The sequence below is a fragment of the Diceros bicornis genome, chromosome 2 (genome assembly GCF_020826845.1).
Source record: "Diceros bicornis minor isolate mBicDic1 chromosome 2, mDicBic1.mat.cur, whole genome shotgun sequence".
Lineage (NCBI taxonomy): Eukaryota > Metazoa > Chordata > Mammalia > Perissodactyla > Rhinocerotidae > Diceros > Diceros bicornis.
In genome coordinates this window covers 70,514,691-70,658,869 of record NC_080741.1, presented here as the reverse complement: position 1 = coordinate 70,658,869, position 144,179 = coordinate 70,514,691, and the positions used below count along the sequence as shown (strand labels likewise).

General features: G+C 42.7%; 1 protein-coding gene across 1 annotated transcript; it reads left to right on the top strand.

The window, feature by feature from the left end:
- Positions 1-24,869: 24,869 nt before the first annotated feature.
- On the top strand, positions 24,870-103,690 carry RYBP (RING1 and YY1 binding protein). The gene is made up of 5 exons (XM_058563204.1): positions 24,870-24,966; positions 25,716-25,841; positions 98,865-99,041; positions 99,135-99,233; positions 99,655-103,690. The coding sequence occupies exons 1-5, from the start codon at positions 24,935-24,937 to the stop codon at positions 99,905-99,907; spliced, it is 687 nt and encodes a 228-aa protein (XP_058419187.1). The 5' UTR covers positions 24,870-24,934; the 3' UTR covers positions 99,908-103,690.
- Positions 103,691-144,179: the final 40,489 nt, after the last annotated feature.

Here is a 144,179-nt window from a genome sequence, read left to right as displayed (position 1 = left end):
CCCTGAGAAGTTTGCTTAAAATACAGATTTCTGGGCCTTCCCCTAATTCTAATTCAGGAGATTTGGGTTGGGCCTAGAAACCTGCATTTTTACAAGCATCCGAGACATCCAAACTGCTTTTGATCTCCCTGTAAAACTTTGTAGCCTTTCTCAAACTTCCTTTATGATAAGAATCTCCTGGGTCCATCAACAAAGGAATGGATAAATAAAATGTGGTGTATCCATACAATGGAATATTATTCAGCCATAAAAAGAAAAGAAGTATTGATACATGCTACAACATGGATGAACCTTGAAAACACTATGCTAAGTGAAAGAATCCAGACACAAAAGCCACATATTGTATGATTCCACATATTATATGGCATCTCCAGAATAGGCAAATCCATAAAGACAGAAAGTTGATCAGTGGTTGTCAGGGGTTTGGAGGGAGAGAGGAATGCAGAGTGACTGCTAATGGGTAGGGGTTTCTTTATGGGGTAATGAAATGGTCTCAGAAAGTAGTGATGGTTGTGCAACTTTGTGAATATATTAAAAACCACTGAATTGTATACTTTAAAAGGGTGAATTTTATGGTACATGAATCTTAATAATAAAAAAAGAATCCCCTGGGCGGTTGTTTAAAAAACCAGATTCCCAGGTTTTAGCCAAGACCCACTGATTTAGCACCTCCAGGGGAGAAACCTAAGAATCTGTTTTTTAATAAACTCCCTAAGTGATTCTTATCAAAAGAGAAGATTAGGAAAAGCTCCTTGGTACACTGAAGGCCTGAGCCATCCTTCTACATGGACCCTTGAGACTCCATCTGTGGTCGGCAGCCTCTGAGATGGCCCCCATGATCCCTGCTTCCTAGCCTTCTGCTCCCCTTGAGTGTGGACTGGACGTACTGACTCACTTCCAATGAACAGAATAAAACAGAAGTGATGGGATATCACTTCCGATATTAAGTTTTTAAAAGATTGTGGCTTCTATCCAAAGAAGATATACAAATAGCCAATAAGCATAAGAAAAGTGCTCCTAATCATTAAAGAAATGCAAATCAAACCACAATGAGATATCACCTCACACCCATTAGGATGGCCACTATAAAAAAAAAACAAACCCAAAAACAGAAGATAACAAGTGGTAGTGAGAACGTGGAGAAATTGGAACCCATGTGCACTATTGGTGGGAATGTAAAACGGTGCAGCTGCTATGGAAAACAGTATGGAAGGTCCTCCAAAATTAAAAATAGAAATACTATATGATCTAGCAATCTCACTTCTGGGTATATATCCAAAAGAATTAGAAGCAGGATTTTTTTTTTTTTTCCTGTGAGGAAGACCAGCCCTGGGCTAACATCTGTGCCCATCTTCCTCTACTTTATATGGGACGCCGCCACAGCATGGCTTGACAAGCAGTGCGTCGGTGCGCGCCCAGGATTCAAACCTGCAAATCCCAGGCTGCCGAAGTGGAGCACGCACACTTAACAGCTGTGCCACCGGGCCAGCCCCCTAGAAGCAGGATCATGAAGAGATATTTGCATACTCATGTTCACAGCAGCACTATTCACAATGGCCACGGGTGAAAGCAACCCATCAAGGGATGAACAGATAAAGAAAATGTGGTATATACGTACAATAGAATATTATTCCTCTTTAAAAAAGAAGGAAATCCTATACTACAACATAGATGAACTTGAAGACATTATACTAAGTGAAATACTCCAGTCACAAAAAAATAAATACTATATGGTTCCACTTACATGATGTACCTAGAGTAGTCAAACTCTAGGTACATCATACCAAACAGAGACAGAAAGTAGAATAGCAGTTGCCAGGAACTAAGGGGAGGGAGAAACGGGGCGGGGGGGAGGGGTTGTTCAACAAATACATAGTGTTGGTTTTGCAAATGAAAAAGTTCTGGAGATCTGATGCACAACAATGTGAATGTACTTACCACTACTAAACTGCACACTTAAAAATGGTTAAGATGGTTTAAAAAAAAATAAGATCGTGGCTTCCACCTCAAGCTCTCTCGCTTTTGGTGTGCTCTCTCTCTGTTGCTCTCTGTCTCTGGTTCTCGTTCAGATCACCAGCTGCCATGTTGGGAGGACACTCAAGCAGCTTGTGGAGTGGCCCATGTGGTGAGGAGTAGAGGCTGCCAACAACGACATAGTGAACTTGGAGGTGAATCTTCTGAGGCTGCCAACATGTGAATAAGCTCGGAAGTGATCTTCAACCCCCAAGTCAATGAAACCCCCTTCAGACGAAATTGCAGCCCTGGCAAACAGCTTGACAGTCTCGTGAGAGACCTTGGGTTAGAAGCATTCAGCTGAGCTGTATCAGATTTCTGACACAAGGAAGTTGTGGGATAATGAAGATTCATTGTTTTAAGCTGCTAAGTTTTGGGGTAATTTGTTATGCAGCAATAGATAAAAGATACACCATCAAATATATTTTGCTCAGTTAGATTGCAATGCAGACCCCACCAGCACTCCAGCTGCAACTCTGCTTTTCAGGATATAAAAGTATATGTATATCATGGTAGGCCAAATAATGGGCCCCTCTAGATGTCCACATCCTAATCCCTGGAACCTGTAAGTATGTTATATCACCTGGCAAAAGGGACTTTGCAAATATAATTAAGGTTACAAACTTTACAATAGAGAGATTATCCTGGGTGATTCAACCAGGCCCAATCTAATCACATGAACTCTTAACAGCAGAGAACTTTGACTGGCTGATGGTAGGAGAGATTCAGCAGAAGTAGAAGTTGGAGAGATCTGAAGAGTGAGACAGACCACACCACTGCTGGAGGGAGCAATGTGGAAAGGATGAGAATGAATGTGCGCAGCCTCTAGGAGCAAAGACCAGCCCCCAGCTGACCGCCAGTAAGGAAACAGTGACCTCAGTCCTATATCTGTAAGGAACTGAACTCAACCAAAAACCTGAACAAGCTTGGATGTGATTCATCCTGGAAGTCTCCAGAAAGAAATGCAGCCCTGCTGACACCTTGATTTTGGCCTTGCAAAACCCAGAGCAGAGAAACCAGTCCAGCCAACCGAGACTTTGGATCTACAGAGGTGTGGGATAATAAATTTGCGTTATTTTCAGTCATGAAGTTTGGGGTAATTTGATACAGCAGCAATAGAAAACTAATATATGTATATGATATTTATCGGTTTTCAGTACTTCCCTACCAGGTTTCATAGCTATGCAGATGTTGCATGATGCTATTTATCATTTTCCACTTATCCTGCAGAAGCAATCATTCACCATCTTAGTGCCTCTCTGTACTGCAGCTTGAGTGGTCCAGGCATTGTTTTTCAGGCTCTCTGGGAAAGGCACTCCTTCTTTGGGAGCCTGGCGTCTGGCTGGGAAAAGACTCAGTGCTTGCTGGTTGTTTCTGAGGCTACTAATCAATACTTACCATTAGGACAACAACTCCATGCATCGCTAAACTTTGACCTCTGTGCCCCAGAGCAGTCCCAAGATGCCAATTGATGTACAGGCAATATACATATTCCTCAAATTCAATATCCCTTTCATAGACTCCCCTGAATTAAATTTTAGAGGCTTTGGCAAGGGCCTACTAATGTTGCTAATGTAGCAGCAAGCCCAGGATATTCAGAAAGGGTGCTTGGATGAAAGGAATTGTGTTTATACTTTTTAAAAAGATCTCTTGGATGGACAGTGTGTTTGGGTTGTTGACCAGCCATGCTTGGCTTCTACACAACTGGGTGGTGCTGGCGTAAAGTGTCCCTTAAGCCTGCTGTGAAGATAAGTGCAGACCTAGAAGCCCAAGACCTGAAAGCCAGGAGCTGGCCCCCGGAAATCACCAGGCAGGCCCAAACGAGCCTAAAAGAACCTTAATTGCGTCTCTCTTTTATCTACAACTTTTGGAATCTTATTCCCCAGAAGTACGTGTTTTTCAGGGAACTGTTCATAATGGTCTCTCACCACATACCATGGTGGTGCTCTGAGTAAAAGGATATGATATTCCCGTTTTCCTGGATCTGTTCAAAGGGGATCAATTGCCAAATAGTTGTTTGGATTACAACCAAATGGTTAATATAATCAAGCTTCTAAGAGGCAGTTATTTTGATTAAAGGAATCATATCTGAATGGCCTTTAGCAGCTTCCTATATCCAATCAGCGGCTCCCACACACTCAGCCCTTCTGTGGAACCAGGGGCACTGACTGCTTGAGTAAAAGGAAGTTTATCAGAAGAGAAGACTCAGGAAACCCTGCCGAAGAAAGGAGAGCTGAGCCTCATGGGAGCTGAAAAGCGATTAGGAACCCAAAAAGGCTACTGCCTCCTTCTCTTTCACTCATCTCTTTCCGGAGCTACCTGGTGGCTCATCATTGCTTTCCTCTGGAATTCTCTGCTAATGAATTGGTGTGCCCATGCCTGAGAATTCCATCAGCCTTGAGTCTACATCACTTTTAGTTCTGTACTCACCATTATGACCCACCCAGACCCATTCTGTACCCACCACTAACTTCATCCTGAGTCTGAATTCCAATCCACCCAATTTTAAATTCCCAGGGAGAAGTTGATTGGCTCAGCCTGGTCAAGTGTCTAGCTCTGGTCCAATCAGCTGTGTCCAGGATGAGTCAGGGGTCTCAAGACATGAAGGGCTGACCCCTCCAGGTGGTGGATGGGGCAGGGAGGGAATGATAGATGCCTCCAGAATTTTTTCTGAACTGATAATAGGAGATGCCTCTTTGCTATTTCTTTTCTTACGAACCTGCAAACTCTTTAGGGGTAGAGAATTTTTTTTCATCTTTATCTTTACCACCATACTTAGCTCAGTGCCTCATATACAGATGCTCAATAAGTAAAAAAAGATAAAGTTGGTCATGCCCGCTTCCAGTCATACGTACTTCTAATAGTTCTTACCATGCTGGCCATACCCATCTGGGTGTTGAGGCAAGAAGAAAAGAGAGGTCAGATGGACTGACCCCTCCTGAGTTCTTTCTTCCAGCCTGCTTGGGTTAATAATAACTATTATGAATTGTCCATTTTCCAAGTGGCAAGCATGACGTAAGTGTTTTAAACATCATTAACCCATTTATCCACTATGATAACCCTATGAGGAAACGAGTTCAGAGAAGTTAAGCAACTTGCCCAAGGTCACACAGCACCAAAGTACTGTGGCCAACTCTAAACCTAAATCTATCGCCCAGTCCTCTTAAGCCCTGTATTTTCCTTCCCCCTGTGCTGTGAGGAATTGTGAATGAGGCTAAGAGATGAAGCTAAGTAGAGAGGTGTTGGCTGGGTCAATGCCAATTTTGTGAACCAAACAAATTGTTCCACGCTAACAGTTTTTGAAAGCTTTTTGAACATGGCCTTGGGCCTTCCATGGTTCTGAGCTTTTCCAACAATTCCTCTTAATTGAGTCTTTCCAGGCTGAGCTGCAGGATTTAAGTAATTCAACAACAAGAAAAGAGTTCTCAGAATTTCCTTCCTTTTCCTTGAAGCCGGGCTAGAATCTGTCCCCCAGCTTTCTGTTTTTAACCACTGGAAAACATTCCGGGAATCTGAGACAAGACCTGGGTCAGGGCCACCAGTTTTTATTGTGCTTTGCACTGTGAGGGCTGAAATCCAGGCTGCCCTCCGCTCACCAAGTCGTGTACCTTGGCCCCAGGCTGTATCGCCCAGAGGAGGAGGTGCTGTATTCTAATTCACATCCTAGGGCACCCTAGGGGTGCACTGTGTGCTGGGGGCAGCCTTGATTGGAAATAACATTGTTTCAGATTCTCCCTACCTTTGATTTTGATTATACTTGTGATAATACCATTTCTGAGTAATGCCTCTAATCTCTATGCTGGCAAGAGGAATGCAAATTCTGTAAGTCATTCTCTAGGGAGAGAGGAATTGACATTGGTGCCTGGAAATGGGTGTCCACATGTGGGTGGGAGGGTGGGGTCTCCTCCTTGCAACTTCCCCGCTTGGTCTCCCACCTCTCTACCCACAGCCCCTAATCGAAGCCACAGGGGGCAATCTTAGCAGTGTGTGGAATGGTGGAGAAAGAAACCTGAACTCGGTTAGCAAAAGGACTCAGTGAAGACCCAGCCTAAAGCAGGCCAATATTAACCACAGAAAGGCTCGCTTGCCTTAGAGCTCTTTCCTTCTGAGGAAACTGAAAGCCCCTCCACCCAACCCCTAGGACACTATGGGTGTGGCTGAGGGGTTACATCAGATTTATAGCTTCTTTACTTTTGTTTGTAGGTACTGCTAGGGTGCCTTTCCAAGATGCTCCCATGATTTTCATTTATATATTTCATTATATATTTCATCCTGAAATATATACATTTTGGAATATATTGGGAAAAGAAATAGGATTTCAAAGAAACAGAAAGATTGTGAGTTTCAAGATCCCCCTCCTCCTGCCCCTACCCGAGGCTCCTTCAACACCTGGAGATGTTTATGCATCGCAGTACCCAGAGAGTACTAGGCAGTCAAGCACAGAGGTTAGAAAAGATCAGTCTGGAGTGACAGATCTGGGCGGGATCAGATTTCGTCTCTGCCACTCACTAGCTGTATAACCTTAAGCAAATTGCTTAGACATTCTAAGCCTCGTTTTCCTCATCTGTAAAACAGAGATAATAAAAGTTTCTTCTCCATAATGACATTGTGAGGTTCAGTGGGGGGATGCATGTAAAATGCTGAGCACAGAGCCAAGAACACAGCACCCATGGATGCCAGCTCTTCTTCTCACGTCTCACGATGTGAAACAAAATTCCGGTTCAGAACTTGTTGAACACCTAAGACAGTGTTTGTCATCTTTTGTTGGAGGTCCCCTCTTTCCTCCATTGTGAATGCCCTCAGAATTTGATCCTAGTCCCCAAAACCTCGTCTGTGTTGCTGCCCCCAGCAGGAAGAAGTTCTGGTTACAAGACATGCACTTAGCCCGTGAGCATGTCTAACCACCTCCGGCTCCTGGTCCTGGAGGGTGCAGTGTAAGACCCATGAGCTAGTTAAGAAGGATGCAAAGCTGGATGGAATGGGCTGTCTGTTGGATGTGCTTTAGTGGCAAAGTTGTGCGGAAAAATGAAATTCTGGAAACTGAGGACACTGGTAAAGAGAAAAATGCAGCAGATTTTCCACTACATACAATTGCTTCCACTTCCTGGGGTATAATAGAACTTCCCGGTGGCCTCTGTATATAAGGAGGTAGAGTGTAGTCAGTGTATGTGCTGACTTTGGGATGAGGCAGCCCGGGGGTGTCTGCTTCTCGCTGAGGGACTTCGGGCAAGTTATTGAATCGCGACACACCTCAGTTTTCTCCTCTGTAAAATGGAAATATTAATAGCATCTCTCTATCTCACTTGTGTTGAGGATTAATTGAGATAACAAATATAAAGTGCCTGGCACACAGTAAGTACTCAATAAGTATACTTTATTGCCAGCACCAGCATCATCATAATTACCTACATCTTAATGTTGCTAAGTATATGAGAGAAGATCTGCAAAGCCATCAGCCTTCTGCCCAAAGTTGGTAGTCAATAAATGGTGGATATTATAATGTCTCTGTTGTGAATATCAACTGTAAAACTTAATCATTTTTTTTAAAGCTCTCCAACGGCTTGTCCTGTTTTGTATGGTCTCTAGTTTGCCCCCATGGCTTGTCCTCACCCTACGAAAGGATGGTTTCCTATGGCAGACACAGCTAGTTGCCACCCAACTGCCAGTCCCCTTGCTTCCTTGTGAACAGAACACCAACTCTGTTCAGGCAGCCAAGTGCCTAGCCTCAGGGGAGGAATCACGATTGGTGCAAGCCAGTTACAGCAGTTTCATTTACCTTTATCCTGATTGGTCTAGGAGAGAGCACGTGATTGAGTTCTGGCCAATGAGATACAAGAAAAAGTCTCCCTATAAAAGGAGAGAGGAGTGTGAAGTGAGCCTCATTTAGGTCCCTGCCCTCTTCTCTCCTGCTTTAGGTACTGTCATGTGAGGATGTGACGCTTGCAGCTGCAGCTGCCATTTTGTGACCATGTGGTTACAAGCATGAGAACAAAAGTCAGCATGTTTAAGATGACAGAGCAGAGGGCTGGCCCCATGGCTTAGCGATTAAGTGCACGCGCTCCGCTGCTGGCAGCCCGGGTTCGGATCCCGGGCGCACACCGATGCACCGCTTCTCCTGCCATGCTGAGGCCACGTCCCACATACAGCAGCTCGAAGGATGTGCAGCTATGACATACAACTATCTATGGAGGCTTTGGGGAAAAAAAGGGAGGAGGATTGGCAATAGATGTTAGCTCAGAGCCTGTCTTCCTCAGCAAAAAGAGGAGGATTAGCATGGATGTTAGCTCAGGGCTGATCTTCCTCACACACACACAAAAAAAGATGACAGAGCAGAAAAACAGAAAGAGTCCCGATTCTTAATGACATTGCTAAGCTGCCAAATCAACTCTGGGGCTGCTTGCCTCCAAACTTCTGTTTTGGTATACAATAACTGTTCTTGTGATTTGGCTTATTGTTCATCTGGTTTTCTGCTACTTAATCGATACACTCCTTTTCTGGTTGCCAAGCCTGGAAAATGACTGCTATTCAAATTCTGCCCGAAGATGAAGACATTCAGTTCCCATTTTCTTCCTCTACTTTGGGTAATCAAGTTCCCTTAAGTAAATTCCACGCTCACCACTGTAGTGAAACTACTCTTGAAAAGGTCACCAATGACCTCTTGATTGACATGTCCAATGGCTTCATCTAATTTCCCATCCTGCTTAACCTCTGCTGCATGGGACAGCTTGACCACTTTCTTATTCTTAAAGTGAGTCCCTCCCTTAGCGGGCGTCGTTGCTCTTTCTTTCTACCTCTCTGGTCTCTCTTCTGTGATCCCTTCTCTTTCTGTACCTCAGCTATGTATGAACCCTGACATTCTACCCTTTGCCTTCTCATCTCTCCCTAGGCGCTTTCCCTGAATGCCTTCTCCACTTCCAAGACTTTGATTACCACCTGTGGGCCCTAGAGATGCCCGCATCCGCGTCTCCAGGGCAGCTCTTTCCACGGCACCAGGTCCACCTTCCTCTCTGGGAACAGGATATGTCCACTTGGATGTCCCCACAGGACTATCAACACCATATTTCTAAACTGAACTTTGTCCCCTACAAATTACTTGTCCTCTGTAACACACCTCACCACTCACACTAGCCCTCAGCTGGAAACCTCAGAGTCATCCTAGGCAATTCTTTCTCTCCCAACATCCAATTAATCACCAACCATAAAAATTTCTCTATTCTCAGGAGTCTGTTGCAGCTCCCCCATGTTCACTGCCATGGCCTCCATTCATCATTTCTGTATTGCAAAAACCTCTCACGTGCCTCCAGTCTCTCCCCTTTCCAATCATTTGCATTGCTGTTGGAGTGGATTTTCTAAAAACAAATTGAATCATATTGCATTTTAAAATTTCCAAGGGGTAGAGGTATGTGTGGTGGGGGGTGGGTGGGGAGACTGTATTAGCCATCATGCCCTCCAAATGAAGTCCACACTTTGTAACCTGGCAAAGAAGACCCTCCAGTCACTCTGGGAACACTGGATTTTGTGTTTCATCTCCTACCGTCTCCCCTCCACCTTCCCTGCATCCTCAGCTCAAGCTCCCAGGAACTCCTCTTTCCTTCCACTATTCCCACTGATTAGATCCTGGACCCCTATCCCCCAGCATTCTGAACTCCTAGCATCCTCCATTTCTCAAACCAAACTTCACTTCTTCTCGGAAAACAAAGCATTCCGTGAGCCTTGGACTAGACCAGAGTTTCTCAACCTCGGCGCTATTGACATTTAGGGCTGGATAATTCTTTGTTGTGGGCACTGTCCTGGGCATCATAGGATGTTTAGCATCCCTGGCCCCTACCTACTTGATGCCAGTAGCACCCTCCTCCCTCAGTTGTGACAACCAAAAATGTGTCCAGACACTGACAAACATTCCCTGGGGGGCAGAACTGCCCCTAGTTGAGAACCATTGAACTAGATCAAGTCCCCTTCTTATCCTCCCATAGCTTCGTGTTCTTCCCTAATCCCGTAGCACAGTTTTGAAGTGACTTGTCTGATGGTCTCATCTGTTTCAACAGACTGTTGTCTCCAAGAAGGCACCTCCCAGGGCCTGGTACCCAGTAGACGCACAGTCTAGCTTCACGAAAGAGTGAGCTCCGTGGTGGAGCGACCTCGTCTGTCGCTTGCCTAGTGCCCAGGATGGTACCAGCACATAATAGGGCTCAACAAATACTTGTCGAGTGAAGGAATGATTGAATGATCCCATTCAAACACTTCTTTCTCTGTGAAACTTTTATTAAGTATCCTAGTCAAGGTTAGAGTTTTTTCTTCTCTTTACCCCATAATATTTTGCTCATGTCTCTGTCCTGCAGCATTATTACATTGGATAATAATTACAGTCAAATTGTTAAGAAATGTTTGCAGAAATTAAATCACGCTGGCTCTCTCTTCAGGCCTCTTTCTAGAGACAGAAAACCTAGGTCCATTCCCGTGCCCAGGAATCTCATGATTTACCTCTCTTTGTGCCACTACACCTGCTCCACCCCTGGCTGTTCACGGCCACACCCGCCACACACACACACACACGCTCATCCATCTTCCTCGCTGACTTCAAAGAGGAGGAATGTCTCAGAGCTGCTGAGAACTGAGAAGCCACTTCCACTTCAAGGCCTCACTGCCTCGCTCTTGCCTGACGCTGCTGCCAGCCCCGGCACTGCATTCTAAGAGGTCTTAACAACATATGGTGCTTGCTCACAAGCCTCTTCTGGGGATGGGAAACGCACCTCTGCAGCCTGCCCACCACCTGATGACTTGAGATGCAAGATGCTCCAGTGGGCGCCATGGTGGAAAGGAACCAGGATGTTATTAAAGTCAACAAATATTCAAAACGGTTGTCAGAAAGGAGATCAGCCTGCTTGGGAGAAGAGTTTAGTGCTCAGAGAAAAGTTGGGTAGCTTTTCATGCATCGTAGATGGTTAATATGCATCCTTTAGTCACGAAGCCCTGTGGGGAGAAGATGCCCAAGTTAATATTTATATTTGGCATCCAACCCTCGGCATAAATAACAACATAGAGACCTGGTGTTTGGTTTGAGGTCAGCTTCGTTTAAACAGCCAGGCCAGGTGCAGACTCACACGCTAGACCTTTGAACTCTGTGTGTTGCAATCCAGATATTCAGCAGAGGTGATGAACTTGGGTCACTGACGGTGAGGGAGTGTATGGTGCTCACTTCTAGCATCTTCCATGGGGAGCCTTGGACAGTAGACTTGGCCCCAAGCCCACTTTCCTCGCCAGAGTCAAGAAACAGTAGCAGCTGCAGTTGCTGGGATGAGAGATCATCCACTGGGGAGTTGAGACAGCCAGGAGGGGGAGGTGGGGAGCAGGAAGGAGGTCACGAAATTGACCGTGCTCGGCCGCTGCCCACGTTTGAATTACTCAGAGACATTCTGCAACGGGAAAAATATTAGGCTTTTAATGACAGCCCCGACAAACATGATCCATATGACCAAATCGATCTCAAAAAGCAACTGCTATCATTTATTAAAGGAAGATTTGCCAAATTGCATGGTTCTTTTAGGATTTTCCTAGTCCCACACTTTGCCTCAAAAATGTGCACAGAGTGAGGGGTTTGAACTTTTTGAATTTAATGCAAAGCACATATGTTGTTTGGGTTTTGTTTGTTTTGTTTGTTTTCATGGTTGCGAAATATGTTATATAAAAAAGAACCATATAGCAATAAAACGGTAATGTAAACACAAACCCTCCAAAAGGATGCAACATATTTCTAATGAAAGGAAACAACCACCTTCAGTTTATTCACACACAAAAAAATAAAAAATGATGAAGAGGGGCTGTTTCATTCACAGATTGTGGAATCCTACTGTTTACTGCTCTCCAAATGAGTATTTCTGAGGCATGACTTAAAACGGGAATTTTCAAAACGAAGCAGCTCCTGGCATAGGGAAAAGAGCGCCGATGTTGGCAGCCAGGCAACTAGAATTCCGGTCTTGACCACTGACCCCTGCTTCCTGGCTTCCAACCCCAGCACTCCACTCAAAGTGCTCTTGTCAAGGGGACTGGCGACCTTCTAACTGCTAAATCCAAAGGGCGTTTTTCAGTCCACTTGTGACCCGACCTCTCTTCAGCAGATGACATAATTGCCCACTCTTTCCTCCCTGAAATCCTCTCGTCCCAAGTCTTCAGTGACACCACTCCATCCTGGTTATTGGCCAGCTTTCCCCCTCACTCCTTCTCAGACCCTCTCTAGACAGTTCTCTTTTTCGCCAGAGCCTATGAGCCGCTGCTGTGGACGAGGTCAGGCAAGGCTTTGCATGCATTTTCTTATCAACTCTTCAGAGCAACCCCGGGAGGTAGGATTTAGTGGTTCCACTTTACAGACAAGGAAACTAAGGCTCTGAGCGCTGACAGGATCCTCACCCCAGGTGGCACGGCTAATAAGCAGCAGGACTGGAATTCCCGTCCACGTCTGTTTGAATCCAGAGGCAAGTTCTCAACTCTCGCACTGGAATTTCTCCACCTCAGGTAGCCCCTTATACAGAGGTGTTCCCCGGGTTCTCTGCGTGGCCCTTTTTCTTCTCTATGCCCCCAACCCTCATAGAGGCTCTCAGTTAGTACCTCTATATCTTCAGCCCAAACCTGTCCTGTGATTCCTGTACCCAACTGTTGCCAAGGCATCTCCATTTGCATGTGCCACAGTCACCTTGTAGAGGTGGTGATGGTGGACTCCCCAGCGGCCAGTCCGTTCCTGATGACTGGCCAAAGCCTGGGACTGCTTAAGGAGTGGGCACGTGACTCGATTCTGCCAGTAAGACACGATGAGGGAGATTGCTGGAGATGTCTAGGACAGGTTTTTCTCCCTCTTAAAAAGACACATAGAGGGGCCGGCCCGATGGTGTAGTGGTCGGGTTCATGCACTCCTCTTCGGTGGCCCGGGGTTTGCGGGTTTGAATCCCAGGCACGGACCTACACACTGCTCATCAAGCCATGCTGTGGTGGTGACCCACATATAAAATAGAGGAAGGTGGGCACAGATGTTAGCTCAGCAACAATCTTCCTCAAGCAAAAAGAGGATGATTGGCAACAGATGTTAGCTCAGGGCCAATCTTCCTCACCAAAAAAAAAGACACATAGAAGATGGTTCCTTTTCTTCCTCTACATGTTGTTGTGTCTTGTATTATTGGAGTGGTGAAAACCATCTGCAACCATGAGGGATAGGTTGAATCCAACAAAAGAAGGACGGGACGTGGGTGCTTAATGTCCAGCTGATTGCATCTCATCTGGGACTGGGGCTTCCAACTATGTTAAATAATACATTTTCTCACTGTTTATATGGGTTTTTGTTTTGTTGTTGTTACTTGCAGCCAAAAGCATCCTAAGTGACACATCAAATTCATCATATACACAACTCAACTCAGTATCTCTGAGTCCCCCAAATAGCTTCCCCTTCTATGACTCTATCTATGTTAATATCACCATGACCCACTCAGTCACCCAAATCAGAAACCTGGGTGTCACCTTTGACTCCTCCCTCTACCTCACCTCCAGAGTCCAATCATGAATTAAATATAGGAGATTCTACTGTTGAAATCTCTCATTCTTTCTTTCCATTAACCATCTCCACGTCCTTTTCAGTTCTTTGCCATTTTTACTGTCTTCTGCTCCTTTCTTACCCTGACCCAAGCCACCACCATCTACATTGCTTCCAAAGAGATTTTAAAAACTCAATATCAATCCTGCAACTCTCTTGATTAAAATGTGTCGATAATCTACCTTTGTCTTCAACATAAAATCCAACCTATCAGCATGATTTGTAAGATGCTTCAAGATGGGGCTTACCTCTCTAGACTCTCAGTTCCGCTGCTCCACATGCATTCTAAGTCCAGCACGTTGATTTCTCTGTGGTCCACAAGCCACTGCTCTTTACTGTCACTGCATGTGCCGTTTCCTGGGCCTGGGATGCCCTCCCTGACTGGCCTGCCCGGACAATCCGGGCTGGTCAGTACGTTCTCATCCACCTTGTGTTTGCCTCTTGTACAGCATGGCAGGTGGAATGTCAGGCATGCCAGAAATATCTTTCCTTACTTTAATCTCCCCCATGGATTTTATTTTGAACTGCCATCCAGACTCAATCTCAGTCCATTTGGCACTTTCCCTGTCTCCTGTGTTGCATCTAAGTTCTAAACTCTCTAGTGTCAGGTGCTGAGGGAGGTGTCTGCCTGGTCTCAGGGCATCTGTGCATCCCAGGTTGCCGTAGAGACGTCCCTGTTTTTCTCTTCTTGGCCCCTTCAAGTTCCGGAGTCATCTTGGCAATGCCCACTCCATGCTGGGTCGCTGGAACCTCTGCAAGGTGGCCTTTGACTTTGTCTGCATGGACACCACCACCCCACTCCTGCCCTGGGGTCTTGTGACCTCCTTAGGGCCCTGCTGATGGATGAACCCCTTCCCCTGCTCTTTGGCCCTCAGCTCTCTCCATCTCATTAACTCCTTGTTTTCTCTCCCTCCCCCAGCACCTGGGGAGAGTTTTCTTGCCTGGAAAAAGCACTCCCCTTCCACTTCCTTCTTCCAGACATGTGTCTGTCCCCCACCCCACCTCAGTTCCCCTGTGGGGACTCCGAGAGTTTAGAATGATGGAACACGAGGGGCAGAGACTGACAGGCCTTTTTTCTTCTATTCTGTCACATTTCTTCCTTAAGACAACTCAAGCCCAATAATCTGCTCGGGAAAGGGGAACATAGCAGGAGACAAAAGAACACAGAGGGACAATTACAATCACCTGGCCGCCACGACCTGCACCACCCTGTTCTCATGATGTGTGCCTGCTTCTCCCAGATGGCGTGTTCCAGCAGCCAACGCCTGCCCTGTCCTTGATCCCAGTGTTGTCAGCATCTGGTATCTGGCACATAGTAGGTGCCTTGTAAATAGCTGTCAAAACTAAAAAGAAAAGTAAGAAGCAAGTGGACTTTGGAGTCACGGAGACCTGAATGAATCCTGCCAACTGTCTTCCTAATGTGTGACCTCGGGCAAGTTACTTCACCTGTCTGTCCATTGACAGTACCAACAGGGAGGAGAGGTTATGAAGAGCAGGTGTGGGACACAGTGCTCCTCAAAGCTCTGTCGTCTGCACGTTCCCCTCTTCCTAGCCTTTCCTCATTCTGGCTCAATTTTCCCATCGCCCTTCACCCTTCAAGTGTCCCAAACTTCTCTATCAGACACCTCTCCCTCTGCAAGCTCACTATGTGTGTACATAGAGTTTTGCTTTTACTCCTCCAGGTGGGTCCCTTTCCTTCTTCCAATTAACAACTTTCAATATTCTTGAGTTCTGGGGATTCAGTTTGTGATGAAGCACAAAGAACTTGAAATTCTGGTTCTGGGATATTGGACAAGTGTCTGAGTCTCAGTTTCCTCATCTGGAAGATGGGAATGATGATAACTGAACTAGATCCTTCAGAGCATGGGCTGAGGAGTCCAGGCTGCCTAGGTTCAAGTCCCAGCCCTGCCACTTCCCAAATGTGCAGCTCGGGGCAGGTGACTGTTCTTTGTCTTAGTTTCCTTGTTCATAAAAAGGGCTCCATCATAGAAGCTCCCTCGAGGGTTACTGTAAGCATGCATTGACTTACAACACCTCAAGAGTTTAGCACCTCGCCCAAGTAAACACTCTATATGTGTTGGTTATTATTATCGTACAGGTGGCCTCTCTTGAGCTACCCACAAACTCATGACGTGTGCATTAGTTTGCTGAGGCTGCCTTAACAAAATACCACAGACTGGGTGACTTAACTGTATGGTCTCACAGTTGTGAAGGCTGGAAGTCCAAGACCAAGGTGTTGGCAGGGTTAGTTTCTCCTAGGGCCTCTCTCCCTGGACTGCAGAGGCTGCCTTCTGCTCAGGTTGTCTTTCCTCTGTGCACACACATCCCTGATGTCTCTTCCTCTTCTTACAAGGACACCAGTCAGATTAGATTAGGTCCACCCTAGTGGCCTCATTTTAACTTAATCACCATTTTAAAGGCCCTATCTCCAAATAGGGTCACATTGTGAGGAAGTAGGGGTTAGGGCTTCAACCTATGAATTGGAGGGGGGGACATAATTCAGTCCATGATAATGTGTAAATACACCCCAACATTAGATATTCAAAGTGCCTGAGCCTCTTTCTTAATCCAATTCCTAATTAATGGATCCCAGGATGTTTGGGTTCTAGGAATTCCATTTGTGATATAGTACAGAGGGCGTGTGATCAGAAAAGCAGGTTTTGATGAGTTTAAAACCTGCTCGTGAGTCTATGGCCTTGGGCTAGTCACATGTTCTGCCTGAGCCTCAGCATGCAACTTCATCCGAAGGAGTGGACCCTGGCAACTCACTGAGGGTGGCTATGTGGCTCAAGGGCCATGATGTGTGTGAAATCTTATAATCTCCATACCCCTGGGGTTTTTGCCTCTGAACCGAAAAGACAGAACTAGGTGGATTGTCTGGATTCTCCTTTCCCCGCCTCAAAATTCTATGACTCTGATTCTAAGGGTGGAAATTCAAGTATGTATCAAGAACAGCTGCTGGGAAGCAACTTCTGGGCCCAAGGTAGCAATAAACATTGTTGAATCAATGAAGGAAATCACACCACCCTAGGGGAAAAACCCCTGCTCTGCAAATTCCTAAGGCCCAAACTGCAGCAGTGGCAGAGTGCATCATTCATTCCCTGGGTTCCGGCACGCGTGGCTTCTCTGCTTTGGCAAGAACTCACAGTGACCCGGGCCCGTAAACTAGGTGTGCCTCCCTGTCTTTAAGAGGGCCCTGGGTTGGTCTGTCAGAAAGGACCACTTGAACTTCCATGGCTGCCCACCTTCCTCAGGCACCCTCCAAAACCAGCTGGTTCTCTTTCAGTGAAAACTGTGCTTTCGCAGCATTACAGTGGAGAGAGAGATTAAGGGATGGAGATGGGAAGTCAGGTGCAGAGTCTAAATTCAAACTCTATCCCTGACTCTAGGCAAATCACTTCACCGACTCAGTTTCTTCATCTATCAAATAAACAATAATAGTTCTTACCTCTCTGGGTCGTTTGGGCTTTCAACAGGCTAACAGATGTGAAAGTGCTTCATCCATTCTGCAAATAATTTTTGAGTTCCTCCTGTGTGTAAGAACATTTCCTACACTGTTCTAGGCACTAGGGATACAGAAGGAAACAAAGCAAAGTCACCACCCTGATAGAAATGAAATTCTAGTGGAAGAGTTAGGCAAAAACAAAGAACACATCATCTAATGCCAGGTCATCATAACAGTGTAAGGAAAATAAAGCAGGATAAGGGACGGCACTGACGGGGTTATGCCATGTAAGATAGCTTAGTCAGGGAGGTCCTCTCTGAAGAGTGGGCACAGAGCAGACTCCTGGGTGATAAGAAGGAGGGAGCCGTGGGAACATCTGGGGGAGAACATGTAGAAAGGCCCCGAGGAGTGGCCGGGCTTATGCAGGAAACCACAAGGAGCCGGTGTGCCCAGAGCTGAGTTGGGAGTGGATGAAGTCAGCGGGCCTTTAAGCCTAGGGTCAAGATTCTGGATTTTAGTCTAAGTGTCATGAGAAGTCATTAGAGGATTTCAGCAGGAGAGTGACTTTGTCATCTGCACTTGAAAGGATCCCTCTGACTGCTGTTTGGAGAAGAGACTTTAAAGAATCATGGTAATCACAAAGCTGATCACCAAAGATTTCCTGCTCTCCACCTCCCAGGGCACGAGGTGGGCTGCACTTCCTGTCGCTGAGTGAGGCCACTGAGTGAGGCCGTGGGACTCTGACCAATGAGCTCTGAGCAGAAGTCACAGAGTCACTTCCAGGCCCAGCAGTTAACTGCCCGCCCCAGCGCCTCCAGAGCCCCTTCTCCCTCTGTCTCAGCGACCAACAGTGTTCAAGGTGGAGGTTGCTCAGCAATCTGGGTTCCAGGGGAGGAGATGTGGGACAGAGCAGCAGCTGCCCTGCAGTGGGCATGTCGCTTCAGCGAGAGATCAACCTTTGTCGGGATAAATCACGAAGCTTTGGGAGTTGGAACCATAGCATAACCTAACATACCCTGACAGGTACAGGGAGCAAGAGGGGAAGTAGGGAGGCCAGTTAGGAGGCTGAAAGGTGATCCTAGCTTGGATTGGAGTGACAGCAATAGAGACAATGAGAAGTGGTCAGATTCAGGAGATAGGTTAAAGTTCAAGTGCAAAGGATCTGCTGAGGGAGTGGATGTAGGGGATAAGGGACAGACAGGAGTCAGGAGTGACTCCAAGGATTACAGCCTGATAATTGGGTACATTACTGAAAAGAAAAACGCTCAGAAAGCATAGGATTACCCACAGCGCTGGGCACACAGCAAAAGTACAAAATGCTAGTTCTTGTGGTTATTACTATTAAGGGGGCAGGCGATATGGAATGTAGAGGTTTGGGGAACTTTTCAATAAAGAATGATCAAAAGTCAGATTTATTGAACTGTAAATTCATACACAATAAAATTTAATCTTATTGGTTACAGGTCTAAGTTTTGACAAGTGTATTTTGCCTTGTAACCACCTCCACAATCAAGATGTAAATTACTTCCACTACCTCCTCAAATTCCCTTTTAATGCTCCTCCTTTTGTAATCAAACCCTCCCTCCATCCCTAACCCCGGGCAACCTCAGATCTGTCCTCCAGCCCTACAGTTTTGCCTTTTCCGGAATGTCACATAAATAGAATCACATAGTATGTGCGTGACCTTTGGAGACTGGATTCTTTCACTAGGATAATGCATTTAAGATTCATCTGTGCTGCACATGTCAGTACTTGCCCCTATTTCTTGCTGAGTAGTATTCCATGGTGTGGATATACCACGCTTTATCATTCACCAGCTGAAGGGCATCTGGATTGTTTCCAAATTTTGGTGATTATGAATAAAGTTTCTATAAATATCCGAGTACAGGTTTTTGTGTGAACATATGTCTTTACTTCTCTTGGTAAATTTCTAGAAGTGGGATTGCTGGCTCATATGGTAAGTGAATGTTTAACTTTACAAGAAACTGCCAAACCGTTTTTCCAGAGGAACTGTACCATATTGCACTCCCACTGGCATCAGATGAGGCTCGCTCCACACCCTCCCAGCACTTGGGTTTGTCAGGATTTTTTTATTTAAGCTATTCTAATGTGCAGTGGTATCTCATAGTTTTAATTTGCATGACCCTAATGAACAATGATGTTGAGTATCTTTTCATGTGCTTATGAACCATTCATATATCTTTTTTTTGGTGAAATGTCCATTCAGATCTTTTGCTCATGTTCTCCTTAGGTTGTCTGTTTTTTTAGTGGATAGTAAAATTTCTTCATATATTCTGGATACAAGTCCTTTATCAAATATGTGTTTTGCAAATATTTTCTCCTAGTCTTTGACTTATCTTTTCATTTTCTTAACAGCGTCTTTCAAAGAGCAGGTTTTGAATTTTGATGAAGTCCAAGCTATTAGCTTTTTCTTTTATGGATCATGTTTTTTTTTGTCTCATCTCTAAGAAATCTTTGTCTACCCAAGGCCACAAAGGTTTTCTCCTCTGTTTTCTTCTGGAAGTTTTATAGTTTTAGATTTTACACTTAGGCCTATGATCTACTTTGAATTAATTTTTGTAAATGGTGTGAGGCATAACCCAGGACAATTTTGACTTGTGATATTTCCTACTGTGCAAGAAGCAGATCAATAAAGCTTCCTATCTCTGATAAGCACATGCGCAGGTGACATTGTAGCTGGTTGCAAAATCTGGTTAAGGTTCAAACTCAGGTGGTCAGGGAAGCTCCACCTCTGTCTGCCTCCAGGGTTGCCTCTTTAGAAGTTAATCCTGTCTTCAGTATGGTCTGCAGATGGCCCAGTGATACCAGCACAAGCCTGAGTCTTTAAGTGAAGTGAGCTAGGTTCTTCTCAGTTCCTAAGACACTCCAGGTAGGTAGTTGCTTGAAGAAACATTTTCTTAAACCACTGAAGGAACATCCAGTGCAAAGTAAAACATTAAATCTCAGCAACTGGGAGGGAAATCTTAGCCTTCCTAGACTCTTTCCTTCTTGGTTGGCTTTCTCAGTCACCAAGTGATACTGTTTTCTCTTCCTTCTTCCCCTCAATAACACAAGCTCTGAATCTTTCATTAAAATCATTTAGATCTCGGTATGCTTAAAACTTCAAGAATAAAACTGTTGAGGAGAAAGGGTTAGGAAGCCAACACAGAATTGTCAACTTGTGATTTGGCCAGTTGAGGACATTTTAAGAAAGGCTACTATTGTCTACTGTTGCCATCACTCCATTAAAAAGGGGGTATTTAAATTACCCAACCCTCCAACAAAAGAAAAAAATTGGAAGGATATAATCTCAGAATAAAAAAGTCTTTTCTGAGAATCAGCTGCTGGTAATTTACTTGGATGGAGGAAAGTTTTCATCCATTTACCCCTTAGTTCTCTCATTTCACCGCGGATTGGTGAAAACCTCTCCCCAGAGCACAGTGTGGGACTCAGACCATAAGAAGGTATAACATGGGTGGGGCCAGGTAAACCCTGACATATTTGGAGAGGCTTTTTTCTCTCACTTGTTTATCATACCTTTATTGGGTATTCCTAAGGTTCAAAGTCCCAGCCTTAGTGAGTATTTAGGTTTTCCACCTGGGAGCAGCACTTGAAGTTTAAAGGCAGGAGGAAGCTGAGTGAATAATGCTCCAGTCCCTTCCTTTGATAGGCACGAGTAATTTTTGCTTCTTTCTTGAGCAAAAGAAAGGAGAGAGGCGCATTCGAGCTGCCCTTCTCGGCCCACCTTCCAGGCCAATCTACAGGTCCTTCCATGACTACCTCCCCCTCCAGGAGGTCTGCCTCTCCCAGCATCTCACTCATTGAGGCAGACCACAGACAGTCCCAGGTAAACAAACATTCTTGGTCAACTCATCAATGGGTTCCATGGCACTCAGGATAAAGACCCCACTCCCAGCTAAGCTACCCTGCCATACAGGATCCAGCAAGGGTCTACCTCTCCAGCCCTCTCTCTCCTCTCCCACAGGGGTCCAGCCCCAGCTGCTTGCCTTCAGCTCCTCCAAAGCGCCATATCCCTGAACGTTCTTCTCTTCTCTTCTCCTAGGCAATCTTAACTTGTTCAAGGACCACCCCACCACCAGCTGCATCAACACCTTCCCTCCCTTAGTACCCTCTTGCCTTGCATTCTGTACCTTGTCTTTGTAGCAATTGTCACCAATTACTTGTATAAAATTGGGCCTCTCAACTAGATTGTAAACCCCAAAAGATTAGGAATCAAGTCTATCTTGTTGGGCCAGCCCCGTGGTGTAGCAGTTAAGTGCGCACGCTCCGCTGCTGGTGGCCCGGGTTCAGATCCCGGGCGCACACTAACGCACCGCTTGCCAGGCCATGCTGCGGCAACTCCCACATAAAGTGGAGGAAGATGGGCACAGATGTTAGCTCAGGGCCGGTCTTCCTCAGCAAAAAGAGGAGGATTGGCATGGATGTTAGCTCAGGGCTGACCTTCCTCACACACACACACACACACACACACACACACACACAAATAATAAGTCTATCTTGTTGATCTGAGCTTCCAGTCTCTGGCATGGCGCAGGGCACCTAGTTGCTGCTCAATAAATTATTGTTAAATGAAAAAAATTCCCTTCAACCTATGTTTACCACACACTATTCTAGGCACTTATATAACAGTGCGGGGGCAGGGGGGACAGGGGACCAAAGAGAACACAATTCTTGCCGTTATGGAGCTTATGTTCTACAGGAGCAAAGATCTGCTAAACAAGACAAGTCAACTACATGGTGTGTTGGATGGTGATAAGTGCTCAAGAGAAACAAGTAAATCAGCTGAGGGGGACACGAGGCATCAGGTTGCAAACTAGTGTGTGAAATTTTCAGATTGAGTGACCAGGAAAAACCTCACTGAGAATGTGACTTCTGAACAAAGACCTGAAGAAAGTGAGGCAGTGAAAATGTGGTTATCTGGGGAAAGAGCATTCCAAGCAGACAGCACAGCAAGTGCAAAGGTCCTGAGGTGGGAGCACAACTGTTCCAGGAACAGCAAAGTAGCCAGCATGACTGAAGGGAGTGCACGGTGGGAAGGGAGGCAAAACGTGGTCTTTTAATCTGTCTCATATATCTGTGAAATCATTTACACCAGACATTTTTTAGGGAGTGCTTCTAACCAGCATCTACTCTAAAACCATGGGTTTCAAATAATTTTTAAAGCTGTAGAATCCTTCCGTCAAATGAAACATGAAATGCAAGTACAAGATAGGAAACAGAGGAGCTGGGCAGGGGTTCTCTGCCAACTCCCACTCGTCCCTTCCCCCCACACCGGTTCAAGGCAATACCGTGGAGGAAGATGTTCTCCACCCAGCTCAGGTTGTAACCACCACTCTAGAATCACAGCACGGCTCTGCCTAGAGCCATCCTGCTCTACAGCACACTGCTCCAGAAGTAGTCTGGTCTGGCTCCCGAACTACAAGGAGACTTTCAGGAGATATTTACCTCCAACATGTGAACGAAATTAGAGCCTCTACAATTATAAGCACATGGTGATGTGCGGGTCTGATACGTTCCTAAAAATTAGTTCTCTATTCTCGAATTTTTTCTTATAAACTTTTTTTAAACTTCTTTTTTTGAAAAGGTAAAACAGGTCAAAGATACAAAAAAAAAAATAATACCCTAAACAAGTCAGTCTCCTATGGATAAATAAATTACAGCGTATTTGCAATGGAATTCCATACTTCAGCAAACAAACAAAAATGAACTACCGATATAGGCAACAATATGGATGAATGTCACAAATACTATGTTGAGCAAAAGGTGCCAGCCAGCACACAAGTACATACCATTTGACCCATGTACATGGCATTCACGAACAGGCAAAGCTAACCTTTGGTGACAGAAGTTGGAATAACGGTTACCTGCAGGGAGGAGAGTAATGAACTGGGAGGATGAAAATATTCTATATCTTCATCTGGATGCTGCATACGAAGATGTAGCAGGTATATAAAAAAATTCATGGAGATGCAAAATGAGTTAGGCATTTTACTCCATGTAAATAATAATAATAATAAAGCTAGTCTCCTTCCCACTACCTGTGGCTCCCAGCTACCCAGAGGCCACTCCTCCAGCTGAGATTTCCTAACGCCCCTTTTCTTTCAGTACCTTCACACCAGGGGCGGAGTCCTGGGAGCATGCCAGGCAGACACCAGAGGCCAAGGCTGCCTGCGTGCTTGCCCGTCGGCTTTCTCTAGCTCCTCGGGCCCCGGCTCCATGCCTCCCTCCTTTCTTGAGGTTGCTGACCTTTGCTAAACAGCGCTGTCTCTCCTGGCCCTCAGGACAGCGTGTGCCGATCAAGCTTATCACCGACACATTCCCTACCTCTCTTCTTCTCTCCCTCTGATCCCTGGACTGATCCTAGGACTCTCTGCTCCCTGGGCACTCAGTCTCTGAGCATCCCTGGTCTCATTCCCTGGTCTGCTTGCCTTCCGTGGGGCAGCCCTGATAACAACCCACTTTGCATATAAAAGGGGCGTATCTAGGTGAACGCTGAGGGCCCGTCTTATCTTCCCTCCACACCACTATCCCCACCCCCCAACTTCTAGCATCATTCTTTGACCCTGTCCCTACCCCCACCCAGGGCTTCAGCCCAGCCAAGCCTTTTATCTTATCATCTGGGGTCCTCCCCCTACCACGACTCCGCGGTGCCTGAGGGCAGAGGGACCTGAGTCACGTTCAAGTCAATTTGTCAAGCTTTCTTGGAGCAGGGCAGAAAGTAAATGGGTACTATCTGTTCCTCGCCTTCAAAAATCTTCTAAAGCGGAGGAAATAGTGCACAACCCAGGCCGTTATAATAGTTCTCAACCCAATATTTTCTGTTGGTCCTTTCTAAGTGCCAGGCACTGACCTGCGTGCATTAGGTTTCTGAATTTTCCAAACTAACCCAGGAGGAGGGTTATTAGCCTCATTTCGGACACGAAGGAACTGAGGCAGAAGGTTAGAGTGCTGGCACGTGACCGCGAGGATTTGAATAGCAACTTCCCTAGGGAAACGCCCTATTTAGGCTTTGGGGGCTCAAGCGGGAGTGGGGGCACAGGAGCTCGGTGGCCGGCCTCGGGGAACCTTTAGTTGGGCCACACCCTTTCTGCACAGTTCCCTCCGCGTCAGGGGCCTGGGAAGGGGCTTAGGGCTGGAGTATCGGCTGGAGGCTGCGACTTCAGGGAAGGCAGATACAAAGCTCCGCGTGGCACAGTGGCAGAAGAGTGCGGGGGAGCCCGGGCCAAAGGAGGCCCTGCCGCCTCCCAGGGCTCTGCCAGCCTCGAAGCGTTGCGAACGTCGCGGCTCGTCGCGGCTGCTGCGAGCCCCAGCCGCGCGCGCAAAGTGCGCGGAACTACTTCCCCGGGGCGCCTTCGGGGCCGGGCTCCCGGCAGGCGCCCCACGGGGCGGCCGCGCGGGGCCCGAAGCCCATCGCCGGCTCCCGGGCGCGGCCACGTGCGCCCCACTGGGCTTGCACGCTCCGCCGCGCCGGGCCGCGGGGCCACCGGCAGGCACGCGCGCCCCCAGCGCGCACACACTCCCGGGCACGCACACCGCCAGCCCGGCCCACGTCCGCCACGCCACGCCCTCCCCCGCGCCCCGCCCCCGCCCTCGCGGCGCCCGCCGCCGCCCTCCCATTGGCTGCACGGCGCGTGACGCGCGGCGCCCGGCCCCGCCCCTCGTCAGTCACTCGGCGGAGGCGGCGCTGGCGGGGACTAGTCTCGTCCGGAGACTGGCAGCGGCGGCGGCGGCGGCGGCGGCCGGAGCTCGAGCCCCAGCGGCTGAGGGCGGGCGGGCGCGGGGGAGGGAGGGGGGCCGGTCCGCGACGACTCCCCGGACGGCGTTTCTCCTCCGAGCGGCGCCAGTTTCGGCTTTGGGGGGGGCGGGGGTACAGCCCATCCATGACCATGGGCGACAAGAAGAGCCCGACCAGGTACCTGCTCCGAGCTGAGGGGGCGGAAGGGGAGGGAGAGCTGGGGGCGGGCGGGGGCCGGCGACGACTAGGCCTCGGAGCCACCCGGGGCGGGGGGAGGCGCTGCTAAGATGGAGATCCGGGGGCGGGGGGAGGCGGCGGCGGCGGCGGGCGGTGGCGGTGGCGGCGGGAGGCGGTGTCGCTCCCGCTCGGGGCCGGCGGCCGTGCGCGCCGCAGCCATGGCGGCTCCTCTTCAGCCGCCCTCCGCCGCCGCCGCCGCCGCCACTCCTCCCAGACAAAGGGAGATTTAACCAGGTGGGGAGGGAGGGAGGGCGCGAGCATGGGAGGGGAGAGGGAAGGAGCCGGCCCACTCCCCGCCGCCGGCCTCGGGCTGCCCCTGCGCGCCCCCTCCAGATCCGGCCCGCGGCTCCCCTGCCGGCCCCCCCAGCCCCACGCTCAAGTCCACAAGTCCGCCCGCTTCCTGCGCCCGCCGCGGCCCTGCCCGGGGCGCCGCCGCCGCCTGCCGTGCTAGGCTGCACGGCCCGGGCCCGGAGGTGGCGGGGGGCCGGTGGGGGCGCCCCGTGCCCTCCCGCGGCCCCTCTGCCCGTCCCCGGAGAGGGTGGGTGGGTGGTCGCCCGAGCGAAGTTTCCAGCGCTGGATTCCTGCGAAATTACGACGGCTCACCAGCGCCTGTGTTTTGCTGTCTCTCCCCCTTTCTCCTGCTCTCTGGCTCTTCCCTCCCCTTTCCCCCACTCCTCACTCCTCTGAAGGCCAAAAAGACAAGCGAAACCTGCGGCAGACGAAGGCTTTTGGGATTGTAGCGTCTGCACCTTCAGAAACAGCGCTGAAGCCTTTAAATGCAGCATCTGCGATGTGAGGAAAGGCACCTCCACCAGGTACTGGAAGATGTGTGTTACCTTTTGTTAAAGGACTCCCCCCCCCCAAAGATGGGGGAGAGGGTAGTGAGCTGTACTTTCTATCCTCTTTCCAACTTGTTGATGACGGTTTTTTCTGCATTTGGGGGGTGGGTCATGGGTGTTTTCGGTTTTGTGTGTTTCGTGTTGGGTGCAAAGGCTCGTGTTCACTAACTGATTTATGGGAGGGAATTTTTCCAGGTTTTCGTCGTATTTCGAACAGCCGCTGGATTTATTTGACACTTGTATTCATGGGCTTATTGCTTTTGGCTCAAAAAGAGAGGAAGCAGTGCTTTTGCGATGGATTGTAGGACATTAGACCTTTTTATTTTTGTCAGGTGCAGAATGTTTTTAATTTGCCTGTCCTGAATTATTTTTGTCTTCTCTGAGAAATTTGGTGGTGGTAGTATAGTAAGGCAGGTTATGTTTTCCTGTCTCCAGGTGCAAATGTCTGTTATTTTCTTGCACTTGAACATAAATGTTGGGGTTTGATAAAGAAAGTGCATTTTTTGGAAAGCTGAGCTGTCAGTTTGTGTATTTTTTTTCTGACTAGCTTATGCAGAGTGGTGATGGAGGACGATTTTGCAAAATGGTGAAATGAATAGTATGACTTTATTGAAGTTTGTGTTTAAAGCTTTGTTGTAATGAAAAGAATGTTTAAAGAATTTATTTTCATTTTGGTGAAGGTAGTAAACTGCATCTGGTATCAAAATGAGTTGAACTACTCCAGATTTAACATTTAGATATACTTGGATAAAATGTCAAAGCTGGTTTTGTAGTCTTCCAGTCATCTTTTAACTTGTATCCGGAATTTGTTTCAGTGATGTTAGAATTTGAAGTTAAACTATTCTCATGTCATTTAATGGGCAGGCATTGGGATATGTGTACATGTGAAAGCGAGATAGAGTGAGTGAGTTCCTGATGGATCCTTGAAGACTTAAAGCTGATTGCCAAAAGTCTCATTTCGTCAAGTTCTTGTTTTTGAACTGGTGGCATTCTAATATGACTGTGTAGTAGTACTCCATTGTTCTCACTGGATATTGTTCTTTGACTAGATGAGTATGTCCCATTAGAGTTTCATTGCTTTATTTATACCTGGGCAACCTAAAGAATATAACTGGGATGAATTGGTCCAATTACTGGTGGAACAGTTCTGTGAATTCCACCAACTCTTTTAATAATGAGACTTTTGAATAAACATACTAGAGAACTAAAAATATTTCCCCATAACTAGTTTTTAACGTAAGTTCATGTCAGTTTCTTGTATTATCATAAAATAGATTTAGTTAAAATAAGAAACACTCATTGGGAGCTTAGTAGATTTTGTATTGCCATCTAAAACAGGGAATTCCATCAAATGACATGAAAGTTTAGAAACGTATTTGTTATTTAAAGCAATAGTGATTGTATTTTATTTATGAGTAATGTTTTTTTACGTGTAGAATCCCTCAGAGGCCAAACCTCTTTATTGTGGTTTTGCTTTGAGTGTTACCGTAGATGATGTTCAAGTAAATGACTAGGAAACTCCTAAGAACTTGAGAACTTTACTGGTGAAGAAAAACTTAAACCAAATTTAAAAGTTTACATCTGATGTATTGCTGGGAATAATCATCTCATAATGAAATGCATTTCAGTTTCTACGTGTATAAAAAAATCTGACTCATCAACTTTTTGGAAGCACGTGGAAGGTTCTGACTTTAAAAACAATATGGATGTTTAAAGATTTTCAGTCATGGATGATGATGGTGAAGTTGTTTTTTAAACAAATATATTAAATTGTTAATAATGAAAATATTTATAGTCTATTCAGGAAGAGGATGCTCACCTGCTGTCTTTAAGGGACTTCGTGTAATTTTTTGATGTCTGTTGTTGAGTAGGACTAAAACACAGATTTCAGAGATCTGAGGACTTAAACTCTGAGGAACTCATGATACCCTTATTTAGCCTATATTTGTTTCATCTTGATTATTGTCAATATTTTGGTGTTTTAGATCTATTCTAGAAGACGTCATTAATCAGAAGGCAAATAACATGTCTTTCTTATGCTATGAATGGGCTTCCTGTGGAAAGGTGAATTGGACAGGTTTTTGTCCTGTCCTATCCAGTATGTTAACTGTTGGTTAATATGTTGGTGATACTAGTTACTGCTATGTTTTTTTCCTTGTAATTTCCTTGGTACCTCAAAGGTTTGACATTTTCTGCCTTGCATAGTTTTTATCAGAATTGGTCTTGATGGCAGTAGAAACTTGTTGGGTTTTGGATGCTGGGTAGTAGGCAAAAGTTTGTGATTTTAAAATAATTTTTAAATTAAAAAAGGGCTTTTTTAACCTTTCGACTGGTGTAGAAATTGGGTTTTATTGCTCTGAGCTGATGATTCATGTTTAACAGCCTAGCTGGTTGGCTAGTGAGTGGTCATTTTGGAGTTTGTTCATCATTCTTGTCAAAATTGTCACTGTTGTCTACCAGTCAACCAAGGAAGTCAGCTTTGAATTAGTGGTCGTCCAGTAGGACACATTTACCCTTGTAACTGTGGATAAAATTGATATTCCTCAGTTTGATTGGGAAAATATTGCTGCTCATCCAAAGAACATTTATTAAATTCCTAGAATGAAAGAGACTGCTCGACATTGGGGAGGGGAGGGTGGTGTTAAAAGGTTGCTAAGGCATACCAGAATGACCATAAACCACGTTACAAAGGTTCTAAGAGAGGTGTAAATAAAGTGCTGTGGGAGGTTGGAGCAGTCTGGCTTGGGGAATCAATTAGAAGGTTTTCCCCTCCCTCCCCCGTTTCTTCTGGACGAGGAGAAGTGATTTCTACAAAATCACCTGCCAACTTTTCACTATTGCTGTGTGTACTGGATATATTGAATTCTGCAAGTGGAATCATGAAAGCGATTCAGAAGGTCTTTTTTCTTTTTGGAGGAGCGTAGAGCAGAATGAAAGGAAGGTCGTCAGAAGCTCCTAAGAAATGTATTAAGGGAAGAAGGAGGGGACACTTAATAGGCTAGCTTGGGGGTCAGGGGGCAGTAGAAATCTATATCTTGGATGTATCATCCGTTATGTGTTGGGTCTCTTTGGTTCTTACATACACTCCTTTCTCCAACCATTTTCGAACCATACCGTCCCACTCTTTACCCCTCGCTGTTTTTTGTTTTTGTTTTTTCGCTGAGGAAGATTCCTCCTGAGCTAACGTCCGCAGCCAATCTTTCCTCTTTTTGTATGTGAGATGCTGCCACTGACCGACAAGTGCTGCAGGTCCACACCCGGGAACCAAACCCGGTCCACCGAAGTGGAACGTGCCAAACTTAACCACTGGGCCACTGGAGCTGGCCCTGGTTATTTTTTTTATAGCTTTAGTGAGGTATAATTTACATACCATAAAATTCACCAATTGTAAATGTACAATTCAGTGATTTTTAGTAATTTTCAAGAGATGTGCAACCATCACCATAAACCAGTTTTAGATCGTTTCCATCATATATGGTTTCCTCATGCCTGTTCTGTGATATACTTTTCTGTCTTTCATAGTAGAGCGTGGAGGAGTCATCTGCGGCTTGGAAGGTTGCCTCCCCACCTTGCTGATGTGCTGTAAGCCTTGCAAGGTGGAAAATAAAGGAGTGTGTATGTACGGTGATGGTGGGTGGGGAAGAAACACTATCCTTTTCCTAGGTGATAGCTAAAGTAGTATTTCCCAGCCCACTTTGCCAGCGTCATGAAAAAAGATACCAGCTTTTAAAAGAAAAAAAAAAACCCACAGGGGCTGGGCTGATGGTGTAGTGGTTAAGTTGGTGCACTCCACTTCAGCCGCCTGGGGTTCGCAGGTTCGAATCCCGGGCGTGGACCTATGCATTGCTCATCAAGCCATGTGCGGTGGCGTCCCATATACAAAAATAGAGGAAGAAGAGCACAGATGTTAGCTCAGGGCTAATCTTCCTCAGCAAAAAGAGGAGGGTTGGCAATGGATGTTAGCTCAGAGCCAATCTTCCTCACAAGAAAAAAAAAAACCCCACAAATTCACAAATTTATCTAACCCTTCTGTTAAGTTGAAAATCTTGAGTGTTGGGCAGAGTAACTTCTTAGACTTGGTGATAAATTAAATATATTTTACTTTTGGTCTTCTTATTTCTCTGAATTCAATGATGTCTTTATTGTAAAGTGAAAATTACCAAGACATTGCTGCAACTCTTGTTGATTAGTAGTTCTTGGATAATAACACTGCATCTTGACCTTCAGCTACTTCTTAAATCACAGTCACTTGAAAAATAGGAAGATTTTTGTTTTGAGTGATTACCGTAGACTTAGAACTTTTCTAGTCTTCAACTCCAGATTTTGTCATGGTGTTGAGTTGAAATCACGTTTTCTTTAATTTCTGTTTGTTTGAATACTATCTGTCTGAAAATTGTACATTTTTAGAGCTTTTATAGGCAAGTAAAAGTGAGGAATTTACTTTAGATGTATAATAAAATTGTGCAGCTTAAAAAAAAACTTGGTACTCAGGATATTGAATTGGAAGTTGGTACTCAGTTCTTTTGTATTGTTCAGGAACTCCCTGATTTCTTTGCGGTTGTAACTTTGGACTTTTTCTTCCCTTAAATTCAGATACCTTAGTAACTCAAAATCTCTTGAATAGTCATGAAGTACTTTAGAAGTTTAGGGGAAAACACACATAATTAGTGATACGTGGAAGTTTTGATCTTTGCTGGAGGCTTGAAAAATGGCATCATCCTGTGATACTTTTCAGATAGGAAAACTCCCAGAAAGCAGAGGGGATACCTAACCTGGAGTAGAGCCAAGCCTCTTCCACGTGGTTCCTGGTCATCCACCACAGTGGTTTTGCTACTTAGGTCACGTTGGTTTTATTGTAGTGTTTGTCTTTCATAAAATTTCTCCATAAAATACATCGAAAAATTACCTGTCTTCCAGACCATCAAACCTTTCAGCCTCAAAGCTGGTACGGTTTTAAAGATCACTCTTAACCCAGAAACAGAGTGATAATTTATTTTGTATTTGTTATTACATTGGACTTACTGATTTATTGGTACTGACTTGATCTGATGTATACTTGGTGACCTTAAAGTAAATTACCTGGGTAGTTGTGGTTATTTGACAAGTTTTTATTGAGCACACAGCCATCTGGGCTCTGGGTATACAGCGGTGTAAAGACAGACAAGGTCCTTGTTCTTGTGGAGCTTAAAATACTGTGGAGAAGAAGAGAAAATAAACAGAAAAATAAGATAATTTCAGCTAGTGACAAGGGCTAGGAGAACTTCAAGCAGGATAGGGAACTGTCGAGTGATGAGAACTGAGTGAGTGGCTGCTTTATAGATAGTGTTGAGATACACATTTGCCTTTTTAGGAAACGTTAATTGTGCTTTTGGAACAAAGGGATAATTATTCTGTAGGTTTACCTGTGCCATTTAGCTCATTTGGTTGGGGACAGTTTAGAGTTGAAGCTTTTGTGCACAAGCTACTCAACTTAGTTGTGTGTCATAGACTAAACCCAGGCCAGCTAACTTGCCGGTATATCTTATTATTTACTAGAATGGGAGATTTTGAATGGATTCAGTGATGTATTATTTATTCATGTGGCATACATTTGTTGTGTGCTTCTGTAGATGCTGAAGAAATGCCAAGATTAGTGAAAACCTCGTCACGTGGCTGTAGTTTATCAAAATAGTTATCAGCACTAATACAGTTCATTAGTACTTTAGGTAATGGTGGGTCTCTAAATGGCTCCTTTATGACTTAAACTACGATCTTGCAGGCTCTCATTTTCTCTTTTGCCCCATCACCAGGGCCTTTTCTCTCTATACTGCCCATCACCTCTTTTTTTGCCTGTTTATTTTATTTATTATTATTTTTTTTAAATGAGACAATATTGTATATTGTTAGTAGCTCCTTTTTTTGTTGTTGTTTTTTGTTTTTTTTTTTTTTTTTCGTGAGGAAGATCAGCCCTGAGCTAACATCCATGCTAATCCTCCTCTTTTTGCTGAGGAAGACCGGCTCTGAGTTAACATCTATTGCCAATCCTCCTCCTTTTTTTTCCCCAAAGCCCCAGTAGATAGTTGTATGTCATAGTTGCACATCCTTCTAGTTGCTGTATGTGGGAGGTGGCCTCAGCATGGCCAGAGAAGCGGTGCGTCGGTGTGCGCCTGGGATCCGAACCCGGGCCGCCAGCAGCGGAGCGCGTGCACTTAACCGCTAAGCCACCGGGCTGGCCCTTGCCTGTTTATTTTTAAGTAAACTTTTTGAACTGTGGCATACATAACGGAGACATGCACAAATCATAGTTATAAGGCTTGATGAGCTTTTACAAAGTGAGCACACCTGTGTGACCAGCGCCCAGATTAAGAAACAGAACATTACCTGAACCCCAGAAGCCCTGTGTATACTTTACAGTTACTTTCCCCTACCCCACTGCTATCCTGACTTCTGACACTGGAGATGGGTTTTGCTTGTTTTTAAACTTGATGTAAGTGGAATCATACAGTATGTACACTTCTGGGTCTGGCTTCTTTCACTCATTGTCATGTTTGTGAGATTCATCCATGTTGTGTGTGGTTCTCGTTTATTTTACTAGTGCTGTCTCATCCTAAGCATGTCTTAGAGCTCACCTCTCTGCATGCAGACCCTTACACATTCTAGAGATAGGCTCTCTCTTCGACTTCTGTTGGTTACCTACATCCTTAAACACAGCTATCTTCTCCCAGCATAAATCCACACATCATTAGGTGAAAGGAATAAAACTTGGTGTGTGAAACTTTCTACAGTACATAAATGGAGTAAGCTTTTGCCTCTCATCAGTAGTATTGTTCATCCGTCATTTGTATTTCAAGGCATTGGTTAAATAAACAAAATTCCTGTTTTCAAGGAACCTAACAAACTTGTTGAAAAGATAAGACCATTAAAAGATAGCCAAGTGATGTGAACTTCATGGTAGGCACAGAATCAGTGAGTACCTGGTAGAGACCCTGTGGCTTTTTAGAGTAGGTAGAGACAGTCAGAAATGGGGCTGCATTGGGGAAGGCCTCACTAACTCTGGGGTTTAAACTAGGCCTTTATGGTTCTTGGATGTAGGGTTTGTTGTACAGGCTGATACAAGTTAGTTCTTTGCCCCCTCCTACCTTCTTTTTAACATTTCACTCTCTTCAGATGTCATCCACACCTTTCCACTTCTCCCCCACAGGCTGGTAATTTCCAGATATTATTAACCACCTGTCACCACCCCCACGCACGCGTACACGTGACAGGCAAATTCAGCTGGTTCTTGGGCCTCTCCACTTGGACAACTTAAATTATCTCCTGGTTCTCATTGTCTTTAGGATAAACTCCAAATCCTGAGCGTCACAAGGGACTTCTGATTTGGTCCTTTACTGTTTCTTTCTTTAGTATTTCCAGAAGCAGCCTACAACACCCTGTCTGCCCTCTGCACACAGCATGTGTGTGTTTCATGCCAGACTGCTTGGTGTTTTCCAAACATGGACCATGATGTCTCATTTCCATGCCATCACACATTCTTTTCCTCTGGGTTTTCTTCTGAAATGCTTTTCCTTTCTTGTGTGTCCTGGCTGACTTCTATTTGTCCTTCTAGATGTCTCAGGAAGCCTTTCTATCGTCCTCCAATCATGTGCACCTCATTTTCATACTTGAACGGTATGCCTTGCCCTCCAATCATGTATACCTCATTGTAACACTTGAACTGTATTTTTATTTGATCGCCTCGCCCTCCAGTCATGTAATACTTGAACGATATTTTCGATCGCCTCTGTTACGTTTTCACCTCTTTTGAGGGCAGGACCTTTTCATAGCTTTATTTTCCTATGTCTATTGCAGTGCCTGGCACTTGGCAGGGGTTCGCTAAATGTATACAGAATAAATGAAGACTGGGAATGTCAATTGGAGTTCCGTTTAAAACTGTTCCAGTTAAGAGGTCTAATAAATATTCTTTCATATCAAGGCTTGCATCTTGTGTGTGTAATGTTATTGCATTAAGAGAAAGTTGTCTTTATGAAGTATGTCCTTAAAAGTAGTGTTCCTGTTTTTCTGGTTTTGTTTTCTAAACATGTACTAGAAATTAAATACAGAACTACAGCCTTGGAGGCTGTAGGCACTGCATTTAAAGTACTTCCTGGAGTGGTTTTGAGCTTCGGAGCTTTAGCACACTTACCCAAATAACAAACTGTGACGATTCTCAATCCTTGTTGGTTACTCGTTTGGTGATTTAAGCAGCCAAAAGTCATATTGAAAAGTCTGGTAATAAAGCAGAGGGTCAATCATGTTGTGCAGAACCAATTTTGAGGTGTGCTAAGGAACTAGATGGGTGTGCTTGTAAGCTGGCACCTAAAGGCAGTTTAAAAGGGCTACATAGGCGCCTGCCTGGTGGCGCAAGCGGTTAGGTGTGCGCGCTCCGCTTGCGGCGGCCCGGGGTTCGCCGTTTCGGATCCCAGGTGTGCACCGATGCACCGCTTGGCAAGCCATGCTGTGGCGGTGTCCCATATCAAGTAGAGGAAGACGGACATGGATGTTGGCCTAGGGCCAGTCTTCCTCAGCAAAAAAGAGGAGGATTGGCATTGGATGTTAGCTCAGGGCTGGTCTTCCTCACCCAAAAAAAAAAAAAAACTACAGAACATTTTGGGTATTGTTGGAAATGTTATACTGTGCATTGTGTAAGTTCTGTTGTGTTAGTACACATGGCATACATTACTGTTCTTTTGAGTAGTTTTGGTTAATTCTGTTAAGTTAAAGTCTTGACTCATTCACTTCATTCATTTATTTAGCTATAGTTTCAGTTCCAGGCAGTGAGTGACACAGACTGTGGTGCCAAAGATGAATTCTCAGTAAAGGCAATGCAAATAAACTATTGTGTTACTCAGAAATCATGAATAGTTGAAATCACAAGGTAAACAGGTGAAATTTTTATTTTTAAATAGGATTAGATATTACTTCCTCCTCTCCTTTCCTCCCTCTGTCAGTTGAGAAGATCTATTTAAATTATCCTTTAGTTGGGAAAAGAAGATAGTGGAAGAGATACGTAAAAAAAAAAAAAAAAGCATCTTAAAACATGTTCAGAACATTTTTCTCTGTAAGAGCATCAGCAATACAATTTAAGATGAGACTTTGATAGCCTTTGGGGGGGACAACAAATTAAAGATGATGTAGGATGCCTGTTTCCTCAGCGTTTTGGGTCTTAAAACACAAAGTGCATAGTGATTAGTCAAAGGGAGAAAACAGACCTGGTGACTGCTTTCTAAGAACAGATCAGATTTCATATATAGGTTATGAGGTTTATGCACTGTTCTCTTCATTCTTTTACAAAACTAAAAGTTGTTTAATGTCATAAGTGCTGCAAGAATATTCAGGGTTGCAAAAAATGGGAATTTGACTCTGACTACCTTAAGTCAAAACAAAAAAATGAATTTACTGGCCCGCAGAGCCAATAATGAGAAGAATACCATTTGAACCTAGAATCACAGTAAGAGCTGTAGGAATCAGGTCCTCTGTTAACTTGTCCAATTCCTGAACCGTTGTTTGTTGCCTGGAGCTTGGGATACTGTGATTCGCCAAGCCTTAACACATCTGCAGGGTCTGTTTCTTGAAGGGAGATGTGACATTTAACTAGGTGGATAGAAAATAGCTACCATAGTTTAGTATACTGGCTTTGTTACTGGGTTAATACTCATGTTCAGTTCTAATTTCAAACTATAATAAACTCCTTGAAGATGGGAGCTCTGTTTATCTGGTATTACCTCAGCACCTTGTAAATTTATATGATATAGATAAAGAATAATTATCAGTGAACATTGGTAAAATTTAAAGATACTTATGTTCTGTGGGTTAATTTTCTTTACCATTCTATGTGGTCACTGATTGTCCTTTATTTTAGTTATGGAGATAATACTTGCTAATTATGCACAATTTTGGGACAGTATAGGCAAATATAAACACAGGTCACCCATAATCCTGCCATCCAGAATTATTTTTATTTATTGAGCAATTTATTTGTTTGTTCACTGGACCACAAATATGTAACTATAGTTCTCCAGGTGCTGTGTTTTGTATGCTGGTTTATTGAGTTTTCAAAATAATGTGGGTGGTGCTTCCACGTGGGAGTGGGAAAATCAGGCAGTGTATGGTATGGAATAAATCGAATCTCTGACTTGGAAGACGTGTATTCTGACCTCTTAGTTTATATGGTTCATTTTGGATTCTTCTTCTAAAGGAAAGTTTTTGTGAACACCTTGTGGGTTTAGGATTCCTATTTGTAGAAAATAAAGTTAAAATCCAGTTTCCGGGGTGTTTTTTTTGGATTGTTTTAATTTGGGGAAGAACGAAAATGTCATTGAATTCTTAATATCTGTGGTATAATTAACTTTGCCCGAGGCCTCTATTAAAGAACAGTTAAGTATACAGGATAACCCAGATTTAATGTTTTTGTACTAAATTTGTTTAGAGTTGTGGTTCTCAAACTTGAGCTTGGATCAGAATCACCTGGAAGGCTTGTTGAAATGCATTGCTGAGTCCCACCCCTGGCGTTTAATTCTAGGGTGTGGCCTGAGAATTTGCATTTCTTACAAGTTCCCGGTGAAATTGATGCTGCTGGTCTGGGGAGCACACTTTGAGAATTACTGGTTTAGATGACCTTAAATTCTCCTAAAGAGAAGCCAGCCAGGCTTCCTAAGGAAACCGAAGATAGTTTTTGTGGTTTGTTATGGAAAAGTTATGTCTTGGCATTTCAAAGTCAACCTGTGAGAAGTAAGTGATCAACATTCTAGGAACCGTGTTTTTAATCTAGAGCTGGCATGAGAGATGACTCCTAAATAAATACATTGTGTGACATGTAGGAATATTTATAAACTGGGGAACCATATCAACTAAATGCGTATCTTTTTTACATTCTAAAATCAGCTATTATCTTGCATTACTAACACTTGGATTTCAGATACAGGTATTTAAAAAACCCGTTTCTTTGCAACATATGTTAGAGAGACAGAACCAAGTCTTAAAATCAGTATCCGATATTCCAGTAAAATGTTGGCAAAGAACATGGACAGGTAATTCATAAAAGAACTACAAACTAAGTCAGGAAACAGGAGAAATTTATAACCTTCCCATTACTCAAATACGAAACAAGATAAACCTTGTTGGCAAGTCAAGTTTTAAAGATTTAAAAAAAATTTTTAGTGAGGTGAAGAAATGGGCATTCTCACAGACTGTGGGTAGGTATGTAAGTTGATTTAAGTTTTCTGAAGGCCATTATAACAGTTGGTATCAGATGCCCTTGAAACATTTGTACCCTCTGACCCAGCAGTTTAACTTCTAGGAATTTGTGTGATCTACATGTAAAAATTTCTGTGAGTATATTAATTGCATCATTATTATAACAAAAAATGAAAACTACCTCCATAGGAATCAGCAGGAAATTGTTAAAAACTAAGGAATAACCATAAATATTTTGCAGTTCTTAAAAATGTTCGAGATCTCTCATACATTGGTGGTTGGAATGTAAAATGGTGGAACCAGGGCCGGCCCCGTGGCTTAGCGGTTGAATGCTCGCGCTCCACTACTGGCGGCCTGGGTTCGGATCCTGGGCGCGCACTGACGCACCACTTGTCTGGCCATGTTGAGGCCACATCCCACATACAGCAACTAGCAGGATGTGCAGCTCTGACATACAACTATCTACTGGGGCTTTGGGGGAAAAAAAGGAGGAGGATTGGCAATAGATGTTAGCTCAGAGCCAGTCTTCCTCAGCAAAAAGAGGAGGATTGGCATGGATGTTAGCTAAAGGCTGATCTTCCTCACCAAAAAAAAAAACAAATGGTAGAACCACTCTGGAAAATAGTTTGGCTTTTTCTTATGAAACCAAGCGTATACTTACCATATGACTTAGCAGTTGCACTCCTAGGCATTTATCTCAAAGAAATGAAAACTTATGTTCACATGAAACCTGTTCACAAATGTTCATGGCAGCTTTATTTGTGATAGCCTAAAACTGGAAACAACCCTGATATCCTTTAGTCAGTGAATGGTACATCCATACATGGAATACTATTCAGCAATAAAAAAGGAACAAACTTTATACATAGAACAATTGGCATGGATCTCAAGGGCATTATGCTGAGTGAAAAAAGCCAGTCTCTAAAGGTCACATACTGTAGGTGTAGGATGCCATTAACATTCTTGAAATGACAAAATTACAGAGAGCACAGATTAGTGGTTGTCAGGGGTTAGGGCTGGCAGGGGAAGGTAGGGAGATAGGTGTGACTACAAAGGGGTAGCAAGAGGGAGATCTTCGTGGTGATGAAATATATCTATCTTGATTGTAGTGGGTTATGTGAATCTACACGTGTGGTGAGATGCATAGAAGTATTTGAAGCACATGTGTTACCGATGTCAGTTTCCTGGTTTTGGTATTTTACTATAATTGAGAAGATCCAACTATTTCGGGGAAACTGGGTGAAAGTTATATGGGACCTTGTACTATTTTTGCAACTTCCTGTGAGTCTATAATTATTTTAAAATAAAAAGTTAAGAAAAATTTTAGGAAGAATGTGTAATAAAAGAAAATGCTCATAATATATTAGAAAAAAGCAAGTTACAAAATGATAAACAATATGATCCCACTTTAAGTAATATTTCGTGCCATTTAATATACATACCTAGAAGTAATGACAGATCAAAGTATTCTCATTGGTGGGATGATGGATTCTTTTGTGTGTGTGCTTTTCTATAATTTCTATAGTGTAAATGAGTTGATATCACTTTTGTAATTGGAAAAACCAATTTTCATACTGGGAAATTTTTAAAAATGATCTAATTGTGGAATAGTGAAATTTAAATAAGCAAAACTATATTTTTACATTAAGGAATTTTAAGTTTTTGTTTATATTGTTTATACTAATTTAGTATTAAAACAGCTGTTAAGATTAGAAAGTATCTGTATACTCTAAATCATGTTCTGTTTGTAAATTCAAAATTGTTTTGTGATTTGTATTACAAGATATCTTGTATGATGTTCTAAATCAGTACTATCCAATGCAAGCCACATGTAATTTTAAACTTTCTAGTAGCCACAGTAAGAAAGTAAAAAGCAGGTGAAATTAATTTTAAGAGTGTATGTTGTTTAATCCATTATATCTAAAATGCTGTCATTTCAACATGTAATCACTATGAAATTGCAGTGAGATATTTTATATCCTTTTTTTTCATACTAGGTGTTCAAAATCTGGTGGGCATTTTACAGTTACAGCACAACTCAATTTAGACTAGCCATGTTTCAAGTGTTCAGTAGCCACATGTGCCTGGTGGCTAACATATTGAAGAGGAGGAGGAGGAGGAGTAGTTGAGAGCCAGGGTTTTGGTGTCAGACCTAAATTTGAGTAACACCAGCTCTGTCATTTGCTAATAACCTTGTGACGTTCGGCATACTGCTTGAACTTGGGCTTTAGTTTTTCATTTATGGATAATAACTTCTCCATAGGGATATTGTAAGGATTAAATGAGTGAATGTATGTAGCATACTTGACACAGGACCTGGCACAGAACACATACTGTAAACAGTATATAACTGTTAGTAATGTTATTATTCCAGTAGATTGTGTATTGGATTGAAGGACTAATCGTTCTAAAGGCATGACTCATTTCTTAATAATATTACTAGTGAATAAATATATAAGTAGTACATGAGACAGTCTTTGTTTTCCAGAATTAAAGTTTGGGGCCCTAATTTTTAAATTATGATTGAATGAATGGACAAATATTTGAGTACTCACACAAAATATTGCACCTGGCACTTCAACATTTAGACTGTAAATCTTAAGAGGATACCCTCAAATACTGTATATGTGCATAGTGCTTTACATTTTGCATACCAGTTTTATGTCTGTTTTTCCAGTGCAGTACTCAAAGCAATCCTGAGAGGTGGTTGTTACTCCACCTTTCACAATTAAAGAAGCTGAGGCTCAGGAAAGTAGAGTAACTTCCTTGATTTCATGCCTAGTTAGTAGACTAGAAGAAATAGAAAGGTGACTTAATTAAATTGACAAATTAATATGGTACTGAAGTGTTTTGACTCCCTTCTTTTGATTCTTTCCCTTTCACCTTTGCCATCTCCGGGGAGAACACATCACCTTCTTCTAGGGCCATTTAGGTTAGAAGAGGGCCATAATGTCATGTCAGTTGAATAGCTGCCTTGCTCAGAGTTGTCCTGAGATTATTAGCCTAATCAGATCACCTATGGTGTACAGAGTTAACATAAACCTGTAGAGATTAGGTGATTTATTTTGCTTGTTGTGATATTTCTCTTTATAAAATTGAATGTTTTCATTTCTGTGTCTTGGTTAAATATACCCATAAAAATGGGCCAAGAATATGCAGTATACGCTGACTGCCTCAAAATCAGATTCTTTGAAGTGCTGTTTGTCGCTTGGCTTATTCAGAAAATTACACAATTCTTTGAAAGAACATTGCATGCCACCATTAAAATCAGTGGTGAGAGGCAGAGAGTTTGTGAATGATTGACTCTCCCGAGGCAGTAGTGCAGTGGAAGGGTCTTGTCTCCTGGGCACAGTCAGATGGAGCATATATCATTAGGTGTTCAGTCTGTGTGTTCTGATATGTAGATTTTGCTTTCACTGTATGCATCGCTGGCTTTATTTCCAGTTTCTTCTCCAATTAAGAAAATTGAGGAAGTCACAGGACATCTAATTTGTTGTTGTATACTCTGGGACAAAATGTATGACAGTAAACTCCCAGCTCATCTTGACAAGTACTTTTGGTGTGCTTCATTGAAGTGTGTTTATAAAAAGGGGAATTATATTTTGGTGCTCAGGACGAGAGTGATGATAGGGGGAGGTAGATAGGTAGAGTGTTCTTTGCCTCTTGGTTTTCTCTGCCTTTTCAGATGTTTTTCCTTTGGGCAGCGTGATTTACCTGACAAAGCCTCTCTTCCTGTCTACCCAACCTTTACTATAGATTAAGTACTATGAATCGTATACAAAGAACCCATCAGAATCCTATATGAAGAACTCATCATTTCTGATCTTGGTGAAGCTTAGCAACATGAAATTCTGCATTGATTTTTTTTTTTTTTTTTTTACTTTATTGAAGGGTTGTTGTGAGGATTGTGGAATGTGACTATCTTGATTGACTTCGAGGATGAAATTTGATTTAATGTAATCATGTTTCAAAGATTTTTCTTTTGGCAGAGGGAGTCTCAATGCCTAGGATTTCTTAAAAGGTTTGCTGTACGCAATTTTTGCTACTGCAATTATTTTGTGAATAAAAGCTTTAAAAATATCACATTGTATATATATGTCTAGATGTGTATGCTTGGTTGGGATTTAAGACTGTGGGTTGCAATTAATGTTTGAAATTCCCTGAAATTCATAGAACTGGATGATTTCTATGTCTCCTCCAGTTTTAAAATACTGTGGTTTATGTCAGTTTTGGCAGTTTATAGTATAATGATAAAATGACATAAATATCATGATGCCAAATTATTGTCTAAAAATATATAGAACATAGTTTATTTGTAGTGTCTTGCCCCCACTCCCAAGGTATATCAGTAGACATTTACACATTTCACAATTGCTGAACAGGAAAGCTGTATCTGTTAACACTTTTTGGCATTGTTGAGTTTATGTGTAGCTGAACAGTTTCCTTATTTAAGTTATAGTTAATGTTTTTATTTTGAAATCGTTTATTTATAGGTTAACAAATCCTTGTCCCTGATTTTCCTAGTCTAAGAAATTAAACTCATTGCAGACTGACCAAAACACTAGATTCAGCTAATCTCCTATTAAGGCTCTTGAAGATAAGGGCTTCCTGTCAGAACACCTGCTGTGGAAGAGGAGTGTTTTTTTAAGTACAGACAGGTGTACTACAGCCCTAGGGGTATTCTTACTTAGTTTTTGTTATATCATTTAATTAAAAGAAGGATTCTGTTGCATCTTTTTTTTTGAAAAGTTTGTATTGCTGAAATAGTTAATACTTGCGTGATGCCCCAAGGCAAAGCTTGGTTCTAATAGAACAGGTGTACATTGGACATTTTTCATGCTTAGCGTTTATTGAACAGTTGTTTATTGAGTGAGCTAGGCACTGTAAGTGTAACACAGACTTGGAAGGAAGGAGCTTCATTAGCTAACAGGAAAAACAGTGGGACACAACTCATCAAAGTCTTCATCAGTGATCTGCACCCAATTATCAATAATACTGATAAGGGCCAACATTTGATGGGCGTTTAACATATAGCAGGCACTAGGTTAATTAAGCTCATTTCGTCTGTTTCATTTAATCCTTACAAGGCTATGCTGTATACATAGATAAATCCCCATTCTACAGATAACAAAATGAGGCTTAGAGCTTACATTCCTAACCTAGATTTATATAGCACAGTTGCACTTGACTCAGATCTTTTCCAGCTTCACAGGATTTCCTATTGTTTCTGTTCAGTCTTTTTCTCTGAAAATGGCATTACCATCTATAACAGCTATCCAGTCTATAGACATCAATTTAGACACCCATCCACAGCAGTTGGATACCAAATTCTGTTGATTTATTCCTCCTGTATTCCTGTTGCTACTACCTTAATTTAGGTCCTCATTGTTTCATTTTTTACTTCAGTATATTAAGCGCAAGCATCTGTAGTTCACACCTGCACCCGGACCGCTGCATTAGCCTTGAACTTGGTCTTCCAGGTGTTAAGCGACATCTCTAGAAAACACATAGATCATATAGCTTGCCTGCTTAGAATCATTGGTTCCTGCCTCACTGCCCAAGGAGGTGTTGCCTTGTCTCCTTAAATAGGACGTACAAGGCCCACCATGGTCTGGCTCTGTCCTACCTACCAGCTCATCTGTGCCTCTTCTTACCAGGCACCTTCCCGTCAAACTTACTTTTCCTTTACATGTTCCTTCATGCCACTGTGCTGCCTGAAGTCCCATCTCTTACAGCTGCCTGGTTGATGCCACCTTTCGCTTGAAGACGCAGTTCATTTCAACTTTTTCAGGAAACTTTCCTTGATTCTTTTCTTCTGCGTTCGTTGAAGCACTTTGTGCATATCTTTAGCATAGTACATCATCATTTTGTACTAGAATTTCTTGTTTACATTTGTTGCCTCAAATTTACATTTGAATCCCTCAGAGGCAGGGACAGTGACATATTGTTAAATCTTCAGAGGCAAGGTCTTACTCTGCTGCTGCTTTTGTATTCTTCAGTGTATGTTTTAGAGTGTAATCCATTCTCCCAAGCTCTTGTTTAAAATCTGTTTCCTTTTTAAAATAATTGTGTCATATATTGGTTAACCCTCTCTGCAAATGAGTATGTCCATTTAAAAAAAAACACTTGGTAAATGACTTGGAAATACTGGCAACACTAGTTGACTTCTCTCTTAACTCTTGCATAGTCTGTTGTTACTCTTAGATAGGTCCCTTGATTTTCTCCCTTTCAAGTTGATACCTGCTTTTCTGCTCACAGCTGAGACAACAATTGATTGCAAAATAGAATTCTTCTGAAGCATTGTCTGTTTTAAAAAGGTGATCACTCTTGGGAGAAGTCCGAAAGAATGCCTTCCTCTTAAATTCCATTCTTTTCTATGCTTGCTGGCTTAAGGTTTTAGAAACAGAGCTATCTTGAAAGATTTATGAAACAGTGACTAGAGTGGTTTAGACTCAGAATGTGGCTTAAGGAGGACAACTTGGATTATAATCAAGATTATGAGGTCTCTGTTTTTCTTAAAAATTTTTTAGCTGAATGGGACTCAGAATGGTTGTAATTCTCTTAGCAAAGGATTTTCAAGAGGTAGGCTAGAGAATTTTGGAACTGATTAATAATTTAGATATGTGGATTTTATCTATTATTTTTCAGGAGTGAAGTCCTAGATGATCTTTCCCTTTCAGCGGGTACTGTTTTATAAATGAAGTCTCTGAATTGTTTATTAGTGTTTTCAGAACTCTTTTGACCTAATAATGAATTTCCTGAGAGAAGATATTTCTTCTGATGAATTGAGATGTTTTAGTAAAAAGAGAAATTTGTTGCATTTTAAATTAACCTATTTGCTGTTAATAAGGCACTTAATTAGTAGAGCATGAACTTTGAGAATAAATTCTCAGTGAAAATAGAGACTAATGCTAAACTGCAAAGTTGGTTTCTAAATAGCTGTTACATGGAAGCTTTTGTAAAATCAATACCTAGTTTCAAAAAAATGTTTACAAACAGGAAGTGTCCTATACAGAATAAACTGAATACACAGCAACCAGGTTGATCCCTGGATGGGGAAACTTTTGCTAAGTTCAGTATTAGACTTAATCCCAATAGTTAAATCAACTAATGGTAACTTAATCAATCGTTGTGGTCTTCTTGTGGGTTTGAAAGGTGTATTTTCAGAATTAATTTTATTCATAATATGCTCACAGAAAATTGGTATAAGGATATTGCTTTGTTTTTCTCAGTGACCAATATAATCTTTGAAGTGTACTTTTTAGTTTTGTTTTACTATCACTGAAAGTTTGTTTTCTTTCCAGGTCAGTGATTTTGTTAAGTAAATAGGTCCTAATTATATCTTTTCCTATTCTCTCTTTTTCTAGGCTCTATAGTTTTATATGAAATAATGCTGTAGAAATGAGATTTTTATTTGTAACTCTTGTTCACCTGTCTCGTCTATAAAGTGAAATTCAAATTTACTGTGGTTTTTATTGTTCTGCAACTTCTTAGTAATAGGCAGTGTGGTGAAGTGGAAAAACCTTTCCACTTCTAGCATAATGACAAATATATCTTGGATATTTTTGTCATTTTAACTTTTCTGAGCCTAGTGCTAATGAAGCAGATTTTCGAGGAAAGAGGAAACAGCTAAATTTCTAACTTTGACTTTATAGTGGTGTCTGCTACTCAGTCTTTCATTTTAAAACTCTTTTACGTCTGGGTAATTGAGCAAACCCATCTGGATTAGAGAAAGTAAGATATAATATGCAATTTTCTTGTGTTCTTTATATTTTTTCTTTTCTTTAAAGAATAGGCTTTTGGACTGATAGATTGTTCTTTAGTCAGAATACTTGTAGCATGCAGATAAATCAGACTTTTTCCTATAGTTCTGTCTTGAGGATATAATTTGACTTTCAGTTTAGCAAATATTTGTATTAAGTTGAGGAATACTTTCTACTGTACGTGAGTGAACACATTTTTAATTCTTGTCATTGGCCGTGTTTAGAACCAGAGAAAGCAGTCTTGTTGGCCTTCTCTGCTTCTACTCTATAGCAGAAAGCAACATAAGAATGATGAATGCAGAGCAATTAGTGCCAGTTCCCAGTTGTCTTAGATGATTCAGAATTTCCTCATCTAAACCCCAAATTGATTTTAATCATTAGCTTCAACATTTTCATCACTCCCCCCCCCCCCCCATAAAACCCAAACAAACCCAAAGACTGGCTTTAAACAAGAGAAGGCTTCTGGCAAATGAAAGCTCATTTACTTTTTTTCCCTTTCCTCTGGCTTTTCCAGACTCATAAGAAGAAGAAGTCCCACCTCTTGCCGTGTCCAGCGCCATGAAAACTTAGATGACGCAAAGTGGGAAAGAACTAACTAGATAATTGACCCTTGAATAAACCCAGCCTGGCTTTGTTTCTTTCCTTTCCTATCTTTTCATGTGCTGAACATAAAAACGTTAGGACCAGATAGTGTGGAGATAAGGAAGAAGAGTAAGATTACTCTATAGTAGGGAATATGAGAAATAGCATAGTGACCCCCAAATTATGTGAAGCTGTAAACAAGCTAGATTTATGTTCTCTTCCAGTCATCAGGAAAACCACTTTATGCCTTGGTGAAACCCTGGCGGTACAGATTGTTTCTGAAGAGATGCATGTTATAATTTATAGGGTGTGTTTTGTGTGTGTGTGTGTGTGTGTGTGTGTGTAATGGTAATGATGGTATTGATACTAAATTTACGGAGAAAATGCTAGGCTCTATTGCCAATTAAAATTACTAGGAATGGAGATAGAGCATTTTGAAAATACTTATAAGCTAGTGAGAAAATACTTTGCTCTACAAAAATATAATCTATTTGTAGCATTTCTAGAATGTATCCTCAAATAGTACTAAACAACTAGATTTTATCTCCTGATTTTAAAAGATGATACAGAGTAAAACTTGTCTAAAGTAAATTTTGTACACTAATGTGTAATTTCTGTATTATTTAATCCTCTATATTATTTAAGTAAAACCAAAAATTATGGTACTGCAGTCAGGAGAAAAAGCACAACATCTTGTCATCTGTGTTTATTTTTTTCCAGCTTTATTAAAGTGTAATTGCATATAAGAAATTTCACATTTAAAGAGTAACCTAGGAAACCACAACAAACCAGATAATGATCACATCTGTCACCCCTAAAAATTTTTTTTTGCCCCTTGGTAATTCTTCCTCTCCCCCTTTCTGTCCCCAGGCAACCACTAATCTGCTACAGATTAGTTTTCATTTTTTTGAATTTTATATAAATGTAGTCATACAGTAGGTATTCTTTTTTTTGATCTGGTTTCTTTCAGTCAACATGCTTATTTTGAGATTCATCCATGTTTATTCCTTTTTAGTGCTGAATAATATTCCATTGTATGCTTGTTCTGCTATTTATCCATTCACCTGTTGGTGGACATTTGAGTTTCCAGTTTCTGGCTATTATAAATCTGCTTTGTACATTCCTGAACAAGTCTTTGTGTGGATGTATGCTTTCACGTCTCTTAAGTCTGAATGCCTAGCGGTGGAATTGGTGAGTATGTTTAACTTTTTAACAAACTGCCAAACTAAGTTTTTTCATAGCGGTTGTGTCATTTTAAATTCTCAAAGCAGTGTATGAGAGTTCCAGTTGCTCCCTATCCTTGCTAACCTTGATGTGGTCAGTCTTTTTAATTTTAGGCTGATAAGAGGGTATGGAATGGTATCTCATTGTGGTTTTAATTTGTATTTCCCTAATAACTAATGATGTTGAGCATCTTTTCATGTCCTTATTTGCCATCTGTATATTTTCTTTAAGTTCTTATTTTCTTTTTATATCTTTTACCCATTTTTAAATTTGGTTGGTTGACTTATTGTTGAATTGTGACTTTATTCTAGATTCGAATGTGTTTTTAAAAGTCTTTTAAAGAGCAGACTTAACTAATTTTGATGAAGTCCACTTTACTGTTTTCTTAATGTTTACTTTTTATATCATTTTAAGAAATCTTTGCCAAACCCAACATCGCTAAGATTTTCTCAGATCTTTACTTCTAGAAGTTGTTTTTTTCGGTGAGGAAGATCAGCCCTTGAGCTAACATCCATGCCAATCCTCCTTTTTCTGCTGAGGAAGACTGGCCCTGAGTTAACATGCCTGCCGATCTTCCTCCACTTTATGTGGGATGCCGCCACAGCATGGCCTGACAAGCGGTGCGTCGGAGCTCGCTCGGGATCCCAACCCGGGCTGCCAGCAACGGAGTGTGTGCACTTAACTGCTACGCCATGGGGCCGGCCCCTAGAAGTTTTATATAAGTTTTAACTCCTACATTTAGGTCTTTAGTCTATTTTTAGTTAATATTTGTATACAAATTTTGTAAGGGCAAGGTTTTTGTTGTTGTTGTTTTGTTTTTTTTACATATGGCTATCTAGTTGTTCCAGCACCATTTATTGAAAAGACTATTTTTTCCTCATTGAATTGTCTTGGCATCTTTGATGAAAATCAGTGAACTGTATACTTGTTACTCTGTTTCTGGACTCTATTTTGTTCCACTGATCAAATATTGTCTTTCTTTATGCTGGTACTACTGTCTTAATTAATGTAGCTTTATAATGTCTTGAAATCAGGGAGCGTAAGACTTCTAACTTTATTCATTTTTGAAGTTATTTTGGCTATTCTAGGTTCTTTGCATTTCCATATAAATTTTAGAATCAGCTTGTCAATTTCTACAAAAATCCTACTGGGATTTTTATTGGGCTGCATTGAATCTATAGATAAACTTGGGAAAAACTGATGTCTTAATGACGTTGGGTTCAGTATTCCAGTCCATGAACATGGTATAGCTCTCCATTTATTTAGGTCTTCTCTCAGCAGTGTTTTGTGGTTTTCAGTGTACATGTCTTGCATACCTTTTGTCAAGTTTATCATAAAGTTTTTCACATTTTTGATGATATGTAAATGTTAGTATTTTTAAAATTTCAATTTCTAGTTGTTTGTAGCTTATTTGTAGAAATAGTTATTTTTGTATATCTTGTATCCTGCAACTTGGATAAACTTACCTATTTAGTTCTAGTAGCTATTCTGTAGAATTTTTTTTATGGATGATCTTTTCTGTGGATCAAGACAGTTTTACTTCTTTTCCAATTTGGATGCCTTTTATTTTTTTTTTCTGCGTGTTGCACTGGCTAAACCTCCACCACAATGTTGAATAGAAGGTAAGAGGGGACATCCTTGCATTGTTTAAGGAATAGATGTTGGACTTTTGTCAAATACATTTTTCCTCTTGTATCTATTAAGACAGTCATATGGTTTTTCATATTTAATGCTGAATTACATTGGTTGATTTTTGGGATTTTAAACCAACCTTGCATTCCTGGGGTAAATTCCACTTTGTCATGATGTATTCTCATGGTGATAATCCATGTTGGATTATTTTGTTAAGAACATTTGCATCTGTGTTCATGAAGGACATTAGTGTTGTATTTTTTTTACCTTGTAAAGTATTTGTCTGGTTTTGTGTTCAGGCTAATGTGGGTCTCATAGAATTAGAGTTGGGAAATGTTCCCCTCTCTTCAATTTTCTGGAAGAGTTTATATAGAATTAGTAGTGTTTCTTCCTTACATGTTTGGTAGAATTCACCAGTAAAGCTGTCTGGACCTAGAGTTTTCTTTATAGGTAGATTTTAACTGTAAATTAAATTTCTTTAAAATGTACAGGAATATTCAGATTATTTATTTTGTCTTGAGTGAGCTTTGGCAGGTTGTACCTTTTAAGGGATGTAGGAATTTGTCCATTTCATTGAAATAAAATTGTTCACAATATGCCCATATCATCCTTTTAATATTTGTAGAGATGTCACCTCTCTTATTCCTCATTGGTAATTTGTGTCTTCTTTCTGTTTCCTGATGAGTATGGCTTATCAGATTTTTTTTATCTCTATAAGCTTTTGATTTCACCAATTTTTCCTTGTTTCTCTTTTGTGTTTCATTGATTTCTCGTCTGATCTTTACCATTTACTTTCTTTTGCTTATTTAGAATTTTATTTGCTCTTCTATTCCTAGTTTCTTAAGGTATAAGTTGAGGTCATTGATTTGAGAACTTTCTTTTTTAAGTTATAGGCATTTATTGCTATGAATTTCCCTCTCAAGTACTACTTTAGTTACAACTCATAAAATTTGATAATGTGTTTTCATTTCATTCAGTTCAAAATAACTTGGTAATTTCTTTTTTGACTAATGCATTATTTAGAGTTGTGTTATTTAGTTTCCAAATGTGTGAGGATTTTCCAGGTACCTTTCTATTTTTAACATCTAATTTAATTATGTCAGCTTTGTTATTAGATGCATAAACATTTAGAATTTATATCTTCTTTTTTTTATTTGATGAGGAAGATTGTCTCTGAGCTAACATCTGTTGCCAGTCCTCCTCTTTTTGCTTGAGGAAGATTGTCCCTGAGCTAACATCCGTGCCAATCTTCCTGTATTTTTTGTGTGTGCCACCACAGCATGGCTTGAAGAGTGAGTGGTGTGTAGGTCCACACCCGGAATCTGAACCTGTGAACCCATGGCCGCCAAAGTGGAATGTGCAAACTTAACCACTATGCCACCAGGCTAGCCCGTAGAATTTATATCCTCTTGATACATTGAACCCTTTGTGATTATGAAATGACCTTTATCCCTGGTAATTTTTTTTTTGCTTTGATATCTACATCGTCATGTATTAATATGATGCTCCACTCCAGCTTTCTTTTGACTAGGGTTAGTGTGGCATACCCTTTTCCATTATTGTGTCTTTAAATTTGAAATAGATTTCTTGCAGGCAGTATATAATTGTTTTTCTAATCAAACATCACAGTCTTTGCCTTTTAATAGTCGTGTTAAGGCCATTTACTACATTTAATATCATTATTGATATGATTGGTTTTAAATCTATTGTTGTGCTCTTTGTCTTCTGTTTTTCCCACCCATTCTTCATTCCCTCTTTTCTGTGTTTGGCCTGAGTTTTTTTTTTTTTTTTTTAATTCTTCATTTATGTCCTTTTTTAGCTTCTTAGCTATAACTCTTTGGTTGTCTTAGTTGTTGCTTTAGTATACATCTTTAACTTATCACAGTTTACCTTCAAGTGATAAAATACTTCTTTACATATAAGAATCTCATAGTATCATAGTAGTACATTGCCCCTTTCCTACACCTAGCCTTTGTGCTGTTATTGTCATATATTTACTTTTACATATGTTGTAATACTCCACAATATATCACAATTTTTGCTTTTAAGTAGTCAATTATCTTTTAAAGATATTTCAAAATATAACAAAAGTAGTCTTAATTTTCCCATGTAGTTACCATTTCTGGTGCTCTTCATTCCTCTGTGTAGATCCAGATTTCCATGTGGTACTATTTTCCTTCTGCTTGAAGGACTGATTTCAACGTTTTTTTATAGTGCAGGTCTGCTGGTGATTTATTCTTGTATTTTGTTTTGCTTTTTATGTCTCAAAAGTTTTTATTTTGCCCTTCCTCTGGTGACAGCTTTATTAACATATGATTCAGATATCATACAGTTCATCCATTTAAGGTGTGCAATTCAGTGGTGTTTAGTACATTCACAGAGTTATGAACCATTTCCACATTTCATCAACCCTGAAAGAAATCCCGTACTTTTTAGCTATCACCCTCCAGAGTACCCCTACCCCACCCATCCCCAGTCCTAGAGAACCACTAATATACCTTCTGACTCTAAAGATTGTCTATTCTGGGTATTCCTTATAAATGGAATCGTACAATATGTGGTCTTTAGTGACTGGCTTCTTTCACTAGAATAATGTTTCCAAGGCTCTCCTTGGAAATGCGTTATGTTGTAATGTGTATCAGTTCTTTGTTCTTGTTTATAGCCAAATAGTATTCCATTATATAGATATACCACATTTTGTTTATCCATTCATCAGTTGATGGGCGTTTTGAGTTTTTCCACCTTTTGACTATTATGAATAATGCTGTCATGAACATTTGTGTATACGTTTTTGTGTAGATAGATGTTTTAATTTCTCTTGGGGTATATACCAAGGATTGGAATTGCTGGCCCAAGTGGTAACTCTCTGTTTAGCCTTTTGAGGTTTACCACACTGTTTTCCAAAGTGGTTGCACCATTTACATTCCCACCAACAGTATATGAAGCTTCCAGTTTCTTGCGCTTTTTTGAAAGGTGTTTTCAGTGGGCGTAGAATTCTAGGTTCAGTTTTTTCTTGTAGTACGTTAAAGATCTTGTTTCATTGTCTTCTGGGTTACATCATTTCTGATGAGCAATCTGCTGTCATGCTTGTTTTTCTTCCTCTACAAAAGGTGTCTTTTCTCTGGCTGCTTTTACGATTTCTCTTTATCACTGGTCTGTAGCGGTGTTTGATGGGCCTTGCTGTAGTTTTCTTCATGTTTCTTGTGCTTTGGATTTGTGTAGCAGCATTTTGCTTTCTGCGTATAGAATTTTATAAAATGAGATATTGTTAAATCCTCATTCATAGAAGAAATATGCCATAGCACATCTGGCCAAGAAGAACTAGAATCCTTTGAATTGCTCTCAGCTACTATTTCTTCCTCCTTGGAAAAATTTCTTTAGAATGAGCCTTAGAGATAATTTTATCTAACCATTATATCCAAGAAAACTAGAATCCAGTGAGGTTAAGTGACTGGCCCCAGGTCATGGAGCAGGTTAGTAGTAATAGAGCTTGGCCTAGACTCCTCGACTAGCCATGTCTTCTTCGCATCAAATTATACCACCTCTCTGATAAACCGGGCATTAGGAAGGTGACTAGAGACATTGCTGTGGACTCTCTTTGGTATGACTGCTACTATGCTACTATACTACTGCTACTATATTTTAGGGTTTCTTTACGTCTAAGATTCAGAACCATGGTAGGCACATGTGTATTTCATAATGAAATATGAACTGTTTCTTTTCAATGTCCACTCTCATTTTTCTCCATATAAACACTTTTGTGAAATATTCCGTTACAGTCCATAAACAATTATAACTATCTTAGACTTCCAGCGATCATATGTTGTCTTGGGAAGTCTATCATTTAGTTTGTTGGGTAGGTAAACTTCTTATTTGATATGAGAGGCTTCTGCATGTGAACTTTCTTTATCTTGACATATGTTTCTGTTCTTCTGCCTGCCTGATTTCCCCCAGTGGGAAATATGTATGAGTGTAGGTTGGTGATTTTTTTGTTGTTGTTGTTGTTACCATCTGTATCACATCCGTAGCACTTCCTCCCCCTTTGTAAGATTTCTTTTGTTTTTAGAATCCTTTCATGTTGATTATTCTTGGTGACTTTCTTTGTAGATAATTGGGCAGCACCTGGAGTACTTTGGTGGACTTGGAATGTTTTACATGTCTTTATCCCTTTTGAAGCTTATCTGATTGGCTGTATGCATTAGAAACAGATTGTCTAGTAATGTGGAACATCCGGTCACCTTGTCCTGCGGAGTTGAGGTTTGATGAAGTTGGTTATATGAGGCTTTCAGAGGCCATTTAGAAGTACATGATGAGAGGAGTTTTTGAATGGAAAACTGAAATTTTAAAGTATTTTAGAGAAAATACTTGAGAATTTTTCTTTGATTTATATTATATATAATAAAATTAACCCTTTTTAGTGTACAAGTTTGTGAATTTTGATGAACTTGGTCTTATAAGTACAATGAAGAAAAAGAACATTTTCATCATCCCCGAAAGTACCATTTTGCATTCTCATCAGCAGTGTAGGAGTTACAGTTTCTGTGCATCTTCCTCAGTAGTTGGTATGCCAGTTGTTGTTTTGTCTTTTTTTAAAAGCCAGTACAGTAGTCCCCCCTTGCCTAAAGGGAATATGTTCCAAGACCCCCAGTGGATGCCTGAAACTATGGATAGTACCAAACTTTATATATACTATATTTTTTCCCATACATAAATACCTATGATAAAGTTTAATTTATAGGTTAGGCACAGTAAGAGATTAATAACAATAACTAATAATAAAATAGAAAATTATATAACTATACTGTAAGTTACTGTAGATCTTAGCAACCTCAGGATACGAGTTTTTTCTTTCCTCATTAAGTCAAGAACTTTCACCTTTTCACTTAAAAGAAGGACTTTATGGCTTCTCTTTGGCATATCCAAATTGCCAGCATCATTACTCTTGCGCTTTGGGGCCATTATTAGGTAAAATAAGGGTCACTTGAACACAAGTGCTGCGATACCACGACAGTGGATCTGATAACTGAGGTGGCTGGCAAGTGACTAAGGGGCAGGTAGCGTATACAGTAGTTTGTACAGTGTATAGTGGGTACACTGGACAAAGGGATGATACACATTCCAGGAGGAAGAGTGGGACGGTGCAAGATTTCCTCATGCTACTCAGAATGGTGTGCAATTTAAAACTTATGAATTATTTTATTTCTGTCATTTTCCATGTAATATTTTTGGACAGTGGTTGACCATGGGTAACTGAAACCACGGAAAGGGAAACTGTGGACAAGGAGGGGAGCTACTGTGTGTAGTAGGTTGTAGTGATATGTAATTGTAGTTTTAATTTGCATTTCCCTAATGACAAGCCTCTTTTCATGTGCTTGTGTAAGTTGTCCATATATATCTCTTTGGTAAAGTGAGTTCAAATTTTTTTTGCTCGTTTTTAATTTGTATTGTTTAGTATTGAGTTTTCAGAGTTTTTCATATATTTTGGATAATAGGTCTTTATCATATAAGTAATTTGCAAATGTTTCTCCTAGTCTTTGGCTTTTCCTTTTCTTAATAGTGTCTTTTGGGGGAGAGGGGGAATTGGAGGAAGGTGGTCAGAAGATACAAACTTAAAGTTATAAGATAAATAAACACTAGAGATGTAATGTACAGCATGATGACTGTAGTTAACACTGCTATATGAAATACAGGAAAGTTGGTAAGAGTAGATCCTAAGAGTTCTCATGACAAGAAATTTTTTTTCTTTTTATTGTATCTATGAGATGATAGATGTTAACTGAATCTATTGTAATAATTTAGAAATATATGTAAATCAAACCATCATGCTGTACACCTTAAACAGTGATGTATGTCAGTTATTTCTCAATAAAACTGGAAAAAATAGTGTCTTTCAAAGAGCAGAAATTTTTAATTTTTATGAAACCTAATATATCAGTTTTTTTCTTTCATGGTTTATACTTTTTATGTTTTATCCAAGAAATCTTTCTTAACCAGGGTCATAAAGATTTTCTTTTCTGTTTTTTTAGAAGTTTTATAATAAGTTTGAGGTTTTACAGTTAAGCTGTATGATCCATTTTGAGTTAATTCTTATATATGGAGAACGGTGTGGACTGAGGTTCTTAATTTTTGCATATGGATGTCTCAATTTTTTGTACACTATTTGTTGAAAGACTCTTTTCTCTATCAAATTACGTTGGTATCTTTGTTGAAAATCAAATGCCTATATATGTGTGGATATATTTCTGGACTGAGTTTTGTTCCATTGATTCTGTGTGTCTCTCCTTTTGCCAATACCACACTGTCTTTAAATACTGTAAGTAGTCAGTGTAAATCATGAAATCAGGTAGCATCAGTTCTTCAAGTTGGTACTTTATTTTCAAAATTGTTTTGACTACACTGGGTCCTCTGTTTTTCCATGTAAATTTTAGAATTTGCTTGTCAATTTCTGTGAAACTTGCTGGGATTTTGATGGGATTACATTGAAGCTATAGATCAGCACTGTCCAGTACGAGTAAAACTTTGATCATTGATGATAAATGTTTTGTATTTACACTGTCCAATATATGGTAGTCACTAACGACATGTGACTGTTGACTACTTGAAATGTAGATAGACTGAAGAAATGAATTCTAAATTTTATTTGATTTTAATTAAATTCAAATGTAAATAGTCATTAGTTGCTACTGTGTTGGATAACACAGTTGTAGATCGTTTTGAGGAGAACTGACTTAACAACATTGAGTCTTCTAATCAATAAACATGGTATATCTCCTATTTGGTTAAGTCTTTGATTCTCTAATCAATGTTTTGTAGATTGTAGCATACAGATCTTGTACATATAGTCAGCCCTCCCTATCTTTGGGTTTTGCATTTGTGGCTACAGAGGGTTGATTGTATTCATTCTGCTATGCCCTTTTATATAAGGGACTTGTGTATCTGAGGATTTTGGTATCCACTGGGGTTTCTGGAACCAATTCCCTGTGGCTACTGAGAGATGATTGTATTTTGTTAGATTTATCCCTGAGTATTTCATGGTTTTTTTTATGTCATTGTAAGTGGTATTTTTTCCACCTTAATTTTTGATCGTTCATTGCTAGTATGTAGCAATAAAACTGATTTTTATATTCACTTAGTAATTTTTGTTTGTTCTGTGGGATTTTCTGCATAGACAATCACGTAAACTGAATAAAGACAGTTTTATTTTGTTCTTTCCAATCCGTCCTTTTTATGTATTTGTTTTTTCCCTCTTATTCCATAGGCCAGGACCACAGTTCAACGTGGACTAGAAGCCTTAGTTTGCTGGCTTTTTAAAAAGTATTATTACGAGTGGATGTTGAAATTTATTAGTGTTGTTTTTTTACTGTATCTATTAAGATGATTGTATAGTTTTTCTTTAATCTGTTGACATGGTGAATTATTTTGAGTTTTCAAATATTGAAATAACTTGGCATTCATGGTATAAACCCCACTTGGTCATCATGTATTATCCTTTGTGTATTGCTGAGTTCAGTTTACTAGTAGTTTGTTGCGGAGTTTTGGATCCATATTCACGAGAGCGATTGATCTGTAGTTTTCTTGTGTTGTCTTTGTCTAGTTTTGGTATTGTGGTAATGCTGAGCTTAAAATATTGAGTTGAAGTGTTCTTTTTTTTCTAGAAGAGATTTATAGAACTCTTTCTTTCTTAAATCTTTGGTAGATTTCACCAGTGAAGCCATCTTCGCCTGGGGGATTTTCTTTTGGTTTTGTTATCTTAATTGTTGAAAGTTTTTAAGTACAAATCCGTTTAATTAATAGATATAGGTCTATTTATGTTATCTATTTCTTCATAGTTTTCACTTATTATTCTTTTAATGTCTGTAAGACTTGTAGTGATGTCTCTTCTTTCATTCCTGATACAGAGAATTTGTATCCCCTTTTTTCCTTTGGCTTAATATGCTGCCTCCTTTTAAAACTTAAGAAAAAACATAATCCTTCAAACTAATAGAAAAACACAAAAAAGTATTATGATACCTGTGTACCACCACATAATATTAATAAATGTTAACAATTTTTTCAACATTTGCTTTGGGTAGTTTTAATTAAAATGTTTAACCCCGCTTAGCAAGGGTTTAAACGGTGAGCACCTCTTCTGACTCCTTCTCCCTCAGTACCTTTCTCAACCAGTATTACTGCAGCAGATGTATCGCGTTCCTATGCATATTTTCCTATTTTTAGTACCTGTTTGTATAAATCCATCATCATTATAAATCTTTCTTCTTTGTTTGGAATATCTACCTAAATGGTGTATCATGCATATCTTTTTGCATCTTGTTTTTTTCACTCAGCATTGTTTGAGATACAACCATGTTGATACTAGATCTGGCTTGCACGTTTTAACTGTTGTGTAGTGTTTCGTTGGGTCAAGTACAGCTTGTCTATTCTTAGATTACTTCTTTTCTTTATTACAAATAGCATTGGTCTGAGGGTCTTTGTGTGTATCTCCTTGTGACAAGTAAGGGAGTTTCTTTAGTTTAGAGATCTTTAAGTAGAATGGCTGAATCATAGGATATGGGCTTTTTCAGTGTTAAGAATTATTAAATTGTTCTCCAAAGTGTTTTTGCCAACAGTAGAATTCCAGTTTTCCTATATAAGACCAACACTTAGGGATGTCAGATTTAAATTTGAGAAGGGAGAGTGGAATACATAGGATGGGTAACGGTATTTCATTGTTTTAACTTAAATTTTCTTTATTAGGAAGATTAAACATCTTGTTGTATGTTTGTTAGCTATTTGAAATCCCTTTGTATTTGTTCACTGTATTTTTGGAATGTTGAAAGGATTTAATTTTCTGAACATACTTCTGTGAGTTATACTTTAGACTTGGGCATTCCTTTCTTTTGGTTCCTTTAGGCCTTTTCTCGTGTTCTCTATCCTTTGTCTTTAGTTATCTATTCAATTCAGGGTGCAAAAGGACTACAGCATGTTCCCATCTTGCTTTTCTTTTTATTGTTATAACTATCAGGTAATGTTACAGTTTTTCAAATGGCTCCTTTACAGCTGCTCCTTTCTTTGAAATTGAGAGGAAAGCTTCCTCGCCTCCACCCCCAGTCCTCCTCTTCTTGGCAACTGTCCATTCCATTTGAAGACTTGCTGGGTGCCATCAGCAGGTCACCAGAATTCAAGGGGCTGAGCTTTGCAGGCTTTGAGTGGGGATAATAGACGAAGATGAAATTGGGTTCCCAAAAGACCCAGGTATAAGCAGAGTGGCAATTTATTTTGATACTTCTTTCCACTGACAAGAATGCTCAGGTATCCTCTCAGATGCACTTTATGTGTCAAGATGCTAAAAACCCAGGTTAGTGATTTGAACTTGCTTGGTAAACCTGGAATTCATAATGAAAGGTGTTCCTGTTTGTATGTCTTTATAGTCTTGAAGGCATGGCTCCATCTGTACCACACAATAGAAAATACCTTTCTGGGTGATTGTTCTTGTTTGCTGTGAAGATTTTAAATCCAGTTCCAGAGACTGTTTTATGCAGCTTGGTGTAGAAGTTGTAAGTGCTGAATTTCTTTCCTATCTTTTTTCTCTGATGTTTAGGAATGAATAGTTAATGATTGATTTTGATCACAGGTTTTCTTGGGTCTACTTCTGTTCAGGAAAAGATTTATACCCCGTAAAAAGGAATAACATATTGCAAGACTTAAACATAATGCAGCTTTAGAATATGTGATGCATTGGTATTCCATAAAAGTAATAGTGCAAATATAGTATGTTGATTTTCTTTTCTGAAGCTTTTTAAAAAACCTCATGGTGAAATAATTGTAGATTCACAAGCAGTTGTAAGAAATACTACAGAGGAATCTCATATACCCTTTACCCTGTTGTTCCCAGTGGTAACATCTTGCATGACTATAGGACAGTATCACATCCAGGAAATTGACATTGATAAATCCACAGACTTCATTCAGATTCCTCTAGTTTTACTTGGACTGCTGTGTGATGTTAGAGAGAGTGAGTGGGTGGGTGTGTGTATGCATATTTAGTTCTGTGTAGAGTTATCACGTGTGTGACTACCATCACAGACAAGATACAGAATAGTCCAATCATAAGAATTCCTTGTGCTACTGTTTTATAGTCAAAGTCACCTCCCCCTCCGTCAACCTCTCTGGCAACTACTTATGTGTTCTCCATCTCTATATGTGTGTCCTTCCAAGAATGTTATATAAATGGAATCATATATATGTAACCTTTTGAGATTGGATTTTTTCCTACTCATCATAATTCCTTTGAGATCCATTCAAGTTGTGTGTATCAATAGTTCATTCCTTTTTATTGCTAATTGGTATTCCATGGTATAGATGTACCACAGTTTTAGCGTTCACCCATTCAAGGACATTTGGTTATTTCCAGTTTTTGGCTGTGAACAAATAAAGCTGCTATAAACATTTGTGTACAGGTTTTTGTGTGAACATAAGTTTTTGTTTCTCTAGGATAAACGCTCACGAGTACAACTACTAGGCATTGCATTGATTTTTTTTTTTTTTGGACTCTATAGATAAGACTGGAATATGTGTGCTATGTGAGAAAGTTCCAAACATGCCTTAAGTGGGAAACTGCTACCATCTTGAGTTTCCTTTAATCCTAACACAATCTCTGCTTGAAAACGTTATCTGTTGTCTATTGGTAAGGAAAGAATAAGATGTGAGAATATTTTGAAAATTAAACTAGCTTCTATATTAATTTTTTTTAGAGGATTGGGTTCAAGTTTTCACTTTTAATAGTTTTATTGTGTTATAATTTACTATACAATTCACTCATCAAAGAATTCAGTGAGTTTTAGTGAACTTAACGCAGTTGTACAGCCATCACCATAGTCCAGTTTTAGAACACTTAAAACATCTGAAAAAGTTCCCTTGTGCCTGTGTGCAGCCCTCGCTCTCCAGGCAACTATTGGTATGCTTTTAGTCTCATAGAAATTTCATGTCAGTAGAATCACTCAGTATATAGTCTTTTATGTCTGGCTTCTTTCACTTAGCATAATGCTTTTGAAATTTGCCCACCTTGTTGCGTTATTGCTGTGTCGTATTTCATTGCTTGGATAAACCACATCTTCTTTATTCGCTAGTTAATGGATTAGGATTGTTTCCGATTTGTGGCTTTTAGGAGTAATGCTGCCATAAACATTTTTGTGGACATGTGGTGGTGTTTCTCTTGAGTAAATAACCTAGGAGTGGATTGTTGTCTTATGGTAATTGTATGTTTAACTTTTTAAGAAACTGTCAAACTGTTTTCCAAAGTGGTTGTACTATTTTATATTACCACCAACAACATATGAAAGTTTTAGTTTCTCTGTGTCCTCACCAACACTTGGTATTGTCTTTTTGATTATAGCCTTTTTAGTGGATGTATTGTAGAACATCATTGTGGTTTTAATTTGCATTTCTCAAATGACTAATAATGTTGAACGTGTTTTCTTCTGCTTATTAACCATTTGTATATGTTCTTTGGTAAAATGTCTATTCAAATATTTTGCCCATTTGAAAAATTGGGCCGTCTGTCTTTTTAGAGTTGTAAGACTTCTTTCTGTATTCTGGATAGATGTCTTATATCAAGTATATGTGCCTTTTCATTTTCTTTTTTTTTTTAAAGATTTTATTTATTTATTTTTTCCCCCCAAAGCCCCAGTAGATTGTTGTACGTCACAGCTGCACATCCTCCTAGTTGCTGTGTGTGGGACGCGGCCTCAGCATGGCTGGAGAAGCGGTGCGTCGGTGCACGCCCGGGATCTGAACCCAGGCCGCCAGCAGCGGAGCGCGCGCACTTAACTGCTAAGCCACGGGGCCGGCTCATCTTTTTCATTTTCTTATTGATGCCTTTTGAAGAGCGAATGTTTTTAATTTTGATGAAGTCCAATTTATCATTTTTCTTTCTCTTACAGAAGTACTTTTTTTAAGAAGGCAATTTTACCAGTGAAAAAAATGATATATATACATTATGAGCCTTTATTAGTCTAAAATGATATTGGGTTACTGCCTTGATTCTTCTTTTCTTGGTTTTTAGTTTTCTTACCCAACAATGAAAAAACAGCTTATACTATCTATATTTTTGCCCCAGAACCTTCTGAATGTATTATAAATCTTGTGTGAAAAGGTGGTTTTCATCACATTACAGCCAGCCCCTGTTTATCTGTGGATTCCACATCTGCAGATACAGAGGGCCAACTAAGGCACTTGAGCATCTGTGGATTTTGGTGTCCACGGGGGGTCCTGGAACCAATCTTCTGTGGATACCAAGGGATGACTACACTTTATAGTGAAAAAGCAGTAAGTATTTTCACCCTAGGCCTGTTCAGGACATTTTCTTGAAGAGCAAGTAATTATGCTTGGTTGAGATGCACTATATATATATATATTTAACGTAACTTCAAACGCCTTTAGAGTGTTATTAGAATGCAGGGTAGTGGGCAACCAGTGTCTCTATTTGAGCTCTGTTGTCTACCTTCCTTCTGTTTAGAACTCATAGCAGAAGAAATAAAAATGCTTTGTAATTTCTCCTTTTGCATCTTTTTAATGTAGACTTCATTGTTGCAACAAGCATTTTTTAAAAATTGCCATCTGGAGGTCAGTTACAACAGTGTAATTCTGGCTTGAGAGGTGTCAGATTTTTTCCTCCCTTCATAATTATATATCAAGCTTGTCTTAGTTTGCCATCGGCTCACTAGTAATAAATTATCAAAGTGCAAGGTAGGTCTCGAGTAAATTCTGTTTAAAAACAAAAGAGGAGGGGGCTGCCCTGTGGTGTAGCCGTTAAGTGCGCGTGCTCCGCTGCTGGCGGCCCGGGTTCGGATCCCGAGCGCGCACTGACACACCGCTTGTCAGGCCATGCTGTGGCGTCATCCCATATAAAGTGGAGGAAGATGGGCATGGATGTTAGCCCAGGGCCAGTCTTCGTCAGCAAAAAGAGAAAGGATTGGCATGGTTGTTAGCTCAGGGCTGATCTTCCTCACAAAAAAAAAAAAAAGAGAAAATCTGATGAAGGAATGCAAACTGTACACCCAATTCTTACCCACTCATCAGCTTCATATGCAAAAGGTAGCACAATAACACTTAATTGAAAGTGAACTTCTCCAGTGGATTTCAGGATGGGTACAAGTTAAAAGATTGAGTACTTTCTCCATAAGCTTAGCACTGCTTTGCATCAGCCTTCTTTTATGAATCTCCCCTGTGCAGAACAGTCCTGGCTTCGGGGAAGTGTGTAAACATATATGGACTACAAGCCATGTAAGTGACTGATAATGAAGATCAGAAACTAGAGGGGTCTGAGATCACCTCTCACATAGGACACAATAGTATGAACTAAGACGTATACACTTCCTAATTCATATGCGTAATTTTGCCTGCAGAAGCTCCAGATTTTTCTTCGTAAGAAGTAAATCGACATATCTAAACTTAGTGATAAGATGAGAGAAAAGTTAATGGGAATTTAGTTGTTGGTTCACTGAAAAGCTTCTTAAATAAGTCAGTGAGAGAAAAAGCGTGTATGGCATCTGGGCTGTTGGTAGAGTAACATGTTAAGCTCTTTGCAAGATCATTCCCATCAGAGAATTAGCTGTGCCTTTTTGGAAGATGTCTCCTTTGTTGTGCATTGTACACAGTTACCTGGAGGTTCATCTTGTAGAAATGGAGCGCCTGCTTCTGCAGATATTTAACTTAACACAATTTTTTTTCCCACATAGTTGATGCACAGAAGTGAAAATATGGGCAAGTGTTTCAATAAGCATGTTATAATCTTTTAAACATCTACTATCTTGGAGTTTGCCAGAAACAGATTTCAAGTAATGGTTTTCAGTCCTTCTATGGTGATGGATCCTGCTGAGTTAACTTTTGGTTAGGCTGCAGTTAGCAAAGCAGCACCCAGCTATATAGGCAGTCTGATCCTGGCCTCATACCAACCATGGTCTAGTAAACTGAGTGAGTAGGGCCCCTCCACGTTGGTTTGGATGCTTTCTCTCAATTACAAACCAGGAAGGAGACTGTTGAAGAAATGTGGATAGTTAATGAACAGATGACTGGACTTAGTCTCCTTTCTTTAATTTTTTTCCCAAGCATGGTAGTTTTGCTCTCCTTGGCTACGTTTTCACTGTATGGTTTAATTAGGTTTTCTTCACAGCATTTAGAGCTGATGATGAATTTTATTTTTCCGTTTTTGAAGAATATTCTCTAATAGACTTGTCTGTCAGTGTCTTTGGGAGTAGAGAGGGAAGATGTTTTGGGAAGGAATTCCAGTTTGACCAGGAAATTTGCCCTGGTCTCTAGGGTGCTCTACTCCATTCAAGTATACATGTGCATAAAAAGGTAAATCTGCTAACAAATAATGGAATCCCATTTGGTGCAATTTGGAAAAAAATGTTGAATCATCTGTCATCTGTATTCATGCCATTAGTGTAGCTGCGTAAGGATTGATTGGAACCCATCTGCATCTTTTGAGAATACTAGGAGTGAACCTACCTCAATTCTGCCTCCCTACAGATCTTGGCCTTTAAAGCTGCCAAAGTGCCTGTCTAGTCCTGGCCGCCTGGGACATGGCCTCCTGGGACATGGCCTCCTGGGACATGGCCTCCTGGGGCACGGTGGGGGCCCCTTTTTACGTTCGTTTCTAGAGATAAATATTGAGATGGCCTCTCATCACAGATTTACAGGTTGGCTGAATCATCCTTAATTTTTGCTATTTGTTGATCTAGAACTTGTCATCTAGGCTAAAGTGGATTGCTCGTTTTCCTTATATATAAAATGTTCTTAGGTTTGTGTTCTGAGATGTCTGTATAGTTTAGAATATACCTTAAAGCTTTGAAATAGATCATGGCAAAAGATAAATAATAACCACTATTAAAACCTGTAGCACCAAAAATAAATTACTTTGGCTTGAGCCAAATAAATTCAAACTTTGCTTATTTCTTCTGGTAAAGTGAAGGTGTAAATGAGACGTAAGATGTTATTAAAGTTGAATTTGTAAAATCTTCTTATAGAAGCCTTAAAGGTGGAGTTTGTATTTTATTTTTAACTTTAAGTTTTAAAGTTATTATAGAATTGGATATCTATAAGTTAGATGTTCTTACCACATTAGAGAATGTTTCTCCTGATAGTAATCAGTTTTTTAGTGATTAGAACAACAATGTCAATAATACAGTAAACAAATTTTGTGTGTGTGTGAGGAAGATCAGCCCTGAGCTAACAACATCCATGCCAATCCTCCTCTTTTTTGCTGAGGAAGACTGGCCCTAGGCTAACATCTGTGCCCATCGTCCTCCAATTTATATGGGATGACGCCACAGCATGGCGTGACAAGCGGTGCGTTGGTGCGCGCCTGGGATCCGAACCCGCGCCGCCAGCAGCCGAGCACGCGCACTTAACCGCTACGCCATGGGGCCGGCTCCTACAGTAAACAAATTTGAAAGTATTTTCAGACTTGTTGAAAACTTGACATTGGAGTACAGCCAGATAAGCTTAGTTATTATAATGTATGTTCAAGTGAATATAAATACCAAGTCTGGGAAGCATTATAAAGTAATGCTTTTTCTTCCCCATCATTGCTATTGCTAATTATCACTCCATTATAAAGTCCTTGTTTTTGAAGTGGAGGGTGTTGGTTGAAAAGAGGGTGAGTAGTGAACCAAAATGGAGAGTGCCTAGAAAATCTTGAGCTCAGTGCGGCCTGCCTGAGCACTGTGTGTGACCCTGGGCAAGTCACCTAAACCTTCCCTGGCTTTTGTTTTCTACTCTATAAAAGCAAAAGGCTTATATGTATTAGATCTCAGCAGTGCTTTCCAGCTCTAAATTCTCTAATTTGTGGGTTGTAATTTTTTTTTACAAAGCTTTGTTTTAAATAAATACATCACCAAAGATGCTTAGCAATTAAATTATTTGCAAATATTTTAGAGACTGTGGAGAACAGCATATCTTATTACTTCTTCCTGTTTCACCTCTAAGAGAAAAATTTAACAGCAATGGAAATTTCTTACCATTTACTAGCTTTCAGATAAGAGCACAGACCTCAGATTGAGATATATGTATGTTCTGTGTTCAGTACTAAGATAACTGCAAAGATAGAGTTTTTAAACCCAACAGCCTTTCTTAACTGGTTGTGAGGAAAATTAAGCTCTACTGTTCTAAGGCTTCCATTGGAGATAGTGAATTACCTTCTCCCCTGTGCATTCAGAATCATACTAGTTATATATATCTTGGAGAGACTTGAGAAAATAATCAATGAAATCTTTGTGTTCTGTGGTTCAGGCTGAGAAAGGTTGTGAACCTAGAAGAATACACTGTGTTATAATCAGTTCTCATGTGAATTTACAAATGCAATACAAAACCGGCAGCAGAGATGTTCTTTGTACTTGAGACATCACCACCATATGCTTTTAGTCAGTCTACCAGTAACCCAAATACTTAGTGAACACCTACAGTCCTTTCTGTCACCAGTGATAATGTACTTTGGCTGCCCAAATTATTTGGAGTCCCCATACTTAGTCTCTCCGTTTACGTATATTTTAGAGATGGAGATGGTCCGTTTGTTCACCTGGGTCACTGAATGAAGACTCCCTAGTCATTTCCTTTACTCATCTCCCAGGGCAAAGTTGGTAGTCTCTCTTTGTGCTATAATACCTAGCCTCATAACCATCATCTTTCACATTTAGAAATAATATTTTACAGAATTGTCTTGCCACCCCTATCCCTATCCATCTGCAGAGGGCAAGGACTGTTAGACTCGTCAACACCTAATGTGTGTTGGTTGAATATTGAATGATTCGTTAACTCTCTTTTGCTCTATGTAATGGTAGGCATTTATAGTGAGGTTTTGCAGTAGTAACAGCAGCAGTGCATCTTGGCACCAGAGCAGAACACCTTGTCTACATGGAGATAGATATACAATCTTGGCTTCATTAACACCACACTCAAACCAACTGAACTCATAACTACTAGTACTGCCTGACAGGAGCATAAAGACATTAAAAGGTGTCCTGAGTGATGTAAGACTATAATACATCAAATACAGGTAGTAATTAATGGCAGAGAACAAGCCAGTGGGGTCTTTAAATAAGAGAGAGCGAGCACGAGCGCTTCAAAGGAGGTATGCACCCCCAAGACCTAAATGAGATTGTGCCTGCATTGTCACTAGCTAGAAGGTCTTCAAAGGTCAGTACCAACTCTGGGCCTCGCAGTTTTCTTGTGTGAAATTGTTGTTTTGAGAGAATTGCTTCAGAATGTACGAGCAAATGTGTTGCAAGTGAGAAAGCAACAAAATAGAAGTGCAAAGTGTTGTGAAACCGAACATATTCTAAGTTTGAATTGTTGCGAGGTTTCTAGCTATCACTTCTTTTATCAATCAGAGAGGTTAACAAACATGGCCTTGTGTATAGTGGATGTTCAGTGAATATACATGGCCTTGTGTATAGCGGATGTTCAGTGAATATTTGAGTCAATGAAAGAAGGCGGACTTCTGAGTATGTTTAACAAGAATGACTCTAGGTTGAATTGGGGTGCAGAAAGAGTAGTCTATGCAAAAGAGACCTCTGAAGAATGTCTAGAAGTGCCAGTGCTACTTTGGGAATGGATTGTGAAGTTCAGAACTTAGATCTGGCCCATAGTGCGTCTGGGAACTCATGCTGATACTTTTGAGGGAGTATAATCGGTGACGGTGGAAGAATGAACTTCAACACTCTTTGTGATAAACCAAACAAAGGACAGTACTAGGGAGAGGCAGGGGGTTCGTAGTAAGTAACTGAGGTGAGCTGCACTTTGATCTGCAACAGAAGGTGGGATAATAACCGTTTATTGAGTGACCATTATATGCCAGGCCTGGTACAAGGCATTTTATAGATGACCTTTATCTAGTATCACTCTCATTTTCAGGATGAGTGTAGATATAACCCATCCAGAACATACATGTAGTCAGTATGATAATACTAACTTGCAGAGGAAGGAGTTACATCGAAGAGCAAAGGGGAGGTGTGGTGGGTGGTAGTTGTGTTGTGAGAGATTGATTGCCCTTAACCGTGGACCTCTTCAGGCTTTGCCTGTACAAATTTGGTAGAGAACTAAGGTGAACCTATATTTGATTTCTTTGGAAACATTAACTTGTTTTTGTTCAAATTATTGACTAATTATTGTTTAAATAAGTCATACCTTTAAGTTTGTTTTGTTACACTGAACATTAGTCTTACTCTGAGGAAGGATCTTTAACCAATTTGCAAATGCATATTACCTATTTTAAAAAGATCATCTGATGAATGAATGGTGGTAATGTATTGTGAAAATTCTGAATCCTGAGAGAAAAATAACAATTACATACTTATGAAAGTAAAACTAAGAACCCTGTCCAGTAACTAACTTCCCATTTGAGTGACTTAACCATATTAACCACCCAAAGAAGAAATGAAAATAAAATTTTTATAATTCTTATATTTGGCTTTACATACTGTATCAGTTGTTTTATATTCCCCTCTTGATCAGAATACATTTTTTCCAGCTTGTCAGCTTCCTCCTCTCAGTAACCCCAGGGATTTGAATCAAGCAGATTCCTATATCAAGAAGTGTTTAGCTATTCTGTAGGAAGTCATAATGATTTATTGCAACATACTGCCATTATTCCTTTGCCTGTTTATTCACCAGCCCACTGAACACACTATTTAGTTTGTATTAAATACTGTATTTTGTTTTTTACTTTGTATGCCCTGAATATTTTGTGTCATTTATAGGTTTAGATCGTAATCTCCAAAAAAGAATTGTAATATCTTTCATTTGCTTGAGATTGAGCTTAGTCCATTGTAAACAGGCTCATTACTTTAAAAAAAGTTTTTGTAAGAAGTGATAGTTTAGTTTAGCATTTTGTGTGTGTTTTAAGTTTCATCAACTGAATGAAGTACTAAAGGTAGAGGAAATGGTTTGGGGAGTATTAAACTGTTGAGTTTATAGAAATAACTTTTAAGCACCACAAGATGAGAAATGTATTTGAAAAAGATGCCTGATGCATGATAAAGTAATTTTGCATTATTTTTGCTAGTCCTAAAATTTATATTAAGTTAATATTTTAAACACAAAGACGTATTATTGCCTTAATGATGATGATGGACTAGCATGTATTTCCAAGAATGCAGCCATTGCTGAAAGAAGGATATCTCTTGGGTGACTTTTTTTTTTTTTGTGAGGAAGATTAGTCCTGAGCTAAAATCTGCTCCCAATCCTCCTCTTTTTTTTTGCTGAGGAAGATTGGCGCTGAGCTAACATCTGTGCCCATCTGCCTCTATTTTTATATGTGGGACGCCTGCCACAGCATGGCTTGAAAAGCGGTGCATAGGTCCACACCCGGGATCCAGACCTGCGAACCCCAGACTGCCGAAGCGCGTGAACTTAACGACTATGCCACCGGGCCAGCCCTGTTGGGTGACATTTTTAAGTCATCCTTTTTTTCCAAGAATAACTGTATTTTGGGAAGGAAATAAAAATCCAAATGAAATGTGTTTTAAATCATGTCATCAAAACGTGGAATGGAATGTTCTGGTCCTGGATTTAAAGAAAAGACAACAATTCACGTATGTTTGAAACTTACAGATTTGGAGGTGAGAGGCCTTTGCTGAGCAGACATTGATTTTTGTTTCATTTCATTCGTTCAAGACTCACCTGAAGACACTTGATGTTAGGCTGACAATTCCACATGTGTTACATAGTTCAGGCACAATGCCAAGTGTTCGACCTTTAGCTAACAGGAAGTAAAGGCATCAAGAAGCCCAATAATCCATTCTCACATCAGCTCTATATACTCCGGTCAGTGGAACTGGGGAGAGATTGTGGGCATTAAGTGGGATGGGTAATGAAAGACACTTCTGCCTTTGGTGTGAGGCTCTTTACATGGAAAATGACTTAAAATAGTGATACCAGGATGGTGTGATATATAGTTGGCCCGCGTTCATCTTAGAACAGAAAGTTCTTGGAGAGAGCTAATTTTTCTCATTGTGTCACTTTGTAATTGTTCTTAGAATGGGTTCAGTTTTAAAATGGGTGAAAATCGCATTGCATCTTTTGAAATAAATTTCAGTAAACAAATTCTGATTTTTTTTTTATGTTTAAAACTTTCTACTTAATGGTTAAAATTTCCTTTATGCTTTGTGCATCAGCCTAATACTGTAGAGACTTGCACAGATAATCCAAAGTAGCCAGTGAAATCTAAATGTATTCATAGGATGCATTTAATTTTGAATTATTATAAACATTGCCTTTGTTATATAACCAGTGTCAGGAGTAGAATCCTATTATTAGAGAGAATGTTGACCAGCAGTTTTCTTATATAACAAAACACAAACTATAGCCAGTCTCTCTACTTAAATTCAGGCAATTTTAATAGCTTAAGAGTTGACCTATATTTGACTTGTATTTGAGTTCTTATAACTGTTATAGGCCTGTAACTTCAGGAGCAGTTTTGAATGCTCTCCCCTCCTCGAGTTTCTGGGCACCCTGCTGCCTAACGATCTCTGTCAGTTTCTCAAAGGTTTTTCCCAGGGACACTGCAAGCATACATGAATCAAGTGGTTTCCCTTTCCCTATTCTTTTTCCCTTTTTGCTGGTGATGGCGAGTAGGGGAAAGCTCTCTTGCAGAGGTCACTCATTTTTCTCGTTTTACCTGCCACTTTGTGGATTTTACCCCTCTCTCACAAACTAGAGTTTTGACTAGAGTATTCAAGACTGAACTGCTTACTCTCAGGGTGGTTTTATTATTCCAACTCAACACCTTATTCCACCCCCACTTCATTTTTTTTTCCTGAGGAAGATGTGCCTTGAGCTAACATCCGTTGCCAATCTTCCTCTATTTTTTTTTATGCATGCTGCCGCCACAGCATTGCTGCTGCGGAGTGGTGTAGGTCTGCGCTGGGAACTGAATCCAGGCTGCCAAAGCAGAGCCCGCCAAATTCAACCACTAGGCCACGGGGCCGGCCCCCCCACCTCATTTTTGATACCAACTTGCTTGTTTGAAAGGGTGTGAAAGGAATGAGTACTGTTCCTGAGATTTAGCTACTCAAATGTGTTTGGGGACCACAGCTGCTGGGTTAAAAGGAATCAGAGAGGCAATGTCTAGTGTTGAAGGAAGGGCTATGAGAAGAAACACAAGGCTAATTTTGAGAAGTTTGTTAGGAGAGTTATCTCGAAGACAAATAGTTCTCTACCCAGACTGCGTTAGAGTCTCCTGGGGAGCTATTTAAAATACCTTTGCTTAGGTGGGCCCCATCTCAGACCCATTAAATCAATATCTTTCTTGGTGGGGCCAGACCATCATTGTTCTTTAAAGGCTCCCCAGTTGATTTTAATGTGCAGTCAGATTTGAGAATCACTGATCCTAAGGGTAAGCACGATTGAAAATCAGTGATAGGAAGCAGTTAGGATTGTCTACCAGCCTGCTTATTTCTTTAGCAACTAGTGTGTATTTTGTTTAATATTTCAGCGCATTCCAATTGAAGCATTTAACTTACTCAGCAAGTGAGTTTTAAGTTTCCAACTATATAGTAGTGTAGTAGACAGTGTAGGGGATGTATAGTAGCTGAGTACATGATTCCTGAATAATAGTGCCCATCTGGCTCCCTGCCCTTCCTGCCTCATCTTGTGGGGCCCAGTCTCTGCATATCAGCCATCTTGGTCGTCGTCTTTTAGTATTACCCAACACTGTATAGGATTTTCCTTCCTACCACAGAGCCATTTTCCATGTTTCCATTATGAGACCACCAGTCCTTGACTCTTCCCTCCATCCATGGTTAACTCCCTCACTCCAAAGCCACTTTTTTTGAATATGCCCTTGATGTTTCTGTCCTTTGGAACACTTCCCTTAGTTGTAATTTTCTATTTACATGTGTGATTATTTGCTGCTTTGACTTCCTGTTTAGACTAAGCTCTTTAAGAGCAGGGATCAGCCTGTTTTTACCCACCATTGTGTTTCTAGCCTCGAGCACAATTTTTATGCCACAGCATATGTTGAATAAATGAATACATGAAAGTGCAAGGTAATTGAACAAAAGTTCCATCAGCTGTATGTGTCTAGGACCAAATAAATAGGAGAGCTAATAGGAACTCAAAGACTTCAGAGGCTGGAGATACTGTTGTAGATGGGAATAGTCAGTGAAGGCTTAGAAACAGAGATAGAGGTAGGGAGGAAGGGGCATGATTGTCGGTTTCAGGAGTGAAGTGGGGGTCAGTTGCCAGACCTATTTGTTTAGGGTGTAGTGGTCAGGCTGGGAAAAGGCAGGCGTTAGATTGATGTTACATTGTGGGCTTAGGTTTTACTTAATAGGTAGTTGAAAGACTCTGAAGGTCTTAGAAGAAGGATCAAAGCAATATTTTAAAAGATGAATTTGGCATTAGGGTAGAGGCTAAAGTGGAAGAGTAAGAAGGAACTGGAAATTTTAGGTGGAGAAAAGAGTAGGATATGGGTTTTACCTCACGGCTTTGTAGTTTTGAGGATTCTGGAGCCCCATTTGGGCTTTGCCATGTGTGCTCTGGGTTTGGAAGGGACAGCATTTGTGCTGGGTATTTGTCCTCCCTGGGCTTTGCAGGATGGATGATAAGGAGTCAGTGAGAAAGCTTGTGGAGGAGAAATAAATAGTGGTTTAAAAGAGCAGTTATTTTTAAGAGGAGTTGTTATCAAATGGTAGCAAAATTAATTGAAATAAATAAGGTAGATATGAATTTTCTGGATGGCTTTCTTTTTAAGAGATGAGGATAATTCATTTAAAATTGGCAGGCAAACCAATTATTCATTAATTCTTTGCTTGTTAATAGCAGAAGAGTCTTAGGACAAATTTCTAAGGAATGTATTTTCATCTATCCGTGAATATTACTTTCAGGATATTTATGTGAATTTTATAAGGAAGGCAATGTTATAGAATAAAAAAAGCAAGACCACTGTACCCAGGAGTTAGAAGACACTAAATAGCAGTAAAACCTTTGGCAAATCACTAATTAAGTATCTGCATTTCATTTTTGTCTTGTGTAAAATAGAAGAAATTAGGCTAAATATTTTCTAAGTGGGAAGAACCAACAAAACATGGTTACGTACTATTTTTTTTTGTCTGAACTTGTCCCACAGCTTAAAAGAAAACACATCCTAATACATAAGCCAAAGAAAAAAGGTAATAAGGGTTGGCTTTTTTTTTTCATTAATTATTCCAGTTTTTAATTGTCCAGGGAATAAAACGCAGGGGGATTTATCAGTTTTTTTTGCTAATGACTGGCCTTGCAGGAAGCCTAAGCCTCTTTAGTGGTTAAGCTCACCAGAAAGCATTGGCAAGGCCAGAATATCCATGGCAGTATCCTGAAGACCTTTCTGTCATCCTAGTGGGCACTTCTTCTGAAAATGTTCCTGGTGAAGATCTTCTTACACAGCCTGTCACGTAGAACTTTAGGGGGTCACTTTAGTACTCATGCATGTGCTGAAGTGGGCTCTCCAAATAACAAAAAATGAGACTTTGCCTACAGTTGCCTCTGCTCTTCACCTCACAAGGGGGTGGATGGCTTGATTTAAATGCCTTAATTGTCATGCTTCAGCACTTACCTCTATAGGGTAGGCCCCCTTATCCACGGTTTCAGTTACCCGCGGTCATCCGCAGTCCACCACAGTCTGAAAATATTAAATGGAAAATTCCAGAAATAAATTTGTAAGTTTTAAATTTGCTACACTGTTCTGAGTAGTTTGATGAAATCTCGCGACATTGCACCAGGACATGAATCGTCCCTTTGTCTGGCGTATCTGTACTGTATACACCACCCACCCGGTTATTAGTCACTTTTAGTAGCTGTCTGGGTTATCAGATCCACTGTCGCAATAGTGCTTGTGTTCAGGTAACCCTTTTTTTTTTTTTTTTTTTTTTTTAACTTAATAATGGCTCCAAAGCACAAGAGTAGTGATGCTGGCAATTTGGATATTCGGTAAAGTGCTTCCTTTAAGTAAAAAAGTGAAAGCCCTTGCCTTGTAAGGAAAGAAAAAATCGCGTGGTGAGGTTGCTAAGATCTATGGTAATTTTTATTACAGTATGTTGTTATAATTGTTTATTTTATAATTAGTTATTGTTAATCACTTACTGTGCCTAACTTATAAATTAAATTTTATCATAGGTATGTACAGTCATGCATCGCTAAACTCTGGGGGTACGTTCCGAGAAATGTGGCATTAGGTGATTTTGTCATTGTGTAAACATCCTGGTGCACTTACACAAACCTAGATGGTGTTGCCCACTACACACCTAGGCTGTATGGTACTAATTTTATGGGACCACCGTCATATATGCAGGTCGTTGTTGACTGCAGCGTTGTTATGCGGTGCGTGACTGTATAGGAAAAAACAGTATGTATAGGGTTTAGTGCTATCCATTGGGGGTCTTGAAATGTATTCCCCACAGGTAAGGGAGGACCGCTGTATTTGGTTTCTAGTATCTAGGCCCTTATCAGAAAATTCCTCCTCCAACTAATTCTGTTCAACTTCTCACAAAAATTGACACAAAAAATACTGATGTCCTTAGCCTCTGGTTAGACTCTCTTCCTAGTGGCTCTAACCAGAGACTGTTACCCAGTGGTTTTCAAAAGCAGTTGGGCGCCCCAGGAAACTCAGAGCCAAAATTTGAAATTCAATTAACTGTGTAGCGCCAATGTTGTATATTCTTTTTTCCTAGTCCTAATTTTCTGCTTTTTTTCATTAGCATTGATTTTTTTAATGTAAAAATTTAATCTGTGATTAAAAAAATTTGTAAGCTTCCTCATCCTTTGTGAAACACAATGGAGGGAGAATAAAGGTTAGATTTTTTAAAATCCCAAATCAGCTTATTTAAAATATTAGTTTTATTTCCACTTTCTACTTTGAAACACTTGGACCTTTTCTATCCCTCTCTTCAACCCCATTAAATTAATATGTGGAATAGATTTATTGGTGAGATGATGATTAACCATGGTGCGGCAATAAATTTATTAAGAAATCAATTTAAGAAAACATGTTTTCTTAAAACTTTGAGTTTTCCTAAGATACTTAATATTTTTCAGTTTTTAAAGAATTTTGCTTCAGTATAGACTCTAAGTACATTCACAACTTGGTGCTAAATATGTCTAAAATATTGAAAACTTTAAACAATATCTCAATACGTAGTGTATTAGATTCAGACTGGATCCTTACCTGTCACCAGATGCCAAAGATAGATGGGACAGTGAGGTCTTCCCTAAATGCTCTCAGCCACTAAGCAGGAGACCATGTAGCCAAGTGAGTGCAAGACTTTGTATGTAATTTCACAGTGAGCACCCAGCTATCCACTGGTGGCAGATGGAGCTTGATCCTGTTATTTTTCCTATAGGCATTTTCAGGGTCATTGATTGGCCCACCGGACTGATTTCAAGTGCTTTCAGTGATACTTTTCACTTGAGAGAGGACATTTAACAGGAAGCTTTTATTGGGGGAAAAAGAACTCTCAGAAGAAGAATGGGTCTGTAATTTTAGAGACAGAGACAAACACTGTCTTAAGGCAAATTAAACGAGGAGATTGGCATTCCTTTTAGAAAGCGTTTCACTGGCTTCTTAGAAAGAATTTTCCTAATGTGAGAACCTGAGCAAATGGAGTACTTTCCAGACCTCACTTTCTTTTCATTTTCTTCCCTTTTTTTAGTATAAGAATACGTGTTTACCACCTAATATCAGTTAAGTAGACAGAATTAAATTATTTTAGGCTTCTTCATGTTTGTTTTGAATATATATTAGAGTCATGGATTTTTGCCTTTTAGAGGATTCAGATATACTAAATTTTAGCTCATCATGTGGAATCTGACTCCCAGAGAAAACAAGTGAACTAGGCAAAGGTTGAACAGCTAGTTACAAAGTGTAAGGACAAAGACGTTAGAAGTCTTCTGACTATTATATTGTTAGAAGTGCTAATTTAATATGATTAACCTCATTCCAGGCATCCATTGGTCCAAATAAGTTGAGTTTACAGAGCTGTGTGCTCTTTTTTCTTTTTTCTTTTTTTTTAATAAGTTAGGAAGCCTGTAACTTGAAGAATCTTAAAGCCAGAGGATGTAATAGTGGTAATAGTTGTAAGTGAATTGTATGATTCCTTTCTGTATTTGGTAACCAGTATGTTATTCTTGCTACTCAAATCCGTTCTTCGTTTAATGATAAATTTATTTGCTGGAAACATTACCACCATTACCCTCTTGCCCCTAATACCCTGACTGAAACAAATTTGCATTTCTTCCAGTTTGCCAGGAATGTGTGGCTTTGTTCTTAGGACTCTGGTGTTGAGATATTGTTAACCTTGGAATAGCAAGCCTTGCTCTCATATGAAGCAGCAGCTATTCTAGTTAATAAGTTTTGTTGTTTTATTGATATTTGCATTATATGCAACCTATGGGGAAGTCCTTTGGAATACAGACACAGAAAGCAGTGAGTTTTCTTTAGTATAAGAGACCACATGCTTTCTGTAGTCTAGATTCTGTAGTCAGCAAACTATGGCCCACCAGCTGTATTTGCAGGGCCTGGGAGCTCAGAATGGTGTTTACTTTTTAAAATGATTATGTTAATATTTTTGATTTTCCTTCTTGGCCTACAAAGCCTAAAATAGTTACTCTCTGGCCTTTCACAGAAAAAAGGTTGTTGACCCCTAATCTAAAAGAATACGATAAATATTATTGACAATATTTGATTGAATAGGTGAAGAGTTGACTATGAGGTCAGAGCTGGGTTACTTAGATTAATTCAGATTCACTTTCCTCAAGTTAACCATTATTCACTCCAGAGTAGATCTGATCAGAATGTATAACCTTAAAGGTTCTGTAGAAAAGAGGAGATGTATCATAACTTGGAACATGCATCCTCTTTTCTAAGCATTTTTCTTTACTTTGTATGTTTTGGAAATGTAGAAGGCATGTGTCTGTGTATGAGTTATCTATTGTTGTGTAACAAATTATCCCCCAAATATCAACTTAAAACAGATGTTATCTCACACCTTTTTTTCTTTCCGTTTTATTGAGATATAATTGACATATAGCACTGTGTCAGTTTAAGGTGTATGGCATAATGACTTGCCTTATACATATTGCAAAAATGATTGCCACAGTAAGTTTAGTTAACATCTGTCACCCTCTAGTTACCCAAATAAGAGGGGAAAAAACCATATTTTTCCTTGTGGTGAGAACTTTAGGATTTATTTTCTTAGCAACTTCCAAATATATCATACAGTAGTGTTAACTATAGTCCTCATGTTGTACGTTACATCCCCAGATACTTGTTTATCAGAAGTCTGTACCTTTTGACCACCTTCATCCAATTCTCATACCTTTTTTAAGAGTTAGGAATCTAGGAGTGGCTTAGCTCACTGGTTCTGGCTCAGGGTCCCTGAAGAGATTGTAGCAAGATGTTGGATGGGGCTGCAGTCGTCTGAATGTTTGACTGGGGCTGGAGAATCTCTTTTTCAATATGACTTACATGACTTTGCTGAAGACCTCAGTTCCTTGCTGGCTGCTGGCAGGCAAGGCAGGCGATCTTAATTCCTCACCATTGAGCCTCTCCTTAAGGCTTTATGAGTGTCCTTGTGACATGATTGCTGACTTCCCTCAGAGTCCAAGAGAGGGAAAGGAGGAAACCGTAATGCCTTTATATTCTAAGCTCTGAAGTCACTTAAGTCATATTCTGTTTGTTAGATGCGTGTCAGGTGTAACCAGAGTTAAGAACTGAAGAGAATAGGCTCCCTAGGTCTTTTTTAGGGGACAAGTGTCAAAGAATTTGTGGACGGATTTTAAAACCAACATAATCTATTTCGGTGGTGGTAGTGGTAGGAGTAGGGGAGTTGTATGTGCTTTAGGGGTGTGAATGGATTCTGGTTTTGTATTTTTAAAGGGTGTGATATATTAAGTGTTGGTTACTTTTCTAGGTAAGTAACAGAAGGAAGATACATGAATATATATACCTTTTGGGTGAAATTAGGAGTACTAGTTTATTTGGGTGGTATATTTGTGTGTGTGTGTGTGTTTGAAGAGTATCTGCATTTGAGGTATGTGTGTGTGTCTGTCTGAAGGGGTATGTGCTGGTGTGTCTGAGATGAGGTTGAGGCAGGGTAACATCGGGGTGCTGTTTTATCCGGAAGGAAGGCTGATTGGTGGGAAAGGGTGGATTCCCCATTCTTATCAGATGGGTTGAGATTTCATTTAGAGGCCTCTGGGAGAGGCCACATCTCTGCCTTTGGGAGCCGCCTTTGCCCTGAACTGGGATTATTTCATTGTACACATACATATATGTACAGACATGCATATATGAATTTTAAGTGGATGGTTTTGCTACACAGGCCTGTAGAACTCGTCTCATCTAAGCCACCCCATTTCAGTCTGCCACCCATCAGCTCACTCAAAGTTCTGCTTGAAATATCTCCAACCTCTCTTAATATTCACGTCTTCAAATTGGGCTCAATGGATTCAGCTATGAAGGAGATTGAGTAAGTCTTTGTATAAGACTTATTATGTTGGAACATATTCCAAAACATTTCTATTCTGAGAGGACTTTAAAGTGCAGATTTTGAATTCAGGGCTATTGTTCAAGGTGTCACAAGATAAAAGAAAAACAACATCTCTCAATCCTGTAACACTAGATGTTGGTGATCTTCCTTAATCTTTAAGATACTATTTTACAGAGGCTCAGATTTCAAAAAAGAGTAAATGAAAACTGTAGTTCTTGATCACAAAATACTTAAAATTTGGCCAGGGAAATTAAACACACAAGCAAAAACTCAATTTAAGAACAGATAAGCAAGTTAAATATAAACTCGGTGTTAATTCCTCTGTAATAAAAGGCAATGATTGGGCTGGGATGGAGAGGGAAAGATGGAATGATTCTTGGATGTGGATATTAAATTACACCTTAATGAAAATAATGGAGGTGAGTATATCTATAGAAAAAAGGTAGGATGACATTTGTGTGTGGCCATTTTAGTCATTTTAATTTAGCTAAGTTTTTCCATACTGTTTAAGGTATGATCCAACTAAAATGCTGAATTTGCAATTTCATGGTTAAGAGAAAAATCAGATAGTTGGAACAGTAACATCCTGAGATTCTGCAAGTCCCAGATGGAATCTTAGCTGGTCATCCCTGTTGTTCTTGTTTGTTTTTATATAAACTGGTATTTGCGGGAGCAGTTGTAACCATGGGATTTACGAATCTGAAATTGCAGGCATACATTTACTTGTTTGTGCACTTTTGTCCGAGTAGGTTAATAGTTTTCATCATATTCACAAAAGCTTCCAAGAAAGACCCCACCCACCCGTGTTAAGAACTGCTGAAGAATTCAGATACAGATATTGTTCTTTATCTCTGTTTCCTCAGCACTTAGCACAGTGAATAAATATGTCCCAGGGACACAAGTCTGGTATTTTTCTGGGAAAATTTATTACTGTAGATGTCCCATAATTCCCTCTACTAACCCATGTCCTTGCTTCCTCTTTCTCTTTGGGCCCCAGAACAGCAGAAGAAAATGCAGAGCATTTTAAGGAAGAGTACTTTACCTGGATCATTTTGAAAATTTTTATGTTTTAGGTACTCTTTTTTTAGGCAATTGGTAGACATATGGTAATGTCAGCCATCCCCTGAAGCTTAGGTTAAAAATTAGTAAAAGTTAACTGTGTATTTTGGATTAACTGGGGGGGAGGGGATCCAGTTGACTTCAAAACTAGAATATTAGAGTATTTTAATTACTTCAGTTTTATTTTTAAGCACTATGTCTTTGTATTGCAGTGTTAACTACTGCAGGCAAGTGTTAAGTGATCCACAGGAGTAAATCAAATCATACCCTGTTTTGCCTGTTCTGATACATCAATTTCCCATATTTTAACCTTTCTGAAATGGTGCCACATATTAAAATGTTGACACCTCAGTTGGTGTTAGAGAGTGAAAGTGTAAAAATTTCCCTGTGGTACTTGGTAAGATTAAGAAAACATGACATCATTCGGGGCTTGGAGTAGAGAAGAGTTTTAGTTATGCACTGACCTTTCTCTTATAGACTGGGAAAATTTTTTAGGAATCTTGGTTAGGCATTTACCTGGTTGGTACTATGTGGAGACAAATTAAGCCTAGGTTCTTGACAGAATTACTAGTTCTCTCTAAGCCTGTTTACTCATTTGTGAAATAAATTTTTCATTATTATGAAAAAACAATTACTTGGAAACTAAGCAAAGGAGAGAGAGTATCCAGCATGCTCGAGCAGCCTCAGCAGGTGTTCTTCTATCTCTGTGTTAGCATTCCTGGACGGCATCTATAGTTCTGCAACTACAAAAAGATTACCCTGGGAATTGTAAAATGTGTAAACTCGTTACCTTATTGGTTACCAACTTAAACTTCTATCACAGACACTTAGCACTTTTTGGAGTTAACTTTTATTACTAGAAAACAGGAAAACAGCGAACCACAGCTTCCTTTAGGATAACAGAGAATACCACCCCTACCCTACTCTCCTCAAAAAAAAGCACCAGTCCTCATACTTTAGTTCAATGGTGAGACAGATGGAACATGGAAAGAAAACCCTGTGAAAGTTAGAAATTCAGTTTATATACACAGGGAAAACAAGCAAAACCAATGAAAGTTCTGGGATCAAATAAATGTGGAGTCATTGGATAAAAACAAAGTTACATATATTTCTTGTAGAACTTGACAGTCTTTAATGTTTACTGTCTATTGTGAACCTTGAAGGGGATATAGTGACATGTATTTCTGAAAGTTATTTCTTCCAGAAACATCTGTTTGCACCTCGCCAGACAGTACTTAGAGACTGCTCTAGGTTTCTTTCAAGTCACGTTATGGCTACAAGTCCAAGCTAGGTCTTCAGAAGTTTGAAAGTCCTGTTTGTTCCTTATAGTCCACTTGAAACCTTCTCCTCCTCCTCAGAGAGATTTTCATCATACCAACTGGATGTTTTTTCCTTTGCATGAAACTCTGATACACTTTATACGTTTTTGGTGTTTATCCTACTGTACCTCATTATGGTGCCTGTCTTATTCACCTTCATTTACCTTCATTTTCTTGCAGCATTTAGTATGGACCAATTTTGCATTTAGTAGACCCTCAAATATGTATAGACTTGAACCTGCATCCTCCCTGATGAGGAACAGAAGTGACAGACAAGCTTCTGGGTTTTTTCCTACGCAGTAATTTCCTCTCTTTCCAGTGCAGCTGTGCACAGTCAGAGTTGGGGCTTCAGGCAAGATCCAGTTGATCAAGAGACAGGCTTTTCAAGGGCTTAGGTGCACAGGAACTTTGTCTGTCAGCCACTTTGTCCAGTGTAGTCTTTGCAACCTGTGGACTTGGACTGTGGATAACTACTCACAACTCAAAAAATTAGAGTGGGGGAGTCACTGTATGCTGTACCTCCCCCCACAATTGAACCACTTGCTCTCCTTCTGTTTTAAACATGTTCTGTTTTTCTTAACTCTATGGGATAGTTTGTTCGGTTTTGCCAAAACCTGATCAGCAAGGAGTTCATCATATTCGTCAGTAGTTGGGAAGGTTGGATGAAGCTAATTCTGTTATTATGCACAACAAATGAGTTTAATTGATAATTAATATTATTTAGAGTTTCGTGCTTTTGTAAAAATTAGGAATTGAATTTGCTGATTCTTCCAGGAGAAAGATGGGTCATTTGTTGCGTAGGAAATACTTCTTCTATGATTGAGATTTTGATGGTTAGCCCTGATAATGTCCTCACCCATATCTCTACCAATCAAAACTATATTTCCTAGCTGCTGTTTGAAGGGAAGGGTTATGGTCTCGATTTACTGTATTTGTAGTTCCCATGATATAATATTTCATGCTTATAGAATGAGTTGGCTGTTGATGGTTTGTGTCTTCTTGAAGTTTTCCTCACTAGATTTTAGGTTTGAGATGTGCAAACATATTGAGATAACATGACTATGGCTTATTTTAAATAACAATTAGGTATGGGAGGAAGTTTTAAATGCATTTTTTATGATTGATGGATTTAATGCAGTAATAACTCATTTAAGAAAACAAGTTTCTTTAAAAGACACTTGGAGAAAATGCTGAATTTGTGGTCACAAGTTGAATGCATTGTATTCTGCTTCTGAAACAGTTATATTCCCAATTCTACCATGTTATTTTAAGTCCATTCCAATCTCCCAGATGAGGAGTGGGTGTGGTGTGGATGTCTCTTACATTAACAGCAGGAACAACAGACAACTACTAGGATAACAGAGATGGCATAACTATAGGACACTATCATTGATATATACCCTGAAAACAGTGGCATGGGCTGTACAGGGCTGGACATAACAGGGCCCTACATACTTCTCTATGGAAGCTCGCTGTAATAGCAGCCTAAAGTAATCAGAAGAAGGTTAAATTATTTTCCATGTAGTGTTTAATAATACGAGGAATATGGAATACAATTTGTAAAAGTAATTTTTTTTCTCTTGGTGCTGGGTAGATTTACTTATTTGGAAAATTTACTCAAATCACTGGTGATGCTCAATAAATGTAGTATGGCGAATCGGTTTGTCTTTTTTCTGTTGGAGTATTTATATAACATCAACCCTCAGGCATATATTGGTATGAAACTTCGGGAAATATTCTTCTGTTTTTACTAAAACCAAAGTTTTTAAAACTTGAATTTGGTTTATGAATATGTATATGCGTGAATGTGAAAACCAAAATAGCTCTTCTATACTCCGCCACCCCCCCCCCCCCCCCCCCCGCCCTGAGTGTTTGTTTTGCTGGTTCCAACATTTTATCCTCAACCGTACTGAGAGGAATGTAGGACAGGTATTCTCTTTTAACAGTTGGGGAAACTGAGGCTAAAGGCTGTGGTTCTAAGTCATTCTGCAAATTGATAAAAGAACCAGGGCTGAAATTCCATTTTCTTAACATCTGTGCCTCTTTGCAGTAGACCAGTTACATTCAGATTAAGAAATACAGCAAGCAGATTATCTCCATAAATATTGCTATCCTGTGAAATCTTACTGTCTGATCTCAAATCCATTATTCCAGTTTGCTGAACCCCTTCAGATTTTCATTCTGTCATCCAAAGTCCTAGATATCCCTCCAGCTATCCTTTCCGGTCTTGTCACCTGTCTACTGTATCTCTATTTAATTCACTTATTTTTACAAATCTTTAGTCACCTGTCTACTGTGTCTCTATTTAATTCACTTATTTTTACAAATCTTTATGTATAAGTACATACACTCTTACTCATCTGGGTCGGTTGGGTAGTTTTTAAGAGTTAGTGATAGTAGGTTCTTAAAAAGCTGTTTAGTTCAGAGTCAAAATGCTTTATTCCATTACTCTGCCTAAATTAGACAAGTAGTTGTCTTTTTACTTTTATTCTCTTCTTTCTGAGCCCTTGTACCTCAGGTAAGACGTTAAAACATTCTCTGGGCATGCAACCCAGCAGACTTCAGTTTATTTATTTTTAGTTTTTTTTCATGGACACAATTTAAACACAAAAATAGAGATAGCAATCTCCCTGCCCATCACCCAGCTTCGACAGTTATCATATTGGGAAGCTTCTTGATCTTCACAAATATTGTAAAAGCGTATTGTTTTTTGTAAGCCATCAGCTGCAGCTGTATAAAAGTGCATCCTAGGCAAAACCTTGGCTCAACATCATTAGTTATTGGGGAATTGCAAGTTAAAACCACATTGAGATAGTACTGTACGCTCACCGGCATGGCGCAGATGAAAAAGACTGACGCTACCAAGTGTTGTTGAGGATGTGGAGCAGTTACAATGTCCATACTTTGCTGCAGGAAATGTAAAATGGTATAATCACTTTGAAAGAGTTTGCCAGTTTCTTATAAAGTTAAGTATACACTTGCCCTAAAATTAAATATACACTTGCCATAGATGCTTTAGCCAAGAGGAATGAAAACGTGCACACGAAGACTTGTATGTGAATGTTCATAGCAGCCTTATTCAAGATAGCTGAAAACTGGAAACAGCTCAGATGTCTATCAATAGGAGACTGGGTAAAGAAAACATAGCCACATGGATGAATCTCAGAAATATTATGCTCAGTGAAAGTATCCATACACAAAGTGAAGAATATAATTCCATTTATGTTGAACTCAAAGACAGACAAATTTAATCCATAGTGACAGAAAACAAATCAGTGGCCTCCTGGAACTGGCAGTGGGGGTTGTCTGGGAACGGACACAAAGGAATCTTGTTTGGGAGTAGTAATTACACTGCTGTATTATATTTGTCAAAACTTAAACTGTACTCTTAAAACTGTGTACATTTTGTTGTATGTAAATTGTACCTTGTTAAAATTTATCCTAAGCAAAAGTTGGCCAAGTCAGCCAACCTCAACACCCATTACTCTTCCTTAGCCCTCTTTTGTTTGTTTGGATGGCAGGTGATGATGCACCTATAAGCAAGCAGGGAGTAATTTTGTAGGTACCACTAGTCTTTAGTTCTTTAGAGCTGTGGAGAGGGCTAGATAAAGTCAGAAGAACAGTTTCTTTGTTACTTGCCTTGACCGCAGGCTGTTCACTCAGCTTTGGAACATGCACTCAGCCTTGGCTCTTGTGCCCTTAATTCCTGGGCACAATGTCTCCAGTTTCTTCCAGAGTCTGAAATCTTTTCCCTTTCCCTCTCCAGAATGCCATAAAAATATATTTTATGTTTTAAAGCACACTTTTTCTACTGGAATCTATCATCATTCCTCCTGGCATTTTTATCTCTGGCCTCAAAATGCTTGATGATCAAGTATGTCTTGAGAACACCACAGTTTTCTGTTAGTAGAGGCATTAGGTTAGTGAGTACCTTCTGAGAAAATGTACTCATGATATCCAGAGCTCCCACTTGCTTAGACATTACCCAGCTTTTGTTAATGGTTATACTGTCTGGAATATGCTGCCAGTTGGGATAGAATGTAATGCTTTATCATTTTGCATGACTGACAAGTTAGGATATTTTATTTCTTCTCTAGCTGGTCTATAATGGTTTTGAGTACGGTGCTTAGGAATGCTCAATAGTCAAAGGAACATTTGATCGTAAAAAATTCTAGACTTTTAAGGCTCAAAAAAGGATGGGAGCTTATCAAAAGAACTCAACCTGAAGGAAGAGCTCCTGATGGCCAAAGCTGGAACAATGTGAGCAACAAAATAAATATCGGTAGCATTGGATTTTAACCCATAGGGTAAAATGAATATTTATGAATTCATACTGATATAAGTAATTGAATGAGTAAATGAATAAATGGGAGAGAAGAGACAGCTCTTACTTACAGAAGAATTCCTATTAATAAATGTAGAAGGAAAGAGGAAACTAGAAAATCACCATTAGGCCCAAACAAACAAATAAACAAAAAATAGCAGTTTTCGCAAAATCTACATTTGGATGCTAAAGTTAGTGGGTGAAAGTTTGTGGAGAAGCAGCATATTTGTAAATGTAGTCTCAAAATACCTCTTGTAAGATATTTATTTAAAAGATAGTAATTTTAAAGTAGAGAAACCTGACAGACCACCTTAGCCAAGTGATCATGGTTAACATCACCATTAGTAAGACATGAAAACATCACGAACCCCTTGATATGATGCGTTCAGGAGGACACACATCGTTGCTGTGGTATTGTCAAAATGCTTAACCTCATTCTGATCATGAGAAAACATCAGATAAACACAAATTGAGGGACATTTCTACAAAATAGCTGACCATTATTCTTCAAAAGTGTCAAGGCCATCAAAGACAAAGGGACTGAGGAGCTGTCAGAGATAGGAGGAGATTAAAAAACGAGAAATAACAACAAAATACAATGTGGGAGCTTAGATGGGACACTGAAAGAGAAAAGGGACATTAGTGGGAAAACTGGTGAGAATCAAAAAAAAGTGTTCAGTTTAGTTAACAATATTGTACTGGTGTTAATTTTCTGGTTTTGATAATTTTACTATGTCTATATAAGATGTTAACATGAGAAGAAGCTGAGTTAGGGGTATATGGGAACTCTGTACTGTTTTTGCAACTCTAAAATTAGTTTAAAATGACACATTTAAAATTTCTTTTCAGAATTCTAAAAAAGCATTTGAAAAATCTATTTTATCTTTGTAAGTTAGTGAATCAAATTTTCAGCAAATCTTTGTTTGAGGAAAGTGATTCACAGCAATTTAGTTTGGGAGAAAAAAGTCCTTTTCAAACAAAGACATTTTAAAGTCATTTTTGGAACATACAGGATCCTTACCTTGTTGGAAATTTATTATAAGGCATGCAAATTCACTTGCTTTGATGCCAAAGGCAAATACTTAATTTGGAGTGGAATACCAGCTTGAAAAGTTCTTGAAAAGTCTCGGAATGATGTAGATACTTGCATCTATGCACTATACCGTCATCCCAGTTGATCCAAATATCCCTTTTTATAAGCCAAGGATTTAGATAAATCTGTGTAATTGGAGAGCTTGCTGGTGCTGTGAGAATCCCACGTGATGCCGCAGTACTTACTCTTGTGATAATGTGGTTTCTCTAAGGTTAAGTAAGCAGGCTTATTAATTGTGCCATGCTTTGAGAAGTCAGTTGTTAACTACCCGTAGATCTTTTTCACTTTGATAGAGAAACAGAAGAGACCAAAAGCATTCCTGAAGGACTTAGACTTGACTTCCTAAGAATTTTGTCCTAATTCCTTGGCCCTAGATATTTAAAAATACAAGCACTGTACAACAGAATGTCAGAGTCTGCTTTTTTCATACCTGTATGGTTGTGAGTGTAGGTGGGATATGTTGATGTAGTTGGGATATTTGAGGTAGGAGGAAGGTGAAGGGTTAAGGGGCATGTATGTAAGCTAGTGATGAAATGGAAGAGAAACACTCCCTTTGGAAGGGCAGCTCATTGATTGGCAGATTCAGAGACCTGTTTTGAGTCCCTATTTGCTGCAGCTTTTAATATTATTGACTATTCTTTCCTGGAAACTTTTTGTCTCTCTCCTTAATGGTCTACCATTACTCGTTTGTTTTCCTCTCTTTCACTGGCTTCAGTTTGCTTCCCTTCCTTCTTCTCAAGGTTCATTGGGTGGGCAGTGTGGGTTAGTGGAAAGAGCATAAACTTGGGTTAAACTCAACCTGCTCTAGCCTTCTGTCTACTCTTGGACCTTTGGGCTTTGGTTCCTTCAACAACTTCACAAAGTTATGAGAATTGTGAGATGATATATGTAGAACATTCAACACAGTGCCTCCTCATAGGAAGCCTTTCATTACCTGTTAGTTTTCTTACCACTTCCCTTCTTTTAAACTAGGAGCTGTTCTATCTGTGGGTTAGATATCTATATTCTTCGAGAACTTACTAGGTCCTAGACTTTTTGCTCCGAGATGGCAATATAAAAGATAAGTTATACAAAGTCCCTCAGTTCTGAGGCCCACAGAGACTAAGTACAGCATTAGAATACAGTGTTATGGTACGTGCTGATACAGCATCTGCTGTCTGCACCCCGTTATACAGAGGACATACATTCTTGCAGCCAGCATTAACTGAGCTACTGTCAGGAAACAAGTAATTGTTTTGAAGCAAGTTTGAAGAATATAGCATAAAATTTAAAAGGTCAGTATTGCCTCAGAGATGTTCATAACCTAGTAGGGAGAGACAGATAAAATAGGGTGATATTATAATGTAGAACACTAAGTGGTAGAGGTACATCAGGGTGGTTTGGGAACCCTGTACACCTGGCCACAAACTGTTATTTGCCAGGAGAAAGTGGGAAAAGGAAAACAGTGGCATTTGAGCTGGGTCTTAAAGTGGATATGAGTTTTACAGTTGAAGTATGGAGAAGGACATTTCAGAAGCTAAGAGATCAGCAGATAAGCAAATACAGCAAGTGCTAAAAGGTATCTTCTGAAAAAGATAAGATCAAGTCCTCTGTGGCTTGAGCTAGAATTCAGGAACAACCTGGGGTGGTGAGTGGGGAGGAGTGGCAAGCTGATGAGGAATGTTGGAACTCAATTGTGAGGAGCCCTATGTATCAAGCTAGAGAGTTAAGATTTAATTCTGTAAGCCACAGGTGGTGGCAGAGGCTTTAGACAGAGAAATAGGCAAATATACTTTCTTTTCTGGACCTTTGGTCTCAATAGTGTCATGTAAGATAACTAGAGAGAAGACTAAAAAAGACCGGATAGGGTATTGTGGAGGAAGGTGTTTAGTCCTGAACCACAATGGAGGGAGACAGTGAAGATATAGAATTGGAGATAGGATAGATTTGAGAGTCTTTTCTGAGATAGATAGTGTTCTGAAGTCTTGTGGCATGTGAAGAATGAGGAAAGGAGAGAATATACCGGAGTATCCCTAGCAAGGTGTTCTGAATGTTTGACTCTGAAAACATTAGACAGCACGCATTATAATGCATTCATTTGACATCATTTCACCACACTTATTTGCTAGGAAAGTTCTTTTGAGAATTTTACTCAGGCAAGAAAAGTACTCATGGGTAGGGGCAGCACAGAATTAACTTTTTATATAGAAATGTTTGTTAATGTCCTAAGCACCACTTATTTTGGTGCTTCAGAATTAAAAGGATACATTCTTGGGGCCGGCCCAGTGGTGCAAGCGGTTAGGTGCGTGCGCTCTGCTGCGGTGGCGCAGGGTGTGCTGGTTCGGATCCTGGGCGCACACCAATGCACCGCTTGTCAAGCCGTGCTGTGGTGGCATCCCGTATAAAGTGGAGGAAGATGGGCACTGATGTCAGCCCAGGGCCAGTCTTCCTCAGCAAAAAGAGGAGGATTGGCAGATGTTAGCTCAGGGCTGATCTTCCTCACAAAAAAAATAATAAATACAATAAAATAAAAGGATACATTCTTGGGGCTGGCCCTGTGGCATAGTGTTTTAAGTTCCACGTGCTCGGCTTCGGCAGCCCGCATTCGTGAGTTTGGATCCCAGGCGCAGACCTACACTACTCCTCAGCGGTGCTGTGGCAGCAACCAGCATACAAAATAGAGGAGGATGGGCATAGATGTTAGCTGAAGGCTAATCTTCCTCAAGCAAAAAAGAGGAAGATTGGCAATGGATGTTAGCCCAGGGCTAGTCTTCCTCAGCAAAAAAAAAGAAAGGATACATTCCAGAAAGGATTGGTTATCAAGATTTTCCAACAAATGTTTTCTTTAGCTAAAGTGGATTTTGATACTTGCATGACTAATTTCTTAGGCATTAAGATAAGGGGCACTCTTGGACCTGTTAGGATGTAATACGTGACTATTGACAGTGTATCTCAAAATAGTCTCATCTTTATTTGTTTCTATTCTTATCCAAATAATTCTAATTATTTTCTGATTATTTCTTCTGAAAAAAGTTTCTTCCACGTGTAACAAATATGACTATTTCAAAGATTTACTGTACCGTTTAAATTGGTGTATGAATTCTCATCTTCAGCCTGTGTAACATTGTCCCCCTCACTGCTCCAGCAAAACACAGTTGTATTTATTGAATTGAAGGGATTCTCAAACTCACTGCTAATGTTTCTAGCTGATAGCTACTGATGGTTTCAGAGCCTTCACCTTCATTCACATCTAATTTTTCAACCATTTGAAGTAATAAGATACCCTAAAATTTTCCTTTCCTTGCTGGAAATAGAGACCGTGATTAATCTGAGATGCCTGAAGAAGTATAGATGAAATTAATTGTCAGCATTGTAATTGTGTAGAGATCATGAAATAGTCTTCCCTCAAGCATCTGCCTGGTCTCATGGTGTTACACACTGAAGTTGCTATACACTGTACCTTGGGTTTGCCCCTTGGAATAGGCACTACACATTAAAATAATCTTAGATCTGAGCAACTGATATGTTCCTGACCAAATGTGTCATGCTTAGCTGTGTATAGAATTACCAAAGACATCATGTTTAATCAGTGTAAATGATATGTCTTAGGATGGGTAAATCTATGTGCTGCCATGCAGTGCAGAACTTTATTTAATAAAATTGTTGCAAAATGTTTGAGAAGATTGATCCTACAACTTTATTTAAAAAAATAACGGTATCGGTATATTCAAAGTTTTTAGGATTCTCTTCCTAAATCCTACCATCTTATATAACCCCCCCAATTAGAATGATGAACACATTATAGATGTTTTTGACAGATGCCTTTTGATAAAATTTTGATGGGAGAAGTGCTATGTTTTTATGGGCTGCCTTCCCATATTTGTAAATATTCCTATTCCCTTATATTATATTCTCATATTGACCAGTGGTTCTCACCTGGTAGTGATTTTGCCACCCAGGGAACATTTGGCAATGTCTGGAGAAATTTTTGCCTGTCAGAACTTGGGGATGGTGGTGCTACTGGCATTTAGTGGATAGAGGCCAAGGATGCTGCTGAATATCCTACAGTGCATAAGCACAGCCCCCACACAGCAAAGAATTATGAGGTCCAAAATATCTACAGTGCTATGGTTGAGAAACCCTGCAATAGACATCTTTCCAAAGTGATGATGGGCTTTAAGGAAGTTTTGATTACCAGTGATTTAGGAAACCCATTATAACATAGTAATTTGACCATGAACTAGCTTGTTTGTTAGAACTGTTATTTTCTAGTATGTGCAGTTTTGTTTTGTTTTAAGGATTAGATTTGAGGGAATCCTTAAAGATTACCTTAATGTAGTCCAACTCTTTCATTTTACAGGCGAGGAAACCAGGACCTGAAGAGTGCAACTGATATGTTAGACCTTGGATTTCTTTGAATTACCTAATAGCTTTTTCTTTTCTTGGAAGAATTACTAATTCTTTTGTGTTCTTTCAAGTGCCCAGTTTTGTGACATGAACTTTAATTTCAAAATGGTTAAATGCATTTTAAATGGGATTTTTGACAGCTATAAAGTAATTTGCAGAACAGATTGGATTGCTTTAGCGTAGTGTTTCTTGGGGAGAGAAAGATTTGATCCATCATGTTTATTTGCATCTGAAAATATGGTTTGCTTAGAGGTTTGTAGTTTCTGTGCTTGCTTTTAAATCATTGACATGATTTATAAGGTAATTCAGTATATCTTTGGGGGGAGAGGGAGAGGTCATAACAAAGTTACTAAGCCAACAGTATAGTTTGTAGAATGTACCTCATGTTTATTCCTGACTTAAAAAAATAAAAAGGCTAAATGAGTTACTAATAGCATAAACTGCAGACTTGCCTGTACCTTAAGAACTAGTACTCTATTTAGTTGTCTTTATTAAATATTGAATACAAGTGTCTGAGCTAAAGGAACCTTAGAGATCAGTTACTCCAATCTCTTTTACCAATGAGGAAACCGAAGTTTGGAGAGAGTATGTAACTCATCCAAGGTCACTGAGTTACATTCCAAAATAAGTACAGAAAGCAAAGAGGAGGAGACCTTAGGCATCTCACCTCTTAAGTCCTGTGATCCAACTTGTGTGACAGGGAGCACCCCATAAAACGCAAAGAACCCTGACCAGAGATCTGGACCATTGAACTCTATTGTGTCATATCAATTCCTTGGAAAAAATCAGTGTGTATCCACACACATCCAGAATTCACAGCACCCTGTATCGGCATATAGTAGACACCAGGAGAAGTCTGTTTACTGAATTTGGAAACATAAGCCAGAATGCCAAAGGTGAAACTGGGAGAGGAGACGGCATGAGGAATGTTACATCCTTGCTCCTTTACCCTAAAGGGCTTTGAGAGACAGGGAATGCTGGCCCAGAGAGTAGGAATTGGAGGCCTCCATGGGCTTGCTTTCTCTAAACAAGGCAGGTGAGGAAAGATGTGTCTCCACCACACCTGTGCTCACAGTACCAGCAGCTGCTGTGATAGTCACACTGCTCCAAGTGTGGCAGTGACCCTACAACACTACTCAGACCAAATCCTCAGCCAGCAAAAGACCCTTTGCAGTCTTAACACCAGAGTCTTTTACTGTAGAATAAAATTTATGTTGAAAATGTGGAATGGAGATATCAAAAAGAAATTCAGCCGGCCATCTTCAAAGGAGGTGCATTTTTAAAACAATTTAGGAAACATTTTTCTTTACATAATGTTAACTAGTACATTCTTTGTTAGTGGGCTTGCTGTTGGAGAAATGCTGTTGGAGATCTAACGGGCATATTTATTATGGGACATTTACTTAAAATATTTGAATGACCACAATAAAATTGTGTTATTTTAGGCACCACAGGGGAGAGGAAATGGAAAGAGGCCAGATTTATAGCCTATGGTTAAAATACTTTAAGCCTACTTCTTGAAAGCTGTTCTGGTGTTTAGTAAGTTTAAAATTTGTCTCTATTTTCAAAATGTTTTCTTGACCTGCAATTGGAGGTGATCGCTGCTTTTCGTATTTCTTTTCTGAAGTTTTGCTGAGAAAGAATTTAAGCTTGAGTTGTTTTAGAAGTTGCCTTCTAAAGAAAGTCTCTTCTTCTGCCTGTGATGAAGCAAACTTGCACGTAAAATATTTGGCATGGTTCTAGGGTAGTAGTTCTAAGCTTTTTGGTCAGAGGATCCCTTACACTCTTTAAAATTATTATGGACCCCAAGGAACTTTTGCTCATGTTGGTTGTATCCATAGATACTTTCCATATCAGAAATTAAAATTGAGAAATGTTTAAAACACAAGAATACACAAACATACATTTCATTAGCTGTTGGAGCAGTGATGTCACATGTCATGTAGTCTTTGGAAAATGAAAAGGCAAGTAATGTCTTAGAATTATTATGGAAAATAGAATCATTACAGAAAAAGTTTTGGCCTTGTAGAGAAGGGGTCTTGAGGGACCCCCAGGAGTCTCTGGACCACATTTTGAGAACCTCTCGGCTCACATATCTGTCCGTTGCTGCCAGGTTGGTTTGTAAAATAGATGTTTTGTTTTCAAGAATCTAAACCACTTGTCGCTCCTTTTTCTTATTGAGTTTATGTTCCTGAGTTGCAGAAAAGTTATAGTGCCTGTACTTACTGGTGCTCAAGTATTTGTCAAGTAAGTGTTTTCAGGGCAGAAGAGACATGTGAATATTCAAAATGTCAATTTTGATTCAAGAGAACATTTCAGATTGTGCTGTTTATTAAGGATGCTTATGTTAGTTCTTTTGGAGCCAGTTGTTCCTAACCAAGTTGTATCTGGTGAGAGTTTGTGTAATACCTTGTATATTGTACAATTGAAGTCTGGTGGTCTCCCCTAGAGGCATCTTCTTTTAAAAGGAATATCTGCAAAACCAAAATTCTCTCTGAAATATGCAGAAACATTGGCAGCTATGTCGACGAGGATCCTTAGTGCTGCTAGACAAGCATAATTAACTTTAGGACACTAACATACGTGAGGGATTTATGTCTCTAGAACCGTTTCCTAGGGCAAGGCTTACCAGCTTCTTTCACTTGTAAATCCCAGTATCTGAGGAAGGTTGGTAGACACATCTATAGCTGGAAAAGTAGTGCTTTGTAATGTATATATTGTTTTGAAGGGAATTATTTTGTCGAATATCTACGTGGCCTGTATACATGTACTATGACAAGAGCTAAGCGAACTTTACCTCATTTAATCTTGACTTCAGCCCTGTTAAATAAGTGTGGTCCCTTTCCCATTTCAAGTAATTTACCCGAGCTCAGTTGCAGGGCCTGGATAAAGTCCAAAGGCTGTCCTAACTCCAAGGTCCGTCCTCTCCCTACCACCTGTGAAGATAGTAATACAGCCATGTGCTGCCTCATAACGACGTTTCAGTTCACGACGGACCACATAACGACAGTGGTCCATAAAATTAGTACCATGTAGCCTAACTGTGTAGTAGGCTATGCCATCTAGGTTTGTGTAAGTACACTCTGTGATGTTTGCACAACGATGAAGTCGCCTAACGACGCAGTTCTCAGGACGTGTCCTCGCCTGTAAGCAACGCGTGACTGTACTTTACTGTAACACTGCAACAAATTTGAAAAGGTAGAGAAATTTTTAAGAGATTAAACCCTGTATTAAAAAGCTCTCATCCTTGCATGGTTTAGCTGAAAGAATACCAGGCTAATCGTCTAGCGATTCTGATTCTCTTTGGTCTAGTTGTTAACCCTCTCTCTTTTTTTAAACTAGGAATATTTGTGGCTAACTTACCTTTTAGAATTGCTGAGGATATAAAGTGAGGCAGTAGTAGAAAATAATTATAGGTGGAGGGGAAAGAGCCCTAAAGGTAGCCTACTTGCTTTAAATCTGTTTTATACATTTGTAGATTTTAAAAAAAGGCTTATATTACCTTTTAAGGTTTCATGGATTATCTCTGGTATTGAAAAGAATATAATGAGTCAGGAGCGGGTGGGTAAAATGAATAGAAAACAGGTTGTTCTTGTAGGACCTCTTTGCTCTACTAGTCCTCAAATCCAGGGGCCGTGAGTGTGGAGTGGACGGTGTTGTTGGGATAGACACACTCTGATGCGCAACTTTTACATTACCTGAGAAGTCAATACAGGCATTACCCAGTTTAAAGATGGGTTGTATTCCACAAATGTATTTGCAATTTGATTGTTTACAATCAATTCTGATTGTAATTGATTGTAAACAATCAATTTACAATCAATCAATGGTTTATGACTTGGAATACATTATTGTATGAGGACTAGTCCAGACAAAGATCAGATTTATTAACCTCATTGTGGTTTTAACAAGGTACTTTTGCAAAGAAAAAATTTGTACAGTTTACAAGCATTTTTACACATTTGGCCTACCCAGTTCCCTCAGGTTGGATTTGCTATTACTCCCATTTCATTTTTAAAATACTTTAGTCAGCAGGTGTTATTGATTAGCGGCTGTGCACAGAGTACTTTGCTGATATATATCTCTTTGGGGGCATCAGTAATACAAAAACTCAGTCATTGTTGGGTGGGGTAAAATCCATCCTAACCAGCCCAAAGCACATGTGTAGGATAACCTTCTGAGTGTAGGGACAGGAAAACTGGCTGTGTGAAGAAGGCTCCTTTTAATTACGGTGCCATGATGTGATCTGTCAAAGAATTGTGGGCTCCTGATGAAGTGAGCTAAACGGAAGAGCGTCCTCAGAGTTGTTAAACCCTTGAAGTTGCTAATTCTTCAACTAGCAGATTGCCAAGACAGGGAAGGGGTGGGGAGATGGAAGGGCGATGTCCAAAGCACTCAAGAGCAGTGTAAGCTGACTTGCTGAAGATGTGTTTTGCAAGTTATGGAATACCTTTTTTTAAAAAAAAATTTTTTTAATGGATGAGTTGTCTGATTCCAGAGCCTTTGGGATATTTTAATTGAAAAGTGAAACACCAGATGGAATTCCATAAGTGGGCAACATGCAGAAATGATAGTTTCAGAAGAGCTGTACATAATCAAGGAAAGGTCACAGTTTGTTAGAGATTCCTCTTGCTCTTTGTTGACTGAACCACAAGAAGATGGCTTTGTCTTGTTGTTTGTTGTGGTAGCTGAGATGTAGAGAAGTACATGAGAAATGAGTGGTAAGATCTCGGTTCCCCTGAGTACACAATTGGAAAAGAAGAAGGGGATATGGGGGAAATGTCTCTTTAAATAATATGGTTTGCCTGTATTCCCCAAAAGTGGCATGAATACACATATCAAAACAATCCAGAAAGATACCTCATTTTCTGCTCTCGTTTGTGTTCATTCATTCATGTATGCCTTAACTCTGCAATTTTTCCTTTTCAAAAATGAAGGATGTCCCTAGATAAAGATTTGCTTCATTTTTTTATGGAGTGGACTCTTCTGAAATATTAGCTGTTTAAATGCAAATAAATAGGTGTGTTTTCCTGATGATGTCTATTACTGAAATTGTCACAGCAGATTTTTGTTTGTAAACTCCATTGAAATAGCAGTGGTAAACCTGTAAAATAATTTTAAGAAGACATTTTCCCCATAAAAAAATATAGTCTTGGGGCCGGCCCAGTGGTTTAGCAGTTAAGTGCACGCGCTCCGCTGCTGGCGGCCCGGGTTCGGATCCTGGGCGCGCACCGACGCACCGTTTCTGTGGCCATGCTGAGGCCGCGTCCCATGTACAGCAACTAGAAGGACGTGCAGCTATGACATACAACTATCTACTGGGGCTTTGGGGGGAAAAAATAAGTAAAATCTTTAAAAAAAATATATATATATATATATAGTCTTGAAGAAGATACCAAAAACTTGTTTGGTGCCAAGCTTGCTCATAGAGGAAACCAGGCCCCCTGTTTACTGTATAACATTCTGGTCAAATAGGGTTTTTGTTGGTGGTGGTGTGGTTGATTGGCTTTAATTTGATGCTTAGACACCAAAAGCTGTAAGCTATGTGCTTTGGGGCCGGCCCCGTGGCTTAGCGGTTAAGTGCGCGCGCTCCGCTACTGGCAGCCCGGGTTCGGATCCCGGGCGCGCACCGACTCACCACTTCTCCGGCCATGCTGAGGCCGCGTCCCACATACAGCAACTAGAAGGATGTGCAGCGATGACATACCACTATCTACTGGGGCTCGGGGGAGAAAAAGGGGGAAAAAAAGGAGGAGGATTGGCAATAGATGTTAACTCAGAGCCGGTCTTCCTCAGCAAAAAGAGGAGGATTGGCATGGATGTTAGCTCAGGGCTGATCTTCCTCACACACACACACACACAAAAAAAAAAAATCCTAGCTCAGCCACTTAACTGTAAACCTTGGACACGTTTCTGAATCTTGTTGCTCCTCAATCTTTTTAATTTGTAAAATGGAGACAGTTCCTCCTCTAGAGGATGTTGTGCTTTATAAATCTAGCTTCCTGGTGTGCCTGTCCTGTCTGTGATGGTTGTGAAATGGTTCTGCCTCTCCTGCTTCAGGTGCAATTTGTAGTGTCTAATCTGGAGAACTTAGCACGACCTCACAGGAGTGAGGTGCGTGTAGCTCTCTTAATGGAGTTTGGACATGCCCATTCTTTCACATGCAGTCAGAGCATATTACCCTAGAAATAAGGAGGGGAGAGATGGCAAGAGCTGCCTGAAAAGTTCTGACAGGGTGGCACCTTTACTTCTGAAGTCTCACACGGGTGGCCCTTCTAGTTTTCTTTACCTTCCCTTTCCAAAAGGTTTACACTGCTTTTTGAACCACTAAGTATTGGTATGCACTTTGTTCATAAACATTGTACCTCTTCAAAATTAGTTCTCTCGGCTACCTCATCCCTCCTTTCCTGACCCTAAAAGTATTGTGGGACTTGTTGGGGGAACTAGTTTGAAAAAGCAGCTATGAGAATTAAAGTAATAAATGCTCTTCTGTTGTTGAGGGTTTTTTGTGAGGAAGGGGCAAGTGATGACTGAAGAGTTAGCTTGTTACATACGACATATATATGACATTTTGAACACGGCAATACTTTCGAAACAACACAGGTGGAGTTTCCTTATATAGGAAACTCCTATATAGGAGACACCCCATATTTCTTGGTAATAATCAGATCTCAGTTAGCCTTGCTCCTTTTCATTTGTGAAATTTTGGTTTGGTTGATTAGAGAGGAACACTTCACCATTCTAGTCCAACATTCATTTTCTTAGGAGCAAGTGAGAACGTTCACGTGGTTGTGCACACATGCTACATATATTAGGAGTTACAGCTGAATTTTACCTTTTGTACGTGTAGATTTTGTCCTGTAGGTACTGGATTGTGGTGCGTGTGCTGAAGAACAATTCTGAGAGTGTATCTGCTCAGGTGTTATAGAATGATCGCCAGTGGCAGAAACATGCACATGGGCCCCTCACCCGTTGTCCACGGTATGTGCATAGCCCTGGCAAGCCGGCCTTGTTAGGGGATAATCCATTCTGGGTAAGCATGATATCTGGGTAGTTGAGAGCTTCTTGAAGGCACACCACACTCATGCTAATAAGGGCAGTTTTTGAGACACAAGTAACTTCTTTTCTCTCTGCTCATCATTAGCTCTCTTTTCTTCTGTTAGTGCCTGCTACTCACCAAACCAGGCACCACTCTAACGTCCATGGCTTCTGAATCTCTTCTCTGATTTCTCATTTCCAGATTCTGCCCACAACTCCCTTTTACCTAGCCTCCCACTCCTGCCTCAGAAGCAAGTGTCCCCATTTCTTTTCCAGGTCTTTTCTTGATTGTATTCTTTCTCTCCTTTACCCCCTCAGCTAACCCCTTTCTCTTGCCTGCCTTTGGTCTTTCTCCCTCTTTTAATGTACAACATGATGTAAGTCTCCGTTTCCTATAGAAATCTCCTCAAACCCTGCCTTTACCTCAGCACCACAATTCTCAAAGAAGGGTTCCTGTTTCCCGCCTCTGTGTTCCTCTGACAGCCTTTAGTCCCTTAATCTTTGCAGTCCTGATCCCATGTGGCTTGTTCTCCTAAAAGTCAAGAGTGACCCTCCTGATCACCAAAAGCTTGGCCCTTCTCAGTCCTCATCCTACTTTCTTTCTCTGCACTGTATGTTTATTCTTTATTCACGCAGTAGATAATTTTATTGAGTACCTGGCACTGTGCTGAATGCCATGGTGACAAAGATGATCAAGATGTGGTCTTGCCATCGAAGAGTATACAGTTGATTGGCAGTTACAGTGCAGCGTGGTCATAGGACTTTGTAGGGTATCTAAGAGTGAGACGGGCACCTCGAACTCAGATTGGGTGAGCGTGGTGATTAGGCTGGGAGTTGTCTGGGGACAGGCGTCTGGTTTACCTTTGATTCTCTCTCTGTGAAGGTACTCTTAGACTGGCCTCCAGGTGTCCTCTCTTGTTCTTGTGTCAGATTTCTCTGGAATAAAGCACACATACTGGCCTAATCGAAATTCTCCCTCAAGGTATAGTTTCTCATAAAGGTTTAATGGTTTATTCACAATATTAACTCTGGCTGAGTTATTTCACTGTGACACCTGAATATTGGTTAGTGTAAGGCAGTTTGTTTTAACTGATTTAAACTGCTTGGTAATCCCTATGGACAGGTGATCTGTTTGTGTCCCCAGTGAGTGCTTGTGAAATGTTTTGTAGTGGTGATTATCTTCTTTGTAAGTATTAACACCGTCATACTTCCTCTTTGAAGGAGTAGAATGTGTTAGAATGGCTGCTGCTGCCTTTGTCAGAACCTGTGAAAAGAGAAAGTTACCTTTCACATGGGGTCCTGTGTGTGTTTGGGGGTGGAGGGCTTAGAAATAAGTACATTCCTCCCTTTTGCTGGGGGTACTTCACACCTGTGTTCAAATCCCTTACTCAGTGACAAGTGAGGCCACTTGTGATCCAGGCTGAGGTGTACCTATGACTGGGTTTCATGGTGTGCCACCCCTTGACCAAGGCCTGTGTTGCCAAAGGCCAATAGGAAACTTGCTCTGAGACTGCACCTTTGTTGGTATGTTTTCTGGCAAACCCACACTACCACTGAACCAGTACTGAAACACTCAAAACAAACCCAGTGCCTGCCGCTTCAGGCTCACCATGATGAAGTCCTGGAGTAAGCCTCTGTCTCCTCGTCCTGCATCCCTTCTCAGCCACATCTCACCCACTCTCAAGAGGGGCTCCAGTAACCATTAACCATGCTTAACTTTGGGGTCAGCATGTCATGTATCTAGCAACTCGCTTTTTGTTTTTCTTGGAAAGAATGGCAGAATTATTGAAGAAGGAAGCTTTGTTTTGTTTTTCCTAGATTTGTTTTTTATTTTTTCCAGTCCTCCACCACTGGCTCTCCCAGTGATGAGCCAGACCTAGCCTGTCCAGTTGTTTTTCTCCAGCCAGCGCCTCCATCCTGGGGAATGGAGAGGGTGCTGTAGGATCTGAAGGTCATCATTGCATTGTGGCAGCCGGTTGTTTTCTCCTCCTGAATGACCCATTTGGTTATTTGTTTCCTACTTTGAACTTTGAAAGTTTATTATATTGTAAATGTTGATCTAGATGGGAATGTCTTTGAAAATTAATATTGCATAGAAATAATGCATAGGCTTTCCTTTCTCCCTTTCCTGTTTGGGCCTGAATGGTCATGCATTGTGAAAAGTGTTTGGCACCACTTAGAATTTGTAAACAATAGTGTTAAGAGCCAGTGTCAGTTGGAGATTGGCGCGGACATAATGGTTGATGGCACAATGAATGTATCGCTTGTCTGTGATTTTTTTTAATAGTGATTTTCAGTCTTCAACCCCTTGGGAGCTAGTATGAACCACAGTTACCTTTTATTGCTCTGTATGTGTTGTCCGTGCCAATCACAGAGCTACAGGGGAGCAGACCAAGTCGGAATAATTAGATTGAGGAGTGAATGCCACACTTCTAATTTCATTCTCTTTTCAAGGGATTACCAGTGTCCATTTAATAAAATGAGATTAACCCTCTGCAGCAGGAGTATGTGAAAGCTGTCAGTCAGTATAATCTTGACAGCTCCAAAGAAGTGGAATTCTCAGCACTCTTAGAAACAGTGTCCTGTCTTATTGGCTGAAAGACGTTTTTACCGCACAGAGATGTGTATGTTTGTGTGAGTACACGTGTATATGTCATTAAAGGTAGATGTACAGAAAGTGGATTTGAAAGAGGAAAAGTTTTATGGGTGTATCCATACTACATAGAAATAATAATGTAGAAATAACACCATATAATTTAGAGTTGCCAGATAGCAGTAATAAAATACCTAAGAAATTATGAGACCAAAATAAAAACATGAGAGATATTTATAGAGCAAATAATGATATGTCTTTTCTTGAATGTTTTAGAAAACCTCGGATCAATTCTCAGCTGGTAGCACAACAAGTGGCACAACAGTATGCCACTCCACCACCCCCTAAAAAGGAAAAGAAGGAGAGAGTTGAAAAGCAAGACAAAGAGAAACCTGAGAAAGATAAGGAAATCAGTCCTAGTGTTACCAAGAAAAATACCAACAAGAAAACAAAGTAAGTTCTTGGATGACTCAGTACAGTATGTTATTTTGCAGGTGAATCAAAGATATCTTTTAAGTGCCTCTTTTTGTATCCCCCCACTTTTAGACCAAAGTCTGATATTCTGAAAGATCCTCCTAGTGAAGCAAACAGTATACAGTCTGCAAATGCTACAACCAAGACCAGTGAAACGAATCACACCTCAAGGTATTTGAGACTCGAATGAAAGACTGGATTGCTGCTCTGATGTACTTAGTTGTAATCAAGAACCCAAGGTGGTTTTGTGCCTGTGGATTTGTAGGCTAAGGGGTGAATTGAAGAGCTAGGTGTGGGATTGTTAACATTTAAAATATATGTGTATATATGTATGAGCTACGTTTATATCACTGCGGCCAGAACAGGAGAGAGAGAGAAATTGATAATAATTTTGCAGTGTTCCAAAGCTGTGCTAACTGATGATGGTTTTTTATTATTGCTGAGGTTAATCAGATTTTGTAGTAAGCTTTGGTATGTGGGGTGGCAGTCTAGATTCATTGTCACAGTGTCACGAAGTCTGTGTGTGTATTGATGACGTTCTGCCAGAAGTCATTGTTAATCCATAGCTTATTTGATTGGCTGTTCCCTTCAGGCCCCGGCTGAAAAACGTGGACAGGAGCACCGCACAGCAGTTGGCAGTAACTGTGGGCAACGTCACCGTCATTATCACAGACTTTAAGGAAAAGACTCGCTCCTCCTCGACATCCTCATCCACAGTGACCTCCAGTGCAGGGTCAGAACAGCAGAACCAGAGCAGCTCGGGGTCGGAGAGCACAGACAAGGGCTCCTCCCGGTCCTCCACGCCAAAGGGCGACATGTCAGCAGTAAATGATGAATCTTTCTGAAATTGCACATGGAATTGTGAAAACTATGAATCAGGGTATGAAATTCAAATCCTCCACCTGCCCATGCTGCTTGCACCCCTGGAGAATCTTCTGTGGACATCGACCTCTTAGTGATGCTGCCAGGATAATTTCTGCTTGCCATGGGCATCTGGCCACCAAGGAATTTCGCACCCTGACGATTACTCTTGACACTTTTATGTATTCCATTGTTTTATATGATTTTCCTAACAATCATTTATAATTGGATGTGCTCCTGAATCTACTTTTTATAAAAAAAAAAAAAAAATCTGCTGTGCACAATTTTCCATGTACATTACAACTGGTTTTTTGTTTTTGTTTTGTTGGGGGGTGGCCTGGGAGGGGGAGGGAACTTTTATTTATTGTGTTCACAAACTCCATCCTTTCAGCATATCCTTTTAAGTTTAGTTCTTTCTTCCAGTTATACTATGTACTATCAGTTTTGATATAACTATATATATATAAATATAAAATTATATATAAAGGGTTATTTGAAACCAATCCATGGCAACGCTGGTGCTTGATACACTGTGAAGTGAATACAACATTGAACAGTTACAGATCTGGGACAGTCCCTTCTATGAAAGTGCTGAAATTAAATTAAAATCAGTCTTACATGAAGTATGTTCCAACTCATGTGGGACTTGACTTTCTCATCTGTCTAAAGAGTACTGGACGATATAAAAATATATATTTTTTAAAACAATGTGATCTCAAATTTAAAGACTGCTCCAGATAGCCTGCATTTGCAATGGAATAAACTGACAAATCACAAGTGGTTTAGTTGGGAGGGCTTTGAATATTCATAACAACTCAACTAGCTCCAGAATGCCAAGTATTCGTGTAAATTACGGTTACATGTTAACATTGCTGTTCTTACGTAAGCACTCATGAAAATATGGTATTCTGCAACTTGAATTCCATCCATTTTCCAGACCTCTACTCATGTCTGAGGTAAATCTACAAATTGTCTCTTAGTTTTAGGGTTAAAACCATCTAAACTGTATTTTTGGTCCGTACAAGAAGCAAATCCCTGTTTCCACTTTGCACGTGACATTGCAGTGGTAGTTTTTGTAATTGAAATTTGTTTGCCTCGTTTCCCTTACCACACCAGTTCAGTTGTGAGAATTCTTTTTCTCTCTTAAAATCTACTCTTGTTTGCTTCACTGAACCAAGGTTATCAACCACACATCCACTCCCCATGTGGAGCTCTTCACTGTTTGGAGACATTTCTCAATTCCATGCTGTGGGAAGGAACTCCTGTGAATGGTTGAAGCCCGGGCAGCCAGAGGGGCAGGAAGAGCATACTTCCTGTGAGCGAGTGTGATCTTTTTCTTCCTCAACGTAAAGATAGCTAGAGTAACTTCACTTTTAAAATTTCTTTTCATTTTTTTTTTTTTTTTTTTTTACTGTCTTGCAAAAAACAAGAAAAAAACAAAGCCCACTAATTTGATTCCACTCCTCATTTTTAAAATGTTTGTTTTGTGTTGCTTTGTTTGGATTTAGGGTCTCTCTTATGTTTGACTCTTAAACGTTAACATCGGCAGAATCCATAGACTTCAGAGGCATTTCATAGAAGCCTGGGAACTTGGTGTTACCTTCCTTTATTTGATCATACTTGAGGGACTCACGGGAGGGCAGCCAGTTTGTAATGAAGGACCACATTTTGGTGTGAAAAACCTGGTTTGCTTAAGAATAGAAGTAACTTCTGTCTGTGGAGGCAACGAGTAAAAAGAAAAAATTAACAGCTTGATTTGAGTAGCCAACAGGAAAGGTTCCTTTCACATTTACATTAAAACTATTCTGTAGTCACCAATGTACCATAATTTAAATTCTGTTCTCAAAGGTATAGATTATAAAGCAGTGCCATTTGTTGCTGTGGCCCTATTCTCAAATGCATGGACAATGTTCCCCTCTTTTTAAAATAGTGCTTGTATCTGGGATGCAAGCTATGCTTATCTTTTTGAATACATTTGTAAAGTATTTATTAACAAACCAAAGGAAATAAGATGCTTTCTATAAGCATCAGAATATATAATACATAGTGATTTGACTATGAATTTTAAATCCACATTTTAATATTAGTGGGGTATTGCAAAGACATTCCTTCTAAAGTTTTAATATTCCTTTTATTAAGGGTCTCAGGGAGGGTAAATTAGCCAGCCATATTTATTTTCCAGAGATATAAGGAATTGCTAAGTTTTTTAATTAACTTTTTAAGAAAATTTAAATGCCACCAAACTCATGTGGGTTGCACTGCTTTTTGAACCAATAAGTGATGGTATGCACTTTGTTCAGAAACACTGTGTACTTTTTCCAAATTTGTTTCATGTAAAGTGATTGGACCCCTAGATTAGTGGAAAAAGCTGATTAACCAGCTACTCATAGGCTGCTAATTAATTCATTGCCAATGTCTTGGTTTTTCAGTTTTGCCTCCGTGATAAATTAAAGTATAAAGAATGGGGAGGGGTGAAGGAAGGGAGAATTGCTTTAGAACAGGAAAGATGAAATTGCCCGTTTGATAGAAACTGCAGCTAACACAGGGGACTTCTCTCAGGAGTGAGCCGTTCATGGGCCAGTCCTTGAGCTGCTGTTGTGTATTCTGTTGAGGTAGTGAGGTGGTAGGTACTTTAGACTCTTAATTTCTGAAATTGATGACATCCCTCAGGCATGCATTCTGGAAATGGAATTCCTGTAACTTCCTGCATTTGCAGTCTGCCCTACAATTAGTAGGCAGCACGTAAAAACACTAGTGTAGATTATAAAGATATATGTTAAAAGAGGACCAGAAATACTTGGTATTCAGTGGCACAGTAAGCAGGTTATAAAAACAATACAAAAAAACAAAAGCACAGTGTTAACGCTTGCAAGTTTCCATTTGTTTTAATACCACACGATCTTTCACACTCGTGCGTGCGCGCACACAGAGCTTACCTGACTTGCTCTGCTTGAGTCATGCAGTTAAAAAAAAAAAGATAAAGACATCTTGACACCCACAAAATATTTTAATCAAAACCTTTCAGTTTCAATCTGGATATTTAAAAACATTGGCAGAAGCTTCTGTGAGTTTAGCTAAGATGTTTCACCTGCCTTATCAAGACCATTCTCAGTCTACTTTTTTAAGCTACCATATCTTAAATTATTGAAAATTTATTAATTGCTGAATATATAATAACCTTTGCTTGTATGTAACCGAAAATGGTTTAAGAGCCAACATTTAGAGTATGACAATGGAGCTGAACAGTTTTTAATGCGCAAGCAGTTCTGTTCTTGTGTATGACTTGTAACCTTAATTTACTGTGTAAAGATGGTTACATTATTTCCTTAGCTTTGTTTGTTGGAGACAAATAGAGAATGCTTGTTAAGTATGTCAAAACATAATCTTGTGAATTTTTGTTAATGTATTATACGAGCTATATTTTTCATTTGCCCAGAAAGACAGCTTGTATAACGCTTTTGGAAGTTTCTGCTCTGTAATGTCTTTAGAGCTGACAGTCTGTTAGGTTTGTTTTTTTCTTCATGCTAAAGTGTCAGTTGGTGGTTTTGTGAACTGGTCAGAAATTCACAGGTCTTAAATGTTTTGGGGAAATTTATATTGGACACTGCTCTTTGTCTAGCAAATAAAAGATGTTAATATATTCCTGTTACTGGCATGTGCACGACTATGTTATTAGAAAGCCACTTTATCATTTTCCTGCTTTAAATAGAAATGTCTATTTATGAATTCTGCTTGTAGTTTTTTCACAAATAAAATAGTAAAATATACATTGAAATCTTTATTTTTGTGTGTGTAGATTTTAGCCCTTAGGAAAATTACTTGTTGTTGTACTCAGGTTTTTAACTGTGGAATATTTCCAATGTCGATAGGAGGCTAAGTACTTGAGTTGTTGGATCAGAAGCTGAAGTTGATTTGCGTGTCTCAGTACATGTCTCAGAGCTGCAGCAGGAAATATAATTGAACAAAAGAATGGCCGAATTTTGGAAGAAAACGAGCTAATGTCTCTAAGTGCATCCTTTGAGATAGGTTGCAATGATTTAAAGAAGGAAATGGAGATGATGGGTAACAGTAGTTAATTCATTGTAGGACTGGAAACCGTCAAAAGACAACCCGTTTTTGGCCAAGTGCAGTTAGGTAAATTGTGGTTCGCATGTAAATGAAATGCAGTGTCAAACCTAAAAGCCACACAAGCAAAGTTGGCTTATTGCCTGATTGCCACAGCAGTCACTATAACCTTCCAAAGAATATATAGAAAGCACTTAAAACATCAAGATCCATCCCCGATGACTCTTCTTTGTCCTGGATCTCCACTTGAGCTAGTACTGAAGAGAGTATGAATGGCGCAGGACCATAATTTGAAAATGGGTTTGTCCTGGTGAAAGAAAACTTGGCAAACTCCATTCTCCTTTGTCTTTGCTTTCCAATACCGAGTCAGAACCTAAGCCTGGCTCCTCAGAAGTCTTGGAAAGGATCTGGAAGGGTTGAAGGGCAGGGTTCAGATGGTGGCTCTGATGTTTCCTAGGGGTCATTGTGGATGCACATAGGCCATCGGCTGTGACTCCCGCCCCTCAGCTTTCTTTGGTACCTGAGGAGTCCCTTATGAGGTACCAGTGCCACTGCTGGTGGCGCTGGTACCATCCTTTGGGGAGGATGGAAGCTGTCTCCCACACTAGATATAGACATACAGCAAGAGGTGGCCCCTGCAGTGAAGGTGAAAGGATGTCTTTAAGGAAGAGTGGAAGAGTGTGGATTCTTTGGAGTTGTGAAGATGAGAAAGGAGGTGGAGGCTAAACCCCAGCATTGACACCACATGTCAAGACCCTGTATTGAGAAATAGCGTGGCTAGAGTATGGTAAGAAGCTCTTGCTGAAATGATCTTGGTCAAGGGTAGAATGATGTTTTAAACTGGAAAGTGCCCAGGCTTATTCGTAGTCCTGTAAGGTGGAAACCAGCCAGCGTCTGCCTGGGGCAGGGAAGAGAAGATTAAGGATGTTGGGGAGGATGTTGGGGAGGCCGTTGGTCTGTCTCATCCCTGACCTCCCGGAAGTTCTGAAGAGCTCCTCTGAAACCTTAAAATCATAGCAAGGAAAGGTTCAGAGCCATCCTTGTGTTAGGATTAAAAACTCTTGATCAGGGGAAGGCTCGGTGGCGCAAGCGGTTAAGTGCGCGTGCTCCGCTGCGGCGGCCCGGGGTTCGCTGGTTCGGATCCCGGGCGCGCACCGACGCGCTGCTTGGTAAGCCATGCTGTGGCGGCGTCCCATATAAAGTGGAGGAAGATGGGCACCGATGTTAGCCCAGGGCCGTCTTCCTCAGCAAAAAAAAAAAAAAAAAGGAGGATTGGCGGATGTTAGCTCAGGGCTGATCTCCTCACAAAAAAAAAAAAAAAAAAAAAAAAACTCTTGATCAAGGTCTTGTTTGCTAATCATCAAAAGAAGCCAGGGTCTAAACTGTGTGCCCTTATTGGCGTTTGTCAGGAAGGTACTATCTACCAGCAGCCTGGGCTCTGTTAAGTGCAATAGAAATGGACTTCTGAATACTGCAGGGAAGGCTCCGATTTTTCTAGAAAAGATCATAGGACATGTCTGGAAAGATGGGGAGGGCTTGGGACTGGGAAGACCCTTGAGTCAAAGTAGATATCCAGGTGTTCTGTTCTGCCTGCTAAGCCTGCCTTCTCTCCAGGTATTATCCACTAGGCTGGGGGTGGGTACTCGGGTACTCGCTGTTAAGGCATCCAGTGACTAGGCATTTCTGTAGTCCGTTATGTGTCCAGAGCTGTGCTAAAAAACTGAATGGGGATGAGTGTGTGAGGAGAGCATGGGCTGAAATTGGCCCACTTCAGCAGGTGCTTTTGACCTAGACCTGGCAAATAGGTGACACCATTCACAACTGTTCTTTGCACCTCAAGCTTGTGCCAGACATCACTAATCAATCACTACTCTTTCAGCTGAATTCAGACTCCTTGACACAGCTCTACAGGAATCACAACCCCATGTTCCTGTGAGGTAAAACACACTGACCATTCCTGCCCTGGACAAAAGCCACCCAAAGCGATTGGGGAACCCTACAAGGCAGTTTTAATCAACTCTTCAATTGTGGGGCACTCCCATAGGAATTCCAAGAGGAAGGCCGGCTGGGAGGCTTGGAGGAATCAGGAAAGAAGAGTTAATATCCAACACCCAACTCTTCAAAAGGCTCAGCTCCCTGTTCAGCACGGGACCAGAGGAGCAGGCCAGTGTGGAGCACTGCAGCTTTAAATGCCAGCAGCACAGGCCTGCCAGCCGTGATGGGTGTTGCCATGTAGGCCAGACGGGGACCTGCCCAGGCCGTTGCACCGGTTCTGTCACCCTCAGTGACTCTCAAATAACAGGGCAGAACACCAAATGGATGTGATTCTTGGAAACAACAGGATACACCTTTGGAGTCAGAAATGGGCGAGACTCCCACCTCCACCTGACTGGGTGACCTTGGGCGGGTCAGCCTCCCTAGGCTCCTTTTTCCTCTCTGACTACTGCCCTGTTCTCTGTTCCAAGGCACCATAGGCCAGCGCTCCCGTGGTTGCTTGTATTTTTGCCGTGTTTTTAATAACAGGGAGCAAAATTTTTTTTCGAACATTCATTCTAATGCTTCACTGATGTCAACACTAGGAACGAATGAGAAAGGTTTGTTTTATTTTGTGATTGTTTTACCTTGTTTTTACATTTTTATTTATTTATTTTCCTGGCCCAGAGGAAGGAGCAGTTGGTTGAAGGACCCATGTAAATAAATAAAGTCCAGTGGTATTTTTGACAGCTGCTTGGTGTTTCTGTGTCTACAGTGTTACAATGAATACAGCTTTTCTTCATTAAAAGTTTGATTTTTTTAAATGATGTTCACCACTCTGTTGTTATTAAAAAAGAAAAAGTTTAGAGTCAGTGGGAGAATTAGAGATTGGCAGAGTGCCCGGCATCACCGCACAGTAGAAGCTTAACAAGTGTTAGTTGCTGGGTTACATGCATATACATCCATACACACCTATATATATATATATATATACACATATGTACTTATTAATGGAGAATGAGATTTTCTCACTCATGCATAGATGTCACAAGCTCCTAGGACAGAGAAGTTGGAGCTACAAACCACTAGATCAGCCATCAATACACTCAGGGAGAGTGAATTTTAGATGAGAACCATGTTTTCAGCCCCTAATTCAGCCATCATAGCAGCCCAGACTGGGGAGAGCTCCATGTATAGGAGCAAGGTAGATCTACAAATTGTATTCATTGCCTCTTTGCATTTAAAGGACTTGGTACCCTTTTGGAGAAGTTTATAGTAGAGTTATCTCATTGGCTGGAGTTACAACAATCTGCAAGAGTAGAAAATGTGTGAATTTGAGGCATTCCCAAGAGGCAAGACCCTCTAATAAATTATACTGTAAAGTTTCAAGCGACTCCTGCTTGCAGAGATCATCGTGACAATGCAGACGAAGGCAGCAAACAAATAGGGTAATCAGAGGGAGAATTGCCAGCGTCTCCTATTCATTTCGGAACAATCAGCAGCCGCCAGCGCTGTTAATCACGTCGTGGGGGACAGATGGGCCGCTCGCCGGTGCGGCTGGCAAGAGATGGGGACCTCTTTGGTGGGCTGCGTAGCAGAGGCGGGACCTCCAACACCCGGCCGGGCTGCCCGCTCTTCTGTAGAAGCCGATAAATCCCGAGTGGGCACTTGTACCCAAGTGTGACTGAGTGAACTGGGAATGGAGACATGTGTGAGTGGGGGAGGGTGTTCTGACAGTTCAGTCTGGGACCTTTTTTTATGTTCCCAGCGTTGTGACAGTTCCTCATCGCCTTCTGACTCTGTAAACCAGTTCGACTCAACATGGACGGGCATCATCGTAGCAAAATTTAAGTAGCGAGAACAGCACATTTTATTGGTACTGTTTTAAGTGCCATATGTGTATTAACTCATTTAATGCTCTCACTCACACTATTGAATACGGGGGTGGGCAAACTACAACCTGCGGGCCAATTCTATCCCTGCTGCCTGTTTTTGTACAGCTCGTGAGCTAAGAATGGTTTCTACGTTTTATAATGGTTGAAAAACTTTTTAAAGAATATTATTTGTGATGTGAAAATTATATTAAATTCAAATTTCACTGTCTATAAATAAAGTTTTATTGGCACACAGCCACGCCCATTTGTTCGTGTATTGTCTATGGCTGCTTTCCCACTACAACGGCACAATGGAGTCTTGCAACAGAGACTGGGTGGCCCGCAGAGCCTAAGATACTATCTGGTCCCTTGCAGAAAGTGTGCTGATCCCTGGAACACACTCCCATCTGTCACATTCTATGTGACACTGACACTGACATAACCCTCAGTGGTGTCTAGAAAGGTTCCTGGCAGAGTCGGCACTCCAGATATAGTCGTGGAATGAAGGAATTGCTGGCTCCCTGTTTTATAAATGAGGAAACTCCAGTGCAGAGAGGTTAAGGAATTGCCCCAGGTCACCCAGCTAATAAGTGGAGGAGTCAGAATTTGAATCAAGGCCGCCTAATCCAGGATCCCGGCTTTTAGTTTTTGAGAAGCTGAATGGGCAGCTTGCCCCAATGGATGTTCCTTGGAACACCAGTTCGGCCAAATGCCTAGCTGAGGCCAAATAAATTTGGTAAATAGTGTTTAATATAGAAGACCTCTTGGAGTTTCACAGTGATCATTAGCATATCAAAGGCTCTGAGAAGTCCTGCAGGGAAGAAACCCATTTAACTTTCTTTAATATGGTATTTTAAAAACTTATTTGACTGACTTTCCACCAACTAATATAACTCTGGGGAAAGCGTTAGTGAAAAGTCTTGTAGTTAAGACATAGTAGGTACGAATTGCATCTTTGTGACCTTAGTAAATTACTGAGCCTCGCTGAACCTCAGTTTCTTTGTCTGTAGAATGATAAGGTGGTTGTAAGAATTTAGTGAGCTGATGAGTTCCTGGATACTGGTAGACGCTCACAAAATGTTAGTTCCCTGCCGCATACTGGGTAACTCTGGTGTCCTGGACGCCTGCCATTTCCCACCATAGAGGCCACGTTTGGAACCACGGTGGCTTTGCAAAGGGATAGCTCATTTCACCTTCAGGTGCCTATGAGTTACAGAGACAGGACCATTCAGAGCCGTAAAACAGAACCCCCACCGCAGAAGAGCGAAGGTGCGGGCCGCCTAATTGCAGACAGGAAAATACTCCCAGAGCATCTGCGTGCCAACAGCGTGGCTGTGGCTCGGCGCTGTGGCAGAGAGCCACGCTCTCCACCGTGTGGGTTTCTCGTCCGTCACTTTCTGGGAGAGATGTAACAGTGTACTCCGGCTGTCAGCAGCGCTCTTGAACCCACTCTCATCTTAGTCACACTCCTGCTTAAGAGAGTCCTTCTTGACTCCCTGGACACCGGAAGCCTTTCTTCCTGACAGCAGGTGAGACGCTGGCAGCCTCTTGACGTGGCCATCCACTTGAGTGCCTGCGAAAAGCCCTACCGCCCGCCGCCCAGGCATCTGAAGACTTTGCTTAACAGAGTGCGCTGCCGGGGGAGGTGTGGCGGGGCCTGGGAGCCCAGCCGTGAGGCCCGCCCGCTCTGCCCGCGCTGGGTGGTCCCTCAGCAGTGGCTGCCTGGGAAAGGCTGGCACTCCCCAGAGCGGGGTGTGGGGAGGTGGCACGCCACCTGGCTCGTGGGAGCAGCTAAATCCACAACATCATTCCCAGAGGCAGAGTGTGGTGAAATACTACTTCAACGTGTATTTTAAAAATAAAATACAAGACCTCAAATTTCGCATTCTCGGTGTACTCTTCTGCATCAATGGGTGCTTCAGCAGAAAAGTTGGAGAAAGCCTGCTACTGTCCTGCCCGCAACACGTGGAGACTGGTGTGGGGAGGGCAGTGGGGAGAGGTTAAATGTGTATTTGACAAGGCCTGGGTTCTGAGGCCCTACTCCCTGCGTTTCCTAGTCTCTAGCAGATGTTGACGGTAGAGCAGCAGCCTCTCACGTCCTCCTGGATGCCTCTTAAAAACATGGGAATCGAACACCTGAAAGCCGGTCCTTAACCTCCCTCTGTTCTTAGCTTGTCTCTCCCGCACGTGAAGCCAGTTCCCTTTCACAAAGACCAGCATTGATTCTGCCACTGTTTGATGTTAAAAGGACATAGTTCCTTTTTTTTTTTGGTGAGGAAGATTGGCCCTGAGCTAATGTCTGTTGCCAATCTTCCTCTTTTTGCTGAGGAAGATTGGCTCTGAGCTAACATCTGTGCCCATCTTCCTCTACTTTATATGGGAAGCTGCCACAGCGTGGCTTGATGAGCGGTGTGCAGGTCCATACCCGGGATCCAAACCCGCGAACCCCGGGCGGCCTAAGTGGAGTGCGTCAACTTAACCACTACACCACCTGGCCAGCCCCAGGACATAGTTCCAAGGCAATAACCTAGCTGAACCCCACATCCCTTCCCCAGGCCGAAGATTCTGGCTTCACCTCACCTTCATCCTTGGAGAACGGGCTCTCCCATTCCAGGGCCAGCGATCCTGCTGGGAGCTGGCATCCCAGGAGGCAGCAAGCCCTTTGGGAGGAACTGAGATGCTGGTCAGCCTTCCATTGTAGTGCTGAAAGGCCTAATATTTTATTTCCCGAGTTCCGTATGCCTCACCCGGCTGCTTTTCTCTTCCTTTATCAGATGTCAGCGTATTTACCTTCACTTTGCCCACTCTTTAGTCTTGGCTGCAAGGAGTCCATCCTGGAAATGAGAGTCTGACCCGACCTCCTGTCACCGACTGGGCACCTCGAGAAACTCAAAAGGTGGGTTTGGAAGCAATTAACTGTTTTTCCAAGTTGTTTCTTTTCCTTTTGTATGTTAAGGAGATGTAACCACCAACCACCCTGTAACTGACCAAGCCTCATCACAAGAGCTACAGCCCCTGACCTTTGCCTTATTTTCAATGCAAGATCTCCCCAGGAGGAGCTTAGGCCTCATTATTTGGAAGCACATTCTCCAACTGAGCCTGTGCAAGCAAACACCCGCCTCTCCCTTTTCAATATTCATTCCCCAACCAAAATAAAAGTTCCTGCTTCCCTTTCTTGGGGGACACCACGCCTTTGGAAATGATTCCTCATGGCCTCCTATTTGCTGCAAATACACTTTACTTTGTGAGACAACTTCCACTGGTTAGAGTCTTATTTAACTTACCAGGAGGAGAGCCCACTTGGTTGGGTAACACTCCCACTGAACAAACATTGTAGGCAGTGCACAAACACGACAGTCCCTACGTCTTGATACCCCTTGCCCAGTGTCACCAAGTGCGCAGCCAGACTGAAAACCAGGTCTGTCTGATCAGAAGGGGCCATATTTGAATGTAAGAACAATAACATCTCCCAATTATTCAGCAGAGATTCTTAATTGCTTCCCAATTTCGCTTCTTCCCTTCTTTTTCAGTAATGGAATCCCCATGGTTAGCAGGGAAGATTGCCTTCCAGGATAAGACAGCATTCCTCCAGTCTCCCTTGCAGCTGAGTATGGGAAACAAGCTGAAGTGTCTGTCATGTGTCACTTCTGGGAAATGTCCTCGAATGATAGGAGAGAGGCAAGCATCCTTTCACTTTGCCTAATTCCTCAAGCTTCCAGCTTGGAACTTGAATGTGATGGCTGGAACTCTATCAGTCATCTTGGACTATGAGGTGACTTGAAGGATGGAAGCTGTATACTAAGGATGACAAGAGCTGAAAGACAGAAACCTGGGTCCATGATGACTCTGTGGAGCTGCCATCCCACATCCCACTGCCTGCCTAGCACCTGACCTCTTATAGGTGAGATATTAACTTCTCTTTTATTTGTCACTATGTATGAGGGCTCTCCAGACAAAAAGAACCAATAGGAGACATATCTGTATAGATTCTCTCTCTCTCTCTCTCTCTCTCTTTGAAAGAGAGATTATAGAAATTGGCTCATGTGATTACGGAGGCTGAGAAGTCCCACAGTCTGCCGTCTGCAGGCTGGAGAACCAGGAAAGCCAGTGGTTTAACTCAGTTTGAGTCTGAAGACCTGAGAATCCAGGGGCCCGTGGTATAAGTCTCAGTCTGAGTCCATAAGCCTGAGAACCAGCGATGCTGATGTCTGAGAGCAGGAGAAGTTGAACACCCCAGCTCAAGCAGAAAGAGAGGGAACTTGCCCTTTGCCTGCCTTTTTGTTCTCTTGGGGTCCTCAAATGATTGGATGATGCCCACCCACTTAGGTGAGGGCAGATCTTCTTGACTCAGTCTACTAATTCAAATGCTAATCTCTTCCAGAAAAACCCTCACAGACGTACCTAGAAATAATGTTTTACCAGCCACCTGGACCTCCCTTAGCTCAGTCAAGTTGACACATAAAATTAACCATCACACACTGTTATTTTGGGGTTTTCTGTTATATGCAGATGAAGTTAATATTAACTGATACAAAAAATTCCTAGTGAAACTAATGCCCCAGAAAAATGTCCTATGTTTCTCCTGCACCATTCTGTACCCCTGGGTCTGAGTAGCTTGGGCCTGTGGACAATGCTAGGGTATAAAGTCAGTAGATTTGGGGTACAGATGCAGCTATCACTTAATAGCTGGATGACCTTGAGGTCTTCTCCTATATAGTGGGATACCTTCTCCACAGGGCTGCTGTGTTTAGTCCAACATACATTTCTTGGTTGCCTGCTTTGTGCTAAATATTGTAATGACCTAGAGCTGAATAATAGGGTCCCTAACCTCTAGTGGAAGATTTAAATGCTGTGTCAGGTTTCAATTATCCAACTTAGTTTCTGCTGCTGAGAATTTTTGAAGAAGGCGAGACTGAAGTTAGACCTTAAATCAGGGGTTCATAAATGGGCTTCAGAGGATCTGTGAGGTGAATTCCTTGAAATTATTTACAAAAATCTGTGTGTGTTTTATTGCAATTGTGCATTTTTATTGGGGGCAGCATTCAGAGTTTTCATTGGATTCTAGAATGGTTCCATGATCCCAAATTGAAGTGCCACTGCAGGCCAAGAAGGATCCAGATAATTTTGGTATGGTTCTAGCTTCTCTTCCCTTCTTTTTTTTTTTTTGTTTAAATCTTGGGCCACACCCCGGATGTAATGAATCAGAAATTCTGGGGCTTAGGCCCATCAGCCAGTGTTTTGTTTTGGTTTTTTTCTTGCTGGGAAAGATTCACCCTAAGCTAACATCTGTTGCCAATTTTCCTCTCTTTTTTACCCCCCTCCCCAAAGCATAATTGTATATTCTAGTCGTAAGTTCTTCTAGTTCTTCTATGTGAGCGCCCACCACAGCATGGCTACTGATGGACAAGTGGTGTGGTTCCATGCCCAGGAAATGAACCCGGGCCACTGAAGCGGAGCATGCCAAACTTGAACCGCTAGGCCATCAGGGCTGGCTCTCACTTCTCTTCTTCTAAATGACTTCCTCCCTGAAAAAGAAAGACTCTATGTTATGCAGAGAACGTGATGGCCACACAAGCTAATGTGGAACTATTGGGCAGCTTCAAACTGAAGAATCCCCGTGTGACTCAGTCAGCTAAGGCTATGTTTTGCTACTGTAACGAATGACCTCAAATCTCCAAAGCTCACAACAATAAAGGTTGGTTTCTCACCCATGCCGCAAGTCTCCTACAGCTCTCCTTCATGTCGTCTTCACTCTGGAACCCAGGCTGACAGAGCTGCCTCTCTCTGGGATGTTATGTTGGTCACTCTTGGGGCAGAAAGGATAGCAGACCATGCTCAGGCTCTTCAAGCCTCTGCTTAGAGATGACACACATCACTTCTGCTCACATTCTATTAGCCAAAGAATCACATGACCACACAGGACAGGGACGTATAATTTTCCCACAGGATGGGTGCCACAGGGAGGGGCAGCAAATAGTTTGAGCAATAATCAGTCTACCACCCCATTTTATTGGAATATAAGAATATAAACAGAAATTGACCAAGAGCTAGAAAGAACTAAATCTAACCTGGCTTCCTCCATTCCATTCCCATCACCCCTCCATATCCAAGGAGAGACTCTAAACCGAAAAACCTGGTTTTCCATTCTGGCTGCGTTGTGAAAATTGGAAGGAAAGTGAAGCGAGGTGGAGGCACTTGGCCCTCTGGGAGAGCCGGGCTGAAGACTAACACAGCTTCACACACCCAGTCACCTTTCTGCTTCTCGTCGGCTAGACTCCTTAAAGTGAAAATTGGGAAATGGTACTGAAGTTGGGGAGTTTTGTGGTCTGAAGTGTTGGGTAAGAGCAGAGGTGAAGTTTCAGTTACACATTTAGTTGCCTCTGCTCTGAAAGGTCTTTGTGTGAGTCAGGTCTGTCTCTGTAGCCCTTGACAGTGAGTCTCCCATGATGACCCAAAGGTAGGACTCATTTAACAACTGTCCACCATTAGCCCAACTCTTTTTTTTTTTTTTTTAATTTTTTTTTATTTATTTATTTCTCCCCCAAAGCCCCCGTAGATAGTTGTATGTCATAGCTGCACATCCTTCTAGTTGCATGTATGTGGGACGCGGCCAGGCCAGAGAAGCAGTGCGTCGGTGCGCGCCCGGGAGGCGAACCCCGGCCGCCAGTAGCGGAGCACACGCACTTAACCACTAAGCCACGGGGCCGGCCCCTAGCCCAACTCTTTATGCCCTCAGTCCTGGCCTTTATATCAGGGTGATTTAACACTTGGTTACATCCTACTCAACATGCCCACAGTCTAAAGACTCTCCTAGATCAACAAGGCATGCTAAGTGTTATGGATTGAATTGCGTTCCCTCAAATTTATATGTTGAAGCCCTAACTCCCAACGTGACTCTATCTGGAGATAGGGCCTTTAAAGAGATAATTAAGGTTAAATTAGGTCATAAGGATGGGGTCCCTTAAGGAGACTTATGTCCTTATAAGAAGAGGAAGAGACATCAGAGATCTCTCTCTCACCATGCACAGAGGAAAGGCCACGTGAGGGCACAGCAAGAAGGCAGCTGTCTGCAAGTCTAAGAGAGAGGCCCCACCAGAGTCCAAGCCTGACTGCGCCTTGATCTTAGACTTCCAGCCTCCAGAACTATGAAAAAATAAATATCTGTTGTTTAAGCCACCCAATCTGTGTTTTTTTTGTTATGCAGCCCTAGCTGACTAATACATTAAGAGAAACAGCAGCCCCAACTTCCTGCTTCCCTACCCTTCCATTTCCCCCTCTTCAGAGGAAATCTTTTTTTATTCCATATCACTATTTCTTTGGTACTTCTTTCCATATCTTATAGGAATCACGCCCAGTGCTCCTTCCTGTGTTTTCCCTCTTAACTGTCATCTCTTGACTTCCACTATGGAAGATGAGATTTCAGCTCTCTTTCCTTCTGCCCATTCTCACCCCACAAATGCAAACTTTTCCCTCACCCCCTGCCCAACTCTCTGTATTATTTTGTCATATTTGGTTAGATCAATATTCAGTATTTATATTGTTTTGACTATGTAAGTGTGTATCACAGTGGAGTTTATGGTAAAACTATGATTACTTTTCCGTTACTGAATAATTTTTTGTTTTTCTGGAGTTCATGATTATTTTTGTTTGTTTGCTTAGTTTTCTATGCATTTGTCACCACTTCAAACAGAAACACACACAGGCTTAGTAAGGGCCTTGTGCAGACACAGCATTTCACTCAAAGGTTTTAATCCAAGGGCTATAAATGAAAGGGCTATTGAGAGAGGAGTGGACGAGGATGAAGAAGCACCCGAGACTTTAGCGACAGTGGGAAGTCATGACCAGTGCCAGGCCTGAAGGACAGGGGAGGAGACAGGCTTCCTGGAGCCCAGGAGATTTAGAGCTATGGAGGAGAGGCTTCCCTGCAGGATTTGTGGTCGGGGAGGGACAATGTAGCCGCTGCCAAAATGGTGGCATCAAAGCAGGCAAGAAGGGGCATGAAATACACTTGACCTCTCTCTCTTCATCTCCTTGCATCTCCTGCCAGCGCTTTCCCTTAGCCAAACCCAACAGGAAGCCAAGGGTGAGGGAGCCCAGAGATGTAATCCACAGGGACGACCTCCTGGAGGCTGCAAGTCAGAGAAGGGGAGGAAATGCATGGAGGTGGGCCCAAATGGAGACTAACTGGCACGTTCTAACTGGCTTGTCATCTAATTTCTTCTCAACAGACTCATTGGCTTCAGGGGTCCTAGTAGTTTCAGCTTCTCGGACACATCTCTCCTGGAGTCTCCTGACCTGCCCCATCCAGGCTGGGGCACAGCTCTCACAGTGGGCCCTCCCTTGACCGTCATCTTGCATGCCCTTCCTTCTCTTTTGCATTGTATCTCCTGTTTCCTGTCGTCCCTGTCTTCCTCTTTCTTGCTTTACTCCCTCATTTTGATGGAGCTCATCCTCCAGAAGCTTCCTGAGAAAGGATGTGTGTGTGGGAGGTATATTCTTTAAGAACTTTTAAGACCAATAACATCTTTATTCTTCCTTCACACTTGCCTGGCACAATCTCCTGCCTGGGAGTCTTTTCCTTCCTCATAGCTGGTGATGCTGATGAGAAGCGTAAGTCCTTCTGGTTCCTGATCCTGTGCATGGGAAGTATTTTTTCTCTCTGGGCACTTAAGGAATCTTTTCTGTGTCCCCAGTGCACTGATATTTCATGACTCTGATCTTTGGTGTGGATCTATTTTCACTACTGTGCCAAATGCCCAGTGGGCCCTTTCCATCCTAATATTCAAGTCAATTCAAGTGTTGGCAAATTTCCCTGAAGTATTTCACTGATGATTTCCTTTCATTTTCTCTACTTTTTCTTTCTGAAGTTCCTGTTATTCAGATATTGTATTTCCTCTGATTTTCTTGTGATTTCTCTTTGGTGTTGTATCTTTTTATGTTTTTGGTCTTCTTGGAAGGAAACATCAGTTGGGTTGAATTGTGTCTTCCTAAAAGATGTTGAAGTCCTAACTCCCAGTGCCTGTGAATGTGACCTTATTTGGAAATAGGTCTTTGCAGAGGATCAAGTTAAAATGAGATCATTTAGGGTGGGCCCTAATCCAATATGACTGTCCTTACAAAAGGGGAAATTTGGACACACACAGTGAGAACACCACGTGAAAACGAAGGCAGAGATTGGAGTGATGCTTCTACAAGCCAACGAATGCAAAAGAAATTGCAAGCAAACCACCAGAAGACAGGAGAGAGGCATGGAGCAGATTCTCCCTCACAGCCCTCAGAAGGAACCAATCCTGCCGACAACTTGACTGCAGACCTCCAGCCTCCAGAACTGTGACACAATAAATTTCTGTTGCTTTAAGCCTCCTTTGTGACAGCAGCCCTGGGAAACTAATATAGCTCATCTTTGTCTTCCAGTTCTTCTACTAAGTTCTTCATTTCTTCTATTATGTTTCCAATTTCCAAGAGCCATTTTATTTTGTTTTCTGTGCATTTCCTTTTTGTCACATCCTCTTCTTATTTCATGCCTGCTGTGTATTCTCTCATCTCTCTGAGAAAATTAACGGAGATTTAAAGTCTCTGTTGTTGTTAGGTTCCTTGTTAAAGGTTTTTCTCAGGTGTCTCTAAATCTGTTTAAGAGTGGAGGGCTGAAAGGCTGAAAACACCAAGCCAAGAGTAGAGGTTTTTAAATATAGAGGGATGTTGGGGGGCTCTTTTTTGGCAAACTGCACATGTCAGTGTCCTTAGGACTTTCCACCTTGGGCTCATCAGACCCTTCCAAATTCCTGCTTGAAGGTAGAGACTTCCCAGGAGCAGTCTGGGGCCTTGGCCTTCATCACATGCAGTCACCACAGTCACACCTCCTCTGCTTCACCCTCCCCATGGAATCAACCTCCATTTCAGAGTGGAGTGGGGGACGGTCGGGCACCCTGTGTCTTGGAGTGAGGGGTGGGCCCAGGGAGCAGATCTGGGAAACAATTTACTTCTTTTTTTTTTTTTTTGCTGAGGAAGATTTGCCCTGAGCTAACACCTGTGCCAATCTTCCTCTATTTTGTATGTGGGTTGCCGCCACAGCATGGCTGCCAACGAGTGGTATAGGTCCATGCCTGGGAACCAAACTCAGGCTGCTTAAGTGGAGTGTGCTGAACTTAGCCACTAGGCCATGGGGATGGCCCCCCACTTACTTCTTTAACAGCTTTTAACCGATCCTCCTTATTCACTCCTCCCCACTCCTCAGCAACACTTCTAAAATTATGTGAGTAATGAACTCCTGACCTTTTGGAGGATTTGGTTGGCTCTTGGCATTTGCAACTTGGCTTAAGGTTTGGCTTTCTCGAGGCAGTGGCTGCCTACCCATGTATTTCCCAGCTTTAAATATTTTCTTGTTGTTGTCTCCTCTCCATTCTCCCAGACCTGTGTGTTTTTTTTGCCAAAAACAAAAACCAAAACCTTTACTCTAGTTTAGATGGTGCTCCAAGAGGGAACAAAATATGTGTGTTCAATGCTCCATCTTTATCTGAAAGTCTCAAGGTCTCTTTTTAAAACTAACTTTCAGCTTCATGATAAAAGCACTCAACAAACTAGGAATAGAAGAGAACTTCCTCAGCCTCATAAAGGGCATCTATGAAAAGCCCACATCGTACTTCAAGGTGGAAGACTCAATACTTTCCCCATTACACCAGGAGCAAGACAGACATCTGCTCTTACCACTTCTATTCTACATGGTACTGGATTTCTAGCTAGGGTAATTAGGCAAGAAATGAAATAAAAGGCATCCAAATTGAAATGGAAGAAGTCAAATTATCTTTATTGGCAGATGACATGACCTTGTATATAGAAAATCCCAAGGAATCCAACAAAAAGCTACTATAGCTAATGAACAAGTTCAGCAAGATTGAAGGATAAAAGATCAATATACAAAAACCAATTGTATTTCTCTACACTAGCAATGAACAATCTGAAAACAAAATTAAGAAAATAATTCTATTTTACAATAGCATCAAAAAGAATAAAATACTTAGAAATAAGTTTCGCAAAAGAAGTGCAAAACCTATACTCTGAGAACTATAAAATGTTGTTGAAAGAGACAAAAGAAGACCAAAATAAATGGGAAGACACCCCTGTTCACTGATCAGAAGATTTAATATTGTTAAGATGGCAGTACTCCCCCCTGATCTACAGACACAATGCGATCCCTATCAAAATCCCAGTTGGCTTCGTTGCAGAAATTGACAAGCTGATCCTAAAATTGATCCTAAAATTCAAATACAAAGCACCTGGAATAGCCAAAACAATCTTTTAAAAAAGAACAAAATTAAAGGACTCCTCCTTCCTGTATTCAAAACTTACTACAAAGCAACAGTAATCAAGATGGTGTAGTACTGGCATAAGGATGGACATATAGATCAATGGAATAAATTGAGAGTCCAGGAATAAACTCTCTCATTTACAGTTAATGTATTTTAGATAAGGACACCAAAACAATTCAATGGGGAAAAAGTAGTCTTTTTGACAAATGCTGCTGGGATACATGGGTATCCACATGAAAAGAATGAAGCTGGAACCCCTACCTCACACTGTATACAAGATTAATTCAAAATGGATCAAAGACCTAAATGTAAGAGCTAAAACTATAAAACTCTTAGAAGAAAATATAGGGACAAGTCTTTGTGACCTTGGAATAGGCAACAGTTTCTTAAATATGACACCAAAACCACAAGCAACCAAAGAAATATTGATAAATTGGACTTCATAAAAATTAAAAACTTTCATACTTCAAAGGACACCATCAAGAAAGTGAAAAGAAAACTCACGGAATGGGACAAAAAATTTTCAAATCATGTATCTGATAAGGGACTTCTGTATAGCATATATAAAGATTTTTTACCAATCAATAATAAAAATACAATGCAATTAAAAATTGGGCAAAGGGACTGAATAGACATTTTTCCAAACATATAGTCAAATGACTGATAAGCACATGAAAACATGCTCAACCTCATTAGCCATCAGGGAAATGCAAATCAAAACCACAATGAGATACACTTCACACCCATTAGGACAGCTATAATCAAAAAGACAATAACAAGCGTTGGCAAGGATGTGGAGATATTGCAACTCTTATACATTGCTGGTGAGTTTGTAAAATGGTGCAGCCACTTTGGAAAATAGTCTGGCAGTTCCTCAAAAGGTTAAACATAGAGTTACCATATAACCCAGAAATTCCTCGTTACAAACCAGAGAAAGGAAACCATAAAAACTTGTACACAATTACTCATAGCACCATTATTCACCATGGTCAAAAAGTGAAAATAGGGGCCGGCCTGGTGGCGCAAGTGGTTAAGTGCGCGCGCTCCGCTGCGGCGGCCGGGGGTTTGCCGGTTCGGATCCAGGGCGCGCATTGATGCACTGCTTGGCAAGCCATGCTGTGGCGGCATCCCATATAAAGCGGAGAAAGATGGGCACGGATGTTAGCCCAGGGCCAGTCTTCCTCAGCAAAAAAAGAGAAGGATTGGCAGATGTTAGCACAGGGCTGGTCTCCTCACTAAATAAATAAATAAATAAGTGAAAATGACCCAAGTATCCATCAACTGATGAGTGATAAATAAAATGCAATATATCCATACAATTTCCAGTGTTGGCAATAAAAAGAAACCAAGTACTGGCACATGCTGCAACATGGATGAACCTTTTAAACATTATTCTAAGTAAAAGAAGCCAGACGCAAAAGCTCATATTTGCTACGTCTATTGATATGAAATGTCCAGAGTCGGCAAGTCGATAGAGACAGAGAGTAGATTAGTGGTAGCCTAGGGCTGGGACGAGGGTTGGAGAGAAATGGGAGTGACCTCTAGAGGGTACAGGGCTTCTTTATGGGGTGATGAAAATGTTCTGAAGTTGATTTTGGTGATGCTTGCACAGCTCTCTGAATATGCTAAAAACCATTGAATTGTACCATTTAAATGGTTGAATGGTATGGTATGTGAATTATATATAAATGAATCTGTTTAAAAAAACTAATTTTAACTGTCCCGGCTTCCGCATTTCTATCACAGCTCTTTATATTAATTTGGAAGTAGTTGGGCTGTATTACATATTCACATGACACTATGGATTTGGATGGGGGTAGTTGGGGTCATGGACACTGGGCCAGGCAGACCTGAGAAGACTCTGGCACACCTGCCACTTATTAGCTACAGAGTCTTGGACGAGTGACTTAATCTCTTTGGGTTTCAGTTTCATAGTCTGTGGAATAAGACTAATAATAGAACCATATTTTATGGTTCATTACTCTATGGAGATTTTATGTTCATAGGCAGAGCCCTGTTAAATGGACTATAGAAAACACTAAGATGCTCTTTGCCTGTCTTCTACCTAGGAAGAATGTATTGGAGGGATGTATTAAGCAGGAGTCCTTTGGTTTCAAGAGACAGACAGCAAAGTAAAGCAGCTTGAACAAACAAAGGGAATGAATTCACTTGTGTTACTGGGAAATCCAGGGGTAGCTTCAGGCATGGATGGATCCAGGGGCTTAATCGATGTCATCCCTCCCTCTTTCCCTTGCTCACTCTATGGTAGCGGTTAAGAGTGAAGACGCTGGAGCCAGACTGCCTGGATTTCAATCTCACTCATCATGTGACCTTGGGCAAGTTACTTAACATTTCTCAGTTTCCTCATCCATGTTAAAAGGGAATAGTGATAAGAGTGCCTACCTCACAGGAGGGTTATGTGGATTCAGTGAGGTAATATAGGTAATGGGTTTAGAATAGTGCTTGGCACAGAAAATACTATACAGGTATTTAACTATTATTATCATTATTATTTATTTTGTGATCCAGCTGCAACCAGGAACAGTCTACCAGACAAGAAAGTTGGTTCCTGAAAGCTCGGGTGAATATCCCTATAGCACAGAATAAGAAAAAAATTTTTTAAAGAGGAGGGCTATCTTTACACACTAGCTATAAGTCCCAGGATGTTTGGGTCATGTGCCCATCCCTGACCCAAACAGAGGGAGACAGTGCTATGATTGGCCCAGCCACGATGCCCAGAGCCTGGGTACCATAATCACAGCCTGGTGAGACCACATGGAGACACATGGAGTTGAAGAGGCCAGAGGAAGCAGAAAGTGGCCAGGCAGACAAAAACCAGTAGTGCCCCCACCTGCTCCAAGGAAGTTTCCAAGCATGGCTGGGAGAACTGAATTCTGGGAAGGCTGCGATGGGGCCTTGGCAAGCAGGGAAGTTCTTTGGCAGCTAATGGTGGGGAAGGGGCTCAGCCTTCGTGCTGGGGGCCTGCTCTGCACCGCGCCATTCCAGTTATCACTAGGAAAATGAGGCCTCTCAGGCTTCCTCGAGGCCGAGGAATGCCATGTGGTATGCATTACCCGCCAGGTAATAGGCCATTTACCTTCCCCAAAGCCAGGAGCAAACAGCCCTAATTGGCGTAGCCACTGGAATATGGTATGTCTCTCATTGTGGTCCCAGAACCTGAGACTCTCTTACTTCTGCAACCAGGACAACATGTTGAAAAGATGGTGGTCTTCAGTCTAAATGGAAAAAGCAACAAAACCACATTTTAGATGGTTTTGGATGGTTTGAAGTGGTTACTGGTTAATCCCAGCTCCATCGGGCCCTCTGAGAGGTTTGCTGCATCTGGGGCCGCCTAGAATGAGGGACGATTTCGCTAAGGCAGCCCGAGTCTGCATTCCCAAATATGGGCTCAAGGATTCATCTTGGAGAAAATGAAACAGAAGCTTCCAACCAAGGGTTCTTGGAAGTCAGTTTGTAATTAACCTTTCTGTGTAACATGAGATTTCTCAACTAAACGGAGGGGAAAAAATAGATTCAATTTTAATAATTAACAGATACTTGTAAACAGCAGTTCCAACATGCTTTACGGAGTATTGATTACCATATGCTGAGGGTAATAGTCCACAGCCGTGTCTAAATGGATCCAGCCTCTCCTTTTCCATTCGGGTTTTCTCCTGTTCTAGACAAACAGGCCGGGCCTTGTCCGGTTCCGCGTGGAGGCGGCCACGCAGCTTCTGGAGCCCGGGGCACACGCGCCACAGTGAGGCCGGGCTCTGCTCTCTGCCCTCATTTAATCTGTGACCTCACGGACTTGTCTCCAAACCGTAATTGAATCCCCATTTGATCGCTTTGACCTCAGCTTCCTGCAGAGCCGATTCCCCAGCGGACAGAGTGTGCTCTGGGGACCCGCCAGGCTTCAGGGGTTGCCACCTGCGACCTGGCAGGCAGAACCCGGCCTCTGGACAAATCTTATTTGGCCCACCAGGGCTGAAAAATGTTTTTGAACGTGAATGCCTTCGGCTGCCGTATTCATGTGCGAGGGCTGCCGTAACACAGCACCACAGACTGGGGGGCTGAAACAACCGACATTTATGGTCTCACAGCTCTAGGGGCCTCAAGTCCAACATCAACGTGTGGACAGTGCTCCTTCCGAGGGCTGGGAGGGAAGGATCTGTTCCAAGCCTTTCTCTTTGGCTTGCAGATGACCGTTTTCTCCCTGTGTCTCTACTTGTCATCTTCCCTGTGTGTGACTCTCTGTGTCCAAATGTCCCCTTTTTATAAGGACAGCAGTCATATTGGGTTGGGGCCCACCCTAATAACCTCATCTTAACTTAATCATCTGCAAAGACCCTACCTCCCAATGAGGTCACAATCTGAGGAGCTGGGGGTTGGGACTTCAACATACGAATTCCGAGGGAACAGAATTCAACCCATATCAGATACCATGGCGCTTCATTTACCAGGGTCCCTTCCATTCCACTGGGCACCCCTCACGAATGACATTCCCTCCTGGCCTCTGTACGCTTTTCGATTCTGACTCTGCCCTCATTTAGAAGTTCATTCCTTCCTTCATTCATATGTTCAATCAATCAAACATAACAGTGCCTATTTCGCAAGATTGCTGAGAAAATGAAATAACGTACTTAAATTTCTAGCTTAAGGTCTGGCACAGAGTATGTCCTCAACCACATTCATTCACCTATTCATTTATCAATGTTTATCAAGTACCACTAAAGCCAGGCGAGGTCTCTGCCCTGACGGGGTGTGAAGTGAGGTGGAGGAGGCAGCTTGGTCTGGTAGCCACAGCAGAAGTGTGGGAACCAGCTGTGCTTAGCGCTCTGTCAAGCTGGGGCAGGAGCCTGGTGAACACAGGCCTGGAGCAGAAAGAGAGGAACAGGAAGACACAAGATGGCTCCAAGGGGCAGCCACCAGGAGCCTGCGGCCCACGGCAAGACCGCTGAGCTTCCTCTGAGTGTCCTCACTATGTCAATAGTGATGATGCTGTTGACAGCTTTTCAGCAGAGGGTGACAGGATCAGGGTTGTACTGAGGGGACCAGGTTGGAGTGGGGCAAGAAGGGATTCCAAGAGAGCCCCTGGGAAGCTGCAGCAGGTGCCCCGAGGAGAAGGACGGGAGCTCGGCCTGGAGGGGGTGGTGGGGACAGGAGATGTGATTGGCTCTGAGAGATTAGGGGTAGAACTGGCAGGATATGGGGAGGGATTGGTGGGGGGTGGGAGGGAGGTGTGGAGGATGGACTGGCTTGCAGACCTGCCTGGGGGGGGGGTGTGGCTTCCCTCTGAGAGAAACAAGAGGGTCTGGTCTGTAGGGACATGTTGAATTTGAGGCGGAGGAGTCTCGACTTGATAAAGCGTGAAGAGTTACTGTCAACCGTTTATTTGTTCATTCCACACATATTTATGGAGTGCTCGGACATGACGAACGCAGTGCTGGATGTCAGGGACCCGCAGTAAACAGCAGTCAACAACGCAGGGAGCCTTATGCAATGGACATTCTAGTGGGGAGGGAGACACAGCATGTGAGCACATAGATAAGATTGTTCTGGACCACGATAAGGAAACAAGGCCAGGTGAGAGGATGGGAGGGACTGGGGGCTACCTAAGTTGGAGAAGACAAGAAAGGCCTCTCTGAAGAGGTGACTTTTGAGCTGAAGCCTGAATGGTATGAATGACCCAGATACGGAAGAGCTTAGAGAAGAACATCCCAGGTGGAGGACACAGCATGTGCAAAGGCCCGGAGGAGGGAGAGAAAGGCTCAAAATGAGGCTGGAATGAGAACCAGGGGCCAGGTGACCAGGGACTTACAGGCTAAAGGAAGGCATTCGCATTGTTCCCTGGGGCTGTGGAAAGCCACTGAGAAGGCTTAAAGGAAGGGAGTGTCAAATCTGAAAAAAACCACAGTGCAATTCCAGGGACTCTGCCCGTACACTCCCCTTTTTGGTTAACTTGGTTTGAATGGTGTTTTTGTCACTTGTGCCTCAAGGGTCTTGACTAACACATTGGGAAGAAAAATTTTTCCAGGGGGCATGTGTCGGGATCCAGGAATCACAGAATGTTAGGGCTGGGCAGGCCTCCGGGCTGAGCTGGGCTGTAGTGTCCCCACTGCGCCCCGTGGGGACTGATGGGCACCAAGACCCAGGCCTCTTTACCTGGAACAGCTGCTCTGTCATTGGTTTTACACATGGAGGTCTGCATGCACTTTCATTAGTGGTGCCCTTGCCTAAAACTATTTGGAAACCACTGAGCCAAGTGTGTGCCACTCTTTTACAGATGGGGAAACTGAGGCCTGGGGAGATTAGTGAGTGTTTGAGGCCACACAGCTGGGAATAGGTCACTCCAAGAGTGGGCCATGAGTCTGCAGCCCTTACTGCAGTGCCCTTTGCAGTGGAGGCTGCCTGTCACAGAGGCCCGGATCGGAGAGTTTGCTGTGAGGGCAGAGGGTTCGAGTTCCCAGGATGCCAGCCCTAGATGTGGCCAGCAAGGGTGTGAAGGAGCTGCGGCTTTGGATCCATTCCTCCCAGGGCTGTAGGCCAGATTCACAGGCTGGGGTAGTAAGTGCAGAATGAAGAGAAGAAAGGCGTTGACGTTGAGCTTCTTTCTGGGGTTCCACACAAAACTGAAGGGACTCTCACCGACCCAGCTTCCCCTGGGGCTGGCAGTACCCAGGACCATGTGGTACAGCCTCAAATAGGGATGTGGGACATGAGCTTTGGAATCAGAGCCAAGTTCAAGTCCTGGATCTGCCCCCGGCTAGCTGTGGGATGTGGGCACATCACTTGAAATCTCTGAGACGCAGTTTCCTCATCGGAGATAAAATGTATATATTCCAGCCTCGCAGGAATGTGGTGGGAACTAAATGAGACACTGCACGTGACACAGTGCCGGGCACCTGGTGGGCACCGAGTTAGCTGTTGCCCTGCTACCATCACTTAACAAGGATCACTCTTTCACTCCAAGGTCCACACTGCACTGCTGGCGATGGGAGGCCACCAAAGGCAGAGCCTGAAAGAGGCGGGACCAGGGGCTGGTTTGTCAATTGGCATTAAAATCCCACCTCACCGTAAATTTCCGATGAAAACGAGGCGTGGGAGATCAGTGCTTTCCCACTGAACGGAATTGTGACTTTTCTTCCAGCCATGCCACTTTCTCACGTGTTCAAGTTGTAGCAAATGTTGTCACTGTTTGCACGTCTTTGTTTTATTTTTATTTGTGTGATGAACAATCAAAATAAATAAATTGGCTGTGTGATTTCAAGTAACTAAAACAAAAAGCAAAAAGAAAAAAAGGCGAAAAACACCCTGCCTCGCCAGTGTTCCAGATTCTTCTTCTCCCAGAGCCAGGCACCCCGGGGACTTCTTTGCTGTGGAGTACAGACATGCATATTGCACGATGTTCCCAAGGCTCAGAGGAGCAGACCGAACATTCAAATGCATCTCTACTCCTCCAATTGAATTTTTTTTTTTTTTTTTGTGAGGAAGATGAGCCCTGAGCTAACATCCATGCTAATCCTCCTCTTTTTGCTCAGGAAGACCGGCTCTGAGTTAACATCCATTGCCAATCCTCCTCCTTTTTTTTCCCCAAAGCCCCCCAGTAGATAGCTGTACATCATAGTTGCACATCCTTCTAGTTGCTGTATGTGGGACGCAGCGTCAGCATGGCTGGAGAAGCGGTGCGTCGGTGCGCGCCCGGGGTTCAGAACCGGGGCCGCCAGCAGCGGAGTGTGCGCACTCAACCGCTAAGCCACGGGGCTGGCCCCTCCTCCAATTGAATTTAAAAAAATAAGTAGGAATAAAGCTAACATTTGTTGAGCTATTTGCACCAGGTACTGTAACTGTGTTTTATATATATTCTCTCAATTAGTTCCCTCAAAAGCCAAGAGTTAGTATTATTTCCTTTTGCAGATCGAGAAACTAAGGCTGGGAGGGCAAATGACTGGGCCCAAGGTCACACAGCTGGTAAAGATCCAGAGAGACCCTGGATGGAGGGTGGGGCAAATTGCAGGGCTCCAGAAACAGTGCTGAAACTCCTTCTGGCCTGTGGAGACTTTGTTACCAAACCAAGTGGGCTCTCCTCCTGGTGAGTTAAATAAGACTTTACACCAGTGGAAGTTGTCTCACAAAGTAAAGTGTATTTGCAGCAAATAGGAGGCCATGAGGAATCATTTACAAAGTCATGGCGTCCTTGAACAAAAGGAAGCAGGGACCTCTATTTCAGTTGCGGAGTAAATACTCAAAAGAGAGAGAGGCGGGTATTGGCTTGCACAGACTCAGTTGGAGAACATGCTTCCACATGAGGCCTAAGCTCCTCCTGGAGAGATCTTTGCATTGAAAATAAGGCAAAGGTCAGGGGCGTAGCTCTTGTGAGGCTTGGTCAGTTTCAGGATGGCTGGTGTTACATCTCCTTAACATACAAAAGGAAAAGAAACAACTTGGAAAAACAGTTAATTGCCTCTAAACCCACCTTTGAGTTTCACGAGGCACCTAGTCGGTGACAGCTTCCTTTGGTGGGAGTTGAAATAAGGCTGCTGTGTTGAAACATGGTGGCTGTGCCTCTCTGGGTTCCCAGGGCATCTTGGCAGAATATAGACTGGCCACAGCTCAGAGTACTAACTCCCTGAAAGACTGTTGACTTCAAAGAATAGCAGCCTCCCTCAACATAAAACGTCCTAAACTTTCAAAATGTGATAGTCAGATTTTGCTATGATAATGCTGCATGACAGATAACTCTCCCCAAATCTCAGGACCTTCCAAAGACAGTCATTGATGTGTCTTGCTCTTGGGTCTGAGTCATCCGGGGTAGCTCTGCTTTAGGCTTAGGGTCAATAATCAGGCATGTTGCATGTGTTTCTTTATTCTGGAATCAGAGGGTGTCTTATGGTAAATGGCAGAAGCGCAGAAGACCAAGGCAAATGAAGCAGTCACGTTAGGAACCTCTGCTTGCACACACTCTCTTACATGCTGTTGGCCAAAGGCAGTCAAGCGGCCAAGCAAGACATCAGTGTAGGGAGATGTACAATCCACTTCCTTTACAATCAATTTACCACGCAAAGGCCACTCACTCCAAGGCCATCTTGTCTTACGTCAATGGGCAAAGGCTTTGCCCCTTCCTTCCATGAGGATGGGTTGGAGATTTTTCAAAGGAACTTGGAAAAGGAACCTTACCAAAGATGGAAGGGAGAAACAGAGAGGCTATGGGGGATGTCCATTGGTTCTGCTTACCAAGAATCCAATGATTCCTGATCTTCCTTTGCTGAATCACCTCACCCCATTCTCAGTCCTTGTGATTTAGGGGTGAGAGGTTGCCGTCCTCACCTGCCAACTTCACAGTGGACACCTGATCCATTCCTGGCCAATGACAATACTGCATCCCCTTGACCAAATGATTGGATCTGGACTTGTCATGTGACCCAAGCTGGGCCACTGAAAATGATACCCAGGACTTGAGCTACAACTCTTAGAACAGAGGTTCACGTTTCCAGCAAGTTTGCGAAGCTTATAGAGTAGAAGTCTGAAGCCTCAGGTAGCCAATCTTTATACCTCTGGTACGTAAAGTGAAGTTGACACAGAGGAAAACAAGGCCAAAGGATGAGATGGAATTGTGAGAACATTGTTTGAACACCTGGATCCAGCTGTGCCTGAAATCCCTAAACTCTACCTACAATAAATTCTTTTTTTGGGTGAGGGTGGGCTTAGGCCAGTTTGAATTGGATATTTGTCCCTTGCAACCAAAAACGCCTTATAAGTCAGATATAGTGCGAAAGGCGTAGGTTGAGATGGCTAAGGTTAGACCTGGATTCAAATCTGGGCCCTGCCACTTAGAGCCGTGTGAGCTTGTTGAGCATCAGTCTCCTCATCTGTAAGATGAGAATAGCACTACTTACCTCGATGATTGTTGTGCTGGTAAACCGTATAAAACCGCTCGTCTGGGTTTGGCCAATTGTAGATACTCAGTGAATGATTGATGTTTATTACAACCAAAGGATTCGAAAGCAGGCTTCCTGTCTTCCCTGGGCAAGGGTCCAGCTTCACAGTTTGTTTGCCCGCAGATCCCACAAGTCACACGACATCCCTTCCTGCCGCTCGTGGGAGGATGGCGCTGGCATGGGCTCTGAGCTCTGGCAGGCTATCATCTCTCTCCCAGAACCTCCCTCTCGCCTGCCCTCCCAGCCTGCCTCTGAGCCCAGAGAGCTCAGCACCTTAGAAATGCTGCCCTCCTGGCCCCACAGACCAGCCCTGCTCCTGGGGAGGAGCCCCCTTCCTCTCAGGACCACAGGCCCTTAGAGACAGGGGACTGGGGAGCCCCCAGAGCTCCTTCTGCTTTAGTGGAGGGAACACAGGCTCCCAGGGCACAGAGCCAGGAAGCGGCACACCCGGGATTCAGACTCCGGTCTCTGTCCCCACCCAGCTCCCCACCCTCGACTCCTTCCCTGAGAGGGAAGGTGGGGGACTCCATCAGCACTTCCCCACATGGCTTCACAGACAATTTTAGGGAACGTGCCAATGAATGTTTTTAATTTTAACAGCTTTGTGTTTATTTGGGCAATTATCCCTCAGCCCCTTCCACACGGGAACGCCAGCTGCACGAGGACAGGGACGTGTGTCAGCTTCATCCCCTCTGTGTTTCCAGAGCCTTGAATAGTGCCCAGTACACAGTTGGTGCTTCATAAACGTTTCATCGGCTGAATACATGAAGAAGAGTTGGAGCGAATGGATTGCAAGTGGTGCTGGTTCTCCTTACTCATTGTGAGGTCAAGTTCTCTCTGGAAATACATTTGAGTAGGAGCAAGTCAGGGCTGTTTGCAGGCAAACACTAAGGGGAGAAGAGTAGAGTGGGGTGTGGAAGAGAACCAGCGCTCAGGTGGGGCCTGGGCGCCCGGAGTTAGGAAATGCCAGCTGACTCAGCCCTGGAGTCCCTTCCAGCAGAAAATTCTGTGATTCTCAGAAGCACGTCCTTTGTGCGCTGAAACAAGAAGTGAGCCTGCCCTTCTCAGGTGTATTAGTTTCCTGTAGCTGTCGTGACAAATTAACCACAAACTGGGTGGCTGACAGCTACAGAAGCGTATCCTCTCACAGTTCTGGGGACCAGACATCTGAAACAAGGTATTGGCAGGGCCACGCTCCCTCCAAAGGCTCTGGGGAGGATCCTTCCTGCCTCTTCCAGCTTCTGGTGGCTCCAGGTGTTCTGGGCAAGTGGCTGCATCACTCCGGTCTCTGCCCTCATCTTCACATGGCCTGTCCTCTGTGTCTGTGTCTTCTCTTCTGTCTCTTAAGAGGACGTTTGTCATTGGACTTAGGACCTACCTGGTAATCCAGGACGATCCCGTCTAGAGATCCTTAATTTAATCACACCTGCAAAGACCCTTTTTTCAAATAAAGTCACATTCACAGGTGCTGGAGGTTAGGACTTGGACATATCATTTTGGTGGCCATCGTTCAACCCATTAGACCTGGGATCTGGACCCTGTTTGCACCAACCCCAGTCCTGGAGTGTCACCTGCTCCAGGGAAGCCCAGCTATGTCCCAAGCCTACCAGGGGATGGGAATCTTGGGGAACATTTGGTGGAGGCTGAGTGAGAGCAGCCGAGTCCCTCCTGCGGAGGGTCTGCTCCCAGACAGGCATGAGGGGGCCTCGCTTCTCTGGCCGGCCACTCCTGAGCAGGAGGAAAGGGGCTGAGCTGGGAGGATTTGGTCCCTGGGAACTCATTGAGGGCAGGGCCCTGGCTGTCCACCTCTCTGGAGTTATTTAGTTCCTCTGCAGACTTTTCTGATTATTGCTTTCTGAATGCTTGTGGGAAGGAAGAGGGGCCGGGCGGTTCTCCGTGAGGAATGTGGCTTAGGAATCCCGTAGGCCAGGATGCCAACACGTCTGCACTGCAGTCACTCAACAAATAGTCACGGATCCCCTAGTATGCGCCAGGCAGTGGACAGAGCACTGAGCATCACAGCCACAGTCCCTGCCCTCATGACGCTTGCAGCCTCAGGCAGAGGAGAGATTAAAAGTGAACCTATAGAGAAAACAAAGACAAACTATTGCCCAGGAAGGAAATAGACGGTGTGGGGGTGGAGAATAACAACAGGGAAGACTTCTTAGGGGAAATAGTATTTGAGCTAAGACCTAAAGCTGGGGGAAAATCATTCCACACAAGGGAACAGCATGTGCAAAGGTACTGAGGTTAGAAAGAGCCCAGCACATTAGATAAACAGAAAAATATTCAGTGTGCTGGAATGTAGTCAACGGGCATGAGAGTGGGAGAGGTTGGCAGGTACCAAATCCTTCTGGTCCTGTGGGCTGTGCGAAGAAATTTGGATTTTATTCAAAAGATTTTAAACAGGTTGTGTCACGACTTGAGTTAGCTTTTGAAAGGATCCCGTTGGGGAGCTGGCAGAGATAGATGGTAGGGTCGGGGTTGGCAACCTTTCTCTGTAAAGGTCCAGATAGTAAATATTTTTGGCTTTGGAGGCCACACAGTCTCTGCTGTGACTGATCAGCTCTGCTGTTGCAGCACAAAAGCGACCAGAGGCCATTCGTCAGCAACCAGGCATGGCCGTGTTCCAATAAAACTTTATGGAAACAGGCAGCAGCTGGACTAGCCCCCAGGCAGCGGTCTGCGGATTCCTGTTGTAGGGGAACAAAAGTGGAAATGAGACGAACACTGTGGCCCAGAGCAAGTGAGTTCACCTCTCTGAGTCTCAGTTTTCTCATCTGTAGAGTGGGCACGCCTTGCCTCACAGAAACATTGTAGAATTTCTAAGTATTAATGGAGATCAAGTGCTGAGCACAGAGCCCGGGCTCACAGGGCATCCTGGACACGTGGTGGCCATACGCTTTGTCATCACATCGAGCCAGGATGATCGTATTTGTAAAGCAGAGACGTGGAGTCAGTGGGTTGGCCTGGTGCTGCTCCTCGTGGTACTTTCGTGGTTGATTGAAACGTTTGTGTGTGGAATTGACCAAACGCTGCGGTGACATCGATCCGGGCCTCCTCGTAAGCCAGGCCAACATTCATTCTGCAGATCTTGTCCCCTTTTCTTCAGTGTGGCACCAGCCACACTGCCCCGGCCGGCCCAAGCGACCCTCGCGTCATCCTGTTCCCGCTGTGGAGACAGATCTTTGCAGCCGCAGCTGCCCCTACGCTGCCCCTCTGGGCTGCATGTGGGGTTGAATGAGTCCTTGTTTATGTCTTCTGTTGCTTTTTTTTCCCTCTCCCAACATGGGAGATTTATAGACTTCTCTTTCTGGTAGCTTGGTAGGAAGGAAACTATCCAGAAGGGTAAAGCGTCTGTTTTCTTGAAACTCCTGGCTGGGGAAGGAGAGGTAGGTGCAGAAAACACATGTTTAGAGGGTCTAAGAGAGCACAATTACTGTCACTTTCTGGCCAGTCTTGAGGGGAAAGTTCCGGCTGAGAGGAGGGAGGCCAATGGGGCCCTTTCTACCACGTTGTTGGGGTCGCTGTCATGGGCACTGACCTTCTAGAGCAGGTACTTCAGGGGAGGGGTGGGGCTTCCTCCAGAGGCACGGCTGGGTGGGACCCTGTCAGAAACCCAGAGAGGCAGGGTGAGAGGGAAGTGCAGAGAAGCGAGGAGTGTGGCCAGGGCCTCAGGGCAGAAAATGAGTGGTCCCCAAAGCCCACAGAGAGAGAGAGATGATGGATGGATGGACGGATAGATACATAGGTACATAGATATAGAGCAGGGCTTCTCTATGCAATCAAGGGAGAGTCATTCATGTTCATTCACTTGTCAGCAAGGATTTCATGAGCACCAACTACATGCCAGGCATTTGTCTGGCACTGATTATATGTGCCAAGTGAAACAGGTATGCTCCCTGCTCTCACGGTGCCCTCACTCTGTTGTGAAACCTAATGCCCTGGGCCAACAGAAACTATTTTTATTCCTCTGCTTATTTCCTAGGGTGAGTCACACAGCCGTCCACATCTAGCCCATCATCCAGGAGAAGGCAGAGGGCAGGGCCTGAAGGCCTGGCACCCACAGCAGTAAATTTTAAAAGGTAAAAGGCATCATTGAGCCAAACCATTAAGTTATGGGAGTCAGACCCACCTGGGTTCAAATACCTAGCTTTGCAACTTACTAGCTGTGCGATCTTAGGCAAATCACTTTACCTCTCTGAATTTCAGTTCCCCATTTGTTCATTTATTCTGGGTGTTGAGTACACAGCAGTGAACAAGGTAGACAAAATCCCAGTCTTTGTGCAGTTTACATTCTAGTTGGAGGAGACAGACAATAAGCAAAGACATGGATCTCTAATACACCAGTTGGTGATGGGTGGAGTGGGGAAGAGGGAAGCGGGTCAGAGAATGAGGAGTACCAGGGTGTGGGTAAGGGGTTTCACTAGAGCAGACCGTTGAAGAGGTGAAGGAATAAGCCACATGGGTATCTGGGGGGAAAGCAGGTGCCAAGGCCCTGAGGCAGGAGGGACTTTGCAGTTGTGATTAATTTAAGGCTCTTGAGATGGGGAGATTAACCTGGTGAGTCCAATGTAATCACAAGGGACCTCATGAGAGGGAGGCAAGAGACTGGAGGGACAGAGGCAATGTGAAAATGGAAACAAGAGGCTGGAGTGACACAAGGAAGGGGCCACAAACCGAGGAACATAGCTGTCCTCTGGAGACTGCAAAAGACGAGGAACCAGTTTTTCCGTTGAAGCCTTCAGAAGGAGCACAGCCCTGCTGACACCTTGGTTTTAGACTTCAGACATCCAGAGCCGTGAGAGAATGAATTTGTGATGTTTTAAGCCATTAAGTTTGGGGTAATTTCTGACAGCAGCGATAGGAAACTAGTACAAGAAGTGGCTCTTCTCTTCCTTTGTAAAACGGGCCAGTGCTAGCCCCTGCCTGAGGCCCTGTGATTAGGGGTTGGGAGCCCAGAAGCCCTGTCCCAGTCAGGAGAGCTGCTCAGAGACAGCCTGGGAACCTGGCTCAGACCCCTAGTGTTCCTGGGAGCCAGGAATGAGCACTTTCATTCTGCCCCATCTCCCCCCAACCACAGGCCCAGCGCATCTTTTCCTGCTTCCACTAGCGGGCCTGGGCACCCCCAGATGCTTCACTCTCTCTGGCCTCCGGGCCTTTGCACAGGCTGTCCCCTCTGCCAGGAGCTCCCCAGCTGGCTCCATCTGTCCCTTGGCTTAGCCCTGGGTGTCTCTGACCCCTTCCATTCCTTCCTCCTCACCCCACAAAGTGGAGGCCTTGCTTCTGCATTCTCACCGCACCTGAACTTAGCCCTTAGCACACTCTTGGTATTTAAATGCTTGTTTCCTTTGCTGTCCCCTCTAAGAGTAAGACACACAGCTCCTATTTCTCAAGCCCTTACTGTGCGCCAGACAGGGCCGCCATGAAGAGCTGCAGAGGACGTGACCCATCAACCAGGATGTGGATAGCGCCCCCTGGAGCTGTGCAAGGTGACAGCGATTATGCTAAGTGCTCATTAACACCTCACAGTGACCCCGAGGGGTAGGTCGTCCCACCCATTTTACAGATGAGGAAGGAGTTCTGGGGCACAAGGGACACACTCTCAGCTCCCTGAGCCTTAGCTATTTTAAGCATTTATTGAGCATTTTGTCAAGTCCTTGCCGTGACCTTGTGAGATTGGTGCCATAATCATCCCATTTTACAGATGGGAAAATTGAGACTCAGAGGGGAGAAGTCACTGGCCCAAGGTCACAGACCCAGTAACCGGCTGAGCTGGGATTCGAACACAGGTCGGCCTTGCTCCTGAGTCTGAGGTCTCACGAAAGAAGGAATGATGAAGGAATGAGTCAGGAACAACCTTCTGTTCTGTGGCCCTCACCCTGGGGAGGCGGCATGACCTGGTTTGTTGTAACTCGCAGGTAGGGTTGGTTGTGAAGGTCAAATGAGCTCACGTCCTCAGCAGCCCTTTGAGAACAGGGCGGCAGGATTAGTGTGGGAGGGAGTCTTCTGGTCTCACACCCCGGTTCTCAGCCTCCTGGGGAAATTCCGCGCCTCAGCCAGCCCTGGCTCAGAGGAGAGCCTGGCCTTTTCTCCTGGCCCTGGAAGTCCTGAGACCCTGGGCCTTCCTGGAAGAGGCCCCTGCCTCACTGGGGCCTACTCATGTCAACTGGGCCCTTGGCTCTTCCCAGGGGAACCCCAGAGAATTTCCTCCTGTTCTCACCTCCCTGTCCCTGGGGCCAGGCCCCAGTGGCTGTGGTATCGGGAGCAGCTGGTGCCCCTAGAGAGTCTGTCGGGCACCAGACACACAGGGGGGCACGTGGCATTTGAGGGTGGCTGGGAGGGCCGAGTTGGGCTCAGTGAAGGAGCCATTGCCAGGCTGCACAGCTGCCTCCCACTGCTTTGGGGCTGAGCTATGTGGCTTCCCGGGTACATTCAGATCGCAGATCTTCATTAATCCTAACACATCCCCTGTGAGATGAGTATTAATAATCATGAAAGTTCACATTTCTTGCTTGTTTACTAGGTGCCAGAGCTGAAGTCTTTATCTGGATTGTGATTTTTTTTCTCTCATGACAAGCTTACAGAGTAAGAGCCATTATTGATATTATTATTCCCACTTGGGGGTGAGGAAGCTGCACATTCAGTAAGTGGCCAGGGCTTCCGTGAACCTAATCTGAATTCTGCCAGACGGCCTCCTGCTAGAAATATCTGTTTAACAGATGAGGAAACTGAGGCCCAGGGAGGTGGAGTGCCCTGTCCAAGGTTATTGACTCTGCCCCTGAAAACCGGCTGCCCAGCACCTTTTGGGAGAGTAGGAGCGGGCTGGAGTTCACCATTTTCCTGGGCTGTGGTGGGGCAGCCCCAGGAGGGCTGGGCTTTGGGAAATGCCCTGGGCCCTGAGGGCCGTGGGCCTCTGTTTCCTCAACTATGAAATGGTGGAGGTAGCGGAGATGTGCCTGACAGACACACTGCTCCTTCCTGAGGCGTCCCCAGCCCTGCCTCACAAGGCCTGAGTTTTCTAGGGCAGCCTTTGGCCCCAGTCCCAGCCCCATAACTGGCAGTCAGCAGGCCCCACCCCACCCCCACCCGGCTTTCCCTCCTCGCCTCCCCCACCCCAAGCCCCTATAATTGGAGTCTTGTCGGTGAGTTATGGGCTCCATATTTTTATAGGTTCCCCCAGCTCCCCTTCCCCCCTCTTCCCCCAAATAAAGGAGCTATAAGACTCGAGCCAAAAACACAGCTCAGAGAATGTGTGCCAGTGACCCAGCCCCTGCGAGGGTGAGGTGGAGAACTTTCCATCTGGGCCCAGCCCTGGGCAGGGCCTATTCCCGTTCTCCCTCCAGCGGCTCCTGCCTCCCTCTTCCTGCCCGGCTGCTCCACAGAAGCTGCTCTGTCCCCTCAGGCTGGGCCAGCTCCAGGTGGGGCCTCTAATGGTTCTGGGACAGGTAGGGACTGTGTTTACGGGCTGACCCCGAGGCGGTCAGCCAGGAAAATCAGTCTGTCCCGGTCTCACAGTCAGACTCCGACACACAGCCAGGGCCACACAGTGAGGCAGGGCCGCTCGCAATATGAGTCACAGCCATGGTCGGCCAGTCACCTGGCCAGGCTCAACCAGTCAACCAGTCAGGCGGTTAGCCATTTGACTCACAGTCAGAGTTGGTTACACCCAGCACAGCCGTTCACACGGAGGGCCACAGTCACACCACCAGGCCAGTCAGCCACTCAGCCAATCTCAGTCAGCCAGTTAAGTCAGTCAGTCATTTTCTCACAGTCAGACTCGGTTATACAGTCAGGGCTACACGGTCAGACATGGCCACTCACACTGTGAGTCACAGCGATGGTCAGCAGGTCTCCTCGTCGATCTCCATCTGTCAGCCAGCCAGTCAGTCAATCAGTCAAGGCAGGGTCAGTCAGCCCACCTCAAACAGCCAGCTGGTCACCTACTAGTCATCCGTCACCCAAATCACTCAGCACATTCAAGTCAGTTGGGTGGTAGGCTATTGTCTCACAGTCAGACTCAGTTACACTGCCACAGTTACCCAGTCAGACACAGCTGTGAGTCACCCAGTCAGCCAGTCAGTCAGGCGGTCATCAGGCAGTCACCTGGCCATCTGGTCCATCTCAGGCAGTCAAGGCAGTCAAGGCAGACTGACAGCCAATATTCAGTGACTAAGGCAGGTAGTCAGTCCAGTCAGTTGGGCACAGTCAGTTTCTGTCAGTTGAACAGTTAGTCATAGTCTGTGGCCTTGTCAGTCACAGCAACAGGTAACACCAGCCAGCCAACCAGTTGGTCAGTCTCAAAGAGTCAGGCGTGTAATCAAATCAGTCAGTCAAGGCTCCGGGGTCGCAGTCAGACCTCCAGCCACCCAGTCAGTCTGAAAGACAGCCAGCTAAACTCAGTCAGGCGAGATCCTCACTCAAGGCTACTGGTTAGGAGATCATGGTTAGTCACCCAGTTAACCAGTCAGTCTCAATCAGCCACCAGCCACACTAAATTTGTCAATCACAGTAGCCAGGCAGTCAAAATAGTAAGTTACAGTAAGTTGCCTAGTTATCCAGTCAGTTTGAATTAGTCAGACAACCAACCAGTCCACTACCCACCAAGCCCATTGTTACCAACTAGCCAGCACGTCAGTCTCCCGTCAACCAGTCACCTAGCCAGTCAGGCTCAATCCATCAGCCCAGTTGCAGTTAGCCAGGCAGCCATAGTTAATCGCAGGCCGTCACAGTCTGAGGCCTGGTCAGTCCCAATCACAGCCAGCCAGCCACGGTGAAACGCCCAGTCAGCCACCATCCATCAGTCACTCATCTAACCTCGTCAACACCAAGGTGCAGTCTGGCTTCTTAGAGAACCAAATGAATCATCAGCAAATCACTGACAGAAACCCTAAATCAAACCAAAAATGCACCTTAACCTGCTTCAGCAACGTCCAGAATTAGTGGTCCCAAATCAGCCTCCTGCTCCTGATTCATCAGGAGGGATGGGGGTGAGGGAAAAGTAAGCTGACATGTGACTCGAATGGAACCCGCTTGTCAACCAGAGGGGCCACAGGCTGATGGCCAGGGAGACAGAGCAGGAGACCCGCGGGCCAGCTTTCTCCCCGCACCTCCTGGGTGCTCTGAGAGGGTTTGCTCAGATCACCCCCAGTGCTCTTCCCAGTGGAAGGAGGCGGGGGCAGTGAGAGCATGAGGCGCCCCTGACATCCTCCTTTTCCTCGCTCCCCTCCCCGCGTCCTCTTCCTCCCCTCCTCTGTTCCTCCACTTTCTCCTTCATCTTTGCCTCCCTCCTGCTCTGCCCACATAAACGCCTGACCCTCCCCCATCTGCTCCCATCCCGATGCTGACATCCCACCGTGCCGCTCACCTCCCCTACACACAGACACACACACACACACACACACACGCACACACACGTGCACGAATGCCTTGCTTCTTGGCTTGCTCCTCATTTCAGAACATCCTGTTCCAAGAAGCCTGGGAGAAAACACCCAGGCCCCCTGCGCCCTGGCCCTCCCCCTCTGCTCCCACTCTTTCCTCCTGCCCCTGCACGGCCGGCCAGACCCCCTCCTGGCGTGAGCATCAGTGACCTGGATGCGGGTTTTTCCTGCCACAGCTCCTCATCCTCCAAGCTCCTCTGGAGGAGAGGGATGACAGGGAACAGCCCGGGAAGGGAGGTGTCTGCTCACAGAGTTCCTGTGCCGGGGCCCAGGGCTCTCCCTGGAGCCAGGCCGGCGTTCTCATTGCTGGGCGAACACTGGCTCGAGTCCAGCTGTGGAGTCAGCCGGGATTTCTGAGCCTGAGGGGAGAACTGTTCATCTCAGAGAGACCGAGGCTGCTTGCTGCTGGAATGGAGCGTGCTCTCGGCAGAGGGGACTCTCCGCACCGCTTCTAGCACCTGAGCTCAGCGGCTTATTAGCCTGTGATAACACTGCACACATTAGTTGGGTTTCTAGAGCCGAGTCTCCCTCCTCGTTGAAATGGTGATGAGAACTGATCCCACCTCCAAGGGTCTAAGTGAGGATGAGACTGAGAGTATGGAAAGGGCTCAGGGCAGTGTTGCTGTCACTGCCGTCTTGGGACTCATTTTTCCCAAGCAGGCAAATTGATGGCCCAGGCCAAAGGGGCTTCTAGAGGCTTCTTCCCAAGCCCCCTCTGTCAACCTGATTCTACGTAGCCCCTTCCCTATCATAGCCTCCGGTCACTGAGGGCTTCGCACTGCTGGATACCCTGGTGATGCTTCCCCCTTCCCCCTCACAGTAACCCCATAGAGTCCACGCTTCTGCTATGCCCATTTTACAGAGGAAGAAACTGAGCTTCCAGCAGTTGGAGTAATTTGCCCAAAGCCACAGGTAGTGAGCGGCAGAGCCAGAACTGGCTGACTCCTGAGGCCCCCGGGGTGATAGATGGCACCTCCCCTTGTACTTGAGCATCCTGTCCCTGCACCCCCACGCCCTGCCCCCCAGCATTTCACTCTGGTCTTTCCTCTTTTGTAAACCTTTAGCCTCCCTTTCTTCCCGCCTCCCCATCAACATTGACTTCTCGCTCCCACTCTCTGGGGCTCGGCTCTCTGCTTGATGTCCTTCAATATTTGTTCTTCCTTCTTCTTTAGACTCGAACTTCCAAATGTGAGGGCACTGGGCCTATGACCCCCTGGAATAAAGACGACATTTCCCCAGCCGTCCTTGCTGCTGGGTGTGGACATATGCCTGAGTCAGGGCTGATAGGAAAAGTCAGGGCTACTCTTGACTTTAGGACACCCTCTCTGTGAATCGGAAAAGCCGCCTTCTCTGAGCAGGTGTCACTCTGTGGCCCAGGGCTTGGTGACTGGCCGGCAGGGCTGTGTCAATCAGAAGACGGAGCCTCGTGGAGGAGGATGCAACCCCGTATAGGGCACACAGTGAGGGGACCAGAGTGTGGATCGTGGTTTCAGTCTCCACTCAAGCCCTGGGAAACCAGTCCTGGCGCTGGGCAGGGGTCGGGGGTGGGGTGTTAGGGAGCTCAGCCCTCGGGCTGCCAACTCGCACAGCTCTGAGCCGGCTAGGTGGAGCCTTTGCTGAGAGCCCTGTGGCCTGGACCCCGGGGCTGACTGTCTTGGGGCCTGTGACTGTCCATCAACGTCCCTCTCCTCCCTCTCCCTCCTTCTTCTGCTCCTTCCCTGCCCTCTCCCCTTCCCTTGCCTCCCTCCCTTCTCTTCCTCTCTTTTTCTGTGTCTTTTTCTCTCTCTGTAGGTCCTTCATCTCCTTCCCCCCTCCCTCCTCCTCTCCCTCTCATCAGGTCTGGACGTCTTTTTTCCTCTGTCTGTTTCTCCTTTCCTCCCTTACTCCCTCTCCCTCATCCTCCTATTTCCTTTCTTCCTCCTCTGGTGAATCTGCAGCTGTGAACTCATGTTCGCAGGATCTGCCACATGTCTATATTCTCCACAACAACCTGACCCTGACTCCAAGCCCCGGCCTGCGTGCTGGTGGGACACACGTTCCATCTCAGCCCCCACGGAGCCTTCTCACCCTCTTTCCTACAGAGTTTGCATGCAGAGTAGAACTTCCAGCGCCCCCTCCAGCCTTTCTGCACACTGGCCGCGTCAGCGGATGCCAGCCCATCCTTTGAAGTCTCCCGGGGCTGCTCCTTCTAAGCCACAGCCGGGGCTGGCACTGGTTCGGTATCAGATCCAGGGCCAGCATCCTTAGGGATGCCACCCGGTCGTCACCATGTGCCCCACCCCGGGCCCGGCCACCTCCCCGGGGGTACCCTGAACATCTTCAGGCTCCATCTCCTTTCTGGAGACTCTTTCCCTTCTCTTGCCTCTGGGAACCCAGCCCAATCTCCCAGATTTCACAGCAGCCAGAAGAGAGGCTGTCTCCAAGCCTTGCAGTAACCCCGAAGGGCCTGGCCGCCTCCTGGGGCCCGGTGTCAACAAGCCACAAACAGCTCTCCTTCCTTCTGACTCCTCCCCAGCAGCGGAGACAAACCAAACACACACACACCACGGGCTTAAACACCTCCCTCTGCCTGCCTTCCCAGTGCCCGAGTCCCCGCTCTGCATACGTTGATCTCCTTTGAGCCCTGCCCCCTGTCCTGGGTGAGGTTGGCACACCTGCGTCGTGAGGGTGTGTAAGGCAGGCAGGCCCATGCGGGGAACACCCTGTCAGCCGGGTCCACGGCTGGTTCCTGTCGGGGTGACCACCCGGTCTCCTGGGCTCTCAGGACAACCTCTACTTGGAGAGTCTTAGCTTTTAAAGACAACTTAAGCTTTTTGGAAAAGACTGCTAGGGCCTTCGTGAGGGCTGTTGGGTGCTGTGTTTTCTTTGGTGCAGTTACGCCGCTGTGCAGCTCCCCCACCCCCACCCCAGCTTCTGCTCTGTCTCGGGGTTATCCTATAGATATCTGTTGACAACATTTGTTGGTCTAGAATTGGTGAACAGCTGAGTGGATGTCAGTGGAGGCAGGAGGCCCTCGGGAGACTGGGAGCGGGGAGGTGGTGGCCCCGGGGACTCTTCAGAAACTCTGGTTTGGCTGAGGAATCTGGATCTGAAAGGAATGTAGGGAAAGACTTTGGGAGATACATAGAAACTATCTTTTGGGGGGTGGGGAAGGTGGGAGGAGAAAGGCTTCTTGCATCCAAACCTCCACATCATGTGGGGCCTAGCTGTAGATAACAGGAATCTTAACAACTCTGTACAGGCTGCGGCTCCACGGGCATGGGGAGGGGGGTGTCTTAACCTATAAACCTTCCCGTTAACAGTGAGGACCTGAGGATTTCACCCAGGGCCTGCTGAGATGGGACCGCCCTGCAGGAGAGATTTCTGTAATGGACCCTCTGAGGCTCCCCCCACCAACCCCAGCAGCTCAGTGGGGGCCTTTCTTATTTGGATTCGTACTTGGCGTGATGAGACTTTTGAGGGGCTGCAGGGTGGAAGTCAGCAGCAGAAGCCCTTAATTCCCAGACCTGAGGGGGCTTTGCAAAGACAGTTCCTTTCCTGCTGAGTGCAAACCCACTATTTCCCTCATTTCCAGGCTCCAAGGAGGAGGGCCAGGCCGCAGTGTGAAACGCTCTTAGAGGAATCCTGCTGGGGTGACAAGGCTTGGAAGAAAAAGGCAGATGGCTCCCCACTGCCCTGGGGATGACATCCAAAGGGTCTGGCTGCTGCATTAACAAAGGCCATCATCATCCCATCTCCAGGCACTGCTCTAGCCTGCACCCTTGCCACATGCTGCCTGCTCCAGCCTCTAGAGCTTCTTCAGTCCTCGGAACAGGTCTCTTGGCACCCCAAGCTGCCCCCTCTATAGGGAACACTCTTCCCTCCCATTGCTTCTTAGCTAACTCCTATGCATCCCTCGGAACTTAGATGTCACCACCTCCAGGAAGCCTTCCCAGAATGCCTTAGGGGAGAGGCAGTAGAGCATAACTTGGGTTAGAATCCCACTTACTAGCTGTATTAGTTTGCTAGGGCTGCTGTAACAAAGTACCACAAACTGGGTGACTCAAACAACTGAAATTTATTGTCATTCAGTTCTGGGGGCTTGAAGTCTGAGATCAAGGTGTTGGCAGGGTTGATTCTTTCTGACGACTGTGAGGGAGAAGCTGTTTCGTGCCTCTTTCCAGGCTGGTGGTAGCCTCAGGCCTTCCTTGGCTTGTAGATGGCATTGTCCCTGTGCCTTTGCATCGTCTTCTCTCTGTGTGATGTCTGTGTGTCCACGTTTCCCTTTTTTCTTAGGACACCAGTCATATTGCATTAGGGCCCACTCTAATGTCCTCGTCTTAACTTGATTGCCTCTGTAAAAACCTTATCTCCAAATAAGGGGGTTAGGACTTCAACATGTCTTTTTGGGGAGACATAATTCAACCTATAACCCTGCTCTGTGGCCTGGAGTGTGTTGCTTAACTGTTCTGAGCCCTGTTTGCCTCATCTGTTCAATGAGGATTGTGAAAAGGAGAAGAATTGCCCCAGGATGCTGGAGACTTTTATTCAAGGCTTACTTCTACTGACCAGCTGTGCGACCTTCGTCAAGTGTCTTAACCTCTCTGAATCAGTTATCTACTGCTGCAAACAGAGCACTCCCAAGCTTAGTGGCTTAAAACAACAACTGTCATGTATTTTGCTCATAACTCTGCAATTTGGGCAGGCTCGGTGGGGAGACCGCTTCTCAGTTCCACATGACACAGGCTGAGGCAGCTCCCCTGGGGCTGGAGGCTGAGTTAGGAGGACTCGTTCATGGGGCCAGCTGGCTGTCGGATGGGAGCTCAGCCAGGGCTGCAGGCCGGGGACCTTGGTTCTTCTCGTGTCTCTTCACGTGTCTGCTTGGGCCTCCTCACAATGTGGTGGCTGGGTTTCAAGAGCAAGCGTCCCAAGAGAACCAGGCAGATGGCGCATGGCCTTTTGTGACCCAACCTTTGAAGTCACGTAGTGTCATTCCCACTGAAGCCACAAGCCTGCCCGGATTCCAGGGAAGGGAAGATGGACTCTGCCCCTTGATGGGAGGAGTGTCAAAGTCACATCAGGAGAAGCATACACAGAATGGAGGTACTGTTGTGGTGCTGTCTGGAAAGTGCAGTTCGCCACACTCTTTATCGCCCTGTCTATCAAGAGTTACCACTCAGCCAGGCGGTGAGCCGAGGCCCTTACACACATTATCTCATTTAATCCTCACAACAACTCCACACTGTTGATGCTACTATTATCCCATTTCACAGATGAGGAAATTGAATTTCAGAGAGGTAACTTGTCCATGGCCACCCAGCTCGACAGCGGCAGAGTCAGACTCTCTTTGCCTCCAGAGTCTTCTATAACTCAGATGGACATCACCAGTCACTGCCGTTCAGAAGCTCCTGCCCGCCTTCCCCTCACCCCCACACACACTGGGTGGCCCCGACCTTCGGGACTCTGTTTTGGCCTTGTGAATTCTACCTTTTATGCCCCAGTCTTTTCTCATACAAGAGGGGCCAGCTGGTAGGGTGAGGCAGGTGTGTCCTCTGAACCAGACTTAGGCACATCGTGGCTTACAGAGGCTCTTGGGGACTGAGAACACTAAAACACTGTTTCCGTGGGAAAAGTATCTGGGTTCAGCCCGCTGCTTTCCAGACACTTCTGGAAGCTTCTG

Bases quoted from the DNA above. Each gene is read 5' to 3' on its own strand.
- RYBP (XM_058563204.1), top strand. From the start codon at position 24,935: ATGACCATGGGCGACAAGAAGAGCCCGACCAG. The intron at 24,967-25,715 runs GTACCTGCTCCG...ACTCCTCTGAAG, and splicing joins GACAAGAAGAGCCCGACCAG to GCCAAAAAGACAAGCGAAAC. The intron at 99,234-99,654 runs GTATTTGAGACT...TGTTCCCTTCAG, and splicing joins GAAACGAATCACACCTCAAG to GCCCCGGCTGAAAAACGTGG.